Here is a 115497-nt window from a genome sequence, read left to right as displayed (position 1 = left end):
TCACGGGAACATTTAAAAAACCACAAAACAATTAAAACTCATCAACATTAGCCCCATTTCTAATAAAATTTTTGGTAACAAATAGATAAAAAGAAATCATATTAAAAAGCATATTTGTCCGTTATCATCATATAATATATACATACTTAAAGATGTTCCCCATCTGAATCACCCCCCCCCCCCTTCCGCCCACGCACACATATTTCAACAAAGTTTCAAACATCGTAACATCATGCACGTTCTGTTTTAATCTTATATTTTTATTCTTATATCAATCTTATCATATTGTTTTCTAAATTAATCATTTAGTTTTTTCTTTTGTAATTATATTCATTTTCATCCTCGTACATGTTGTTTTCCTTTTACATCAAAAATCGTTTGACTACACTGTTTTCATAAATATTATAACTCTTTATTCAACGAGAAGTTAATAAAATTAAGAAATCAGAATAAAACATTAATATATGTACATGTTTAATTAGACTTAGAAGTTAGAGTTTTAAAAAACTGTAAATTTTGAATATTTGCAAAATAAGAATCATGACACTGATATCCCTCCATACTCTCAACTCAACCCCCCCCCCCCCCCCCCATTCGTAATATTTCCTATATATATAAATTCTTTCTATTAATTATTGAAATTTCTTATTTTCTAGCAATTGTTGACACATCAGACCTCTGTTTAATATACGTATGATCCATAAAGGGATCAAATCAGGTGAAGGTCAGTAAACGCGTTCCGCATCGATGCACCACGTGAAAGTATGTTTACCAACACAGGCGAACAGCCCTGTGCGTACTTATAAGAGGCCAGGGGAAACACAAAGCACAACAGACCAAGAGTAAACATGGCCCAGCTAGCAGTGAGAGGATTGCTAAGAAACATGCAAAGGAAGAGTTTTTTCTCCTGTGTTTCAGGATTTCACAGTAATTTCAACAAAGGATGTTCTAAATCTGTTACAAACGGCCCAACGCTGACACTTGAGGAAACTGTGGACTTTTCTATTCATGGTCCGAGCCTACAAGGCATCCAAGGTGGGCACGATCAGCATTTGGAAATATCTGAACCACCAGTGCAAACAAACATTTCATCCGATGCAGAAGACACGCAGGTTGCAGATACACTGAACTGTCACGCTTCAGTGAATCTGCACTCTACAATGCAGAGTAATGTACCCGAACCGTGTGATGTAAAAATTGATTTTGCTGAGCATTTTAACATGCCAGGTGGAGGGGTCAAGCAATATGACAAGTATATACAGGAGGTGCATATTGCTAGTCACCCACGGGATAATTGACTCAGTTTATGGACGCGAATGTGTGATCATGTCTGGGACGCGTGGTGATTAGAATATTGTGTGAATTTTAATTAGGTCATAGGTTGCTAACATAGTGTTACAAACTGCCATTTGACATCCTACGTACAACTCCCATATATGTTGAACAATGTGTCTTATTTTAAGTACATCGTATTTCACGATTTCCCGTTGCTGCTGCTATAAGGCTTCATTTGTAAAAAAAAAAAAAAAAAAAAAGCCATAACTATACATGTACATTGTATATATATTCCTTGCATTTTGCAGCATTCCTATTATGTCATTTATTGTGGCGCTAGCATATCACATAGTGTATTTGAATAAAAACTACGATCTCGAATTTGTGGTTTCATTTATATTAAGCCTAGAAATACATGTTTGTATATTGTATTCTATAAAATTTAAGTGTTTTGTTATTGAAATTACATTAAAGGGCTTTTTAAAATGAGTTTTGTTATCCTTACTTACACAGGGGATTTTGCCACATATAATTCTCATATTAAACTGATATTATTTTCATATGAAGTACTATTGCAGGCACGTAGCATCGTTTTTGAAAGGGGGGGGGGGGGGGGGGGGACTCATCCAAGATTTTTTGGATGAGGACAAGCAAAAAAAAAAAATGTTTTTTGGGGGGCGAGCAACCCTGCCCCTAAACCCCCCCCCTCCCCGATGCTACGTGCCTGTATTGTATTGTTCAAATCTAATCAGAATCATATCACAAGGATTATCATTACATAATTCCTGTATGAATCCATATAATTTTTAAGAGTTCCAATATCATTCTGATATGAAAAGCATTTCATATCGGCATAACATGTGGCGAAATTACCTATTGAGTTGACAGTCGCTCAAGCAAAAATTTCAGTCAAAATGAACCAAATTGAAATGCTCGGAAAAAAGGTAAAATAAATAAGATATATGCCCTTTATACCTTGCTATTCATCATGTGTAGCATCAAGTAATGGGAGAGCGGAGGGTATGTGAGTCTGCTAACTTTTTCTTTCATTCAAAACACAAGTACTGTAGTAGTGTACTGTGAAATCATTAGATTTCGTGGTGGCTCATTTTTCGTGGAATTCGTGGGTACCTCTCATCCACGAAATAACATCCATCACGAATTGATGAATTAGGGTAATAAAGTCATATTCCCTTTTGTAGATATATATGAATACACGAAATTACGTCCCCACGAACCTATAAAATTTAAGTCATCCACGAAAATTGGCCCCCACGAAATTTAATGATTCCACAGTATCTTTTGTAATAAGATCTATCTGTTACATGTGCATGATTTAGACAAGGTGGTAAATTGAGCATTGTACATGTTGTTACTTATTAACTTCGTTAAGAAAATATATGAATACATCGTACTGTACCTTAGTCCTAATAGAGTTGTAAAAACTAAATAGGAACAAAAAGAATGATTACAGGTAAATATTTTAAGTAACCTCTCTCCTGAGCGTATTTACAGAATATTTTTAATTTCTGCTCCAGGGTTGCATTTATAATTTCATGTACATTATACGTATTAATACATAGGCAATGCCTGCTGCCCAATCCAGTTATCTTTATTTACAGCTGATAAATGGAATCAGCTAAATTTTTTTGGAATCTATAGGTTGCCATTACACGTCAACTCTTTTTCATGCAAATATTAAACGGTAACCTACATGGTATTTTAAGAGTTATTTCCCTTTGACTGTATACAGTTTATACATGTATTATAACTTTTATATAGATATTCAAATACATACATGTACAACAAAATGTTCAGCGATGTAATAATTATGTATGCATATATACATGAATCGCACCCCCCCCCCGAAAAAAAAATATATATAGAAAAGAAAAGCGGATTATAAAAAAAAACATACTATAAAACATTAACACATACAACATGTACACTGTATTGTGATTTGTTCGTAAAGCATGCAAAGTTTATAACTTTGAAAGTTAAAATGTATTTGATATGCGTCTCCAAATTAAATTGCACGAGTATTAAAACTTTTTAAGCAGAAAATTGTTCGGTTTTTTGAATGTAGGATTGAGTACTGTGATGTGGGTCTTGTAATACTGTATGAGCATGACTGCTTCTTCTTTATATTAAAAGTTTTTAACAGAGATGGAAACATGTCTTCATATTTAATTATAAACCACTGTGTAGTTACAGGGACGTATGTTAGTATATATACGACCCTGGTAGTTGTATGTAAAAAATTATTTGACTGGTTCACTTTATCCATGTTAAAGCTACTGAGAAGAGAATTTTAAAGATTATGCAAACACCTATACAGCTTTTGAATTTTATTAAGGTACCTATGTTCAACAAAGTGGGGGGGGGGGGGGGGGACCAAAACAATTTGGCAGTCGACACAAAAACACATAAAACATAGATCTTAAGCCAAATATTCCAATGCGCGGATCATACATGTAGGCGTGATCGAGGTGGATCCGAGTGATAATTTTGTTTTGTTTGCCGGGGGGTGGGGGATGTTAATATCTTCCATTTACATTGTTCATAAGGAGGGGGAAGGGGACTCATCCGAAATAATATCTTGACTGACAAGCAAAAAAAAAAAATTAAATCCATAATTTTTTATGTTTTTTATTCTCAAAAAAAGTTGAGGGGAGGGGGGGGGGCAACTCTATCATAATTCAATTTTCTATAGATATGTTGATTTTAGAGAAATGTTTGCTGCGAGAAAAAGTGGTGGGCAGCACCTGTCCCTTGATACATGTACTACCGTACGTGTCTGCTTTCTTTGCCTCAAGAGTTTTGGTATATGTGATAACTTAAAACAATGCTACTCTTGGAAGTATTACGCACATGTTTCATGGGTATATTAATAAAAATTCACTGAATTAAAATTAATAATTTACTCTAGCCAGTCCAAAGTTATAGAAAAATAGCCCTGCCGGATTGAGACTGAATTTTAGTCTTCCTAGTCACGTGACCTAATATTTTAAGCAGTTTGGCGGATTTCCAGTGTGTGTGCCGATGTGTATCGGGTATTTGTCGAATCCTGTTAGATTTTAAATGTTTGTTTAAAGTACAGATTATGAGTGGGGACCAACATTCTAATTTTTCATTTCATCTCTATCTCAATCCGACAGCGGTGAGATGATGTTTACGATGCCCGTGTTTCCAGCACTAGAGTTGTGTCTGAAGCCTGCTGGTGCTTGCATGCGACCGATTCCTTTGTAAATATACAGGTAAATATTGTTCTTGATTGTGAATGGGCCGTGATTCAACAACGATTGGTATGAAAACAATGAGTGTGATTGTTATTCTGTTTGGTATTTAAGCTGTCAATGTGAGAATTTGGGTTGGAACGATGCGACTGCTTGGTCGTTTGAAAGCTTGTTGTTAGGTACGCTAAAGGCCTCGTGAAAAACGTCAACAGAGAAAATCCGGGAAATGTTGTTTATTTCATATATTTTTCGTCATGTAAGTTTTGTGATAGCGTTTGTATCGTTTTGTTTAAGTTTATAAAATACTCTCAGAAACTTCTCCATACAATTTAGAGATAAATAATAGAAAATGAGTCATATAAATTTGTTTTGTTTACACAAGAGGTTAGGTTAAAGAGACAGGGCTTTAAGAATTTAATATTCTTTGTATGGGAAGTATTTTTATGATGTATATCATGTCATGTATGTCAAAGAGACTTAAATGGATATCTGTATAAAGTTTATTTTGAAATTCGAATTTCATAAACACTTTTTGAAATGTTTATTCCCTTTTTAAAAGTTCACACAGAGTTCCTGAAGTATTTGAATATTGACATAATTACAGAGTGTGCTATAGCTTCTTATGGAAAAGTATATAGCAGTATGTTACCACAAATTTATCTCTGTGCAAATGGTGTTTTGTAATAAACAGGTGGTGCTTAGAGTATGGAGATTCATAACAGACGGCCTTACTCAAGGCTCAGCCTAAAAGATGAGTTTGATTTCGACATCAATGACATCAGCCGAGCTTCTACCCCAACAAGCACAATGAGTTCTAAATCAGAGGGACGTAGACGTGAGAAATCACACCGAAGCCACTCCATCGACGATTACAAGCGCAAAATTGCTCGTCTAAAGAGCGAATTGGAGGCTGAAAAAGCCAGGACTAAACAGCTGTACAGGGACAAATCGTCGGAGATCAAGTCACTGCAAGAGGCATACAAGAAGGAGAAAGAAAAAGAAATCAGTAATTTGGAGAGGAAGCTAAGTCAAGAGAAACAGAAGGAAATTGAGATCCTTCAGGAAAACATCACCAAGAAGAAAGATAAAGAATTACAAGAGGTGCTAAGGTAAGGCTTCTCTTAATATAAGATTTAGTATGAAGTTGTCCCAATATAAAGCGTTACAAGAACATGAGTTTCTCAAATAAATTGTTAGTGGAATGTGTTACTGTAAATTCCTTATATTATGCGAGCACTTAATTCTGCGATCCCGCTGTTTTGTATCAGATTGCGAGAATATAAAATCGCGAACACTGAACTTTTATCCTTATTTCTTATAGTTCTCAACTCTCCAAAATTAATGGCGAGATTTAAAACTCCGCGAAGGGTGCTTCTCGCGAATTTACACGGATATTAATTCCTCGCATTTAATTAATTAGGAATCTACAGTATTTTGTTTCTGAAATAGAAAGGTATTATTACAGTACATCAGATAACATAATCTGTATGCTAGCTGTTTCAAAGGTGAAAATTATAGTTTCACAGTAGTTTACATATGGCACTATAGTGATTCTGATTACATTATTCTTATTCTTATAAGTTTATGTTGTCTTAAAATGATGTAGGTACAAAGAAGAGGAAGTAAAGAAACTCAGGGACAAGTTCGATGAGGAGAAAGCGAAAGCTCTGCAAACAGTGGTGGAGTCGGAGAAAAAACAGTATGAAGAAAATGCAGACAAAATGGCCAAGGAGATGGAAAAACTCAAAGCGGAGAAAGAAAAAATAGAAAAAGACTTCAAAAAGAAATGTGAGGATCAAGCCAAAAAAGAAAAAGAGTTTTCAGAGGTGAAGGAAGGTTACGACGCAGAGCTTCGAAAAATACTCAGTGAATCCAAAAAGTTTGCCTTTGGGAATCTACAGAAACTAAAGAAGGCGGAGAAGGCTTTAAGTGAGGGAATAATTTCAGAGGACGAGGTGTTGTCAATCACAGAATCTCTAAGTCTCAGGGGAACTCCATTTTCAGAGGTATCTAGTCGCACGCCTAGTCGGCCATTGGCACAGCGTACAGAAGAAGATTTGGAGATAGAAAAATACTTGGCATCTGCCACCCCTTCTCCACACCCTGGATCTACACCCCTCAGAAAATCCACTTCTGGATTTACTCCTGTGGGAAAGTCCACCCCTGGATCTACGCCACTGGGGAAATCGACTCCTGGATTTACTCCAGTGGGAAAGTCCACTCCTGGATCTACGCCACTGGGAAAATCCACACCTGGAACGACACCCCTAGGAAAGACCTTTACTCTTGATGGAAAGTCCCCATTTCGTTATATCAGTGTCCAAGAAAATGCTGAGGAGGACCAAAGCAAAGAGGTAGGTATATAAATAGCAACTGTAAAATAAAACCTGACGTTCTTTTTTGTATTCAGTGAATCCAAAGTTTACTTCTGATTTAATTAACTTTGAATCTATGATAAGAACCTATAGAGGGGCATGGGTTCCAGATTCGATTACATTGTTTACTGATTTTATGAAATCATTAATTTATGCGAAACTGGGTGCAGGAAATTTGATTTCTTACTTATTTACAAATGAGTCAGCATCTGATATAATATTTGAACAAAAATTGATTTATTTTTTATTCAAATTTGACAGATTAAAATCCTCCCTCCATTTTCACTTGGGAAGATTCTTGAGTTCATATTCTTTGTTCTTCTTAAATCAATTGACAGGATGAAAATGGAGAGAAAATATGAAATTTCATATTCAGTTAGGTTGATAAATCTGATTTGTGACCTTTTAAGACATATTAAAAGTACGGGGAAAAAATAATGAAATAATTAGCATCAAGTTAAATGGACTAAAATATTTTGGTATATGAATTTTGCATCACGTAGATCTGAACATTTGAATTGTAAATTTTTGTATTGGAAACATCATGACCTGTATATAAGTTTGATATTGATTTTCTGACACTTTCCCTTGATTGATTATCGCCACTGAATTCGCCTGTGATCTTACTTGATTTAAAACAAGTACATCAACATTTACTTTCATGGAGTTTTCTCGTGTTTGTTCTCAGCAAAAGATTTTATCCTAAATCTAGTCTTTGAAGAGGAAAATGGCTTTATTCCGAATAATCCATTTCTCTCAGTGGTATATAAAAAAACCACTTCACGTCCATTTTGTGAAATAAAGTCATTTCTTAGTTGAGCATGTGCACAAGAGGAAGAAAGCATTAATAATAAATACTGGTACCCCATTTGGCAAGTCATTATCTAAATATGTTCGAACTGGATAAAAAACAGATTTTCAAACATTTTGTAATGGTGGCTTTTTTGTCAATCATTGACAATGATGTTCCGTTCAGTTTTATAGTTTAAGGACCTAGCCGTGAAAATCATAACGTTTTTCAACGGGTTTTTTAAATTCCTGATCAGCATTTTTGGCATCCACCCAGAGGAGTCAAAAAGTTTAATAGCTTTATCAAATTAATGTTTGGTTTTACTTTTTAAGACCAATGGTATACCCAATTACTCCAGTGTATAGAAGTCAAACTTGGCTGTTTCTTCATAAGGAATTTTTTTTTCGGCTTACATTTGCCAGGAGAATGGTGATTTATCTTGTAGACTTTGGGTGTCCAGTGATTAAAGCGTTTGATTGAGTTGGAAATCGATGAAAGGATTTTTGCCAATTATTTTATTTAGTAAATATACCAAGCGTGCTGATACCCTGTGGAAAGATATTCTTGGAGAACTAAGCTAGGTCTCCCCCTTCCCAGTTGATTGACATTGTAAGGGAACATGGAAACAATAAGGGCAGACCAGGGAATTTTCTGGTTTGGCGTAGTTTGATTTTAGTATTAAAAAAATCTATTTAACCTACATGTAATGCCTGAGGTTTGTAAACATGGTGAACTAAGTGTAATGGAAATCACACATTTCTGGTGTTCATATCAAGTATGCATGAGATCAAATCATTGATATCAAAGGCCTTGAATTATATGTGATGCAGTCGTATCACGGTGACTCATTCTCCCCTTAAAAATATTCAAATAAAACACATTTCACATGCTTGTAGAACTAAATAATTTATGATAGATCTAAAGATTTCTAAAAAAAAAAAAAATTGAAAACTTTATTTTTATTGAAGTATTTATGGATGAAAGTGAAAATGGGACAGCAACTCTGAAAGAGGGGAAACAATTTCTTTTAATTACCACAGTTATGTAAGAACAGGATAGTTCATGGCATTGATATTCGATAATCAATTTACTCCGTAACAATTCTTATGGAGTCTGCATAGCTTTTCCAAACTTGTTCCACAAATTTTTCATGAGAGACGACCTGAACATGACGGCCATAACTGACACTGATAAATATGCGTAAACGAGCGTATCAAATAGGGCTCCGTTTTATGTACACAACAAGGCAATGGTATAAAAAGATAGAATGCCATAGAGTTAATCAGTCTTGGGTAATTTTGATTGCATCGAGTTAATGTCGATTTCTCTGTCCACCAGTCTATGATTTATTCATCAGTAACTGATGAATTTTAAATCTGCATATGAATGTGCTATCTTGAAACTATTAGAATTTGATATTGTTTTTAAGAAAATTCATACTGGATCGATGCATGAATTTATAAAGTCATCTTTCAGTCAATTTGGGCTGAAGATGATGATTTTCCCGAAAATGTTCATGTCCAATCATGCCAGTTGACCAGTATTGATATTTCAACTGCAATGCTGAGTGGTAATATTCATGGGTATAAATTTATAATAATGTAACTTTGACTAAATTTGATTTGGAACTTACGAGCTAGATAAAGAGATGGAAAAAAAAATTCTTCATTTATGGTAACAATGCTTGTTTCTTTACAAACATATTGTTACAGAGAAAATTCAATAGTTTTACCAAACATGTCAAGTTCTACCAAATTGAAACACAGAAAAAAAATATGCTTTTAGACTATAAATGAAATTTGTAACTATAGAAACTGAATAAGGAATTTGATGTATATGATATTTGCATGCAGCTAGATTGTTTGATTTTAAACTTTCATTATTCCGCTATTTCATTATTCGTTTTTGGAATGAATTTAAGCCAAGTAGTATACATTGTTGCAAACCACGGCCAATATGTAGGATTCTCTCCTAAAGAAAGCTATCCCAGTACGATGATGCAGACTCCAGACTATGTCTTGAGAGTTGAGATGATGAGTTATATGTAGAATAAATGTACGGGGGAATTTTATTTAAGACATTGAGTGACATTAGCATGCTGCTGTATAGGCATTAGGTACACATACTTTATACATGTGTAATTAGATATGACATTAGGGTAGGATGGGTGTTTATGTGGCTGTTGATGTCAAAGTGTCCATGTAGAATAAGACTCGGTCTCCATGCATCAATATTGTTGTGTTGGATAAGCTTGGAATTCTATTAAGTTTCTTTAATTTTGTGACACAGTAATTCAAATTGTTGACTCTATTTGGACATAATCTTCTCTTGCTTAATCAACCCTGCCATTGTGTTTGTACACTGTACTTTTAATGCCTTCCAAAGTTCATCAAAACATTCTTTGAACCAGTTATATTGGAACTTCTAGCTGCTTATACAAAGTTCTTTTATTTATGTTTTTTACGATTATAACTCATCATTTAATCTGTTTATTTGTAAATGAGATTAATTTGCGACTAAATTTTAGGTGTGTCAGGGCATGAGTACTGGACAAAGTGTGTTTAAAATCTTTACTTTTTTATTCATATGCGACATTTCAGACACAACCTTACAAAATTCTGATGAGCACAGACTGTAAACCAACTTTTATTTGCGATGACTGTATTTTGCAATTTACCAGAGATAAACTGATTACCGGTGACTAATTTTTATGATCAAGATGAAGATTATCTTGAAAAAAATGTACCAAAGACATTTAAGTATTGGTCTTCAGCTAGAAATATTTGCGATGATGAAGCTTTACCGAATCTTTGAAAAATTTATTGCCCCCGAAAATAGAAGTAGAAGTGTGTGTTAATTAATGCAAATAAAAAGGTATCGACCGTATCATACATAGAAATTTATAGTATGTTATCAAATTATACTTATTCTCGTCCTCACGTATGGTAAATATGTTTACATGTACAGCTGTAAACATGTACATGTGTAGATTTGAGAAATTCTATTGTCAGTAGATGTATTTATAAACTGTAATCTGAAAATTCAATCAGTTCTCAAGCCACATCGTTTGAGTGTTATACAAGCCAGTACACAAATTCTATGTACATGTATTCATTTTATAAGAGCATTGAATGGCTGAGCCCTTTTTGTCGGAATATTTTTTTTAAATGTCAGAAACTGTTCATGTAATCCCGTCTGAAGAAGTCATCCTAATGGAGAAGAATTATTAGGTTGTGTCTGATCCCGAAAACCATTCTTGTCATTTCAATATGTAGGTTAGGATGGGTTCGTTTCCAACTCTTAAGAATGCTTCTTCATAGCGTGCCATTGTTATGGCGAAAAACTAACTTAGTTGCCCACAATGAAGTGACCGCATTGATATGTAACTTTAATCCTGAAACATTTATGACAATTCTATTGATGTATATGTTCAACATTAGGTTAGCATTTTTTAAAGAGTACATTTTTAACCCTGGAATTTAACTTGAATAAGAGACAGGGTGGGACTTTTAATTATGTTTAAGTAAAGCAGTAAGAGGTTGGGCCTCCATTACAACAAAAACCACTATCTGGCAGTTCAAACACTTTTCAGAAGTATGAAACTAAATTTAGAATGATAGTTATTCAATACTTGTATGACAAGATAATTACATTATTATCTTGTTTTGATCTCAATGCATCTAATTTTCAGACTACATATTACAGTAAAACATGGTTACAGTGAATATACTTATAATGAATTCACATTTACAGGGAAGTCAGCATCACTCCACCTATATATAGTAATGGAAAAAGTATAATAAACTTATAGAACAGATATATACCAAAATATCAATAATAAGGAATCATAATTCTTCCTCTCCAGCTCTTCTATAAAAGCATGTTTTATATTGACAATGTGTCAATTTTACAGGATTTTTTTATTTATCAAAAAGGGAAGTAGGTTATTTTTTCAATCAGTTTTGTAATTGGGGTATATATGTATGCTAAAAAAAAGAAAGTGATACCTGTAGCTTATGATTTTATTTCATATATGGAATGTTGAGTACCTGCAATATCAGTGTCATATTTTCTCAGCTGCAGGTGCAATGTATATGACATTGTCCTACATGTATGTTTATATCACGTCTTATTAACTCTGTCTCAGCAATAAATGACAAAGCTTGGTGGGTGAGATGCTGTGCATAAGATTATCAAATGCAAGTAATTAATATCTGTGACTCTGTGTAAATTGCGAGGGCAATCGCAACGATTATGAAAATTTCGCTTCCATTTTTCAGCCAGTTTTGAACTTTCTGAAATTATTACAAAAAAATTGGTGCTAGTGATTTTATATTCTCGTGACTTAATTTAAAACAGCGAAATTAGGTTTAAAATATGGAATTTACAATGTATAGAGGCTCTCTCAAACTGCTTCCAAATATTTTTAATTTGTTGTTGCAGAATGTGAAGCAGATAGCTAGCTTTAATCAGTTATGATAAATACAAATAACAAGTACTGGTATATTTCAACAGGCAAGAGCCTTTTTGTTGAGTCTTACAGAGTATGAACAGCATTTAAAATTGCTTGCAGAAAAACAACATCGGTTCAACATGCTCATCAATTGTTCACAGAGCCAGAGATAAGAGGAAAGTTCTGAGTAGAAACTATTTATCCGTAAGAACAATGCACGGAATTGAGATTTGGCAAATAGTTGAATACAATGCCTTTACTGTATTGCAATATCTTGGTTCAGAAAAGTATTTAAAGCTTATCAAGTATTTTCATGTGTAAGGTGTGAAAAGAATTTTGTGTGTAGTAAATGGAAGTTTATCCATTACAAATGTCTATTGTTGTGACCTAATCTGGGATTGAAAATATGCAATTTATTAATGATAATATCGGAATTGGATTTGCTAATCTCTTTCTATTCTGTCTAATACAACCTGAATAACCCACTGGTAGTATGAATATATACAAAAACAATCACATGAAATTTAAATAGCTTGCAGTTGAAACTGCATTAGTATATATATGCATTGCATGTTAATGATTTATGGACCAATTGCAGTTACAACGTACATCAAATAAATACATAAGACAAATGCAGTCATATTTTCATCATGTATTGGCATATTGATAGACAATGGGCACTTATATTATTGTGACTGGGTACATGTATTAGGACATGGACATTATTAGATTAGAAGAATTGAATGGGCATGTTATATAACATCTTCTTAGTTGATAACCCTGAGATGCCAATAGCAGAGAGAGAGAGAGAGAGAGAGAGAGAGAGAGAGAGTGTGTTTTTTTTCTAGATGACTTGACTCAAACTAAAATGGAATATGTTTTACAGCCTGGTCTATTTTGCATGTGTATTCTGGGAAACCAGAATGGATGCAGCTGTCAGTTTGCCATACTTGTTCATTCTGCATTTTTTACTATGGTCTAAAAAATTCCAATAGTTTGGGGATTTAGACCTTTTTTTACCGGGGTATATTCTGATTTTTAATTTCAAGCTTGAAATGGATTCAATTAATGTTTGGTAGAAATGCTGAGAACATTGAGAACTAGCAGTGAAAGATAAGAAAATACAGACCAACTTTTTTTCACCATTGCCAAAAAGGGTCAAGGATTTTGTTAAAAGTTTTATTGTATTTCAGTGACCTTCATTTAATATTTTTCTCTTCAACAATAAGCTATTACCAGCATTTGACTTTTTTTCACTGACAATTTCAAAGGCAAAAATGATGAATTATTTGTATTTTTGAATCATTGGTTCCACCAACACAAACTCTTTCTTAGGTCTGGGTAGTTTAATGCCTTTTTTATGTGGTTAAGAAAAAGTATAACAAAAGCCATTTAATCTTTTTAAATGGATAAAAATAAATGGTATATGTATAAACAAAAAACCACAGACAATTAACGCCACAATGAGAGGTCCCATAATTTCTTGCACAATGCAGGAATTCAATACCTCCAGAGAAAACACAATCCATTAATGGCAGACGTAAGTTAATAATTTGTTTAAAGATTTAATTAACTAACTTATGCCTGTTAAAAGAGGCCAGTAGCCAGTATTGATATTATAAAGGTCTGAAATATTTTGTGTGATAGAAATTATGTCTTTTGGAAGTAAATTTAATTGTTAGATAGGGTAAAAAAAAAAGAGGGGGGGGGGGTGTGCTAGACAGGATTATATGTTGAAGAATTGACGGGGGAGGGGTGAGGGGTTGATTGCTTGAAAGGGGCTTGGGACTTGCTTAATAGAAGCACTGAATATCAATGATAAAGAGACTCGTGTCTAGCCGGGTATTTAAGTGGCCTGGGCTTCCACGGTGTTTATTGACTTTCAAATATTTTTATAATCAGATTACATGCTGTGTTAAATTATTGAAGAGTCAGGGAACTTGAGAAGGACTAAGAAGGGAGGAGAGATTACTGGGGCCGGGTTTAATAGATACAATCTATGGCTTCCGTGGTTTGATATAAACAGTGTGGTCTATGTTAAAAGCCTGAATGAGATTTTTGTATACAGCCAGTAAATGGTCCAGTTTTATCCTCTTCCATTGAAGGAAAATATCAACTTTTAAAGTGCTGAGTTTTGAAATTAAAAAAATCAAGCAATTACTATAATTGTACCAAAAAGGCATCAGACTGTATGAATGGAAAAGAAATGAAAAAAATTAGATTATATGTGATTCATTTATGTGTATTGACTTTTGATTTTGAGACTCTCCCTATGTTCTATCTGAATGTATTCAATGAATACACTGTGCATTTGCTGGTAATCGTTTAAAAATAAAATTAATTCACCCCAGCTGAATTTATGAAATTATTTAGCATTCAAGTAGCTAATGTTTCAGATGTGTGTTCATCAGTGTAAGACCTTTTATCCAAGTAGTTTTTGTTACTTAAATGATATTTTTACAAATCCAAAAAATCAAGGATTATATTGATTTGATTTGTTAACATCTGAGATTTGACACAGTACTTTCATATAATTATCATATCTGCATAAGTTGTTTTGTATAAATGCATTCACTTGTAAAATGTATATTTTGTTGAAGATCAATTTTTTTATATATATATTTGTCACAATTCTTTTATTCAGAAGCATAAGAATACAGTTACATTTCAAAAACCCAAAAAGACTTTGCTGCCAGTCAAGGTAAGGGAGACAACTTGTCTGAGATGTTGTGTGACTGCATGGGGATGGCAAGAGTTATTCCTCTTTACCTGCCAAGGAGTGTGAATTGTATTTCCCCTCGCTTTCCATGTTGCTTTTGATAAATCATCACCACACCCTTTTAAACAAACTTCTTATGAAAAATTCTAATTAATTTGCAAATTTCTAATCAACCGACAATTCAACTAATTGTTCACATGTAAAGAAAAAACTAGATATATTTTACTAGCTTGCATTCTTGTATATACACAATAGAAATCTCATGAATTGATATAAAAAGACACAATAAAGGTAAAGTCTGATATCTCCCTACACCATTACAATGAACTATAAACACAGTATTAATGAATTAACATGTTTACCTGTGAAAGAAGGTGTTTTTTGATACATGTACTAATATGCCCTAAAACCTGGCTTAATTAATGGTGCTTTGGGTTTTGATGTTTTCTTGATGGAGTTATCTCTCTTTGCTAAGGTGTTTTGAGGCAAGGAAGGTAATTAATCTCCAGGTACTGAATGCACTGAACTTTAAGTTTGTGAAAGTACTCTGAAGCCACAATATCACTGAATTTGGTGTTGGCAAAATAAGGACTTCTGGCATTTATTACCTTTAATTAAGTTGCAATCACTTATAGCCTACAGAATTAAACTGATGATTTACAGGTTACATATAAAAGTAGAAAGGACCTGGCCAATAAAACTACTGAGACTTCTACTATCTTTGAACTCCAGGTATATGTATATAACTGACAAAGACAGGTGACTAAACCCTAGCTAGCCTCTGGTTGTGTGTTAAGTCATGTTTGTTGACTTTTTGCTGAATGCGTGGACACTTCATCAGGCGCACACTATATATCTACTGTGACTTCAAACATCGCCCCAGGCCTGCTTTATAAAGTCTGGTCAGCTTAGGTTTCCCAAGTTTTTATGGCTTTATAAGCTGGTCAGTAAACTAAAATCATTGATTTTTATCACTGCTGATTGTTCGATTGTTACCAGGCCCCACAAAGTGGACCATTTGGTGATTGCCCAGTATTTGTTTAGGTCATTTATCGTTCCTATAGGCTGAGCAATTTGTCAAGTTTTGTGTGTTTCTAAAATGGCAGGTAAAGTGATAGGACAATCATTATCATAAAGCCAATAGCTTGTATATGTCATCAGTCTTGATTTAAGGACAAACACCCCCCTCCCAATCTAACCCCCCCCCCCCCCAACTCATAACTCATCCCCCCAAATATTTCTGCTACCACAGTAAGGGAGATAACATACACAAGAGTTATCTAACACAGCTTCTCTATCATCTAATGTTGTGAATTGAATGAAAAGTTCGCTGTAAAGTAGATAATGGCATCCAATTCAAAGCCCCTGAGGTGACAGTGTATGTTACACAATTGAATTAGCTTAATCAGGAAGTTTTCATTGTGATCCGTGTGCATGCTACCTTTTTCTCCTCCCTGTATCGAAGACCCGCATTCCATTGCTATGGTCTGTCACTGCATGTCTGGGATATACCTTTTTATTGTACCTGTGGCTAAAAATAAACCAGGTGTTTTTCACGGATCGTTGATTTAAATCTTGGCCGCTTTAAGAGACGTGTGTTCTCCAATGTTAGCATATGTGTACATACTGACAAAAACTTTGATTCGCTGTGAATATGAGGATTAATTCATTATTATTCCTTATTGTGTGTTTTTAATGAGTAGGGGATTATTTGGACCCAAAGTTTTAATACATACCTATACCGTTAGATGAAGTTTTTTGGAATACACAATCCAAATTTAATGCCAAGCCTAGAGGGATCTGCATGCACAGTGGATTTATCAGGGGTTTGAAGTTGGGAGTTGTGTGTCGTTTATCAAACCAAGAGCCTGCTCTAATTAATTAATGCTCTGTGGATGGTAAGCCATCAGGTCTGTTAGGGACCATGGAGTGCATGCTGGAACGTCGTCCGACCCGGGCTTATGTGGAGGAAGAGAGGGAGGAGAGGGTGTACCACCCACCCCCCTCAGTCCTTCAGGTACGTCACCCCTCCCTCCATCCTCACCTGCTCCAATTATTGTCAATTTCCACTTGTCGTTTTGCATGTTTTTTTAGCTGTTAAAAAATATGTTGTAGCAAATTGCTTTTTGGACTCTATGGATTTGCATGACCTATACAATGTCATTTTGAAGTTCATTCAATGTTTATAGAATATATATGTTCTAGTGTTGTAGATTCGTGTCATTGATATTAATGAAATACAATATGCTGCATTTAATTTGATGCCAGGTTTATTCTCCACATTAAGATAAAAGGTCTCCATTAGGTTCTTCCGCATATTGCTTAGTAATTCAGGTATACAGTCATTCAAGAAAACAGTTATTCAGATATTAGAATGACATTCATTTGGTTATTTTGGTTAACAATTTATTTCATAGGTATTCAGTTTCAGGTACCAAAAAAATCATTTCAGGTATACAGATATACACATTTTTCCAGGTATATATACATCACCTAGCCTCTTCACCTGTTGTCTCTATGTAATCTATTGATTTTTCCCCCCTGTGTAATGGAATTTGAAATCCCTTTTTCAAGATGCCAGGTTTATAAGGTTGACAAGATTAAATATTTCTCGGTATATGTAGGGCATCCGATCAAATTGAGATAAGTAGGAAACCTTTCATAGACGTATTAAGTTTTCTCTCAATGACTGTACGGAAATCTTGATCCCTTTTTTTTCTGTGGAGATTTTTTATGAGACAGCCATCACTCAAGATTTGCCCAATTCTTTTCAATTTGTCAGTGTAAAGGGTGATATTGAATTTTCACATTCAAATATTACATCTGTATAATTCATCTTGGCAAAAATGTCTGTATACTTTGACTATTGAAGAAATATTTGCGCAAGTAATTAAATGCTCAACACCTTACAACCAAAATAATCAATAAACACGGAAAATTTATTAACAGTGAAATTTTTTGCAATTGAGCAAATTGGCACCTTTTGTGATTCGGAAAGAGAAATCTAAACTGTTAAATGCTCAATTTGGTGTTTGCCAATTTTAGGTCAGAATTTTCTCTGTTGTATTTTCAACATATTAACATGAGGCTGCCTAGATAATATCAAATCTTTATTAACCTAAATCTGTTCAAAAAACTTAACACATACTGTATATATTCATGTTCACCATGATTTGCTTGGCCAGTTATACAAGGTTTGATAACATTGGGATTGAGAATACTAAATCAATCACAACACACTAGGATCTCGATTTAGTCTATTTGACATTCCTGGCATTATCATACAAATGATAAACTTTGGGCCGTAACGGTACATTCAGGTCCTAGGCTTGGGCCTTTGTTGACTTCCTGAAGATAATTTGTTTGTTGACTTGTATACATAATGCCTGCTCAACAAAGCAAGAAATCTTTTGTCATTCTAGTTAATAAACGAGGGCTTAGAAAAAATACTGCTTCATGAATTTATACAGCCTGAGCTCCATTAAGTTAACTTTAAGTTTCTCATTTGAATTTTTCTGCTTTCAAACAGTAGAGATGTTTCATACATTTGACATGTTTCAAACACTTGACAATCAGTAGAATGAATATTTTAAATTTGCAAATGATCAAATCACAAATGGATTTGTAAATTCAATAATAACATTTGCATAACCCTAGTTTTCAAATAAAAGCTTTGTACTTAAATTTATTAGTGTATAATTTTGATCAGAGATGTTAAAATATCCAAGCTCAGAAGGAGAGTTCCTTTTAAGTGGATTCTGTTTAAATGTTACTTTTAGAATTCATCACTCAAACAATATTGTAAATAAAGGACAATTTTAAACATGGAATATTGGCCACCATTCAAAATAAAATCCATGTGACACTTTTTTATATCCAGTTTGATCAAATCGGATCTAAAAGATCCATAGATATCGACAAAACCTGTCATTAACGAAGATCTTGTACGTGATCAAATCTCAGAACAAGAACCTCACCCAACCCCGATTCTGTTTGACTGTTCATCATTATAAATCTAAGTGTAATGGTGCCATACTGTTATAAATTAGTAGCAGTTTGATGACCATCAGTCTTGACATGTACGTTTACACAAGTATGCATAAATCATGCAACTATAACAGGTTAATTTCATATCTAGCTACGTAAATTACATACTGTATCAATTTACAGTTTAGGTTAAGAGTTTAATAACACTTATTTAGCCAGCGTAATTGTAATTTTGTTGGTGCCTGTTTAATGGTGTTTTGCGGACTCTCTTGCCGGCAAGGATTGATTGACAAGATGATGGAGAGCCGGGGCTAGCTCATCCTACTTTGGTCAGATAGGCTGTATCTGACACATCTATTGGCTGTTCATGTACCGCCTGTTGTTGTACCTATTCGTAGGTTTATATTGTTACGGTAGCCTGTGGCTAGCTAGCCGTTTGTCGACCAATCAATATTTCACAGGTTCAATAAGCATGTCTGATTAGTGATCATGCATTGTTATGTACATAATAAGTAGTTTAAACTTATTAAACAGAGTGCTCAAAACAGTATTCAAAAGTTCAATTTAGGAACTTTTCTACACTGCTTCATTTGCATTTTTATATCCCTGTTTGACATACTTCCCCCATATTTTTTTTTTTGGGGGGGGGGGGGGGGTAATAGTTTCTGCACATATAAATATAAGTTGACTCTCATTTTATATTTGGTTTACCTTGATAAGAAAATTGTATACTTGTATAAACTCCTTGATAAATTAAGTGTAATGTTAGTGCAAGTTTACAGAATAAAACATTTGGAGGAGACATGTTTCTGTCTAGAGGTTACGACCATATTAAAGATCAGATCTGACAGTCTATAAGGTAATTCAGGATTTTATTCTACACATCCACCATAGAACTACTGAGAAACACGTATACATGAGCACTAAGACTTTCTTTCATGTTACAACTTATTGACCTGCAGGTTTTTGACTTGTTTTTCATCCACAGGATCCACATCCACTACACTTAGGGATGGAGCAGTCAGATTTGAATCCCTACTTTTTAGTTAACAAAATTTTGGCCTCTGAACCCTATGATGAAATGTTAGAAGAATATCAATTGGTTATGTGTCATCAGTCGCAAAAATTGATTTTATACAATCAGAAACCTGCATGCCTACAATCTAACACCTGTGCAGTTTGATCATCTCTATTTTCATCCAACAGCAATTTGAATCCCAGTTAATATTTTGACACTGTCCAATCCTACATTGTCTTGATTTTGCCTCGAAACTCCTTTCTAAAGACATATAACTAAGTTTTTCACGGTCATGAAGTTCAAATTCACGTATCAGATTCCACAGCTGTGTTTTCCCTTGACCCTTGACCTGACATGGTCATCTTCCGCAGTGTGTGCCCTTCACAAAAGGACAACTGTTGATTCTCAACGCTTCTTACAACCTGTCAACCTGAAGATAGAAATTTTGAAATGATGGGAAAATCCATAAAATGAAATACAAGTATATTATGATAAATGTTCCTCTCTATTGATTGAATGAAATCACCTAAGCAGATGGTGGGCCTCACTCATTGGTCTTACCTTCAGTGAAATATGGCTTATCTGTGCAGAAACTGTACCGGATGTTAGGGGTTGAGCTCGCATATATTTCTGATATAGATGGTATGTATCTTGATTATGTCGGATACAGGTAAACAAAGGGGGTACTTGTATTCGGGGGATATCACTTCGTATTGGACAGCGTGTGCACCTGCGAATTAATCTTAAATTTTGCTTAAGTTTGTTGTTGTGATTTATTGAAAGGAGACTGCTGCTTTACATTGCGAAGTTCACTAAAACTTGAGGATTAGTAAGAGAAATATGTAAGTTTACTTTTATAATAAGGATTGGGAAAAATGAAGAGAAAGAAAGACGTTTATTCATATTGTGTTTGCTACAGTAAAAAAGAAGTTATTGTACCAGACGTAAATGATATTCATTGTGCGGAATAATCGTTGTATTTGGACATAGATCAATATTCTATCAATATCAATGGTCTATTGACAAAGGCTATACCTGAATGGAAACTACAGATTGTGAAGAAATTTTATAGAACCAGTGTTATGTGTACAATTCATATACACGTACATTATTAGTCAACCTGACCCGATTTTACATTGTTAATGATACGAGACTGGCTCGAATATTTTCCTGTTGATTTCTTTTTTTTTTTGTGATTCTGATTTATTTTCTTTTAAAGTCTATATACCTTTAACTATTGGAAACCGTTCACGGTTAGGTTGTTTGATTCATTTGTCAAGTATATATGTACCCCAAATATCTTAAAACATATAACGGAGGTGTTGTGTTCAAATTCTCACGATTGATTAGTTTAAAGGAGTAAAGTCGCTATTGAGAGGTTTAACTCGTACATGAATGATGGACCTGGTAAGTTAATGCAATAATGGCAGTCTAGAGAGTTCACTTTAATTTTTTTAATTTTTAAACGAGAGAGACCACCGAAATGTTTAACCATGGTGGGTATATCCATGTTCCAGTACATTTATATGATGAGGTTTTTTCATTAATCAGATGGTGGCCAAGTTTATAACTTTGCTCAGATTTATTGAATTGCTGATGTTTTTGTTTGTAGAATCGAAGGTCCTCGGAAGAAAAGGACCGACACCTGCAGAAAAGAATTGCAGAATTACAGGCCCAGACCCAGCGACTGGAGCGAAAGATCGGCCTCCTGAAAACTGAAAATGACTCGCTGGTAAGTTTGACATCATAAGTTTGACATAACTGTGGATCATTTTAATGTAATGGTACATTTTGTCAAGCACAATTTATTGTGGCATCATATTGGAGTTGCATACTAAAGCAATGTAGTAGTTGGGGCTATTTGGACCATAGCTCAGCGGTAGAGCTCCTGACTAGAATTGCAGGGGACCCTGGTTTGATTCCCGGTCCAGCCATATATCCTCTCTACTACCTATAACATCAGCATTGTGGGCTTTTTTTTTAAATTTACAAATTCATAAAGTAAAATATGTAAACAACTTGATTATCAAAGAATTGGTTGTGTAAAGGTTGCTAGAAATTATTCCCTAAGTAAATAATTCATAAGGAAATATATACAGTACCCCTCCTTTAAATTTTCTACGTTTCAAAATTTCATTGGATTTTTATTTGCATATATACACTGTTCTGGTCTTGGATGCACTGTGTACTAGCTAATCCCCTGTATTGCAGTATTAAATGACCAAGTGTTAGCAACCCTTTGCTGAATGTTTAACCCTCCATTGTTGACATTGATATGCAGATATAAACCCTAGGCTCTACTCCTAATCTAAAACACTTAACAGTGTATTAGGTATTAGACCAGAAGTTTGAACCGTTCTACGGTCATTACAAGATTTCGGTCTAGATCTGCCAATATTGCTCGAAAATAGATGGCAGCCATATTTGAGACAAAGTAATTTTAGGCTTAATATGCAGAACATGTAGCCTTTGTTTTAGCTAAACTTTAAATATGTAGATAAATATTTAATTAACTTAGAGAATTCTATTTACAAGTGACTTATCAAAACTTTTTGACCTGCAGTGTATAAACAAAATGAGCAAATCTTATGAGATGCACTGCCTGCAGATTAATTAAATCACCATTCTTAGATCAATTTTCATCTCCTTTAAAGATGCATAAAATATTATATGCAATTATTAATTGAAAGCAAGACATCTGTAACAATTTATGACCCAATTTTAATGTATATAATTGAATACTCCTAGCTATTGTTATGCAAAAGCTAAATTGCAAAGCAACGTGGATCGAAAATGGATTACCGCGGTAGCTGATTCATCTCCTAGAAATTATATTGCAAGTGTGTATAAAATAATAAAAATGACTTGATTCCTTTAGTCATAGTGCAGGCCGGCAGTTATAATTAAGTGTAAGAGAATGGTGCAAATGCTAGTGATACAAAATCATAACATAAAAAGTTGAATTCTGCCCATGCATGGACCTAAATATGTGGCAATTAACGATTTGATTTGTAATGCTTATAAAGCTCTTATGCAATCAGAGATACGTAGAATTGACTAACATATGCTTCAATATTTATATAATGATTTAATGGAAGTCAAATTTGAACTATTTGGTTTTCAAATTTACTTTTGTGTTAGAAACTAAGGGGTACTAATAAATCAATGTGTAGGAGCTTATATTTGATTTAAATTGTGTTATATTTCAGTTAACATTAAGCAAATGGATTTCTTCACAGTTTGACAATTTGGTTTTGTATTTTACAAACTATTTGCTAAGTATGTCAATCAAGGGTAGAGAAAGGGCAGATGATTGGCCAAATTTCAGTTTAATTATTGGGGGTATTGCCGTGAATAAATGATTGTAAATACTGCTAGTACATGTTTATAAATATTTACATGCATGAATATATCATGGACTTAATGGATTTGGTAGATCTCGGGGGGGGGGGGGGGGGGAGGGGGGGGGATATATTAATATGTATAAATTCTAATCACAATAGTTATTAAACTCTAGCTTAAAAAGAAATGTGCAAGTCATAATAAATTAATGCATTCATTAATAGCTCATTTAAAAGACAATAGGGAGAAAACAAGATTGAGATAAAGAGATACGATATGTGATATAGCAAAACTTTGTTTATTTTTAGGTTATACTTCATTTTGTTTTTCTGTTCTTATGATGTGCCCATTAAAACTGGATTTGCCATGTTTTTTTTTATCAAAGGGAAACAACTCAAAATGCCTTTATACACCATGCATGATACAATGTCATCAAAATCCTTTTTTTCACTTTGCCTGAAAATGTTTGGGTTTGATTAATACTTATATTGATTATGGTAACAGTGGTTAATGCCTTCGGTAATTTTCTTTGATGTGTTTCCTCCAATACCATCGTGTCTCATTATCACTGGCGGACCAGGGTCGTAAGTCCCCTATGTTATTGCTAATCAGGAGACAATTAAGGTAAAAAACGTTTTATGGTAAACGTTCAATGAACTCTGATCAGGCTGATGTCTTTTGATGTGGCTTCATCTCTCTCTCTCCTTTATATTTATTCATTCTCTGTCTCTCTCTCTCTCTCTCTTTTCTCTCTCTCTCTCTCTTTTTCTCCTATAAGTTGATCTTGTCATCACACCCCACCTGCCTGTATTACCTACATACCCATATGTACATACACAGTATACCCAGTGAAGCAGGCTTTTTGTGGCATCCTCCCAACACACATGTTACAATAGAACTGACGCATGGAACACAACACCTTCTATTGTTGTCCTTAAAACAGACATATTGACCCTGCATGACCAAAAAACAAAAAACCAAAAAAGTGTCGATGGTAAATGTACAAAAAAAAACTTTGTGACATGAATCACACGACACACACAGAATGTCGCATGGCTGGGGGCCATTATTTTGTTGTTCAAGCCATCAGTACCTGGCTTAAACAAACTACATGTATACATTCCTATCACTGACCAGTCTTTTGTTGTCATCTGACTTTCCAGAGGCATGAAATTTTGAACGAAAAGGTAAAAAAAATATTTTTACATTTTATCGGCATCTTAATTAATACCCATTGTTTACTAACATTGACGATGATAGTCGGAGCTTCTATGAACAGAAACTTGGTGGAGGTTGTCAGAAAGAACATGATTTGTGTTTTGTTTATTTAATTATCCACGTTTTCATGACAGGTTTATCAGCTGTTTATAGAGGAAAAGGGTTAAGGAAATATGTCTACATGATGATAATGTACACACGGTCGATCATAAGCGATACATTTCACTGGACAAGTTTATCATATGACATGGCTCTATGTCATGTGGAAATTATGTCATTCATGAAGTGAAGGAGTGATCTATTGTTCATTAATTTAATTGAATAAAATAATTGTTTTGATTTTGCTGAAGAATGTCTCAATTGCAGTTTGATATCGATGAATAATCATTTGAAATATCATTTAGAAAAATCATCTCTTTAAAATCCTTTTTGTAAGGACTGAAAAATAAAGCGGTTAGTTTACTCATATGGCTCCTTTTCTTTGTTCAAAGGTTTCAATATTGTTACCCACCTTGTGCACTCTGTAGTGTTAGCATGATTCTAATTAAAAAATGGACATTTGAAGCATGCGATCAAAAGGACTTAATATGTCTGTCGGAGGAAATTAAGTATTGGTTTTGCGGATTAAGCCCGCAAAATTTGGTAGTGGTCATAAATATGATTAACAAAAATATTTGCATGTATTAATTGGAAAAGCTGATAGCTATTAGGACCGATAGATATGTGAACCTGTACTGTGTATAGTCAAGGTTTGGGGCTACATGTATAGCCGTATTTACTGGAATAACAATTAAAAGTTATATTTGCGGATGTATGGAACACCTAGGTGTATATTTACGTACATATCAATGCATGCTCTAATACATGTGTATATATAAACCTGATACCGCATTGTCATATGGGTTGTGAAATTTATCCATGATTAAGACACATGTCATTGAGTGCAATTTCCTTTATATATGACTTGTGGATGTTAGTACACATAAGGAAATGTTCATACTTTTTGATATGTGAAAGTTAAATAAAGAATATAAAACCCCAAGATAACAGGTTTTTGCAGATATACATGTATAATTTAATCAATTTATACATGTTCTTATATATAAATGGGCCTCAAAACTAATATTTATGCATGCCATTATGAGAGTTTATCATTTTAACCTATAGTAGCTTTAATTTCAATTTTAAAAACTTTGATTTAATTGTAATGAAGCTAATTGAAAGATTCTTAGTATATTATTGTTATGTATCTGGGTCACTTAATGTTAGGTTAATTGAATGTAAATTCATATTAAAAAAGCACTTGGGACAAACCCATTTTGACCTTAATTTCATTGTACATACATGTAACATTGTGTTACATTTAAATTAGGTAAGAACGGGGCTTGGCCCCTGTGTATTACAATTGTGCAAAAAAAAAATTTAAAAAAGGTATGATTTGCTCTGAAAAACATTTTATAATTTAATAATGCAAATCTTTATCATATTTTGCTGTAATTTTTTTTGTTTAAAGATATGCGGTAAAAATAAAACCATGTTTCTGTTAAATAATAAAAAATGCAGGGTAAAAGCACTTCATGATTATTTTGACAATTAAGTTCTGTAGATGAAAGAAAAATGATTTGGTTGGTCTGTCATGCAAGGTTTTGTATTGATATCGATGCACATTTATTGTTGCGTTTTGTACGTATCGGAGACCCATTTATTACTGTAGCTCTACGTGCTATATTCAATCTACAGTCCCTGCACCAACAATAATCACTTAAAATGTGAAGGTCTATGGAATTACATCAGACACAATCAAAATCCTTAGCATTAATACAATATTGCCATTTTTAGGGTGCCAGGAAATGGTGTGAGTTTATAGTGAGTAGACAAAATGATCGGATCTGCCCGAGAGTTTCGACAAATGTTTTGTCATAAAAAAAAAGTGATGTCATCATCATGATGGATGCTCTTTTTTTCAGAAACGACAGAAGGATGATCAGAAACCTTTGGAAGAGAAAATCAAAACACTGAAGAAACGCAATGCTGAGCTGGCAGCCATTGCTAGACGTCTGGAAGAGAAGGCCAAGCATCTGCAACAGGAAAATATGAAGGTAGCCATATTGCTCCTTGTTTGGGAGAGGAATGCAATGGGAAATGAAACCAACTGGCAAATACTGTTGTCAGTGGAGCAAGCCTATCATTTACAATTTGTTTAGTATCACCTTTAGCAAAACAATTAAATGAAAGCAAATTTGAAGTTATTAGTTTCTAGTTCAATATTTTCCCATTAGACTGCCATTTACCCATTTATATATCTGCTATTGATTTCCACGATTTTTTTTTTAATACCTTTTACTTCTAATGAACTATAGATATGCTGACATATAGCTAAATCTATTTTACTTTTGCCTGTTTTTACCAGAAGGTGAAGGAAGAGATGAGCCCGCCCGAGTCGGATCACATGAAGAAGCTGTTTGCCCGGCAGAGGGCGAAAGATTTAGCGGACCATGCCAAAGCCATGCTGGCCAAGGACCGTGAAATCGAGGAACTACGCAAGAAGTGTCAGGAGCTGGCAGATACTCTCAGCAATGCAGACTTCCTTGGTCCAGAGGTACGCAGGGGGATTTGTAAGATGGGATTTATTGTAACTGAATTGGGGCCCTTGAAGGTATACATGAATAGTATATCACAATATAAGAAAGATCAAAATTGATAGCAGCATAAAAATGAAAGGAAAAACATAATGTTAAAAGAGGATTAAAGCAGAATGATGGGGATGAACTATAAAACAAAATTATGTAAGTAACTTTCATAAAGAAAAGTACAGTAAAGCCAAAATAAAATTTTTGTTTGTTTGGAATTGCGTTAGCGAAATTAAAAGAAAAAAAATTATATAGAGATTTTTATTTTTTATCAATTTTTATTTTTTTAAACTTCAAGTTTGAAAAAAAAAAAAAAAATTCCCTCCCTTCCTCCTGGGTCTAGAAACCTCCAGGTGGCAATTCCAAACAAAGATTTTTTAAAGGATGGCCTAATGTTAAAAAAACAATATTGATGAAAATATCATGTGAAAACTGCACCCTTGTTTACCATTTAAGTACATGTATTAATTTACTGCAATTCAGAGGAAGAATTGTTCAGCTTCTTTATATAGCCAATGTTATGATAGTTTGATGAGGCTGATTGTAATTATAGGCAGGGAAAATAGCAAGTGATAAGAAATATATCAAACGTTGTTATTGACAATTTGATTATTGAACAGCAAATGTCAACTTGTTTGTTTGAGTGATGGTCTCGTGTAATCATTTGTCAATAGCAGGGTGTATTTTCATGCCTATATAATTAACACTTGCTTGTCTAATGATTAGTAGCTTGAGATATGCTTTCTTCACCTGAAGAGTTACATAATCAAATCATATCGATTCGTCTATCGCAGTCTGAAGTCCGTTGCTCAGTCAAATATTTTTTTTTTTTTTTAAACAAAACGCCAATAGTTTTTCAGAGGATGAAATTATTATCTATGTGTGTTAATGTTAACTTGATACTGAAAGGAAAATTTTTTACCTATGTGATAAGTTACAATGGACTGTCATTAGCAGATACCTGGCCTGGAAAGGGTCAAAATGTTGTCAGCGACTAACAAGTGTGAACAAATTAGCTGGACCCATTTGACTGTCGTTTTATGTCATTTGATTGTGATTTCTGTCACCAGAATGTGCAGATGTACGAAGAGAAAGAGGAACTAGTCACCATTATCAAACAGGCGGCCAAAGAGAGGCTACAGATGGAGAAGCAGCTCGCCAAAATACGGCCAAATCCGGTAAGTTGCCGTCTGGGGGGGGGAAATTTATGGTATAAAGATTTCGCTTGGCCAAATTTCTCATTAATGGCAGTGTGAAAAAACGAACAAGAGGGAATAGAATCATAGAGCTGATAGATTTTGTAACTTGTTTGAGCCTAACCTCAGGGGAGTTCAAGCATTAAAGCTATCATTCCCCTGTTGAGGGTTTGCTGTTAAGACTTTGTGTGGTAACTAGATCAAAAGTCCATTGGTTTTGGGGGGAAAAATTATCAGTGTTTAGAATTTTATTTATGATCAAATTACTCTTGTCTAAATTGTTGATTTCTGTGTGTCAATAATCGTTTGCTTTCAAATGACCCGAGAGAATTATCTCTTAATAAAATATTTCAATACCTAGAGTTATGGTGTTCATTATACTGTAATCATGTTACATTTGGGGTTGTATTGATTTAGGGGAAGCCCTTATCTGCCAAAAAGGCTATAAACATTGCACAAGTCAATTTTGATATGTTTACAGCATTTCACCTGATCAAGGAAAACTATCTAGAAATGAGATACTTATTTTCCAAAATTATGATATTGTCAAAACTTAAACTAAATTCATCAAAGTAGATTTTGGTGAATACCATACCCCCCTCCACTTCCATCCATCACAATGTGAAAAAAGGGGAAAAGATGTAAACAAGAATGTAAGAACTATACACTAGAAGAAATGGAGCCATGGTATTTCTGATTTGTACAAGTCCGAGTTTTATAGTCTTAATTAATATGTACCGGTAGATCCTATTTCCTCATTCATTTTCCGTCTGATGGCAAGGATTAGGCAGGATTTAGTTTCTGACTCAGAACCTTGAATTGTATGTAATGAATACAAATGACAGAGAGAGAAAATTGCATGCTGTTTAGCTGAAATCCAAATGATGGACTGGAAAATCAAGGATTCTGTTCGGCTCTTTCCATTTTTCCGGCTCTAATAATTGTGACTGCATCCATTACACAAAGCAAATCTATCATCATTAGTAGTCTTCACAAGATTTTTCTTCAAATAAATACGTAAAGTCTTGATGTGTTTAGATCAAAAGCGACCAACATTTTGGCAAAACCTGACGTAGCCTCATTTGTTTGTAAGGTTACAAAATCAATAACAAGGATTCAGGAAGATTTCACAAAGATTTTTATTTTTTAATGTTCAGTTTTGAAAAAGTCAGCAAAAAATGATCAAACACATTATAGAAGGGGAGAACTGATCATAGATCATCTGTTTGATTTGGAATGGAGTAATTTCAACATGTTAATGATTATGTACGACAGTACATACATGTAGGCAGATTACTTTGGTCATTAACTTGACTAGTTAGGGCTGAACAGTACTCCTATTCCAATAAAGGAAGAGACTCTAGTTTAAGACCGTAGGTTTTATTACAGATTGCAAGGTACATATTTTAGCATGAAACTTTAAGCTCAGTGATCTGTAGAAATTTGGTTTATTCTATTTTTGTACATTTTAAATCAATTGAGGCTCAAATATTATCATAGAAAGTTAACCAATGGCTGCTGAGATAACTTGGACTAATATCATAAACAATTGTAAGTTTGATAATAATTGTAAATTTGGAAAGAAAGTAGATAAATAAAGAGAATTTAAAGAAATGATCTAGAATAGATATATGTTCTTTACCAATGAATAACAGCAGCATGGACCAAAGATTGATTTGAAGTTTAATTAGAAAGAACACGGAGGATGTTAGTACTAAATTAAGTTAGCAATGAGAGGTGGCTGAGTGGGTAGAGAATGAACATACCAGTAAACATATGATACAAACAAAAAGGTCATGTCTTGTTGCAAAATGTATTTCACTGCTAAGGAAATTAACTGAGTTGAAAATGTGCACGACAATTTCGCTTGTGGATATTTATGTAGATGTGTTATATATTTCCAGAGTCGTTTCTCTTCGGTAAGTACAGAACCTCGACCCTCTGAGGCCATCACGGGCCACACTCGCCTTGTGCTGTCTGCGTGGTTGTATGTTGTGCTCACAGTTTGCCTTCATTTGTTTTGTCTGTGCAGGTGAAAGGGATTTAATTGCCTTGCATAACTCTCTCTCTCTCTTCTTATTTTCTACTAGGACCCCATGTTTTGTATCATTATGTTCACTTGATTAAGATTATAAATTCTGAAGATATTTCATGGAACATTAACCAAAGTTCTAAAGTGTAATTTAAAGATTGATCTTGTTACTTTATCTCTCCTCTATCCTTCCACCAATTTTTATTTTTGGTAATACATATTCTGTAGGTTTTGCAAAAATTTAAATTTGATTTACTTGATGATTTTTTTTAAACAAAAAATAAGTCTCGAAACTGCCCCATGTGAATGAAATTCACTTATCATTAATTTCAGTTGAATCACAATTTATACAGCTAGTTTCTTTTCTTAAGATCTTCTTTGATGGTTCGAAGATGGATGTTTTTAACTTTTAGCACAAAAATGAACAGCTAATCTTGTATTTTTTTGCATTTTAGATTATTTCAGTTTATATTTAATTTCAAATCAGTTTCCCTTCTTTTTTCTGACATTTGTCTATCTGTATAATGTAGTGTTTGCTACATACCCCTGCCTTGAAAATTTGTGTTACATACCGTGTTAGTCTTTTTTTATTTAACTTGCGAATACAATGTATTTCTCATTCAGCAGCTCTATATAAAATCTGTGAACCTGTTCACCTATCATTCGAATCAAGGTCAACTCATTTTGCACAGTCTCACTTTCAAGTCTTTAATATTAATGGATAATGGATAATCGGAACACCTATTTGGTATACCTACTTGCTAACTTACTTAGTCCTCTTGGTGCTGGTTTAAGCACTCAAGGCCATCACCACAGACATTCAATGCCAATTTGTTGTGTTCTTCTCTAAACCAATTCCCTTGTCCAGTTGTTTTCCTGTTTTGGTATATATATAGGTACATTTGTACAAAAGTTGAACTCAATAGCACTGCTATGCCAAGTTTGCATGCTTTTGTGCTATATAGTCAAGCTCTCTCACTGCAAACTTGCATATTTTTAAGGGGGGGAGGTTGCAGGGAAACATTTGTACTTCCACGTTATGTTTTTCATAATCCCAACGAATCTTTCCAGAAGCTGTAATCTCATTAGAAAACATACTGCACTCGTATTAGAGTGTGATTGTAGTCTGTCGTTAATTTGTAGGTTCTTTTGATTCCAATTAAGTACCCTAATGTCCACACTAACCCCGTCACAATCAGTGATGTAATACAACAGATGTATTGATTAGCTATGGACTTTAGTACAATGAAGATTTCTATTGTGACAATGTCAGTTCATTATTCTCCACTAGAATTTCATTTCCTGAAGATGAATTAAACCAAAAAAAAAAACCCTATTTTGATGCATTGATACGATGCTTTTATGGAACGTTGCTAAATTATGAATTATGACCAATTTGTCATTTAAACAGAACATTATAGTTATATTTCATTTGCACAAAGCCTTGGGAGATAGCACAGAGAAAATCATCTCATTGCTGGGAGGTATTAATGATTATTGAATTGCCTCCGATATAATGAAGCCCTTAGACTTGCTGGTCATTATTGGTTTAATTTCCAATACTAAGCGAGCATGGATTTATGAAGTCTATGAGACCCGAGATCTCTTTGTGACGAAAGTGTGGAATGTCCATCTCCTATATTGTGTAAACCCTGCAGCCTTACCTAGAAGAAGAGGTGTTCAGCATTACTCGAATCGTGACGAAAAAGGAGAAGATCCTAGCCATATGAGGATTTCATAAATAGGTGGCAAACGCTTGTGATTTGTTCTGCTGAAATTTGAGCACGACGAGTCTTTTTGGTTTTTTTATAAGAGAAAATATTGATCATTGGGTCAGGTTTTTTATTCCATTTTTGTGTTCATGTGTGCATGCATGCTGTTCACTAAACAGATACTGGGAGTTTAACATAAGGCAGTGGTTTGTTATTGAACATTTATCACCGAAAGCCAAAGTCGTCGAGTACAAGTGAAGGAACTCAATACGGCTTATTACTATACCTCACTCAGCGTTAATTTTTTCTGATGGTTCCCAAATGCGGACGTGATTTGGCTCGAGTGTGAAATGTTCCTTTGTTAATGTTGGATTTTATTCAGAACCAGGCTTACAGTGAACAAGGGTAGGTGAATGTATAAATTCCTCAGTCACTAATGATGAGAAATACAACTCTTAATTTCATTGCATATTTTGGTTTGAAATAATATGAGTTCTAAAGAAAAGTGATCGATGTGCAAATAAGTCTGTTTGTATGGGTGCCTTTATCTGTGATTTTTTGTGAGGTTTGATTTTGAGTCTATAGATTTTGTGCAGGAAGTAGTTATAGATTTATGACCAAGGGTAAGATAGAGGGACTAGCTTTTTTGTAGTACATGTAATAATAAAATTCCAAACTTTTACTCTTGACTTTCCGATAATAAAAGAAATCGGAGATATTTGATTCATAAATAATTGATTTTAAAGTTTTAGAAATGAATTTGACAAAATAATTGAATAAATCAAAATGCATTTTTGGCAGTTGTACAATTTATTTATGAAAGTATTTCTATCTAAAGATATAAAAATATTTTTGTCTAGAACTTCAGGAACTGTAATATGCTTTTTGTCTGCAATATATGCCTTTTTGTCCATTTATTCTTTTGCTCTTGAATAAAAATTCCCCATTCTTGACCTGACCTTCAATGAAAAATGTCAAGGTCAGGTCAAGGTAATGACTAAGCAAGTTCAAGGTTGAATAGAGTGAACTAAATGCTTTATACTATCAGGGTTATAATGTAGTTAAAATGACAATCTAAACATGTTGACAATCTGAACATGTTGTAGGTGTCCATATTTCAGTGAAATATCAGCTTATATGATCTTACTCTCACATACTTCTTTAATCTTGCCATTTTGATAAATTGAAAGGCTAAAAAAGTTGAAACTAATGTTTTGGTAAATTGTACTGGTAATGCAGTATTACAGTCTATCTGCTCTAGAGAATCTCAGAGATCTGATTTCCTTCAAAATCAGCCATGATAAATTATTTCGACAAAGGTTCTTGCCACTGAAAACCAATGTGATAATTGAAGTCTTTTACAAGGAAAATTGCCCCATTCCTTCTACAGAAAATTCATGCCAGGAAAGATTTCAATTAAGATCTTGCATGTCTTCATTAGATTGGTGCACAGTATGTAATATGAGCTAGAGAATGAGAAGTGGTGACCATTTCTCCAAGGCTGAGACAATATAAGTGTAGGAGTAATGAGTATAGATGGAGACTGGAGACTGGCAAAGTGTCAGAGTTCAGGAGAGGTGATAACTCTATTGATCACGGTGCCCTCTGGTTCAGCATACCCAGGCACTGTCCCCAAAGTCCAGATTATCTCCCGAAGCTCAGAGATCCTCCGTGTATCGGAGTCCTAATCAATGGTGCTGAAGTCTTCCTTGTGGTCGTGCATTATCACTCAGAGACTTGGCCACAGAAGAGAGTGTCCTTGATTTACAAGTGGAAATCACTATTCAATTTTCCGTCTAGAATTATGGGGTTGATATTTGTCAATACTGCAAGAGAGCGATTTCATTGTTTGTTGTGAAATTGGAAATAGGTAAGCTAGCTGGAACTGAATTTTTAAAGCATAACAAATGATAGATTTAAATTGCAGTCTCTTTGACAAAAGGTTCCATCCCTGTTTGCATTTCCACTTTGATGTCAGGTGTTGGCTTTAGAAAAAACCCATATCAATGACATAATGGTTTGTCATATGAAACATTGAGTCTATCGGAAAGGGATATTTCCCTTTAGAGAAGAGAAACCATAAATTTTTTAGGTTATGCCCATGCAGCTCATACTAAAACCACGATTTTCCATAGAAGACCAATAATTTGCTGAAATTATCGAGATTGTGAGTGGCTTCAAATGTTCTGCAGATTGTTTAGGAATATGAACCGCATTGAAGGAAAAAAGTAATTGCCTGTTAATGAGCAAATTGCATGTCTGCATTGGACATAAGCACTTTTCATGAGGTGTAGAAAAGCACTAGCTTGCCGATTACTAAATAGTGGTGCTGGAGACAGTTGTAAACGCGATAGAGACCCAGATCAATATGTCTGCTTGTTTACCTATTTTTTAATTGATCAGGGCCAGTCACTCTTGTTTCCACTCTTATATCTGGTGACCATAATACACACACTGCTTTTGTCTGTTGCAATTGTGCTAGATTTTGGCTTCTGCAACACTTTGCTAGTGTCAGTTGCTTAAAGGTAAGAACTCGGAACTTGATTCTTAATTGAAGATTTTTTCATAGAAAAAGTGCAAAAGAAGTGAGATATACTAAGAAATTAGATAAAGTAGATCAGTATTTATGTACTAATGAGTTTTGTTTGCAGGGTTAAAACATGGAGAATATCAATACTTCTAGCTGTTTCAATTGTTTACTTCACACCCCATAGAAATGAGTTTTCAGGGAGTGTCTATACATGGCTGTTTGCTTATAGTGTTTCGATATTTAATGTTCAGCAAACAAGATATTAACCTATTGAATAGGAAATCCCCATAATTTAAGCTGGTATTGATTGACATTAGAATATTTCTTAGGGTGCTGCAGAAGAAATCAATAGTTGTTGAGGCCCCCTCTTGAATTTGGCACTTTTCGGGTTTGATGTTTAAAGGCATCAGTGGTCTGACATTCATTGCAACAAATATAACTTACCTCTATAGAAGCAATCCAAATCTCATACATTTTTTAAGACAATTTTCCCCATAGGAAGGTAATAATGAATATTTTGGCTTATAGAGAAAGAGGGTGAACCCCCAAAATTGAAGAAAAAGCCAAATTGAGGGCTATGCTTGTATATTGATGGATCAATGCATGAATACCAAGGACACTTTCAGAATTCATCCTTATAAAAGGGATGCTTGATAGAGACTTGATTATGACAGCTGCTATTTCATGTCAATTTCTTTCTTTGTTGCATGGTGCTTTCCAGTCAATGTCTGCAAAATCAGGAGCTACTATTCACTAATATAGCATTAAAGAGTCTTCATTGTTATAGGAATTGATTTTGCTCTAAGCAGTTACATCTTATACCCTTTCTTTACTCTGTCTTGTAGGCTGTGCAGGCAGATTTGAAGAAGTTGAAGGAATTAGAGACAACCAATGAAACACTTCAGAAGGAACTCAGCAAATTAGAGAAAGCCAGAGAAGACACAGAGAAACTCGTAAGTAAATTTGATTTCAGGGGGTTGACCTTAAGTTCTGTGATATTTAGCAGAGGAGAAGCTGGGTTGGAATGTCTGAGTATATAAAGATGAATGACAACATATAACAATGTAGCAGTTTTACTATTCTAGAGGAATATTTTTAAGAGCTAATAGGCATTAAATGATGCAAATAGCAAGAGCTGCTTGCATCTAATGAACTTATGTAGTCCCAGAACAATTCTGAAAGGTATCAATTTATATATAAATTTTTTATAAGAAAAATATTGATAGTTTTAAACTGTTTTTTTTTGTTCCCTTGTTTTAGATGGATTCATGCAATAAAAAGTATTTAAAAGTCTTTTTTATCAAAGGCATGTTTATTGATAAACATGTTAGGTGTGTTTCGGTGTACTTTCAGTACTTTGATTTTTTATGTACAGGATGGGTTGTTTTTTTATGATACCCAAACAGGACTTTTTATGCTTGCTAATTATCATTGAACAGAATTGGTTTTTATACAATCCTAGCAGTAACTACCCTGACCAAACTATGGTAAAGTTTTTGAATTTTTATCTATGATGTGCAGTGCAGGATTTAAGTGAATGGGTTAGGTAGTACAGGGTCTTATAACCTAGTTCATTGTTAATGACTAAGATTTGTGATAGACAAGGCTCGAATTGGTCAGGGCATCCTCATACATGTATGCAACTTCTCAGACAACGAAGCAATTACTCATTTGACTGACCTAGCTACCATGGGGGTCTCATCCCATGTCAGATACATCCAAAAGAAGGTGTTGAAGTAATTTGTGTGTACCGGTATATGTTGTACTCATGAATTTTAAATGCGAGAGATGCGGTCTCATTAACAGATCTCGTCTATAAACATGAAGAAAGGATATAACTAAACAGAGGAATAAATGGCTCTCTAGATTTGTTCCACATTTCCATTATCAAGATTTAGTTGTCTATGCTGAGAATTACGTTTACCAAGCAAATTATTGTGCTAGTGAGTTTATATTGTAGTCTAAAATTGTGTAGATTTATCGATGGATGCAGCTCAGCCATAGGCCTTGCAGGAGTCATAAAGGGTCTTCGTTTTTTTCCCCACTATTGCCAGAGGTCTAGATCTGTTAAAGAATTTCTCATTGGAATTAGATTTTTTATGTGGTTGCCAATAAGTAATATTTTACAATCAGTTCTATCCGACTAAGTGCTGCAGGGATTATAAGTGGCATGAATCAAGAAGTCCATTTCATGTAGTACTGAGTAACAGGAACGAATTGCCCCTCATGGCTATTCTCTGTTACATGAAATAGAAATAATTTTCAGTTAGATTCTTTTAATTAAGAAGCTTTATCAGGTCTTTTTTGGCTATAAAAATGAGGACCAGTGTTTCTCCCGGGTAGTATATGAAAGTCTTGTCAGTCCAGGAAGGATGATCAAACAAATTAGTTTGTAGTTTATGGTTAATATTGATTCAGAGACTTTGAACTCAGGTTGGAGGTGAAAAAGATGATAGCATCTTTTTTATGAAGTTGTTGATGATTTACAAGAAATATGTGTACTTATTTTATGAACTTGAAAGTTTGGTTAGATAAGTGAAAAGTTGACAATGTATGTAAGGTTTATATCTTTATTTAGCTTGAGCCTTTAAATTGACAAGATCTTGCCTAAATTTTAAGCATAAATGAAATTGCTTGTAATCTCAGACCATCGGAAACTCTGAATGTTTATAAGATTTGTATTAAAACATGACAACAAAAAAATACCAGTAGCCTATATAGGGATAATTAGAAAATTCTGTATGAATTAAGTTTGATACCATTACTAGTTTCAATTTTTTGTGTTTTTTCAGGAAATCGAACTTACACAGAAGAAGATTGAATGTGAAACATTAGCAGAAGAAATCAAAAAGGAAAAGCAGAGGAATAAAGAACTTGTGAGTGCCGGGAAATCATGGAATGTTTGATGATGGTTAAACACCAACAAATTATCAGTTTTCCATATTAAAATATTTTAGTCCCAGTATTGCACCTTTTTACTGATCATAATGTGAAAATAGAATTTTACGAGAGTTATGAACGATGATTTTGCATGTAAATTAAGCACTACTGTATACATGGAAATATTCGCCCCGTTTTATTTTTGCCCCTTTTGCCCTTGTTGTCTGAGTGGGTGAATTTAAGACTGGGCGAATTCCAATTGTCTCAAATTATCTCTCTTTAAACACAACTGTGTCTGGGCGAATTTAAGACATGGCGAAACTGTTTGCAAGCGAAGAAGGGTGAAAATTACACGGAACAAAAATAGATCATTATGTCCCTTTACTTGTAGTTCTTTACTTATTTACTGGTAATTAACAAGTTTGAAGACTGATGCCAGATATAATGGTGTGAGATGTGCTATGAAAATGAATTCAGTTTAGAGACATTAATGAGTTTAAAGACATTAACAATACTAGCTTATTTTCTCCTATTAATGGACTTTTGTTATTATTATTTTATTAAAGGGGGGGGGGGATTGGTAAGGTGTATTTTTAGAATCATGTATGGTAATGTCTTATTTAATATATCTACCCATCAGTGACTGTGGCGGTCATAATCCCGCTTTTTGATTGGTTAGCGTAGACAAGCAGCGCAGGATTTGAAATTTTAGATGGAAATCGGGACTTATTGTCGTAAATGGGTTGGATTTTTTGAGAATCGGGATTTCGGGGTATTTTATTTTTGACGACGTGAAATCAGGAGAATCCCGCAAAAATCGGGATAGTTGGCATGTATGTCAGTCCTTACCACTCTATGACCATAACAAGACACTGGTCCATAAGATTTTAACGGTAAAAATAGTAGTGGGTTGTAAGGGCTAATGACCTTGATCTGAGGTCATTTGACTAGGGTCAAGGTCATATATTGCATTTAATCAAAATAGGCAATTTTGGGGTTCTTGAGTTAATCATTCCAGGATTTAAGATTTTACATGCTGATGCAGGTTATGTTTTCTTTTTCTGCAATAGTGCAAATCCTTTCTTACCCTCGCGAACCACCTACGAATGCATATTATTGAATTAAATAGCACTAGAGTGGGTCAGATATCTAGAACAATATTATTATTTTTTTCTCAGGAGAGTGATTTACAGGAGAGTGCGGCCGAGAACACTCGACTGACGGTCCAAGTTTCTGATCTCCAACACCGCCTGCAGGATCTAGAACAGGTCAGTGGTTTTTTTAGGAGCTAGAAGCAGATCTATGCAATGTAATTTAAAATATTAAAAACTGGATATCAGCTGTGTAATTAGATTGCATGTTGTATTAGGTCATCATAAGTGCCCACACAAACTCTAACAAAAAAGATGAACTTTTCGTCAGAGTGAGAGAGTGGTGAAATATAGGATGGGGATCATGCCTAAGTGAACAAAAAATGTGGTGTGAAGGGGATGAATTAGAAATTGAAAAAAAAGAAGATAAAATGACGCCAAAATATGTGGGTCGTTTTTGAAGTTGAAAGATTGGGAAGGTGAGGAATCGATGCATTAGCCGTTGATTTACATCTAAAAAGCAAAGAAGGATAACTCTAAAATACGTACGTCAGTGCCAGTGGTTAGTCTACTGATGAGGTTTAGGGAGTGCATTGATTGGCTGGCTATTGATTAGGACAGATATGCTTCCTGTCAAATCCTGTGAGAATCCTCCGCAAGCAGCGTAACGAAATGTCAGCGCGATTGAAATGTTTATCGTGCCCACTTCAGAAAGGAAAGTGACAATTTGTATCGCGAAAAATTGTGTTAACATTTTCAAAAAGTTTTCAGTGTTATTTTATGCTTTATACAAGTATTTTACATCTAAATATAGCTAACTTTGACAGCAATTGCCATTCCTTTTTGTGAAATTAGTTACCCATCAACAAAAGATGGTTTGGAAATCTAGAAATAAATGAAAAATATGATGAAGTAAAGATAACAGAAAAAATGTAGGGCTGAAAGAATCGTATATAATAATAATCTTTTTCGGGCCAAAGTTATTGGAATATTGTTGGATTCCTTCGAATTTTAATAAATTTTGCTGAGTTTGCAAGAAAAAATAATTAAACTTTCCATTAACTGATTTTTTGGGGGGGAAGGGGGGGGGGGTAGCAAAATAATATTTGAGTAGTAAAGGCAAGAAATATACTGTTAGTGATGTCATGCAAACCATACAAAGTATCTAATATTAAGGTTTTGATTAGTTTAGTAAAACTTATTTTTTTTTTTATCGTAAAATTTACAGGTATATAAAAGTTTAAAATTATGGTCTAAAGTAGATAAAATGATTAATTTGGTACATTAATTCAGAAAAATTATTTTCCACCAAATACTGTACATGCCAAATACAATACAATTACAGTATATATTTTCCAGTAGTGCTTATTAATACATGTACATAATACGTACTGCATATTTCGGTAGTCTACGATTGATTTAATGTACGTTGGTTGGGGGGGGGGGGGGGTTGCATAATTGGGACTTCTTAATGGTATTACACATTTAATTTACTTAACCAATCAGAATGATGGAGGAGTTTATCCACGGGAGGTGTCTGGCTGGTTGTCAGGTTGATGTGATCTCGGCTTTATTGTGTCTAGATAAGTCAGAGTCCATTAATAGACCAGCATCAAGGGAAATCTCCCAGCATTCCTACTTTCGCATGGCCTTCTGGGAATATGGATTTTCCATTTCAGTTGTGGGTTCAAAATTTTTTATGTTGAGAAAGAAATTTGTTTTAGATTTAAAATTCATTCCATTTCACAGCTATCATTATAAAATGAATGTTTTCAACCTTCTTTTAAGTGCACTCATGAGAATGACAAAAGTGCAAAATTTTCATTTGGAAAAGAATTAATAGACGGTTTAACTACCGGCAGATATTAAATATTCAAAGGATATGCTTTTTAGGACATATTGCAATTTGAAAACATGCATCTAAAATTGTTTTATCATTTACTGTTATTATTTTGTTTCATTTAATTATCTTTTGCATTTAATAATTATATCGATACTGTGTTACTTCCTCTGCAGAGTATAAGATTTCCGCGTAATTAATTTGAAAAATCAGAAATATGATGTATGTTATTATGGCGTCGAGCGAAGCTCGAAAGCCATCTAGGGATCGTACGTCCGGAAGTTACATTTTTAGGAGCCAAACAACTCAAATGAGTGCAAAGTTTTCGTATGTGTTTGAAGAAAAATAGATGACATACTTCAATTTCGAGCAGAACTGTACGTCAACAAAACAAGTTTGCAGATTCGAAATGGTTGCCGTCTTTAAAAATGTTCACATTTTATTGAAAACAATATGTCTCGGTTTCAGCGGATGAATACACTAGCACCGAGACACATGCGATAGCTGGGCTTACATACTGAATTTGGTTATGATATGTACTAGCCTGCAAAATAGATTATTTTGTATCCATATCGAAAATTGACAATGCACAAATGTTTGATCTTGTAGAAACAAAACTTCCTAATCGAGCGATAAGTACATCTACAAACAAAAGTTATTTTAAACCAACTAGTGAACTACTTTCACTTTGTAAACAACGTGAATGGGTGCTTTCTTTTATCTACCCCTGATCTTTTCGGCCCGTGTCATTTGGATCCTTGTGAATTTTAGATGAAATTGATAATGAGAGACAGAGTGGTTATCAGCAGTATACAATATATAAGATTAAACACAATAATAATTTTAATATTTATTTTCATATAAAATAGAGAAAAAAAATCTAAAAATTTTTTAACTCTTTAAGATATTTCTATAAACTTAAATTTTCAATTGAAATTCAAAACTTTTTAAGAATTAGGTGAGCAAATTTGTAATGAGTTGTAATTTTATTAGTTACGTGATAAATAACATTTTCTATTTTTAATTTTTTTTTTATTTTCGATAATTTATGAAAAAAAATACCAGCTTTTGAACTTGGTCATTTTTTTGGGCAAAATATTGCATATAGGGTACCCTCATTGTACGGATAAGTCCTCCTACAGTTTTCAAAGTAGGAAGTTGTTCTTTTGCAGATCAATTATACATATATCAGAGGTATGCATACTGCTAGGATTTTGATTTTCGATAATTTATGAAAAAAAAACCAGCTTTTGAACTTGGTCATTTTTTGGCAAAATATTGCATATAGGGTACCCTCATTGTACGGATAAGTCCTCCTAGAGTTTTCAAAATAGGAAGTTGTTCTTTTGCAGATCAATTATACATATATCAGAGGTATGCATACTGCTAGGATTTTGATTTTCGATAATTTATGAAAAAAATACCAGCTTTTGAACTTGGTCATTTTTTGGCAAAATATTGCATATAGGGTACCCTCATTGTACGGATAAGTCCTCCTACAGTTTTCAAAATAGGAAGTTGTTCTTTTGCAGATCAATTATATGTATATCAGAGGTATGCATACTGCTAGGATTTTGATTTTCGATAATTTATGAAAAAAATACCAGCTTTTGAACTTTGTCATTTTTTGGCAAAATATTGCATATAGGGTACCCTCATTGTACGGATAACTCCTCCTACAGTTCTCAAGATAGGAATTTTTCTTTTGCAGATCAGTTATACATATATCAGAGGTGTGCTTATTGCTAGGAGTTTGGTTACTGATAATTTATGAAAAAAAATTGCTTGGATTTTGGTTACTGATAATTTATGAAAAAAAATCAAAAAATTTAGTCATTTTTGGGCAAAGTATTGCATATAGCGTACCCTCATTGTACGGATAGCTCCTCTTACAGTTTTCAAGATAAGAAGTTGTTCTTTTGCAAATCAATTATACATATATCAGAGGTGTGCATATTGCTAGGATTTTGATTACTGATAATTTGTGAAAAAAATACCAGCTTTTGAAGTTAGTCAATTTTTAGCAAAATATTGCATATAGAGTAACCTCATTGTACAGATAACTTTTCCTACAGTTTTATAGATAAAAAGTTGTTCTTTTGCAGATTAATTGTACATGTATCAGAGGTGTGAATATTTCTAGGATTTTTATTTCTGATTATTTATGAAAAAAATACCAGCTTTTGAACTAAGTCTTTTTAGCAAAATATTGCATATGGGGTACTTTATTTCACTGGATATGGGTTGACATGGATTATGGTTACAGTTCGCATATAAAAAGAAAACCCGGTTAGCTGTCACATTGACAGCTTTTCACTTGTTGAAAAAATTATTTAGGTTTTTACTCTTCAAATTAACTTTAACTCGACGCCATTGTGGCCCTTCAGGCCTTTGATTTGCATTCTTCTTACTTGGTACCTGTGTCTCAATCTTCACAGACTTAACATATATTACAAGAAAATCTTTCATACCATGTCAAATGTTTTAATCTTTTTGAAGATACTAGTTTTGGAAAAAAAAAGCTATTGATCAAGTTATATGAGAAGTGGCTGTGCAATTAAATAAAAATCATATTTGTGAGAATGAATTAAAATCTAATTATAAACTTATAAATTTCAAATTAAAATTTTCCAATTTTCGTTACTGAATCTAAATATATCGATGGGTTACATCAATAGCTATTATTGATTGCTTTGTGGAATTTTCGGTTGGATGCTTTAGTTTGCTGTCACATGTACCAATGAATGATCAGATATTCTACCTGAAATGATATAACTTGATAATCAAAGCAAATCTGCGTCTCTTTGAATACTGCATACTATTTCATCATAAACTCGTAGAATCAATGGTATTGGCTCGGAGATGTGGAAAAAATCATTTGTTATATGAAGCAGTATGTATGTCAACAGCTAATCTTGGTAACGTTGATCTACAGAGAATACTTCATACTTATTCGGATCGACAAAAATTGAATATCTATTTGTAGCGTACATTATATATTCATTACTTTTGGCGAAAATTGTGAGTAGGAGTTGGATGCTCAATTTTTAATAACCTTATGTCTAAACGTCTAAGCCCTTGACTCTATTTCCGCAATTCTAGTTCCAATTGCTGACTGACCGTTAAACTAATGAGGTCCAAGATTTTCTGATCTGTGTGCCAGATGCATTCTTGGTATCTGTCACTGAGATTCACCATAGGTCCAGACATCTTAATTACTAGATTTGCATTTTTTTTCTAAAGCTTACTGGATTATTTTGTGTATATTTCTTAGTGTTAGACATAAAGGCAGGACATTTTGGAAAGTTAACAGATAAACAGAAAGTTAACCATTTTAGAATTATAAAGATGGCTGCACTAGCCTTAGTGACAAATGGTCATTGATCTTGAATTTTTGTGAGTGGCTTTTGGTGAGAATTTCTTGAGAAAACTATTGATATATGTTTGAAGAGAGAGAATTTAAGGGCTAAAGTAGAATATCTGATGCTAATGTTATCATTTGCTTAAAGTTCTGTGCTTCTTTAAGTGCTAGCTTGCTTGTTTTAAATAGAAAGTCAGAAGTGCATGCATGTCTTTTGAAAGTAACCTGGAATGGGCTATGACAGCTAAATGAGAAACTCATGCATACCCAGTGCACAATCTTGTTAAGCCGTTTGTCACTTAGCAAGATGCTGCTGCAGAATGTTTTTAATGAGCAACTGTCAGAGGGAACAAACAGGAAAATGATGTCTTTTAATGTGCAGCAACAAATGAGCAGGCACATTAGCAAATGTCTCCAAGGGTGCTCAATTATAGATGAAACCATGTCAGTCTGGGAAAGTGATGGAAATACAGAAGCATAATTGCAGCTATTAGTCATTAGAATTAGTGGAGAAAGGGAAACCTGTTGCAGAAGTGCCTCATACCTGTAATTGGACTTTTACGAGACAGACCAGGAAATGGCCACCAGGCATGAGAAACCAAAGTATTTGATTGTCTTTCTGTCTGTCATATTCTGCATTTTAATCACTGCTACCCTCATGCAAGCTTGAAGGTTGTGGGGGGTTGGTGAATGTTAATATTATCATTTAGGTTTTGGTATTGAATTTATTTTTTCATATTCCACATATACAAAACTGAACTGAGATTTTTCTGGATTGGTCGTCCGGTCTTTAAAAGTTAGATACACAGATTTATTTTTTTAAAAAGAGACTTCTACTGCAGAAAAGTTTTAATTCTTAAGTTTTAGGACAAAAAATCCAAAGAAATCAACAATTGCATTCAAGAAAACTGTGTTCAAGATAAGTGATGACCAAAGGTGCCCAATTGTGATAGTGACCTGCATGATTCCAATCTGCATTTGGTTCATCAATAGTTCCATTGAAGAATTTTCACTTTTGTCACTTTTATCATTAAACTTCATGGGTAGTCCCATTGTTTAAGTTTTTGGCAATGTACGTCCTAGACATTAGGCCATCTTACACAATTGTTGATGTTTTTGGCTGTCAAAAAAGGGGTCTAGTTAAGTTTAGGAAGTATTTTATTCAAAAACATACATATAAGCTTATAAGTTAATATGGATTGAACAACAGGCAAAGATAGCCTATATTAGGTCTCTCCATTAAGAGATCTATTTTTTGGATATTTCTTTTTTTCTCTTTGATAAAAATTTAGATTGGCTCAAATTTGACATTGGTTATGCAATGCTCACTGCCTTCATACCCATATGAATGACCAAAAAAAGCTTTTTTCATTGACTGCATATTGTGCATTGATTCTGTGGAGTAAAATGAAATTTCTCTTTTTACAAAAATACCTATAAGGTCTCAAATATTTTCCTCTTATATAATGTTCATTCTTCTAAAGTGGTAATTTTATATACCAGTAAAGAATATATCAGGTAATTTTTCATTTCTGTAAGAGAGTTTTTCAGAAATATATTAGCTTTTTATGAGACAAGAACACCATATTCTATTTTTATATTAAACTTTTTTGTTCCTCTGGGGCTTGACTTTGAAAGTTTATTGCTTTTTAGTTTCAAAATACATCAGTGTATTGAAAACACCATTCCATAAGAGAAGAAAATAGAAAAGAAATGAGAAAGCGACATCTTATTAAACTGCATGGACTCAGATTGCAAATGATGTGGGTAGAGCTAAATTAACACTTATCTGACACCATGGATTTTAGGGTTATCCTTGATGTAAAATTAAAAGAAGAAAAAAAAACTTTAATTTTTAATCGAATTCTACAGTCTTCAAAGTCTCAACAAAAAAGATATCTTTGCCAGTAAAAGAGCAAAAAATGGTCAGATTCAGAAGAACATTTTTTTTTTTTGGAGAAAAAGATTTTAAAGATATATATGATCCTGATCCATTTGATGGAGACACTAGCCAAAAAACCGAGCATTTTAAAGACTATTGTGGAAACACCACAGGTGGTGAAGTGTCTTCTGCTAATGATGGCTAAATCCAGCTGCCTCTGAGCTAGGATCCTAGGTGTACTATGGTGTCTGCTAGAGACCGCAGCGGGGGAGAAGATAATGACAATATAGGCCATATAATTGGTTTTTCACTTCATATACACACTGCACTTACTGGTCTTTTGACAGCTACCCTATATCTATTGGCAACTTAACTCATATGTCTTCTTCAGCAGTCCATGAATTTTTTTTATTTTTTTTTGAGGGATAAATGTTATTCTTTTATTTTATTTTCCATGCCTTAAGAAAAAATGGCTGTCGCCATGAGGCCGCAAAGTAATATAGGAAATTAACAAATGATAAGGAGGAAATTTTCTAGAAAGGGAAATTGACGGTGCATTGTTTGGATGAGTATTGATTACACTGGTGCGAACTTTTATCGGAGTATATCTCCGATATTTCGGTTTGACTGCTACCTGGTCCCGATAGCTTTTAGCTGTTCCCCATATTGTGACAAAATGGATTAATCAGCTGATGTGGTTTATTAGCTAACAGAGTTCAGCCCTCATAGACATTTACGTAACTAATGGAAAGAGGGCTTTATGATATTTTAATCATAATATAGAGATATGAAAATTGATCATGCAGGCAATTGCAGCCCGTAGGTATATGCTCCCTCAAATTACGGGGAAGCTCAGTTAACAGATGATGAATTTATTGCAAGTGAAGGAAAGAAAATCAAAGTTAACTGTGGGGAAACTGTGCAGTGTTGAATTCTGTCCACATGTCTTGGGGAGAATTGATCTGCAGTTTTGAAGTGTACGTTATGACAAGCTTGCATCTGTAGGTGTCGATTGTAAGTGAAAGTTGGTCTGTCGGAAACTGATGAAGTAATAATGAGGTAGTGTACGAAAAAAGGAAGGGGCGAAAAGTGAGATGAGTTCCTCAGCATCGGATAGAGCAGACACCACTCGGCATTTGTTCGTTTTACACCTCCATGTTGAAATGTTGAAAATCATCAACGTGGTTTGGTGTAATTTCCAGGATTTTAAATTTAAGGTAAAACAGTCTAATATTTTTTTTTTCTAAGTGACATCTGTTTTGGATAAAACTGTAAAATATATGTTGTTATTATGGTTACTTGTTTATGACCATATTAACTTCAATGCATGAAGCTGATGGTTTTGCTCGTGATCAATAATTTAAAATAATTTTGACTTTTTTAACATTTTGTCTGGCTTTTAATGCATTAGACGATATGCTGAATGCTAGGTTTTTTGTTAAATTTTACAGCTGACTCAACATCAGTATGTATGTAATATAATTAAGGAATTAAATCAAGCACCCTTATTCCCAAATTAATCGCTCACTGCGAGTTATCTTGTCCATCAGCTATTCTTACATGCCAAGGATCCAGACAATATGCTTTTATCAATTCCCTGGAGATAGCCAATAGATTTTCTATATTCATGATATGTACTGCAATGACATTGATAGAAGGTTACAGTGAGAGAGCAAGATAGAAGAGAGAGAGAGAGAGAGAGAGAGAGAGAGAGAGAGAGAGAGAGAGAGAGAGAATGGTCTACCAAATTTTTAAAAATGAATCAAACACAAGAAACCAAAGTTCTTCATTGCCCCCAGGGAACATTATCTTGAACTCAAACATACATGCCAACTATCCCGATTTTTGCGGGATTCTCCCGATTTCACGTCGTCAAAAATACAAATCCCGATATCCCGATCGGGATTGTCAAAATACCCCGAAATCCCGATTCTCAAAAAATCCAACCCGTTTTACGACAATAAGTCCCGATTTCCATCAAAAATTTCAAATCCCGCGCTGCTTGTCTACGATAACCAATCAAAAAGCGGGATTATGACCGCCATTGCTGTTTACCTGTATCGCGTATGTGTATATCGGGATGTGTCAATTGGTGTAATTACCTGTACACTACCTGTGTCTGAGTGTTTACAAACCTAATGAGGAGCATGTTTTGATAGTAATTAATCGGGAAGTATCGGGATGGATAGCAAAATGCCACACTTTTTACACTTCGACAAGAATGGGGTTACACCACCAAAGAAAACGAAACTTTCATCCCGATATCGGGAGGCAGATTCCTGATTTTCGGGATGACTATCGGGATCGTATTTGGATGACAACCATGTATATTGCCGTGCAATAGGTATGTTTAACTTATATATAGTACAACTGAATATATTTATTGACAGGGTACATTCTATTGTGTACACATGACACAAGGAGAGATTGACAGCTACATAAAAGATTATCTACAAGAAGAATAGATATGTTAAACTTTACGAGTAACAATTTTTTTTTTAGTTTGAGGGATTTTAGGATAGACCATGGTGGAATGAATGGTGTTACAAAGAACACGAAAACAGCCATCCATCAAGCAACCTGCTGCTACCAACTTCTTTGTGAAATCAAAATTGGAGCAAGATGAAGGTAACTAAATTTTTTTAATAAGCTAGTATATAATATCTCTAAAGAATTTTAAGCCAGGAAACAATTATGAATACTTCTTTCACTTTTTATAGCAACTTGACCCATAAATGCTTTTTAATATCTAATTTAATTAATTATTCATTTTATTTTGTAGATGTCACAAGAGCAGATGTCCTGTTTGCCAACTGCGTTGCAGAATTTAGTGCTTTTTGAACTGCCACACCATACTATTTATTGTTTGTTGAGATTTTAAAGATTGATTTAATAAAGATTGATTTAATATATATGATTTCATTTGAAAGATAAACACATTAGGATAATGATAAATAGATAAAGAAACAGATGAATATCTAAGAGTTCAATTGTTTATACAAAGCAATCACACGACAAAATGCCGCGAAATTTCCTTCTAGGAAAATGTCGTCGCGCGTAAAATCCCCCATGGAGATTTTCAAAAGTTGGCATGTATGCTCAAAGGGGACTGAAGAAATAAAACTCACATTCAAGGGTTAGGGATATTGAGGTTAAAATAAGATGAGAAAATAGTGATTAGGACTTTGAAATCGGTTCGACATTTTCATGGTATTCAAGATACCGAAATTGGCTTGTGTACTGTATAAGTGTTTTCAGGGAATGAAGGCATAATGCTGTAAATATTGGATATATGATTTTATTTGGTGTTTCAAATTACCAAAAGCACTTACATTTTGTTTTTACTTAAAATATCTTTTTTCGGTTTAGGAAACATTTACTTACAAATGGTTTTGATTGTAAGTTCAAACCCCTTCCCCATTTTCCTTTTGTATAGTTTTGACTTGAAATCATAGAAGGTGAATTTTAAGTTAAACAGGTTCAGATTATTGTGGGATTCAATGATTCAATTTTTAAATGCTTTACAAACTAGTACATAATGCTGACAATGCTTCTCACGGTAATATGAATGTGACCACAACAAATATTACATCCAAAACCAATTTGTAAAATAATTCCAAAATTTCTGCATACCGGTAACTTTTCATTAGTTAGTTGCATTGTCCTTGCTAATTTCAATCTTGGAAGGTTGAATTCAGGTGCATTTTCAGTATTTCATCCATACAATTGTTATGTAACAGGAGGGAAAAAAACCCAAACACCCCAGAAAGGTTATTTAGAGATACATTGACGTCAAGGGATATCTTGAGTACTGCACACAAAACACCAACAGCATTTCCATGTCTCTAAAGAGACTGGAGACTTTGAAGTCGTATGTAATTAGCTTGCCCTCAACCGAAGGCAGGAATACCCACCATCAATGCCATTATAATGAGGGGAAGTTGTCAGTTTTTAGACTGTATTAAAATTTTCAGGTCTAAGAATATATTGGATTGCTGATTTCTTGTAGCCAGGTTACCATGCTTTTTTATGAGGCTCTCTGCAGTGTTACTGTAATTGTATTATATTTAATGCATGTAAGAAGCAGAAAGTGATTTTTCAACAGTTCAGATTTGATCAAATGCATTTTTGGAATATGCATGCATACATACATGACTATATTTTGCTTGATACTTAAATAGTGATATACTGGTACTTGATTTAGCAGAAGCCAAGAACACTAAGAAAGCTAGATTACACAGCCAAGTATATGATGTTTACAGTATTCCATCTCCCACAGATATGGAAATGAATATGGACGGCCGGATCACACCCTTCGTTGGTTACAGATTGGATTAATCCTTCTTGGCCCTTGTGCTTACGATTTGCCTTGCTATCCTGTTTTTTTTTTAAATCATAAACTTTCTCCGATCATTATGATGCCTTATAATCACATTACATTGTAATGTAGATTGAGGCCTTGATACAAATGAGTGTGTTTACTTTAAAGGTTATTGCTAATTGCACCGTCTCTGATCATTACTTAGGATTCAAGTTACCAGACAATTTGCAAAACATTTTTTAGGCTGCTGGTTTGTTTGAATTATGCATTTCCTGGTGCATTTGATCAAATAATCATAATGCACATGCTGAGTGGATGCTGGAATATTAATTGGTTGATTATCAAATTTATTCAAAGAGGAACTGTGTTACTATAATGTTACTTTGGTGATATTTCATGACGATGTTCTTCAAGACTTTCAAGAATCTATGTATAGCCATCATCGTAAGATAGATATTTTCATTGAAATTAGATTATTGAATATCAATAAGATGGCACCAAAAGTAAAAGTTGGGACAGAATTATTGATCAAATTTCTTAATCCTGTGTCAGCCCGGCAGTTGAAAATTATTTGTTATAAAATACTCCAGGGAATACTGTGTATTAGGTGGAAATTGATATTTACAATCATGGCAGGTTTAGCGTACAACTGCTGCCGAAAATGGTTATTGGCAATAAATATGGGGATAATAATGGGAGATTAACTCATCAACGCAGGGGTTATGAACACCCAGAGTGTAGCAATTGATCTCGTTTCACCCCCAATACTACCAGGTTGACAGTAATTATAAGTGAATCATATGAACAGTTTGTATTTATGAACTGTCGCTCTCCATGGAAGGATGCTGCTGCATGCTCCATGCTGTCTCCATCTCTCCACAATTTTTAAGCTCTGTGACTATTCTGCTGTGGCTGCTGTTTTTTGCAGCCAATAATTGCCCTGTTTTTGTTCCTGTCACAGGAAGATTGTTGGTCCCGTGTGACCTGAAAGAAAAATGTGTTGGAAGCTCTAAAGACCTGTAATGTGGTTATAATTATTAAAGGGAGCTATTATTTTTACAATTACGGCTATTGATCGAACACCCTGGTAAATCTTTTTGGAGTCTTCATATTAACAAGGTTGGTGATGTCATCAGCTCTGCACCCAGACTTGTTCAGTGGTGTAAAGGGCCTTTGATGACAGATGACAGTGAATGAATTTCAATGGACCCAACAAAGATTGATGGGTGGTTTTTGTAAATAATTCATGTTCAAATCTCGCTACCTCCCAAAAATATTCTTCTGGGACTGATGATCAAATATGTATATATTGGCTCTCAAAGTGAAATGTGCTTTGACAAAGGACATGATTAATTAATATAACCTGATAAAAAAAACAAAAAAGGAAAATAAGCTTTATGTTGTCTATAAACTTGGACTTTACTTCAGCGAGGAAAGCTTAATTGCCGTTAACTGAATTTGGTCACATTTTTGGGGCCCCCTTCTGGATTATACTTATCATGGAATGTGCACTGAGGAATTGAAGGCAGCAGCTAGCTCTGGTTAAAATTGTTTACTCTGAATTGGATAGCTGGACAGTGCTTGGTCAGTGTGGAATGCCATATAGGAAATATACATATTAATCTGAGTTAGCACTCCTTCTGGTCCTAATGTTGTTCCGGGATGTTTAAGAGATGTTAATGGAGAGATTAACAGTCATGGAGACCTGCAAACTCTAGTTTGCTGGTGCTTGCTTCAGAACATCATGGGGCAGATTTGTTCGTGTTCGGGGAGTAGGCCTCAACGTAGCGAGACTTTCCTTCTGCCGTATCTTAACAACAGTATAAATGTAAGTCTGATTTCTAAAGTTGTGTGAACTAGAATTCCTTGATACAAAGAATATAAGAATTGGTGATCTTGGACTAACTTAACTTGGCTTCAATTGTTGAGTTGGTTTTTGGAAGAAATATTCTTGTTTGAAACTTTTTGTTTGTCATTATTTGTATTTCACTTGAGTATTGAACTGCAAGAAATACTGCAGATTATCTTGATGAATACAGAAGGTATTAGTTCATACATTACTTGTATGTGTACTTTCCATTTCAAAGCATAACTTAGTAGAAACTTACTGTACGTGGTTTCATTTTCATTGGATACCAATATTTGGTTGATTTAATTGTTAATCCATGAAATTGAATTTTCATCAGTGTTAAAAATAATTTTTTGGTGGTACGATTGTTGGCAAATATTTGTATTCTTTGTAATTTGTAAAATTGATGCCCATGAATATTGACAAGACCAGTCAAATGGGTTGGTCCAATTTTCGTAAATGTATATTGAAAAAAAAAATGTACATGTATTTTAATTGATTTGTTGGATATCATCAGAATTTTAATTTCTTCATTTGTCTTTTTCAGGTCAGTGAAGAGTGCAACATCCTGAGGCTGAATTTGTCCGAGGCCCAGCACGAGTGTGATCAAGCCAAACAAGAAAGAACAGCACTGCACGTCAAAGTAGGAAGTCTCGAGGAAACCATCAAAGTGAGTAACAGCTACCAGAGCTATATACCGGTCAAGTCTTGTTTGTCATAGTCCAGGCTCTGTTGAGATCTCGTTGGTATACTATTACTTGTACATGGATTGCCAGAGTCCAAGCTCTGTGGATCTTGATGGTATAATATTACTTGTACATAGATTGCCACAATCCAAGCTCTGTGGATATCAGTTGTATACTTTTCCTGAATACTGAATTCACCAATACATCAAGTTCAATGTGCATTAGTTCGAAAACTATTTAATCAGGTTATTGTTAATTCTAATTCCGCAAAGGGACCTTTTTGGGTCATTCCTGTGAGATAGCGAATGTTTACCGACTATTGACACATCGTTCTAGCATACTTGTTTCAATCTATCTGTAATTGTCATTTGTGTTCATATATTCATGAGTTCCAGATCGCTAGATTGGGATTACGAGGAAAAACCAATATATTCAATACCTACTCTCGGTCAAGTTCATACTGGTGGAGTAGTGAAGGTTTATGCAACATTTAAAATGAGAGAGACAGAGAGAGAGAGAGAGACAGAGAGAGAGAGAGAATATATTATCACGTAAATACATTATTGATTGCTTTTTATATGGGGTTTCTTTATGAGAGAAGATAGAGGAAGAAAAGTGTTATTAGATAAACTGCGTCGATCATCATTTAATTAATTGATGATTAATTTTATGTACTTTCCACATAAATTAATTAAAGATAAGCCAGTTACATGGGATTCCTGTCTCTTGTTCTCCTCTTTTAGTTGCATGTAGACTACATGATATATTAACACAGAATTATACTTCTTCTGGACAAGATTCCCCGAAGAAATTTATTTTCTTCCAACTGGATTTTTACACAAAGATAGAAAAAAAAGATAAAAGAAAGAATGTGCAACTGAAATGACTCTAGAAAAAAGAATGAATGTTTCCTCCTTAGAGAATGAAGGCATTCAACAATGAAAACTTGCACGATCATTTGTACTTTCTGGGTGTAACTATCGTGTGTTAATTTAGGACTCCTTAAAAGTGCTCTATTGATCAAATTCTCCAATACTTTGCTTTGATATTCCAGCCGGAAACATTAGACTTAATCACAGCTTCTCACATTTTTCCATCGGCCATGACTGGATCAATGGTTAATTCTTCTGTAAATAAATTACGAGAGTATTGTTTTGTTTCTTTTCCATAGAGTTTAAAGGATTCTGTAAATAAATTTAGAGAGCCTTATTTTTGTTTCAGTTCCGTAAAATTTAAAGGATTCTGCACTAAATGAATTGTTTTTTTCTTTTTCCACAGAGTTTGAAGGACTCGGCCGATCGCCTTAAAGACTTGGAGAATGAGCATCAGTCCACACTACAGCAACTACAGAACAAACAGAGCCAGCTCCATTCTCTCCAACAGGTGATCATTATATAAGGAATAAGGAATCATTCTTTGAGTTTTATGAGGTGATAATTTCGGCCGGGTGTGATCAAATCCAATAAAGCCCAAAGGGCTTTATGATAGATTCAATCACGTCACGGCCGAAATTATCACCTCATAATATTCAAAGAATGATTCCTTATTACTTTAATTTATATAATTTTAAGCCATTGAACAATAAGATATTTTAATATAGATAAGCAAACCACACTGGTGCCCCAATTCGAAGTTATGGGTTATATAGTACAAAATCGATACATATTGTTATCACAGACAAAGACACTGCATGGAAAATGTAAATATTTGAAAATACCTGGGTAAAAAATATTGTGTAATCTCTGAGTATGGTGTATAGAGCAGATATATATTCGGCTGTGTCTGGACACAATATTGTATATCAGGGTTTTTTTTTGGCATGTTGCAAATTTTGCAAAAATGAAGTAAATCAAAGAAGAATCAAAATCTTTGTTCCTTGGTTTAACCTATAGGGGATGTTTTACAGAAATATACATATTTTGCTTAATTAGAAATTAAGTCTATGAGAATACAACAAAATGTACTTCAGGTACAATAAAAAGGAAATAAGTAACAGGGAAATGATAGGGACATGATAGGAAAGTACCAGTACTTTATGTATGTACCCTTGGGATGACCTCCACAGTGAATAAGATAGTTATAGCCAGACCAGGAAGTGGTGCTCAATTCAAAGGAGAAATTAATATCAAAGTCTGTGCATGTTTCTATTGCTCTGGGAAATCACATTTAAGAATAATAATAAATAGATTCATCCTAGGTGTATGCACTATTGAATTATCATAAAAGTTGTGGCTTTGTATGGACATTTTTAAAAGGAAGCACTTTCAAATAACTGTGCAGTCATAGATGTAAAACTGTTAAAATTACCATATACCAAGATTTTCCATAACTGCTTGGGTGTACTACTGCATACAGGTTGGGTTGATTTTTTTAAAAACCTTTTTCAATGTGATTTTGCAGAGTTTTAATACATGTATTGCCCAAATGAGAAGTAACTTGTAATATTTAATATGCCTCAATTTGAATTCATCAATAGTCAGCCATTAGTAGAAATATTGTTAAAAAGTTTAGTGTATACAGTATGCAGAGCATTTAATTGAGTTTCTATGCTTTTTTTGACATCTATAATGATTGAAAAATTTGTCAGTATATATCAATATATATAGCCAATATTAGAAGGAAATGAAAATGCATTTCGTCTCATATTGCAAAAATAGGATGAAATATTCATGAAACAGCTCTCAGTTGTCTTCTCTTTATGGAAACCGTCAGCAAATTTTCCTTTGAATTATTTATGTCCAAGCATGTTTTACAATTACTCATGGAAGATTTCTGGGTAATTATCGTGACTTTTGTGGTTAACAACTACCATGGTATTAACTATCATAGGAAAATTATCTGGTAATTAACATTTCTTGAGACTAATCAAGTTCTCTTATTTTCATAGTTCGCAGAAATACTAGCTGACCCATTAATAAGTCAAGTGTTAACAAGTTTCAAATAACTCAATATTTTATAGATATCATGAATAATAAATGGCTCAGATTAAGTTGCCATTGTTTACCAATCTGCCGGCTAAATAGACTGAAAGAATAAGGTTTTCTGTGAAGTTCGGGTCCTGTCGATGTGGCTCTATATTAACGTTCAGATGTGTCTGCGAGGCAGCCAAAGATGCAGGGAATATAGATTTTTGGATAAAAGTGAGGATTACATCTGATTTTTCTTTTATTTCAGGCCCAACAGGATGCCAAAGAGGAATATGATAAGGCTCTGCACTCTCTAAAGGTAATCAATACAATTCATTAAACTCCATGAATATTCATTTCAAATCCAGCCAAATCATGTACTGTATCTGTATGTTAAGTCAGAGCAGTTTAACTCCTTGATGAAAGCAAAAGTATAATTAGTTTTTCATAAAAATGGAATTATTTGATACAATTGCAAATTTGTCTTGTTTTCTGTTCCCTGTAATTGTTAAGTTGCAATGCATTTTGTATCATACAAAGGAAACCATTGAAATTGGTTGTTTTGAGTGGGGGTCCATGCATGTAAATGACTGATTTTGTTACTTAAGTTGTTTTGTAATCATCATTAATTAGCAGCTTTAATCAAAAGCCTGTTATTGAACCTCTCTCTCTCTCTCCCCTGCAGAGTCGTGTGAGTGAACTTCAGCAGAACTGTCAACAACAGGAGGATAGGCATCGAGAGTTGACACAGGAACTACAGACTCTGAGATCTGCAGCCTCCAAAAACAACTTCAAACATCCATCCAATCACAGCCCATCTCATCACAGAGCCTTAGCCAATCACAGCCCATCTCATCACAGAGACCTAGCCAACCACAGCCCATCTCATCACAGAGACTTAGCCAATCGCAGCCCATCTCATCCAGCCAATCACAGTTTATCTCATCACAAAGAATCATCCAATCAAAAGAGTTTGCCCACCTCTCATTCTTTTCCTGTTGAAGGTAAATCAAATTGAAGATTTTATTTTTCTTAAAAAATGAATTGTTTCTTAATTCTTATTATCAGTAGAAATGATGATATGCTATTTATGAATTGTATATTCTTATATCGATCAGTGCATTGGTTTTTTTTTTTTCCAGAAAACTTTCACCAATCAAATGCAGGTCAACTGACAGAATCGAGTCGGTTTCCTGGAAGTGAAAATGTTCAAGTCGACTCCACCAAGTCTCTCGACACAGGTATAAATAAATGAACCTGCAACCAATGACATCATACGTTCTAGTAATTGCCTCTCATTGCTGCCAATTATTGTGCCTGGGCTTACTCAAAAATTCCAATTAATTGTCATTATCAGCCATTTATCTGTTGTTGTTGTTACCTAAATACAGGCAAATCTTCTGACATTATCTCCGTAAATGATGGTCATTACTAATCAATTGACCCGAATATAGTAGCTGATATGGGGGATTAAAATAGCTATCTGGCATATTTTTGTCTCGTACTCAATTTCTGTGGCTTAATGCACTCTAAAAATATATGTTTGCAACTTAAAAAAGGGTCGGGTTGCATGGGTGGATTTTCTTTACAGATTATTCAGTAGAACTAGAATTTAAGTCCTAAACGTAATTTTGCTGATATTAATTAAATTCTTATATAATTTTGTAGATCTTTAATCTATGTATTCAATGTTCAGTTTTCTGTTTTGAATTATGGTACATTTCCTTCAGACCCTATCATCTAACTATCTTTGCATATATATTACGATGTTCAACCTTGTCAGAATTGACCACAAATCTGGATGTATGGGTGACAGTGCATGTTCCAATTTCCTCAAATCATCTTGTCCTTTTAATTCATTGAAAATCTTGCTCCTACTCAATTAATTCCTTCTTTTTTTCACCTTTGTATTCACAAAAAAATAATTTTCAGAAACCTTTGAAGCCAAAATATTTCCTTAAGCATAAAATCTTTAATAATTTTATCAGATTTCTAATTGGCACATAGATCTTCCTTGATTTTTAATTCTTGCTACTAAATATTTCAGACAAATTCATTTGTTATACATGTACAAAGTTAACAATTAAAGTCCAGTCATAGTCAAAATTTTACATAAACATATTAAAAGGGACTGATAGATAGTGCAAGACATAGATGATGGTGTTTTCACGTACATGTAAAAAGATTTATAGGCGAACAATACTTATAGGCGAGTATATACGGAACTGAAGGCAAATTAAGCACAAAAAGAGACAATACACTATAGAAAGGTTTACGTCAAATTGAAAGTTTTTATTTCTATCAATAAATTTTAGAATGAAGCAAAATTTTACCTTCTAACCAAAGTTGATAAAAGGTTAAAAATCTGCGACTGGTATTTTGTGAATTCTGTACGTAGGTTTTGCAGACGATGAAGATTTAGACAATTCACAAAATCCGTCCCCTGACCAAGGCAAAGCCCAGGGGGAGTTTGAAGATCCAGAACTCTATGAAATAGCCAAAAAATTAAAAGAATTGGAGGCTTCAGATTCAGACGAGGATATTTTATGTGAAGGTGACTGGTCTTGTTTTGTTTTTTGTTGTAAGGTGTTTATTGCTGGATTTAGTTTTTTGTACAGTGATTTCCTGTTTATAGCTTTATTTACAATTTTTTTATAGAGTTCTCTAAACAAAGCAAATGATATGTTCTGCTTTTCTGCCAGTTGCTTTCTTCTTGCTTTGTTATAAACCTTTGCTTTTCTACCTACATTAAAGTTAGTGCAAAATTGGGTTATTGACTCATTGCTCAAGATATTACAAGTACCGGTAATAGAATTAGATTTTCATATTGACGGTACTTAAATTTTTCTTAAACAGATTCAAGTAAAATGACAAATTTATTGTTATAGAACAGTTTGTTGTGGTACATACCTCTTGCTTAACATTGTACTGATTTAATACATGTACTGATGGTGATTATTGATACCTGTACACACCACTACTGGTACTTTACTTACACTACTAAATGGTTTCATCGACACATACACATATCCACCCTTTTTTATTAACAGAATAATGCACATCAGAGTTTTGATATAAAGTTGTATTTACTTATATTCATAATCCGGAGTAAACCCTAGTGTATAAATCTGGTATGTCAAGAGATGAAAGAGATAGTAAAGTTTTTATACATCCATTAGCGTTATTACAAATTCACCACATTAAAATCACAGCCAACATCGCTTGCCATTAGAGCTGGATGCGTAGTAGTGATAGTATGATGGAGAGAGAGCTGGGCTGGCTTCTGACAAAATGCTGCTGTCTTTTTGTAGATCGTGGAGAGGATTCTGGAATGGAAAGTCAAAAAGAGCAAAAGGTAAGGGCAGATAACTTACTGTTTCTTTGGAGGCTTCTGAAGTTCTATCATTTGTCTGAGCTAGTGAGCTCCAGTGGTAAGAAAAGAACACTTTAGTTAATGTGGTGTATTTACTTATTATTTTTTTTTTATCAAATTCAGGATGGAATATACATGTATTGTGTTAAATAGCAATGTCAGTTAAAGAGATATATAAGTCTGAACTCTATTAAATCAGTGATGCAGGATCAGCATTTATGGCTGTGTATTCTTTGAATTTTGCATACCTATGATATTTTAAATGGTAGTAATGACAACAATTTTTAAGATTGAATTTTTGGGTGGTGAATTTCTTCTGGTAAGAGCTGTGCTGTCAATAAGACTGCATGCTAAGAGAGCGGTTCTTGGGATCATCATAGTTATGGTGAAAAATCAATGAAATTTAATTGGCCAGATCTGAAGGGAGCTGCTGGGTGCTTTGTTTATGTCCAAATTTAGAGAGAAAACACCAGGTTCTGAAAGATGTGAATGACCTTAAAATATAGCAGACAACTTGAGTAGGGGCAATTAGAGAGTATGAAGTTGTACTGGAGTGAAAAATGTCCTGAGGCGAAAATCAGCAGGCGCAATTCAATAGTTATTGATGATTGTTCTGAAGATCTTAGGCTTTCATTTCATACTAGTAAATCAATTATATCTAGGATTTATAAAATGAAATGTCCAGTCTATGAGAACATCCAGTAATCATTGACAAGCTTATATCAATAATTTTAAATATTGAGTATTCAACAAAATTTGGAAGAAGAAATTTCAAGGATGTTTTTTGTTGGGGATTTATTAAAGGGGTTATGTTTTTCCAGATGAAGATTTCTGCCATAGATGAAAGTCGCCACTCCATCCTTGCAAAGAAAGGGCCAATACAAGTGTTCCAGGCTAAATACTCTTACGATCCCTTTCAACATTCTCCCAATGAGAATCCTGATGCCGAGCTTCCCATCAATGCCGGTGACTATGTCCTGGTGTATGGAGAAATGGATGAGGTAAGCAGACAGATAAATGTTTGCGTCAGATGATCTTTATTTTGAACATGGTAGATAAAATCTGTGAAGATATTTACTACAGATTTGCCAAAAAGTATTCACAGTCAATTCATAGATATACATACATGTCAACATAAACTAGATTCATTAATTCCAGTATGCTGACTGAATATTTTCTATTTTGTAATATATGTTCTTTGTGTATTATATGTGTATTTTCATCAGTTTTTGCTATCATTTTGCATAGGATGGTTTCTTTGACGGGGAACTCCTTAATGGCAGGAGGGGTCTTGTGCCTTCAAACTTCATTGAAAAAGTTGCAGGTAAAAATGCTTCTCCCTTGACTATAATTTATTTTTCATTCATGTTGATGCAAATGTTTGAAAGAAAAACTTGATTTAAGAAATATGTAGCTCAGTTTATTAATAACTAGGAAGAAATTTTGAGAATAAAAGAATGTTTATTGAATTATAGATGAAGACCTATCTGAGTTCCATGCGGCCATGTCAGACGCTAATCACCATGACGACGACAGCATCATTGGTAACAGCATCCAGCAAGATCTGGACTATGACAGCAGTGAGGAAATGGGGGGCAAGGGTAAGAGCAGGACTGACATTACTGTAAACACACCCACTATGTCGGAGTTCCTTGTCCACAATATGTCTTTATTAAGAATAATCATGGACATGTTATTTTTTCTATCAAAATTGTACATGTTTTGTATGAATTGTAAAAATCAGTATAAATACATATAAATATTGATACATATGTTCTGTTCAATTCTCTCCATTAAAACTTTTCCAAATTACTTCTTAAACATCATGATAAATGTTAGTGGAGAGAGAAAATTGGAGAGATTATTATTAATTTTTTTTTGGGGGGGGGGGGTATAATTGTTTGTTCATACAAAAGTTGTCATCATTGTTGTTTTATGAATTTTAAACGTTTTTAGACACCAAACAGAAGACACTAGAAATGAAGAGTACTCCCGACAAACTGTCACCTCTCATCAACCAAAACAACAGTCGGTCCAACAGCCGTCCAGCTAGTGATCATAGCAGTGATATAGACGACCTTGACCTTCTGGACAGCAGCAAAGTGTTGACCTCTGTCAAGATACAGAGTCAACCTGTGGACACATGTAGGTCCTGTCTGTGTGTTTAGATTTAATGATATGATGACAAGACAGGTTTTGCTTATGTCTCTAAACTGTTGATTTTGATTATAAAGCTAAACATGCATTAGTTGAAACCTTAAACCAATACATTCATATGTTATGAATACAGGTTCAAGATATAACTATTGAAACTGGGCTGAACTGTATCTACTATGTATTTTAGTGCTGCCATCCTTTTATTACAAATGTTCATTGACAATGAGCTATAAGATTTCTACCATGTTTTTTAGTACTGCCGTGTCCTCGAGAGCTCACTCTGGAGCGTCAGCTGACCAACAGTATTGTCATCAGCTGGAAACCCCCCCTCAACCACGCCCAGCTCGACGTCAAGTCTTACCATGTCTACGCCGACGGAGTGTTCAAATCACTGGTCCGCAAAAACGAGAGGACGAAAGCTCTTCTAGAAAATATGGATTCCAAGGAGGTTAGAAGAAATTCAGAAATTCTTAGTTAAAAACATAGTAAAGTCTGTGTATGTTTATATATTTATGTGAACTGGGAAAAATCAGTTGTTTGTGAGGTTTATTATTTTTATGTATTGAAAACTGCATGTAATCGTAAATGTTAAATAACACATTAGCCCATTCATTTTTCACTGAGGTTATAAATTTGTAGAATTAGAATCAGATGAATTGAGCTCCCAGTATTCTTTTTTTTTTGGTATTATTCTTTCATTTATAGAATGATCATCAATTTTGTCAAATAATTTTCAACTAATCAGATTCAAGTACATTTGTGATGTACATGACAAATTTAACTTCTCCGTTTGTTTGTTAGGTTCACAGAGTCAGTGTAAGGTGTAACTCAAACCTTGGACAGTCGGCAGACAGCCAGTGTACCATGCTGGTCGGAAAAGGTGAGACTAATCACAGGAATCTCTCTGTGGACTGTACAGAAAGTCAATGGCAGTGCACCATTCCACAGCAAGCTTTCTAAGCATTGGTTTTATAATAATTCTTTCGGCAGTATTAACAAAATCACACAAAACCTCTAAGACTTTTAAAGATTGCATTAAAATTTATCTTTAAAAAATAAAGCTTATTTTCTGCAGTATGATATTTCTTTTAAAGAGGGCTTAGGCTTTCTCAATTTTAAACAATTCTTATTTATAATATTGGTAACTTTATGTATATATTTCTCTTTATAGCATAATTTTTATTTTACAGTTAATATACTGATATTAATTCTTCATAGCAATATCTAGCATTCTCTACGTAAAATCTGCTTGAAAATACAACTGTACCTAATACCAAAGCTTTTAGCCGTGAACATTTGTACATATAACCAGCACCGTGACAACCTCACGTGCTCCACCTTCATTCTCACCTGTATCTTACCTTTTTGTCTACCTTCAATCCTTTTTCATTGCCTTGTCTAGATGCCGTTCCTGCTCCTAGCGACCTGAAAGTTAGCGAAATAACCTCTAACTCCGCCCAAATCTCGTGGTTACCGGGTAACAGTAACTATAGCCACACCCTAAGTGTTAACGGACAGGATGTACAAGTAGTGAAGCCAGGGCTTTGTGTTCATACGTTAACAGGTAGCGACCAGGTGTAAAAATGTGTCTAGCGACCAGGTGCAAAAATGTATCGGGTTTTTCAGTAAGGGGATATAACCCTTCTTGCAAAACATTCTCTAGTGACAAATGTTAATCTATGCATATATTGTGTATAGATCAAGAAGAATTTAGTGTATTGGAAATAAAGAAAGTTTCTTAGATTCCTTGATATTTTTAGTGTATGTTCAACGTATTTGCTTTTGTGCAAAAACTATAGGTAATATTATTTTTTCTATAGCTGCTAGATAAAATTAAATATACATATATAGTTGATATATATTTTCTAATATTATTTTTGTATACTGGCATATATTTGTATCTTATAGAAACAAATAGTTATATCTTTTCATTTGATGAATTTATTGGTACATTATGTACCCTAAATCTTTGCAAGTTCCAAAATGAATCTATTTTAATATGTGAACCTGCTATTCTGTGAAAAATTAAGTGAATCCCAAAAGAAATCTTGCCACTAATGTCTTCTCTTTTTTTTTTTTACCAAAAATCTTTTGATTTCCTCGGATTGATCCAAAATTGTTGATTAAAAAATCAAATGAGCTACAAATGAATTGAACTCTCCAAACCAACCAAACCACTCCAAGCATGAATACTTCCCTCCTTCAGCAATTTAATGCATATCTAAAACACATGCTTGAGATTTATTTCAAAATTGGGTTTGAATTGACCTGATGTATCTTTCCTTCAGGGCTGGCTCCTGCCACGGAACACAAAGTGACAGTGACTGCTGACAGCCTGTCAAACAGCAGACAGGAGAAACTGTCAGCATTTGTCATCTTCAAGACACCATCAGGAGGTTAGTGCGAATAACTTAGAATTTTTATAGAAAAAAAATATACAATCAAACTTTGGTATCTCGAACAAGATGCTTAAAAACTACAAGATATCTGAGTACATGTATTTAATTGAGATTTCAAAGGTAAAATATTTAAAAAATAAGTGGTTGGAAAAAGACTTACAAATCACTTCAACATATCCATTGTATTTGAGATATCAGTGTTCGAGATATCGAAGTTCAACTGTAACTGTTTTTTTATAGAGAAAAATATGTTTACATATTGCCATCTGTGAAAATTGTTTAATGGTTCCATCAGCTTCTTGATTTCATTTTAATTTTAATATGACTCAAATATCTGAGGATAAAAGTGTGTTGGTCTTTTTAAAAAAACACTTAACTGTTGTTAAAAACCATTAAACCAGTTTCTTTTTCATCCTTCATTCTACCTATAGTTTCTAAAATAAATCACAACAAACTGACTTTGCTGTAAATGTGAATTCCTTATACTGGTAGGAATGTTTGTTGTAACTGTTTGCTGTATCGTAATTTTCCTTGGTGTTACACAGGTGTTCCAGAGCCGCCACTGAATGTCCAGGTGGAGGCGGGGCCCCAGGAGGGGACGCTACTGCTGACCTGGATACCGGTCACCATCGACTCCTCGGGATTCTCCAACGGTGCAGTGGTAACCGGATACGTGGTTTTTGCTGATGGTAGGAGAGTTAAAGAGGCCCAGGGTCCTACAAGTAAGTAGCTAACAAGGGGAAAACAGATAAAACAGTGAGAGAAGTAGCAAACAGAGATTGAAGGACAGAAAATGTTCAAACTTTCAGATCTGCCTGTTTTCATTTGGTTTACACGCAATACTTGTTGCTGAGTTGAAATCTGGATGATTAACAGTTTTTGCAAAGTATATTGTATGATTATTCACCTAAGAATCATAATTTTATTTTTCAGATGACCACATCATTCTGAGTGCAGATGATTTCCAGGGCTTTATTCCAAAGCAGCTGTTGGTGCGCACAGTAACGGCTGACAAGACCGAGTCCTCAAACTCAGACTCGATCAAGCTCCCGCAGGCTCTTATCCAGGAGATCACTGATGGTGCCGCCAAAAATGTCACAAAGGACTCCCCTGTCAAACAACCTGTCAAGGTATTCATACGCTTTACTTTCGTGATAAAATAGAATAGATATTAGAAAACTTTAATTTTAAATTTTGAAAAAATCCTCAATTTTGATTGATATTTTAGCACAGGATGATTGAGGTTATGGTTTTGCCCCCCATTTTTTCAGAGACTTAACTGAATGCTTATCTTGTATCTGGTTTAATGAAATAACTACATTTACTTTAAACCTACGCAAATCAGAAAAGTAAAAATGTATGTGGTCTCTCCCCTGCTTTAGAACTCTATGCCCCTAAATTCAATCGTTCCCGACATATCAGAGGGAGACGAGGACATAGATGCCGTCATAAACCGCATTGCTGCAGAAGCAGAGCGCAACATGGTAACTATGACAACACGTTTCTGCCAGCCATTTCTATGTGCACAGCTTGCTACACAGGTTTTCCTAGTTCCTCACTGTCAATTATTTTATTCCAACTAAACACCCGATATCATTTTTCCATACTTTTTTTTTGTTTTTGGAAGTTTCCTCACACTCTTAAACTTGTAACACTTACATATATAGGTAAAAATGGTGGTCCTAACAAAGTGTACTCTATTCTTCTTTCTCGAACTTGAATATCAACTGTGTTGAGTAGTTGTTGCATTCAAATACATGTACAAGTATTATTGGCCAATAACCAGAAAGAAGAAATTTTAAAATTGCATCCGTGCAGTTTCTGCAGAAACTAAAATTTATCTAGGATACATATATTTACTCAATTTGGGAAGCAAAGAAGTCTCAATAAACTAAATGTACCGGTATATCACTTTTTCCAATCTGAATTGTTTTTCAATCTAAAAGTACAATAGATCATGGAAAGAGTGAAAATTGGAGCAACTTTACAGTTGATGTCATATTCTTGAAAGGTTCATTCACATTGTTTATAATTTTGCCCTTTTAAATTTAGTTTCCATTCGTATTTTTTTTTCTCAATTGAATTATCTTTATGTATTTGCATGCATCTATGTTTCCATCATATTTTTTAACATCAGCTTTTCTGCACTAATTACTAATTCCAAACATGGTTCTATTTAATATTGCAAGAGCATATGTGTACTTCTATTGAATATAATGATAGTATGCATTAATCAAGAGAGTCAACTCATTTTACCAAAAGTGCTTAAAAAAATTCAGAGAAACATGGATTTAAATGCAGGTACATCATCTGGATAATACGTGGTTATTGTAGCAAATTAAAATTAATGAATTATAGATATGGTATGATATTGATAACAAATATGCATTGTATTCATTTCTGGGTATATTTTAACTTCATTACTGATAATCTGTAATATTCCAACATTTAAAAAATGTCAAATTACTTTTGACCAACATTTTCTCTTCATACATTTATTTACTTTGAGCTTGTGCACTTTTAAGAACTTTTTTATCCTGACACACTTAAAATTTATACATGCATTTTCAACTTTCTTCATATGATCTTCCTCTTTCAATGTTTAACATTTAATTAAAGGCATGATGCTGATATATTAATTCAGATTTCCATAATTTACTGAACCAAATGATAATATTTATTAACAATTAAGTTTACTTTGAAATTATTTTTTTTCATAAGTCTTTAAGAGAATAACAAATTTAACTTGAATAACTTGAATGCTTAGCTTTAAAGGAAATAACATGCATGATAAATAACACTGGTCATCTAATTAACAAATTGCATGGTCTGCTCTATATGGTCTGGACACCAAAGATTGTGCTGGAGCAAAAAATCTGGAACCCTGGATTTCTGGAGTTTGGCCGAACATGGATAATTTAAACATGTTACTCTTTCCCATCACACCCCCTCCCCCCTCCCCCCAAAAATAGAAAAGAAAGAAATCTTTATCATATTGGACTTGGCAAAATGTGAAAATTATTTGAAATCTGAACTTGGATCCTCTCCCATCCCACCCACACACCATCCTTTCCAACCCATAAAACGCTTAAAGAAATTCCAGCACTTTCTTTGCTTACAAGGGCCACATGTTTCGATTTAACAGAGTCCAGTGCTTGACAATATAGAGTACGGGGATGATTTTATCGAGGGTAGCAGCACCTCGGAGCTTTCTGACATCCCAGAGGAGGTGGAGGAGGAGGTTTTGGAGGAGGCCACCGATCAGGGGCCGCCTCCCAGTAAGCTCAGCCCACAGCTGCTAAACGGTCACACCCCACTCAGCAAGGTTAGACACATAGCGTGTGAACCGAGTGTACACTTTTTACTAATGCATTATGGGACAAAAAATCTACTAGTTGATGTCGTCTGGTGGTAGAAATTTTGAAATTAACTAAAAGAAATTAATTGGTGGTGTGTTTTTTTTTTAATAGCCTAATTGCGATGTTTTGAATTTTGAAATGGTGTTTGCGTTGTTTGAAGAGTGTTTAAATTAATATTCCTCTTGGAATGTGAATGGCTAGTTATTTTACTAGGGACTAGAATGTGTGTGTATTGACATATCTTTTTTTAATATTATGGATGTCCATGATAATATCATGGATGTTGTGACACTGATTATGGTACAAGTACAGTCAATCAGACTGGATACCATTTACCTTATCTGCCTGCTGAAGTTTACGATTTCGGATTGCAGTTTACTTAAACATTCTAAACAGAAACACAAATTATTACATACCACACAGATTGAAGACAATGCAAGAAAACAAGAAGCTAAAATGAAACAAACCAAATCTTGACAGCATGAACACTAGCCCCTTCTCACACCAAGCAGTTTAATTATTTGCCTCACTGCCCTACCTCCTGTCTTGCCTGAACATTGTATCTCTGTGTTTTTGTGTTTATATAGCCTTTGCTGACTGCTTGTTGTGTTCAGTAGAAATATATAAGCAGAAACTTTAAAAGTCAAATTTTAACTCCATAACAAGTTCATTTCATTTATTATTCAAGATTCCTGTATGTATTTGTAACAAGCTCACTAAATTTTTTATAATGAAGAAATTTGTTCATCATTTAATTGTAATTTCATAAATTTGAATGATCCTTTCCCAGAGTACAGGCGCCAAGTCCCATACAACATCCACCCCTCACAAATCCAATGAGACTTCACCCAAACCGAGGTCATCGCCAAGGATACCAGCAATTGGTTAGTGCCAAACAAAGAATTTGAAAGGATGCTTCATGCTTTTGTCCTTTTTTATTTGTATTTTGTATGCATTGTATCTGTAAGCTATTCAATTTCTCACTTTACAGAAATTACAAGAGACAGTGGAAGTGAAAGGGGAAATTCTGTGGATATATCGGAGGAGGAGTTAGACGTTTCTAAATCGCCTGTGAAACACAAACGAACAGACCATCATAGTTCAAAAGGACACTCACGAAATATATCGCCGGTCTCCCCAGGGGCGAGTGTGTCTCCAAGTGAGGAAATTGTGGCCAATGGCAGACATTCAAGGCATTCCCGTGAGAATTCCCCACAAAGGGATGGTCATGTGACTAGTGAATTGCAATACAAGAACGAGAAAAACACTTCAAATCATGTGTTACCTCCAGACCCTCGGAGGAGGCTTTATCCAGAGAGCCATGCCTCCAATAAGAATGAGACTTCGCCGCCTCATGATCAGAGACCGGTCAAGCCTCAAAGGAGGAGTCCCAGGCACGGAGGAAGTCCCAGGAATAGTCCACACAGGGTTAGTCCTCAGCCGGACTCTAGTCCTCACAGGGACTTGGCGGACAGTAAGACTTACAGTGACTCAAATGCTAACGATGTGTCCCTGGCATCGACGGTTTCTGACGGTCGACTGGACAATAGCGGAGTGCATCATGTTCCCCAACTAGACTTATCTGATTGTGACGACAGTGGAGATGTGGACTCGATCAGTGGAGAGATCAATCCGCCGATCGAGGATAATCGAATCCGTTTGTTTGTGGCCTTGTTTGATTATGACCCTGAGAGTATGTCACCAAATGTTGAATGTTTGGATGAGGAACTCCCTTTTAAAGAGGGGCAAATTATCAAGGTAATGAAGCTTGATAATTGCCAAAGATTTGAGTTTGATTTATATTCTCAATTTTGTTGTGTTTTTCAGGTTACATGCTATAATACACATTTTGAATGTTGGATAAGCCCCAATCATCATCATTTCATCACTCATCTTCAGCCATGTTTTATCTTTGAGCACTTGCAGTATATAGAGCATTTATGACTAATATTTGCCATTTAATTGTAGTTAGACTTTGGATCTATATAGCTTGTTCACCTTCTGACCTATATACATGTATTTGACAAATTTCTTGAGTTCCCTGGGGAAAGGACTTGTTATGCAAGTTTTCTCACCTTCTTGCATAACCTAATGCATATATTAATTAAGGTGTAACATTATAACGTAACTGAATACTTACATCTACAGAAAAAGTTGGATTTTTTATAAGACATTTATTTCAAGGTTTGAATGTTTTGAGAATTATCTTGTTGACTGCTCAGGAAATATACAAGAATATTAATTGCTTTAAAATAATTAAAAGCCTTCTTTGATTGATAACATTTTTCAAAATGGATACTTGAACAGTCCAGTGCATTAAAAAAAATTATGATGTAACATTCCACCTTTTAAGTGGTTAGCATACATGTAGCTGTGATTCATGAATGTTTAATTACTATTCCACAGATTTACGGAGACAAGGATGCCGACGGGTTTTACCGGGGGGAGTGTAACGGTCGGGTTGGCTTCGTCCCATGTAACATGGTGTCCGAGGTCCAGGTGGAGGACACAGAACTCGCGGAACAGCTCCTGAAGGAGTGCCAGACCGGATTCAATCCCAGCATGCAGCTCTCCAGTGAGTCCAACATAAAACCTTTGTCTTAATCAATGCTGATTTTATCATAATTATAATACAACATATGGCACACTGCATTTTCCTCAGAAGTGAATTCATCATGGAATTATTCATTTTGTGATTTTTGTACCTTAGTTTTTTTCCTTTTCCTATTACCTGAAGAACACCATCTTTTTTTTTTTATCTGTATACAGGCTTGCAGTGATTTTAAAAAGTGACTCATTGATTTTTAAGAAATTTTGCATTGCCCTGATAATTTGTTAATTCTGTTGTTACAAAATTAATGCAGATAACTACATGAAACCAGCTGACCTGGGGTCAAGGGTCAGTCCAGCCAAAGTCTCCACTGTAACTTCCAGTGCACAGATGAGGAAAATGGTGGCACTTTATGACTATGATCCTCAGGAGCTTTCACCAAATGTTGATGCTGAGGTAAGGAGCTTATAGGGTGGCCGCACACGAAATTTGTTAAAACCAAAGAGATCATACCCATGTTTCATAATGTATGATATATTGATGTTTGATGGTTAGGTATATTTTCTGCTGATATAAATACATGTAGTACCAGTGTTATATACTGCAGAATTTTGAATTTTCATGCTTTATAAGTACCGGGTAATGAAAAATTTTCGTTAGCTTTTTTTTTTTTAAGGAGGCATATATTTCATTAGCAAGTGTATTGATGTTAAGACATTTATTAATCTGAAAATTCTTAGGTGGAGCTGGCCTTCAGAAGTGGCGACACGATCACAATTTATGGTGACATGGATGATGACGGATTCTTCATGGGCGAATTCAACGGGCGGCGCGGACTGGTTCCCTCCAACTTCCTGCAGGAGGCCCCGCTGAGCGACGACGAAGTCCTGGAGAGTGCCAGTGTTATCTCCCCTGCCAGGTCAGGCGAGAGTCTCAGTAATTTGTCTCGGAACTCTGACCTCACAGCGGACAAAGTAGGTGGCGTGGCTGTCGACATACGCATGCATGTGTGGAAATTCACCTCTTGTGTTCAGTCAAAAATCTATAACCCAACTCAGTCATGATTTTCTAGTCAATATATATAATGCTTTAATTTTTATTTTTTTTTTAGTAAATGCTACTTCATGTACCTGTGTTTTTTCGTTTCTTTGTACAGCTTTATTTTTACCTTTGCATTTAAAAAAAAAATCTTAATGCATTCAATTAATTTTTTTTAATATATAGTTTGTTTTGAAAATTAATGAATACAGAAATTTGTAATTGTTTTGCAAATTAAAATTACTTGCTTGAAGTGATTGATTTTCTAAATTTAACACATCAAATAATTTTAAATATTTGCAATGTTAATCAAAAATTTGTGACGTGAGTTTATATAAATATTAATCACCATGAGTTTTTCCACATGACTAAAGCAAGATAACTGCAAATTTTGACTGCATTCACCTTCACCTGTAATTTCTGCAAAGAAGAGGATGTAGTGAAGCAGTAACTTTTATAGGCTCTCCACAATCCACTTGCATGCTGTGTAGTACAGTACCAGTCATGGACGAAATCGTCACTCTGCTTTGTCGGAGGAAACTAATGCTCTTGCCGGGAATATACTGTCATATATGGCCACTCATGAAATTTTATTCTTCTTTTTGACAGAGATATCGGAAAAAGTGGTTTGTAAAATGCAGTTCAGCCATTTTACATTATTAATTTTAGTTCATATCACACTCTTTTTAATTACTCTCACAATATTCAGAATTATTTCTTCTTAATTAGTGCACTGATTTGATTAGAGCTGTCACTCTTTCTCTCTCTCTATACCTGTGTATTCCTTTACAGAGCATTGTCTCCTCTAAAGAGGGTTAGTTTGTTGTTTTCTTTTTTTTGCTTCATATAATTTCCTCATTTTGTGGTTTGAAGAAAATATATGATGCTTGAAGTTTGATTTCATATATTTTTGATTTTATTGATAAAAAGAGCAAATCTTTTGATTTTAAATTGTTTTGATATTTTTGGATTTTTTTATTTTTGGGGGGGGGGGGTGCAAGTTTTGGCTCGATATTAGAATGTTAAAAAGTTAACAGATGCAGACATACTGTCGAATCATTAGAATTCATGGTGGCTCAATTTTCGTGGTAATTGTGGGTAGCCCTCCCCCACGAATTTACATCCTCGGCAAAACAAAATTTTGAAAGAATTAGTTTCTAACTGAAACTGAAAACTAAAGCATCCATGAAATTACCCATGAATAAGCAAAAGACCTGCAATCCATGAAAATTGGCCCTACGAATTTAAATGATTCCACAGTAGTTCATAACAATGATAATTTGTAATGAAAATTTTAATTTATTTTATACTCTTCTATCTGCAATGCCAGAATGCTTTGACTCGAGTGATTTGCTAGTTGTGTTTTTTAGTTTTGTTAACACTGATATTATTTGGAGAAAAAACATTTAGTTCAAACTTTATGCAAGATTTTAGATACATGTATAAGACCTTAATAGCTTGTGGATTTCATAGAAAAAAAGGTAAATTGAGAATTCATAAAGCATAAATTTTATATCTACTTTGCATCCATTATTTTATCAAAGGAAGTTAGTGTACTTTAATTAAAGAGGATATAATCTTTTTTAAAAGATGAATTCAAATATTTTTATTTTTTTATTTTTGTGGTAGGCTGTATATTATTAATTTAAATAGAATCTGATCAGGTAACAAGAGTATATCTTAATTAATACTGTATTATATATATATGCTGCATAATTATAATTTTAGCACCAAGGTAAACGATATATACACAATGAACTACCACATGTTAGTAAATTAGATTCTAATAAAAAAAAAAATCATCTAAATCTCGATGATCATAATTCATTCCGGGGGAAAGCCTTAGATTTTAAAAATATCAACTCTAACTGCGTAACTGATATTTTTTCCTTTTTGTGTATAGAAAGCATATCTATATGACAATTTAATGGATTATCTGTGCAAATATTTCTAGACGCAGAAAATGGGACCTGGCTCACAATTGGACCAACAGTTATCACATGATTCAATGAACTCTGTAGCCAATCAGAGCCATCTTTACTCAACACTGCAGCCAACATCCCCCGAGGACGCCAAGCAGAAAAAGAAGAGTTCCAGCATTCTCTCCAAGGGCAAAAACATTTTCAAAAAACTTACGAGATGATGAAAAAATCTTGCCTTTTGATTGGCTGTCAGTGAAGTTCATGTCCAGTCTCACGAGTTCATCTAGTCCATTAGAAAGATGAGTGTGGGATTGTGTATATTGCACAAACATATGTGAATTCATTTATAAGAGTCAAGAGGTTGTTCAGAACAAGTGCCATTTTCTTAACATTTTCTTCAATGTTATGCTTAGTTAATGAAATGTATTCTAGGTTGAAAACATTGGGATGAATTTGTCTCAGGTATAGTGAATATTTTTCTTCTTCTCCCTATCTCAGCCAGTATAGTTTCGTTGCTTGATTAGGAAACAGATATTACAGACTGGTCGTATTAATTGTGATTTCAATTTCCAATCATCAACATCATCATCACAAGTCGTTTGCCACAGGTGACAGAACAATGATGTCGTAGTATGTGATTGGTTTATGAACAAAAAATTTTCTGCATTGGATTGAAAGGGAACTGTGTTTCTTGATAATAGCCAAAGAGAGACATTTTCCAAAGGGAAAGAACTCTGGAGTCTCTTGCCAATGTAGAATGTCCGTGTGAATGTCTTCATTTAATCAAAATATGCTGCCATAATATTTTTGTTACATCCTAAAAGCAGTTGTGTTGTTAAGATGTTCATAGTGATGTTAGCAAGTGCATGTAATATAGATTTTTTTACGTGTGTTTTTTGTTAAATTGCGAATTGTCTGTGATATGAAGCAGTTAGTTAATTATAGAAATAGGGTCTTTTTATCTGGAGAAGAAATCTACATTCCAACAAGTCTTATTTAAATTACTGCATTCCAAAGATTGTAATTAGTTACAGAAAAGTCGGAAAATTTATTTGTTTGTAAGAAAATTATTGAATGGAAAAATCTGTAACTTATGTTCATTAATGTCACACAATTGGAAAGTTGCTATAGGAAAATCTGTTACACAATAATATAGAGGTTGCTTGTGTTTTGGACGTGTACATTTCTCCATGAGAAAGCGCTGCTTTTGGAACCACTATCATGTGATAGGTGCTATACGATGTGTTGTGATAGTCGAGTAATCCAATTTGTGCCTATCCCCCCTCCCCATGATCAACATGATCAATTCAAAACTTGATCATGTTGGGGAATACATTTTTCAGCTTCATGATTTCATATGCTAGTATGTCAGTTAAAGGACTCAGTGTTTTGAATTTATAGAGAGATTTAATTCTGTTATTTTTTATTTTTGACAAATGCTAGCATTGTTCCTTTCAGTGCACAGAGGGTTAATTAAACTGATTTTTTAAATTTCCATTAAATATAATTTAGAGAAAGAAAAGTATCAAGCTTATATTTTAAGTAGAATGTCATGAAAGAATATGTTCATCTCAGCAGAAGTTGGGAAGACTTTTTCAAACAAAACTTATTCCTATGGAATTTGATTGACATATGTTGATCATTTTAGAAAGCCATTTTGCGATATTAGTACCTGTCTTCAGACAGAACTTATTTATTAAGCAGATAGATATTTGTATGATATTGTATAACTTACAAACTTCCATTGTATTTATTGTTAATTTGTTTTTTTGTATGAATTAGGACCATATGTGATGTGATTTCAGAATAAATTATATTTTGTAAAAATACACACATAAAATGAGTGGTTTGTTTTGTTGTCTTTGCATATATAGATCTTCACATAGTTACATCAGGAATAAGTGGTGTGCCATCTGTGTAAAGAATGACACTGAATTAATTTATTCTGCACTTGATTTAACATCCCTATTGCATCATGCATCTTATTTTTAAGAATTGGGATTATTTGCCATGGCATAATTAACTTTTATTGACACAAAAAAGCCTTGACTTACAATACATTTTCCTGTAGTAATATTACAGTCACTGTGATAAATGCGGGCTCATTTAAAAATGATAGAATCCTTATAATTCCCTAATCTTCAAATTTTATTGGCATTAATCGCAAAATTTGTACTATGATGAACCAAATTCATGTTTTAGGGCATATGATCTGCTTTATACCATGTAAATTGCCAGAATCAAGGAGCTTCTAGAAGCATTGCCCAGTGGGCCCCCAGTAGGGATTTGCCCATGACCCAAGGGAGTTTTAATGCCTCATACCCTCTGCCAAATTGCACATCATTCCAAAACCATATGCAGCTATGTTCCTGATTTTTTAACCAATTATTAATTATTTGATTTAATAGGAATCGCCGATTCTGCACATTTATTTCTGCGAAATGTGTGTTATTTCTGGTTTGGCCATATTGATCAGGCTTTAGGATCGGAAAGCTGTCTTAGACTTAAGTCAGTATTTGTATTCAGATTTTAGACTCGGAATATTATTTTTTATATCAACATACCAACAGAACGTAAAATGCAAATTAGGATCTTGTTGCAATATACACACTAAAGGAATCTAGGAATTTTTAAGATCAGTTTATCCTACGACCAAGGCTAATATCATTTGATGTTGCAAACATTAACAACGATCCGTTTATTAAGCGCAGGAAGTACTCATGTAATTCGTGTTTCGAATGACCATCAAGAAGTCTGTTTAAGATTTTTTTTCCAATCAAAGAAAATACTAATGAATTTTTGAAATATATTTATTGAACCAAAGTTTGACAGCAAAAACGTTGATTTTAAAGAAATAACCATTTTATTTCAAACGTATAAAATTGTTAAAGTCTTGGTACCGCAGGACAAAAACACCGACTCCATGTTTATTTCATACAAGTTTTAATGCTGATATTGGACACTTATGACACGTTGCGCTGAAGTGACGTCACCAACATCTGACACGTTGCAATATGGCTGCCAAAGGCTGAAAAACAAAAAACAAAAATGCTGTCTTAATCGTGCATGCATCTTAAGCATTCAAGAAAATGCGTTTTTCTCTCAGTATTAACAATATTAATAGCATGTACTAATCTGGTGGAATTTTAAATGTACTTGTTAGAATAGTGATCATGAGATACGATTAATAGATGGAAATTGATGAGCTTGGATTAAATAATGTTAGCATATTTACATATACTAGTTATTTTAAAAATGTTAATACAAGTTACCAATTTAAAGTTAATATATGTTATATTAAAATTTAAGCGATCTATTTCTCTTTTTAATCAGCCCTTCTCTCCAACCATCGATTATTAAAATATAATGACGTCGAATTGTTTAGACTTTGATGATAAATTCCCCAAAAACCAGTCGATGTCACATAAAACGAAAATGCGAATATCATGGAGACACTCTGCAAAAGTCTGACACAACCGACTACATACAACCTACCGCGCTCTCTAGAACTGTCCAGGGGTAAATGGAAGAGGCACTGGGGGTCCAATGGGGATCAGGTTGACCATAGGGCGACGTTGGAAGAGAGAGAACGGGCCGCGGCGACGTTGAGGAGGGGGGAGAAGGATTATGGGCGGTGGTCTCATGATGGTCATTGGTCGTCTGCTAATGTTTCTGGTCACTCCGCGTGCACCGGGAACAATGGGGGTAGGACCTGCCATGTAGTAGTTTCTGTTTGCTTGATATGGGCCAACGGAGGGTGCAACCGCTCCTTGTCCAGTCATCTGGCCAGCACTGTTAGAAAGGCCCATGCCTTGGTCTAGACCTGAGCTTGGGATTTCTCCAAAAGACCCACTGGGATTTCCAAATCCAGAACCGACATCCATACCTCCCATACCCATGGATCCCATGCCGTCATCGGAAGATCCCATACCCATGGATCCCATGCCGCCATCGAAAGATCCCATACCCATGGATCCCATGCCGCTATCGACGGATCCCATACTTCCAAAGCTGGTGCCACCAAGAGATCCCATGGAGGAGGGATTCTGGTTTAATCCAGATCCTAAACCCCCAGACTGTCTGCCAAAGGCCGTGTTTTGGTTACCGAGACCAAAGTCCATACCACCGGAAGGCTCCATAATCATATTCTGGTCCGAGAGAGCTCCAGAAAGTCTTCCACTGTTGGATCCCAGGGAATTTCGGTTTTGATAGAGTCCAGCTCTCTGGAGATCAGGCGCATTTGGAACTGGCGGGGGAAAGTCGCTAAAGTTTACAGAGGGAAGATCGCCGCCGCCTGTCAGCTGCCCATGGTTCAGGGCGAAGCAGGCAGCGAAAATTACAAAACACAGAGTAATAGGTATCATAATAGGTGTCGGAGCAGTATGTATGGTGTGAAAAAGTTGCTGAACGCTGCGACTTATATAGAGAGTCAGGGCAACTTGCACTAGTTAACTTAGGACGGCTGAATTTCTACTGACGATTTTTCAGGCCTGTCTACCAATAGACTGAGAGCGCCTTCTTGTTCGTAACACCTCATTTGTCCCCCGGGGTAGGCACACTGAAGCTCAAAGTCCAACACCGATGCAAAACATTGTGGTTAATCAGAAAAAAACAGGTTGTATAGACGAATATCCAACATTATACACAGTTATGAGAGAATAAAAGTATATAAATACCCAGTCACCTTTGTTATACTTTTGTAACAACTCCAGTAAATAAGAACTCCTTCTTGTATGTATATAGGTGACATCATATTTTCATTATTTATTTTGCGTCATAATTAATTCTATGCCTTCCTATTTTTTTTTTTGTTATTTTCTTTGGTAATTGAGATCGCAGGAACTGGACAAGGATAGACGTACTGACTGAACTGTTATTTGTATCACAAATATACATTCCTTTTGACATAGACTTGACATTTACCGTGTACTGGTATTTTCTAGCTTAGTTTATTTACTTACCGAAGTTTCGGGCGCTCCTCTGTTTTTCAGTTGGTGTACATGTAAGATGGAGACGACAAAAACTTATGAAAGTCTTGACGAAGCGAACTCAGGTTTTTGTCATTCATGTCTCCACGGATCTTAGTTCTTGTTCTTCTGAAGATTTTCCCATCGTAGTAAACCCTCTCTCTTTCCCCCGGTTGAAGAGGCCCGCGTTTCTCGAACCTGTTCTCAAAGACGACGCCATTATCCAAAGGGCTATCGTCTGCTCTTGATTCTAAGTTCAAACTGTTACTGTTTGAACCTCCAAGTCGATACTTCAATGGCAAATTCTTGGTCAAATCTAGCGGTCCAACAACGCCTTTCATAAGCTGGTTTCCATTTTCACTGTGGGTGAGGAAATCTCTCTGAAATGGAATGCGAATTAAATTTTCTGGATTATCAAAGGTTCCAACGATAAATGGCCAATTAGTGTGACTTTGTCTCTGAACTGTTCTACCAGCAACAAAAGGTATATTTCTGATGGCTTGGCTAAGTCTTGCATTTGGGCCAAATTTAGACGTTCGAAACTTGGAAATATCCGCTCTTGCATTCGACCAAGTCGCTGGAACAAAATGTTGGTAAACGTTGGAAATCGAATTCTTCTCAAAGGTCAGCGGTTGTCGTTGGTAGCCAAAAACATGTGGATAAAGAGACTGGAATGGTTGTTGCAAGGAGTTAAACGGCTCCATTATACGATAATTCAAAAAATTTCTTCTTTCGTTTAAAAAGCCCCGACGGTTATTCAGAAGTCGTGGGGTCATTGTCTTAAGTTGGTCGTTGACAGCCCTAGCAAGAGGTCCCAAATTCTTGAAATTCTTCATCGAAGAGTCTGCATGAATTTGTTTTACACCCGTTTCGAATTTGTTGTTCCAGTTTGGAAACAAGATTCGTCTGCGGACTATGAGTTTCGGTGTCTGACCGATACCCTGTTGTGAATGCACGCTACACGTCCAGAAAATTAACAAAAAGGAAAAAATCGCCTGCTCGTGTGAAGCAACCATGCTTAAGATGTAGTCCAACGCTTTAATTCTATGTTATGGCCGGATTGCAATATTTATTTAGTACATACATATACACATGTATATAACATTTTGGGGTCAAATGATTTATTCGCTTCGCATGGTCATTAGTACCTGGGGGAGTGTCATCCCAGCTAATTAACATATACGGGTGTCATTTAATTGGTGGACGGGGGGATAAGATTATTGTTGTTTAGCATTAAGCTTTCGCCAATGGACAAATATCAGAAGCAGGTGTACACATACAGGTTAACTACCTAGAGTTCATAATGAAGTCAATAACAAATTAATTAGGATTCCAAGTCCGCATTAGTTTTTGATAGAAATTGTCAGGTATACTAGGGATTAAAGGTAATATGTTTTGATATTACCACCAATAAGCGCGGTGATTAATTAAAGATGGTGAATCGATTGCATGCCTTCTTGGCCAAAAAATATGATTAATGCGTTTTATTTCCCTTTTCCCGTTTTACAAAGTGCACATAAGACATTGATATGGCTCGAATACATTATTATTGGTTCTCTTTGAACACAAAATACCCGATGGCAGAAACAAAAAATGATTAAGTTACTAGTCGTTGCACAAGAAGTTTAAGATATTATTGGAAGACTGTCTCGGTGACTCATCAAATAGCGATGTTTACCGCATTTTATCTACATGTACATATACGATCAAATACCGATGGCAACGATTTGCTAATTACACATGCGTCTCAAGACTTCATCTCAGGAAAGTTCGATGAGCAGGTTAGAGAGAGCCTTTAAATTTCCGAGTTTATCATTGTTTTTATCAGTTTATAATATTTTGGTTATTCACGAACGTGAAGTTTGCAAATAAAATATCCTCCTCCTCACACCCAAAAAGCGGTATTTAAAAAAATAATGTAGTTTTCTGCAATCATACCTCATTTGAATCCTGAGGTATTTATAAATATCAAACAATTAAGCCAAACGTGAATCCAAAATATCTTGGGACAGAGTATAATATATAATATAATGAAGTACTGATTTTCTTAAAGATAATGTATAAAAACCCAAAAAGCGGTATTTAAAAAAATAATGTAGTTTTCTGCAATCATGAATGAAATGCCCAGACGTTTGTCTGGGCGTTTCATTATTTCATTGCTTTAGAAAATCTTAAAAAATATTTATTTAAAAAAATACAACATTGTATGTATTGAATAAATTGAAAGATATAGCTTATGAAGTGAAAAAAAATCATGTAATTATATACATTTTGCAATGGGATTAAATTATTTGATTTGTGTAATGACTTTGCATGCAACCCAAAAAAGCATTCAATTACATGGATACCTTTAAAAAACTGAAATACGTTTTTGAACTTATACATTTAACAATTGCCAGTTAAAAAAGATTATTATTTATCGATGAATTTGGAAATAAAATTTATAAATTTTGATATGTATTTGCATAAGACTTGAAAAAATGAAGACATCCTATAAACTGAGCATTGTAAATTAAAATCTTTTGTAGTAGAGACTTGATATTTGATGCTGAAGGAGTCTTAACATTCTTTGATTACATACATCTTTGCCAATGTTTTCCTGTCCACTCCGCCCCCCCCCCTAAACCCGTGATCTTTGCTATGAATAGCCAAGGTTCCGCTCCCCATAAATCCTTGGCTAGCGAAGATGTATATGAATAGGCACAACATATTTCAAATTGATGTCAAAAGTCAATATAATGATGTCATCGAAACTCACACTATGCTGTAGTTATAGTTTTGCTAACGCAAGGTCAAATATGTTTTATCATCATAATTATTTCGTGCAGTCTGTGATTTTTCTGAGGTTGCTGAAGTTGATCGTTAAACTATACAATAGTTAGGACTGGATCGTGTATATTTCAGTCCGTCAGTCAATCTCTCACCAGAGGGCGTATTACGCTGTGCTTCAACACGTGTTAGTGAAGCTTGCGGAACGCGCCCTCTGGTGAGAGATTGCTATTTTGTTTTGATTCGGTATTTACTTTCACTTTCACTTCAAAACATGGAGGCAAAGTTGCTGCATACGATCCCGATATTAAGCTACGAAAAGAACAAGAACAGGCTCTATTGTTTTTAATGAAACAAAAAGGTGATTTGTTGGTAAACTTACCCGTGGGTTTTGGAAAAAGCCTAATATACCATCTTTTACCGCAGGCCCTAGCAACCCACAGAATATCCCCCGTTGTGATAGTAGTGTCCCCTTTAAATATTATTCATAAAGACCAGATGGAAGACTTGAAAAAACATGGCATTTCTGCATGTAGACTAAACATCTGTTCGAAAGTTGAGGAGACTACGGATGATGAAGATATGGGATCATTTGAATTGGACTCGACGGGGGTTGATCTAGATAATGTTATACATGGCCGATATTCCGTATTATTGTGTCACCCAGAGGCCCTTCTTAACACTAAGAAAGGGTACTCTCTGTTAATCGACCCTGCTTTTAAGAAAAACGTAGTTGGCGTTGTCATAGATGAATGCCACATAATAGAAAAATGGTATGCAATTCATTTCACAATAAATACATGTAATGTACAGTACCGATTAGACCCAACCTAACAGAAAATAAACCCAAACTAAACCCTGGGTTTACTTCGGGTTTACTAGAGTGGACCCAGAGTAAACCCAGAGTGGACACAGAGAGTAAACCCAGTCAGAAGTATACCCCTGAAAGCAGACGCTAACTGTGTATTCGGAATATACAGAGGGTAGGAATTGCAGGCAGTAAGATGGTAAGATAAAATACTTGTCTGCTTCACACTTCAGTGCATACAGTTGACCTCAAAAGCAATTTCAAAGTAAACCCCGAGTGGACCCAAATTTTCAAAAAAGTAAACCCCGAGTAAACCAAAAAAGTAAACCCGGGGTTTAGTTGGGGTTTACTCTGGTGTTAGGTTTGGTCTGATCGGTACTGTAGCTGTCATGACAATTTTAATTATCTAAATACACTTTTCATTATTATCTATTTTTTGGATTCTGTTGTTATTTAATGTACAACTCACCATCATCTTATTAATCTAACAATATTAACAGTCTTCTAATTGTATTTAAAATACTATTGTTTGTTTCACAATTAAGGGGAGATGAATTCAGAACTGCATTTAAGAGGTTAGGAACCCTCAAAGTCTTCTTCCCTGATGTTCCTTTTGTTGCCCTTAGTGGTACTCTCACTAGAGAACAAAAGATTACTATTCCAAAACATCTGTGTTTAGTGAAACATGAAATAATAGAAACAACACCAGATAGACCAAATATATTTCTTGAGAAAAAGCAAAAACAGTCTGGTATAGATGTTCTTAGTCAGTACGAGCAGATAATATATCAAGTATGTGATGAGCTGTACAAGAAGCGAGAGTTGTATCCTGTGACATTACTTTTTATTCCAATATTCTATATGAGTGAAGCACTGAGATACCTAAATAGCATATTTGGCATTCAAAATATTTACAGTTCCATATACAGTGCCTTATGTACTGGACAGGATAATGAAGTCATTGATGCAACAATTAATGAATTAAAAAAAGAAAACCCGAGAATTCGTTTGGTGCTAACCACCTCTATATCGGGCATGGGTTTTGACCCCAGTAATGTTACCCAAGTTATCCATGCCTGTCCTCCAAGAGATTTATCTCAGTATTTTCAGGAAGTGGGAAGAGCTGGCCGCCGAGGACAGCGATTACATGCAGTTCTTTACTACAACAATCAGGACATTGCTCGCAATTTACCAGGAATCCATGAAAATATTATTAATTACTGCAAAAATAACTCCATGTGTTTAAGAGATCAGCTTTTATCTACATTTGGTTTTACAAAAGACAAAACCATCACTGGTTGTGAATGCTGTTCATGCTGCATTACACAATGTCAATGTACAAAGTGTTCTGAGAAAGATGCCATATGAACAAATTAAATATGAACTTTAATTCCTTAATTTTTTTTTTAGCTTTTTGATACTTGTCTATACATATATTGAAAAATATATATACATGCAAACAATTATAATATACATCCATCCATCCAGACAAACATCAAGTATTATACATGTACATGTAATACCAGACATATTCAATTATGATATTTCAGCTAAATTCATTACACACAAAAAAAAACCATCCATTCAAGCTTCCAGTATACTATAGCATTACATACATATCCAAAATTAATGTTGGCTAGAAATTTAGTAAAGGTGCCAAAACTTCTAAATATCTTCCTATATGAAAAACCAAGCTTATGAAATGACTGTATGATGTATAATTCAACCTTTGAAAAAAGGGAAAACTTCAATAATATAAAGCAAATGATAAAGATGAGGAAGAAAAATGATTATCTGCAATGAACTGAAATGTTCATATGATCCATGGTATAAAACAGAAAACAAATATTTGTGAACTCTTTGATCACTTTGACAGAGATGACAATGCATTATATGTATCTGTGTATCACAGGTGATTTAATCAAGGGAGTGTAAGGTATACACAATACATACAAACATCAATATACAAACATTAATTTAACATTATATGCATATACCATAATAACTGTATTATACCACTGACTATTTTTACAGAAACACAAGCTATAAAATACCAACTGAAAAGAAAAATCACTAAAAATTAAAATTGGTCAAAATATTAATTAAAACTGCATGCTTTATCAATAAATGAAATAGTTCGTAATAAAAATTCAGATAGAATATTCCCCCCAAAAGTGTTTTATGAAAATCCCCTATTAAATCGAAATGGAAAAAAATGATCATAAACTTAATAAAGTTAGTCTTCTTCCCAATCATCTTGCTCCTCTTCATCCTCCTCTTCCTCCACTGGAACTACCTGTCCACGAGTAAGCTTCCTTATAAGGTGATTTATCCAGTCTTTCATGTTTGGCACATTTTCAGTTGTAACAGGAATTGGATGGAGAGATGAAAATCCTTGACACTTTCGTCCAGGTATGTATTGAAATGGGCGAATTTTTCGAAGTTCCCTGCTAACGATAATTTGATCATTCACGGAAACCGTCTTGGAATGACGACCACTTTTGGGCTTAATTTGCAAGCAGTTGTCCATTTGGGAACAAATCTCTGCAATAGCATCTGCTGATGCTGTGGCTCTTGAAATGGATTTCTCAGTCTTGTTAGCGCCAAGACTTCTTATAAGGCTCTTTTGGTTGCACACGGAATGTTCCTGCACTAAATCACTCTCAACACATTTACCCTTCCCACCAATGGTGTTAACAAATGATCCCTCTAGCACTCGCAAACTTTGCAGAGGAGATAATAAGTGTTCTGTTTGGAGGACATAATTGACATTTTCCACCAAGTATTTACTTAGTTTAGAATGAGAATAAAAAAATGGGATGGCATACTTGCAGTTAAGTACTGCTCTGTGGATATCTCCCTCTTTAGCAGTGTCATGCATTTCAATAACATGCAGGTACCAGTGACATAGAAGCATGCAGTAATTGTATACTTCATCCTCTTCTTTGTAGCATGTTTTCTCTTCGGATGTCTGAATGATGAACTGTTGCCCATTCACAAGTATGGTGCTTCTTTTCTCCACTCTTTCTTGATATTCATTTCTTCTGGGTATCAAATGTGGTGTCTCCAACAATCCATAACCAAAGTATTTCATAAATTTTTGGATGATATCCAAAAGAAAAGATTTCTGTTGATCTTTTGGTTGATGACTCAAATCGTCAAAGTCTCGATGCTGAGGCTTACTGTCCATGTCCTCCATGTTGAAGAATTCCATGAACTGCTCTGTGATCATTCCCTCACCAACTGTCATCAAAAGGTCAAAATGAGGCTGAAACCTTCCTTTAACTTTGCCATTCACATTGGAGCGTTGCAGCAGAGTCTTGAAGTATGCCAGAGTTGGAGGAGTATTGCTTGTCTTGTATAGTGCTTTAAAGCATTTCTAAAGTACAGATAACAAAAATAAAACTGTATAGTGAGATTATCTAGTAAGATTTTTAATCAATGCCAAATAATTTATATTTTTGAATATTTAAATCATATTTTGCAAACAAGAAAAATTAAGGTACATGTATCTTCACTACAGTCTGCAAATCTCTCACCAAATGGCGTATTACATGTATCTAAGGATATCATTCTTACTTGCAACATACTGTAGTTACTGGTACACTTAACATGGTATACATATTGAAATTTATCTGCAATTCAATTTAGTTTACCTCAAGAAAGTCTTGCTTATTGTGCCACATTTCACAAACAATAGGATGTAGGTCATCCAGTCTCCTCTCAGGAGTAACAGAGAGACATCTGATGTTCTTTGCTTCCTGTAGTCTGACTCTGGTCAGCTGGTCGCCACCAACTGGTACACCAAACTTCCTCAAGACATCTGTGTTACCTGTTGATAATTAAAAGATGCATAAAAACATCTGCTATTTATATGTAAATGTAAACACTATATATCTGCAGTTGTTAGTCTTAACACTTACCAAAAGCTTCTGTGAACATTTTGATCAGCTGGTCTTCATATGTGTCCATTATACAAAGGCAGTCCTCGTGTTTGGCTTCATTCCTAAACTGGATAGGAAGTGGGTACACCAAAGACTTGGCTTCCATCTTCTTAGAATACTCATGGGGCAAATGCTCAGGAATAAGTTTCTTGTAGCTCTGGAAAGCAGGCAGCTTACACAGGATTCTTGCCAGTAAAACGCTATATGCATATGCAAGTCTCTCTTGTTTCAGACTTCCTGATGTCAACAGCACATCATCAGCTGTGAGCTTGTTTGCTTCAACATTTGGCTTTGTGTTCGACATGTCTGTGGTTGCAATTCGGCTGAATATTACATTTGATGTAAACAGATGAAGGTCTTGGTTTCTTTTTTCTGATGTAAGTTTTGAGGTTTTCACATATATATCAAGGTTATCACCTACCAAAAAAAAAAATGTCCCATATTCAAAATTCTGCCACATGCTGTCATTATTGTAATTAAAGAAACACAGCAGCCATGAAAGGGGATGATCATCCACACATACACAAAAACAACATACCAACCATGCCCTTATAATAAAGATACTCTCAAAATGTATTTCAAATCCATTATCAACAAAGGTTGTTTTTTTTTTATTCATTAACAATGATCAACAAGCTTTCTATAATCCTTTTTAAATAGCCTAGAGCAGATATCTTCATTGACCTCTTTAATCGTTTTTAAAATGAGGAAGCAATCAGCTACAATTCTGAGTTAAAAGAAAAATATTTGATCATGGTCAATCATAGATGTTGCAAAATAATTTTTAACCTCCTAATCTTGAATGTTTTAAAAATTACAAATCTCAATTTTTAACTTAATGCATGTTATAAATAAGGTATTTTAAAAGTTATCAATAAATATTAATTACCTGTTATCTTGACTAGTGGATTTGATTTTAGACTCTCTGTAATCAGCTTCAAAGAACAGTCATGCACACTTTCTTGGAACCTTATTCTATTTGAAGTTGATAATGTCAGTCCAAGATGGTTCAACCTTGTCTGTGCCTAAAATTCAAAGAATGCATATCTTCAATGGTCTAAAGTGAAAGTGATTGTGATATATATTTAAAAAAAATTTTTAATTTTAAAATTATGTTTGGAAATTACTACCGGTATATATTTTTAAATTTGAATTATCACCCTACATTTTCTTTATAAATTACCAATAAATTGGAAAAGTCAATATAAATATAATTATAAGTAACCTTGAAATAATTAATTTGAAACAAAAAATATATTTCACATTTCTTACCATACAGTCCACAAGAATTCTGAACAGTAAAACAAATCAACTCGAGCTTTCCCAAGAAACAGTTCTAAAAGAACAACAGGCAACAAAACTGAACAAATCTGAAAATCAAACGGAGATAAAACAAATAGACAGGAATGAAAGTTATTCATTTCACTTCATCTCTTTTTCAGAAACAACTGTTAGTGTGTGACCGGTATATATTGTTTAATAAATAGATGCAGTAATTTATTACATGCATATCATACCTAACTACAGTACACTTTAATATTATATGTTGAATGAAACTTTGATACGAAAAAAAAGTAAACAAGAAAAATGTCACATGTATATTATATGTATATTATATGTGTAAATATAGGATCTAATGTGTGGTATGATACTATATCATAATGATTTGTATTCATTAAGTTGTGTGTTTTTTTACCCCTGGGCCTTCGCAAAGGGATAAAAAAAAAACCCACAAAACTCATTGAATACAAATCGTATACCACTACAAATCATGAAAGATTCTTTTTATCACATATTTTTGTAAATTTCTTATTTTCTTACATTTCATGTTGGAAAGAGGAAAAAGTTCCTTACAAAACAAACAAAAAATTATTTTAAGTGTATTTAAATTTTTTCCAAAAACAAGTTTACAAAAATGTGTATAATATGTAATAATTATAAGTAATTCTGCTCTTGACATATTTTTAAACAAACTAATGACACACATATTGTTGTGTTCAATGTGTTGTGTTATATTATGGCGTCACGCCACGTAAGGACACTTGGAATATGAAAAAAATATGTAATGGATGATATCCAAGGCTACAAACATGTGATAAATTTATATATCTATATATATATAAAAAATTATAAAGCATAAATGATCAAAATTTCAAATAATGCAAATTCTGTACATCTCTCAATATTTTTCAGTGTATTAATTAAATTAAATTAAAATAAGCCACTGTAGATTTCTAATTATTTCATTCTGTAAATGCAAAATATTGACGTATAATTTGATAGGAATTTAAGGGCTAATTTTAATTACCGTAAACTAAATATGTTTCACTGTAAGGTTGAAAAAATTAATAGATTTCATAAATGTAATGTCTTATGAGCATAAATTTGAATAAATTACCAGGATAAAGGCAATCAAAAAGCTTATTTGTAGACAAAATATAAATTGAGAGATAAGCAAGCCAATAACAATAAATTTAAATGAATGTTAGTATTTAACAATTGGAAAATAATTAATAATGAACTTGAAATGCCCATGCAGAGCCAACTTAAGTTACATTTTAATAAATGGTAGATACCCTATCATCTAGTCCTCCTTTGATGGCAATGGCAGTAGTAAGCCTCTGAAATGCTGAGAGGTTATGAAACCTGTGTTTCATCAATATGGCGTAGGAAGCTGCAAGGATGGGAATCAAAGATGGGGCCACTTTTCCATTTGCAGGAATGGCAGCACAACAGAGTACCTCCAGTAACAATGGAACTCTACAATAATAATGATAATTGCGTTACTTACAGCCTTAGTAAATATAATAGAGATCTTTACAATAAATCTGTAATGTAGATATTTATTTACTATAAATACTGGTGTGATTTTTTTATCAACTGAATAATCCTTAACTGAACCAAAGAAAGAAGACAGAATTTTCTTCAAATAAATAAATGGTTTTTATAGATGTATAAATCTCTTGATTAGACTAATAAATTTCTGTCTTAATTTTACCTTTTCCTCATTTCCAAAATGATGTCTTGCAGAAAATGTTCCGTGTTGTCTAACAAATCTGTAATTCCTCTGTATTTCTGCAACACTGATGAAAATACTGCAGTTCTTGATGTCAAACTCTGACACTGGCTTCTCAAGTCTAGCATTGCCTCCTCATTTTTCTCTTTCATTTCCTTGAAAACGTCAGAGATGACATCAAGAACTGCATTATTCTCCGTCTCCGTCTCAGTCTGGGATAGAGGCTTGGACACATAATCATGTTCACTGACTGGGGAAACGCTGGGATTCACAGCACTGACACAATCAACAGTAACAGAATCAAGTTTCAACATTTTCCTCGATTTAGGCAATACAGGAAGTTGAATGTTTGACGCAGAACGAGGTGTCAAAGGAGAGAGAGCACCTCGTTTACACACGGATACGTTTAAAAAAGACTGTGTTGAATGTTTACATTTCTCAATGAAATCATTAACACTGATAACACGAGAATAACAATTCCTACAAACCATTGCATCTCTGCGCATTAGTTCATGCTGATATGTCTGTCCAATTATGTTGTTCAACTTTTCCTGAAAGTTTTCTTTTATCGCTTTTCTTCCAGAAAGTTTAAAACAAGTCGCATTTTTTGTAAAACACAAAAAACAGTCAATAGCCACACTCTTAGTTGGCGTCGAGGCCGCCATTTTGTTCCAAGCAAAACAATGTGATATTCACGTGATAAGCCGGACTATTTTTTAGACGATAACAGAGGTGTTAGTGAAGCTTGCGGAACGCGCCCTCTGGTGAGAGATTGTCCGTCAGTTTCTATACATTTTCGCTGGCCAAGGGTTTCTGATCCGCGTGCCGCTCCTCACGAGGTGAGGAGCGGTGCGGATCAGAAACCCTTGGCTAGCGAAGATGGTTTCGTTACAGGTGTGAATTGCAATAAATTTTCGTAAGAAATAGAGGGAATCATATTTAGTGGAAATAAATATAAACTTTCGTAATTCCGCTACCATATGTGTGTTCCATTTCTTATCACATATATACAAGTCAATTTATTTTAATATATTTTAAAAACATTTATGACCTTTATGAACAACTTTGCAAGCAGTTGTATCTAATCTGAAGCAGTAATTATTAACAGTTTAAACAATGCATATTCCAATTTCAAAAGTTCAAATAATTCACTCTTTTCACCGACTATGGGAATAATATATATTGGCACTGTCGTGCGCATATCTAAAAGATGTATGGATATTGGGTATAAAAATCCAACTTCTTAATTAAATTCGCATAAAAAAAATTACCACTCAACCCCGGGCAAAGAAAATTACCTCTTTGACCCCTCCCCAAGGGAATTCAGTTTTTGGGGTCTGTGCACTCTGCATTTGGTTGACATGCACTTCATTCATTTTACACAAATTCCCTATCTACAACTGTACGTCATTGATAATTCGAACAAAGGAATTATTTTTCAATTTTGTAAGATGAATATTCTGATATAACTGTCCTCCCCATGTAAAAAATTAATAAAATGTGAAAGCTACATATTCGGAAATAGTTATTCCTACCAATAATCTCGAATTTTCTTTAGTCATACAATATTTTTACCTTCAAATGAAAGAGAGTTCCAAAGATGAACGAAAACAGGTAAACTCCTTCATTTAAAGACATTATCTGATATTTATTATCTCATTCATAATATTTGTCTTCATTCTATTGATAAAATTATTTTAAAGTATACATATTTCCACAATTAACCATATTTAGTCATTAATTTAACACCCAACACAGCAACTCACCCATATTTTATATGTGTCAGATGATAATCATTGATCTGTAAATGACATAAGACACCACGTCAGTTTTTCTTCGCTCTAGATGATATCATTGATTCCTAAATTAAAATTTAAAAAAAGTCATCCCAATATTGGTTACATATATAGGCTTTAATTTATTTTACAAGTGTATTTTGCGTGCTATGATTTTTAAAGACTGTACCACTATAGTCTGTCCCAAGATATTTATGCTGCACATTTGGACGATTTTTAATAAAAATACACTTACCTGTGAAAGAAGTGCAATTGAAATAGTTGAAAGGGATGTTTTCCAAGATAATATCAATGACACATTATCATCTTTCACTCGGAAAAATTCACAGGAACGAAAACAGATTCCTTACGGAGATTTATAATGGGGAATGTTTACATCTTTTCTCCATTCGGAATACACTCGGAATACATCGCGCAGTATTTCAACGTTATCATCCGGGCTTGCTGCAATGCAAAATCTCCGTAGACATCACATTTTTTAGCATTGTATTGAAACCTGATAAGCCAACAGGGGCGTTTTGACTGAGAAATCTTGGAAATTTTTCATACTTTCATACTTTTGAATGAGCATCATTTGAATCCTGAGGTATTTATAAATGTCAAACAATTAAGCCAAACGTGAATCCAAAATATCTTGGGACAGAGTATAATATATAATATAATGAAGTACTGATTTTCATAAAGATAATGTATAAAAATATCAATTTAAAATCAATATGGCAAGGTTATTAGAAACTAAAACATTTATCTTGCTATACATGCTATATTTACAAACGAAAATAAAAAAAAGAATTTATAAGCTTATTGAGAGCGCAGCACAAAGTACCAGCAAGCAATGTGAGCACTAATGACAACGCCTAGGTGAACAGAAAATTTGAACTATTGCTTCCTTTGACAGAATGAATTTTCTGTTGTGTGAATTGTACCCAAAAATTCAATGTAAATTGCATATGCCAACACTGTCATGTTCTTGTGAGAATAGGTAAAACCATAATTTTAAGAATATCATGCAAAATAAAGATAAATGAAACATTCTGCTTATTATAACAAAGGGTTTGCAACTATTTGTTTTAATCTCTTTACTTGGCAAATTGTTTGGAGCATTGTGACTTTGACGGAAATTGTTGTTGAGCAATGTCTGCTTTACTTACGTGATGTCACAGTGTCTAGACTGAGCATGCGACCTTTAGCTTAATGAATAGATTAAAATATGTAAGCAGATCCAGCTGACATGTTTCTAATGAATTTGATTGTGACACTGATTAGGTTATTGGCTTCAGCATCTAGAAGAACACTTCATAAAACATGCATGTTTATATGTGTATACTGAAGCATAAAATATTTTATTTTTATTCAGTTTTTGTTATCACGTTGATTTGGTGAAGCATGCTATAATATTCATGATAAAACATATACAATATATGTACCTGTTTGTATTTAATTCAAATATTTATGCTGTGCTCGCCAAAATGGTCGCATCGTAAAACATATTACATGTTATATTAGTTAAAAAATTTAAAAAGAATACAAGTTTGTATGAAATTATCATTATTGGACTCATGATCAAAGTGTCCCACCCTTTTGTCCTCTCATCAATGCCCTGTTTTTAACTTTCCCCAACAGATAATGAGCTCGCACATCACCACCTAAATACCAACCTGTATCCAGCTTTTAAAAGTTGTCTTTTTTTTATCATCATTTCAACTTGACTATTCCTTATAATACAAGATTTCCCCCACATCAAAAACGGAAAAGGAACAACATGCTTTTTTTCTTCATTTGCTAATGATCAAGGAAGCCCCCAAATATGAATAATTGACTATAATTTTATTTTCTAGTATCATTCACAACAAATGTACATATATATGTGAAATTATTCATCAACAGAAAATGGAAAACACTTTAATATTGAAATCACACTCACAAAATCTTCCTCTTTGAGAAGTGGTAGCATATTAAGATCCTGCCATCACCATTTAACTCATCCTTAACTTAAATCCACCCTAAAAGAAAAGTTCATAAATTTGAGGTCAATACTAGATTTGAGGCTGGCTATTTAAGGAAAGTTGGTGATGGTGGGGCCAGAATATCTAACATTTATTAGGGAAACATATAGCTTACCAACTTACAAGTAAAATTAGACCCTTTAGTGCTCAGTAATGTATATACACATGTTTTCATATCCGAAATTGAAATAATTTTGAAAAGCCATGTACCACCAAAAAAATTAATTCTGTTCATATAAGATTTATAAGCATGATCTATACATGCACATTATTATGTATTTGGTCTAAAAAAAACCCTCATTTTCATTTTGTAGAAATGCCCAGTTTCCAGGGCAGCCACCAGGTAAATAAATTTAGTGAAATTTATTTGTTTTCCACTAATTTTGTTAGAAGTACCATGATTTCATTGAAAATTTAAAGTTATGATTCTGAAAAGTGATCAGTAGTTTAATCAGATTTATAAAAATAGGTTTACTTATGAAAGTTCATATTTCCAATTATGAAATCGAATATATAAAAAATCCAATAAAGGAAATATATGATTTTCCATAATTAAGGATAAATGGAAACTAAGGCATGTTTTCAAATAATGAAATGAAGATGTGTTTTTATGAATGATTACAGTCAGACACAGAGCATGCTTACATATGGTTTGCAATTGAATCTAAAATATCAATTTCATATAATTAAGACTTTCCATTTCTTATGTTAAATTATGTAAAATTAAGGGAACTTTGGAATGATGAACAATCATCCAGGGTTCGGGCCACCTGGCATGGCAGGTTTTCCCATGATGCAACAGCCAGGAATGATGGGACCGCAGAACCCCATGATGCAGCAGCAAATGATGATGGCAAACAGAGGACCAATGATGCAAGGAAATATGTTTCCTATGCAGGTCTGTAACTGCACTAATGAATTCAACTCTCTTAAAAATAATGTACCTACAGTACTTGTACATAATTTTTAAAGCTGCTTGGTCCGATTTTTTTGTTATTACAGTATCAATTTTTTCTCTATACAAACCATTTATCTTAGATAGTTATGGATTTTCTCCTTATATATATATTTACACCAGCAGAATCAGTCTCCTTTCAAAGTTAGAAATATTCAAAGTAAATAAAAATGATTTCTTTTTGGGCAAACGAAAAAACAAACTAAAATGCATCACGTGAATGTTAGGAAAAGGAAACCGTTTGGTTTCGTCCCCCAAATAATTGGGGTTATTCAACCCGCATGCTATGCATCGATTGTAAAGAAAGCTAACTTCAGAAATATAAGCGAACAAAACGTACACATGTTTATTTGTAATTTGTCTGATCATTTCGACCTTTATTTAAAGTGATGTCAAAGACGTAATACAACCATAGCCGTCTCGTCGTCAGGGATGAACTTTAACATGAGGCGAAATAAGGCGGTACCCTTTTATGTCGTTAGTTTTGTTAGCAAATTTTGTACATATTTTTCTTCATTGAAATTTGGCTAAATTGACTGGGAAAACTACTGCAATATCTATTTTTATACGTATACTTAGCATAACCATCGTTTAAAAGTGTGCATAAAATTTGATATAAAATCGGACCAAGCAGCTTTAAGAGAGTTGTATTCATTGACTCAATGTTGATGGACTGAACGTCAGGTTCATTTTTTTTTTCAAACGGATATCAAAAATAACTATGTGTAAGTGTTAAAACATCATCATGATATTTATAGCACATTTATGTTATATTATGTTCATGTAAGTGATAATTAAGGGGGGAAAAATTTCAGAACTCAGTCTATCTAGAGGTAATTATTCAAGTCCTGTTGTTTTCCTAGAAACATTGCCCTGGCATATTGCCAGTGAAATAACTCTCTTATATACATTCACTGTATCTGTCATATGATAACTTGAATTTGTCATTTGCCTTTATCAGTCACTCCAAATGTCATATCTTTTAGGTAAATTTTATCATGCCATTTGGACTGAATGCAATTTTTACATGCCTGAAAGTTAAAAGCAATGTACCAAATAAAGTCTTTGAAAGGAACAACTTGCCTGTATATTTACTCTGTTGTTGTTGTTGTTATAGATGGGAATGAGGCCAGGGGTCACCCCACCATCATATAACCAGGCTTTGACAGACAGTTACAGACAGAGGTTTGTTATTATTACAACACACAACTATTATATGTAGCCTTGTACTTATAACATGTAATGTTGTACACAGTTTACTTATTTCCGCTTTAAATTGATGATCTGTTTTCTTTGAGTTTATTTACAACTATGAAGTCATACCAAATATTTACCATATAACTTTATATTTGTTAGTGGGTTGCCTTTTTTGCAAAATATTGCAATTTCATCTTAAATGCAATAAACCAAAAAATGGTCATTCAATTAAAGAAATCGAATGGCAATTAATGAATGTGCCGGTATCTTTTTTGGAACCAAAGCACAATGGAATAAAAAATAGAAAAAACCAATTAACATATGGTATGCTGTATCAGATTTCAGTAGAAAGTAATGGAGTCTGTTAAACTATATTACATTTAGCTGTTAGGTCTTAAGAAGGATATGAATAATTTTCTATACTTACCATCAACAGGGCACCAGCACAACCCAGAGCTCAACCAAGGGGACACAACCCACCCAGACCCAGAGCCCCCCTCTCTCCGGAAAGTCAAAGACGAGCCCTGGAACAGGAGAAAAAATCCAGGCAGTTCCAGGAACAACAGCAGAGGCTGAAGAACTTCTCCAAAGGAGCAAGTCGAGTGGACGCTGATTCCCTCATAGAGTCCATGTTTGGAAAAGCAGAGAAACCAGCACCCAGAAGTTCAGTTCCTTCAGCTGGAGCCAATGCTGGTTGGTAGAAAGCTGAACATATTAACTTTGGTCTTGCTCTCTTAGCAAACATGTTTCAAAACATTTCTCCACATCAGGGGTTATCTTGCAACATCAAGAAAAACTTTAGATAAAATAGAGGAGCCAAAATTTTGTTTACATGTGACATCAAATTGTGATAGAGTTTCGTACTTGAAAAAAAGTGTTTTGATTATCATCATAGTTTCTTAATTGAAACCCTAGAATACACATTTATATTCTGGACTCAGATATACATGAACATGTCCTGAACCCTTCCCAAAATCGCATACACCAGTCCCTTCACAGTATTATTAGCATAGTTACAAAAATCTGAAATTAAGTAAATTTTTAAAAGATCAGCATTTTTAATGTTTGAGTAGACTTTTAAAAAAAAGGTTTGATAATTTCTTCAGTTCAAAATACGGGTCAAACGGATGATGGTTTTGGTGATTTTCTCGGTGGACCATCGTCTGCTGCTGGACAGGAAGATTGCCATGGTAACCAGGATTTAAACAAGCCTGAGGCCACACCTCCAACAATATCGAACAGTGATGGCAGTGAGCAAAAGACAGTGGAAACAGTAGAAAACATTCCTCCAAAAGAAGAGAAGAAAGGTACCAGTATTTTTGGTTGCTTTCTTTGAAACCTGGTGCATGGAATTTGTGACATACATTTATCTCTGAAACGATCATGATATTGCATCTATCGGTAGATATGATGCAAAAGATCTGCAGCAATTTTGGTTCATCTTAGACAATTCTTAGTTTTTGTTATTTTTATTTTTTTTTTTTAATTTGAAATTATCATATTGAACTGTATATTAAACTGGATTGTCTGCAGGTGTTTTTGTTGCAAAATACAATAGTTTCTTTGCAACTGCAAAAAAATCAGTTGCACGAAAATGTTTGGAGTTACATTCATAGTCATCAAATTCAAAACTTGAAAAAAAAAATGCAAAAAAACTGTATGTGCATAAAAAACCCCCAGTTATATGGTACATTTACTTGTGTAGATCTGATGTCCATGATGTTTGAGTGCTCTGATCTCTCGGCTCCTAACAAAGCAAGAACATTCCACAAGCCTTCCCTCAAGGAGCTGCCCCCCACCCACCACCACCACCACCAGACATTCCAGCAGAGTCGCCACGCCCACCAGTGGAAGCCCGAGGAGGACCTGACCAACCTGTTCATGGTGAAAGGTCAGTCTTAGAATATCTAAATTAGTTTTCTTTGTCTTGTACAAAATAAGACAGAACCTATTCAATTCCAAAATTATACACCATTCAATATTGGAATATTAGATGATCATTAGATGAATATGCAGTTATTTACATAACTAACATATTTAAAAACTAGTTATACCTGCAAGTTTTATTATAGCAAGTTTTATGAAAGAGACATTGTCCAACTGATTCTCTATCATTAAATCACAGTGTGTTGATCTTCTGACACTAATGTATCAATATCTAAATATGAAGCTTAATGATGGAAAACTTTGTGAAATATTGATGTTGGGGCTAATTAAGTTCATGAAATCAGAAATTTTTGAATCTCTTTTTCAGAGCCTGTTCCAGTCTCAGCCCCTCCCACCTCTACACAAGCCCCTCCCCAAACGGTGCAGGCCCCGCCCACACCTGTCACACCGGTCAAGTTTGAAGCTCCTGCTTGGTGTCATGATGACGAGAAAGTTCCATATGTATACAGACAAGTCCTTGAAGCTGCTACAGTGTATGTAGATACTATTGAACCTTGTGGCGATACTGTAAACTGACTTTTATTCAGGACAACTTTATTTCGCGATTTACTACAGTTTAACAGATTTACAGCTATCAGTTTTTGCAATCAAAACAAGATTATCTAGACAGAAACGTACCAGAGTCATTCAGTTACTGGTTAGTGGCAAGAAATATTCGTGATCAAGAGGCTCTCACGAACCTTTCTCAGGCAATTTTCTCGCACGTGAATAAAAGTTGATTTATAGTTCATAAATCACACTTGCATGGATGGTTTATCTGGGGAGACAAAATACTATTTATAGTTTGAATGAAAAATTTTAGTTTATTTGGATATACATGTATTACCGATTGATCTGTTTATATATGTTAGAGTCATTTAGAATACATTCATTAAATTGTGTCTTTATGCACAATGGAAAGTCATCAATCAAAATAAGCAGAGCAGTATTTTTGAAACTGATGTTTGGGAACCAGACAAAATACTGCAAATGACTTCTTTATATTTACAGGAGTCCTCATATAGTAACCAAGATATGAAGTTTTGTATATTTTGAACACTGAGCGAAAATCTCAAAACAGTTCTATCGTAATTGTCTTTTACAGTTGTAAGACATACAATGATACATGTACATGTATTGATATTTAGTTTATTATATATATATAGCTGATTTCAGTTTGATAGATTTCATATTGATAGTTAAAGCATTTTAGTGCATTGTCACCGACAATCTATATTCTTGATCATTGTATATTTATTCCAGTGATGGAAAGATTTCCACGGACCGGTTGTATCCAATCCTGGTTATGAGTGGCTTACCTAAGGAGACCCTGGGTCAGATCTGGTCGCTGGCCAACCAGGCTACACCAGGTCAGCTGATTAAACCGGAACTGTACCTCATTCTGGCCCTCATTGCGTTTGCTCAGGTTTGATCTTATTACAACTTGTATGATTGTTGATCAGTAAATCAGCACTACCGGTTCAAGATGAGATTACATTTGAGGTTTATTTTGGATTTCTTTATTGGAAAACTTGAAATGCATGCATGTACATGTATCACATATTAGTCTGTTTGATCACATAAGAATCTAGTATGAAGAATTTCAGGGCTAAACCTCATTGACTAGTAAATAATTGTAAATAATAGTTTGGTGATGGTACACTTTACGTGTTTATTTTTTTCTTTAACAGAACAACATAACATCATTAACGCCAGAAATGCTGAGGAAATGCCCTCAACCTCCAGTACCTTTCCTGGGTCAGCAGGCTCCTCCACCCCCTACTCAGCCAGTCAGTACCCCAGGGATCACCCAGCTACCCCCAAACAACTCAATCGCAGAGAATTCTGGGATACCTGGCCCATTGCCAACAGTTCCAGTTCAGGGATCTCAGCTACCTCTTGCAGCAGGGAATTCTGGGATTAATGGCAGTGTGCCAACATTGCCCGTTAGCCAAGCCATTGGGAATCCACCCATGCCAGGAATTCCACCTGTATCTGTTCAGGGATTTCCTGGGATAGGGGCTCTGGGTGTGAGTGGGGGTGAGGCTAGTCAATCTGTGGATGATGATTTTGCAGATTTCCAAGAAGCTTCTACCCCTGCTGCAGGTAAATTCACTGGTTTGAATATTTATTTGAAATAAAAGTTTCATTCTTTTCAAGCTAAATTAACTTGCCTCTGCCATCAGCATTGCCATAAACTGTTGCCAATTGTTAACAATTCATTGCTCATTGGGTTGATTTTGCAATACAGTCATGTGAATTAAATAAATGTTCATTTTTTTTAATTTTCAGTTATATCGGTTTCAACAGCCTCACCAAAGAAATCTAACAAACTTAAGAAAGAGCCCGAGTGAGTGTATAATTATGTCTTTAGTCTCTGGGGGTTGCTTGAACTACCTACAATATTTTGTAATAAATTGTACATGAACAGACATTTGACATTAAGCATTCATATTTTGAGTTTACTATTGTAATACATGTACTTGTGTAATTAAATATTAAGTTTTGAAAAATTTTGCCTAAGTTAATATCTATCATCAACTTGTTTTGAAAATAAGTTCAGTTATTCAAAGCCTAAGTTTGCATACAAGCAGAAAATCTATGTTCTTTTGAAATATGACTTTATGTAGAGCAAACGTCGTTTATCTTTTGAAAATAATGTTTGTTAATACTAGATTGAAGTAGAGAGCTCAATATTTCTGATGTTTGGTTTATTACAATTAGATACCTGTATAGTGTCCCTAAACCAGAGGACTTGCCCAATGAGATGTCTCCAGAGATGGATCATTCCAACGTGTCCAACTTCTTTGGCAGTGACGACTCCTCAGGTAATTAATTCACTGGTTAATCATCACTACTCACCACAAGGTCTCTCTCCTTTTGACTTCCTGTTTTAACGTTATTGATTCAAATATGTACCCATATTTCAGAAAATTTTTACTACGCCTAAACTGTTCAATTACGGGCATTTTTTTTGGGGGAGGGGGGGGTGTAGGTTGAGGGGTGGTTGTTTCAGTCAGAATATACACATATTTCTGAAATATATCTCCATTTCAGTCGGAAAGTCTAAAGTTTTATGAACTATATTATTACATGTTTGATTGAAATGTATCTTGGAATGATGACATCACACTGTGTGGCTAGTTCAGTAGACATACAATGTAGGAAGACTTCTTTCACTGTTTTATTGCTAGTGTTGCTACAAAGCACAATGTTGCTGCTAGTCTAGATGAGTGGTGTTGCTGCTAGTTTAGATAAACTCTGTGTTGCTGTGAAGTAAGATTCTACAAGTACTTGCATATCATAATTACAAGCTGGGTAAATTGTCATACATGTATAAACAAGGCTAGCTCATTGGTGTTGAACAATTTGGAAGGAGCTTAGTTCTACACCCACATCAGCAGAAGCTTTTAAATCGGAGAGTTTCAGTTTTTAATTCGACAGTGTTCCATTGGTGTGTCGTGTATGATCAATAATCTGTTTATTGAAGGATATGCTCTTAGTTTATAATTTGTTAATAGTAATTAAAAAGCTTTACATAATTTTGTTCATGTTTGTCTTTATGAGGAGGCATATATACATGTAAAGATGTCTGCAAATAATTCATTCTTGTTAAAGAAATTTCATGGTTTATGTATACCACAAAACCCAGATAGGCTAAGACTTCAACACACACAGCCCTAATTGTTCCAATGTCTCATTATAAGATAGGAACATGTATTGTGATATTGGAATAGCTAGTCCTTGTTTACAGCTATCTACTATATGAACCCACTAGTGTCCAATGATTATGTCAGAGGAAATGCAATTCAAACCAGGGAAGTAGCTTTCATGTGTAGGAGAAACCATTTATGAACAATGACTGTACATGTAGCATTATCAATAAAAAAAAAAAAACTTGCTGTGTCTTACATTTGTAGAAATGAAAATTACACATGTATTTTGATATTGTGTTGATTATGTTACATGTATTAACAATCCATACAGAAAACTTTTGGTATCATCTTTAAAGTTAAACTTGCATAACAATGAAAGATATGCCCAAAAACGAATCTTATATTGGTAGTTGAGATATAATAATATATAGATAAAAATGGAAGGTAATTGAAGCACTGATTAAATAGACAATGCAAGTAATATTGAATTCTTGTAGTAGAGGATGTCTTGTTGAGTAGCAGTGCACTTGAGAGGTTCAGTGACGGTAGGTTCATGTTCAAGGAATGGCTGCTCATGGTTCATGTTCAAGGAATGATGTACTGCTCATTGAATTGTTCTCACAGTCTGTGACTTTGCTTTGAATGAAGTTTGAACTTTGTAAAGAAACACATGCATCATGAAATTTTTGTGTGTGTGTGTGTGTGTGTGTACAAACATTAAGATTCGTTGTCTATGAAAGCATGGTTATTCAGTTTGTTACTTAATTGATAAAAATTGCATCATTTTTTGTTATAATTTATGCAAAATAGTAAAAAATGTAAGATTTAGAAAAATTTGATTGATTTATTTTTTCAATTTATTGTAATTTTTGTTTTTTAAATGAAGAAATTGTGACATGTTACCGTGGAATATTGTGTAGTGTTGTGTAAATTTTGTGTTAATTGGTATATTATGAAAATTTGTGAAGTCTAGCTAGCAGAGGAAAAAAATAGCAATAAAAATTCTGGATGTGTACATGTATTATATAAAATAATCAAGATTGAGTAAACTTGAAAGTTGGGTTTCCCTTATGCATTTCATATTTAAACAAATAGATTTAATTGGGAGTCAGTAAACAATAACTTTATTACTTGATGAGATCATTAAAAAAAATGATGTTATAAATACTATAATACTAGGTTTATCATTAGTTTGTTTTTGAAAGGAATAAAAACAATTATTATGACCAAAAGTTGAAAAAAATCTATCATTAACCCAAACCCTCAAAAGGGTGAGAATGATTAAAGAATGAATTCTGTCTATTTCATATATCATTTATCTGTGTGTGTTATACACTGTACATTGTAACAAAACTACTCCAACAATCTCACAGTTTCTTGCAGACCTGATGGTATAGGAATGGTATTTTCATTCACAAACCTTTGAATTTCTGTCTTTTATTTTTTATAAAGTTTCAGCTTCTCCACAACGAAAACATGTAACTGGCAAAAAAGGTACTTTTACAGCGTAGCACTAAAAACTCTCTCCTCTGCATGCACTTTTGACTCACCCTGTACTCTGCTGCTTGATTGGTTCTATGCTCTATATGCTGCATTTTGAGTGTGATGAAAGTATAATACAGACTTTTTTCTCTTGCCCTAAACTATACTGCTGACTAGTCCAGCGTTTTGAAGTGATGATTTGTATGACGTGATTGCATGTGGAAAATGTAATAATACTTTCCGGTAATTAATTCTCTGATATAATATGTTATTTTGTTTATGACAACATAAGGTAAATATTTATGTACACAGTATTTATATATATATTACAGGTGGTTGCGTATTATTAAGCTCTCGCATGAATCCAGTTACTAGCTGTTACAATAGGTAGAAGGCAGCCCTTGTAACCAATGAAATACTGGGGTTTCTGATTGTAAATTTATATACTTACTGGTATTTACTGGCTATGAGTACAATAGCAAGTTTATTTTTTTCCCCTAGACAGCTGCTTTTTCCCAAAGGTGCAGCAAAATGTATATCACATGACTTGTACAAATTATTCAGATTATGAAAGCTTCCGGTTCAAGCTGTAGGTAAAGTAAGTTCATGCCACGTAAAAAAAACAACAACCATTAACTATGGGGATGAACATTTGGATTTCTGAATGTTTTTAGACAATATTAAATGAGTGCAGAAAGGTATGACTTCTCTCCTTTCATGTGTACTTAGACATTGATAAAATACAGTGACCTAGATGTTCAAGGAAAAAATGTACCTGATTTGTACTAATGAGTAATGTATTTCAATGTACCAATGAACAGTCACTTTGACTTTTGAAAGTATCTATCTTCCATTATTCTATTATTGTTTAAATCTTTATCAAAGGGGTACTTTATTGAAGGATTAATTATATGCAAATAAATCTCCTTTGGTCTGTATTGCACATCATCCACTTGATATACATGCTGATCGATTTACATTCAGTACCAAATTTGGAGTGGGGTAGGGGTGTTTAATCATTTTTATCATGAAAAATTAAAGTTATGTTGGTACACTCCCATGAAAAAATGACATGAATCTATTGCGGCATACATTTTAATTAAAATGCAAGCAGATGGCTGATGGCTCCATTTTGGTATGCAGTACATGACTAGATTAAAGAAAATTTTTCAGTCTTCATTCAATCATTTATAACACTAGGATGTAGTCCACTTTTGCTAATTATTAATAGATTTGACCATAACATTTTGACTTCAACAAATTAACTATCAATTATGAATTATTTTTAAGAAATACATTTATATTTGGATGAATTCAAAGTCAAAGTGCATTTAACGTTTTCAACATCACTTAGAATTCTTATCATCAATAAAATGTTGGTTGGTTGTGACTTCATAACAAAATACATGTAAACTGATAGTATTATTTAACACATGTTTTTTTTTAATTGAATAATCTCAAATAGAAAATGTGCTCATGAATTGCTGTGCTTAAGGACTAATTTTTATTTCAATTTACAGGAAACAAATTATATTCAAAAAATTTTCTCAGAAGCAATTAAGTGCCATTTGCTGATTAATTTTACACAAGTTACATCACATCTAAAACATGTTCTGTACAATTTTAAAGATGCTATTCATGCAAAGTTTTATGAGTTTTCCTCTTTCAATTTATCTTCCTTCTCTCTTTTTAGAAATAGCATTTTTTTTCGCCTTTTCCTACTTTTTAAGAGTTGTTTTAATAAAATGCCAATATATATATACCTATGAAATGTATGTTGATATATCAATGTGATATTCTGTGGTTTGTCAATTAAATTCTTATTTTTTTTCCCTGTTAGGTGTTTCAACTCCAAACAGCATGGATGAAGATTTTGACGACTTCAAATCCGCGGGTAGCAAGCCGAGCGACAGCAGTCAGTTCACATCATCTGAGCAGTCGGAAAATGAGGACTTTAAGGTACTGGAGTCCTACCTGGATGACTTCAACCAGAAGAAATCGGAGCAGGAAAAGCAACAGGAGAGTCCCCTTCATCGGCCTCTTCCCAAATTCACCAGCCCTCAGTCATCACAACTACCCAGCAATGCGACACTCTCTGCCATTCCAGCAGCCAGAAACTTATGGTCTAAACCTCCAGTTGTCAAAAAAGAGTCTGCTAAAGCACAGCCAGGCTTACCGAAAGCTCACTTTGGATTGTCTCCTCCAGAATCCTCTGATTCGGATTTTGCAGACTTTCAAGGAGCACCCAGCACTACTTTGCCATCCGATTCCTCACAGCAGCAAGGAATGGACAGCCTCAAGGCCTCACAAAGTGAAACTTGTTTAATTGGGGATGAGGACAAATATGCCGCTCTGAGGGCATTTGAAATCAGTGAGGACACTCCAAAGTCAGTGGCGCCATCTATATTTGAAAGTAAGCCAACTATTGAGAGTGAGGAGGATTCGTGGGCAGATTTTCAGGCAGTTACAACCGATGCTAAGGTTGATGAAATTAAGCAGATTAATAATCAAACTGATGTTCTGGAAACAGACTTTGTATCGAACACACAAAATGATTGGTCATCATTTTCAAGTTCAACCAATATCACATCTAAAGATGATTCTGATTGGTCAGCTTTTGGCAATGGCGCTGAGGTGACACCTATTCCAAAAGATGAGCCATCAATCTTATCGCAAGGAGAAATTCTAAAAGAAACACCTGAAGGTGATTGGTCAAACTTTTCTGAAGCAGTGGTGACAAAAGATGAAAGCAAAGATGAATGGGCATTTCATTCCGCAAGTGTGAATCAGAACCCACAGCTTGTAGAGGTGAAAAAGCAAAATCTACAGACAAAGGATATTCTGGGTTTGTTCAAAGTTAAGGATAACCCTGTCAGTGTTGTGTCCAGGGATGATTTTGTGGAAACTGAAAGGGAGAAAACTCCCCTCTCTCAGACCACTCCTCCAAAACCCAAGACTAAGAAATTGTCTTCAGATTCAGACATGGATGACGATCACTTCAGGGCTCCTCCACCCATGGATTTCGTGGATGAAGAGGATGATGCATTTGGGGATTTCAGCCGTGGCTATGATTTAGACGAGGTTGTGAATGTACCAGCAGCGCCGGCTGAGAAGAAAAAGAATCTGTACAACTTTTATGGAATGGATGCTCCATCTAATAAATCCAAGCTCCAAGACTCAACTTATAATAAAACAGAGTTATCCGAGCAGGATTCATCAAGTGTATCTGGAAACATATCAGGATTTCCAAGCAATCCGACTATTTCTGAAGATTCCATATCCACATCAAGTCTTGATATGAAAGGACGGATTCCAGCAGTCAAGGATATGGACACACAATCCATATCTAGCAATGAGTTTGGAACTTTTGAGACTCACCAGAAATCTTACATCAATCCTGAATCCAAATCCTTGGATAGTCTGGATCTGAAGACTGTAGAAGTGGAGTCTGTGGATAATGTGGAAATGACACAAAATGACACCAAAGAAGAGAATGTCACAAATCCAAAAGAAGATGACTTCTCTCATTTTTCAGGTAGAGAATTTAACACACACAGTGAGATGAAATGAATAGAGATTTTATTTAACAGGAATATAATATGAATTTTGAAAATGAAATTTCAAAGTACATTCCCGCTTATATGAATTAATCTGTTTAACATAGAACCGGTGCTGCCCCCTGTCAGTAAAGCCCCCGAGCCACTTCCTGTTCTTGGAGATAGATACAGCTGCTTAATGGAGGACATTCCAGTCAGTATTCATGCCAGTTCTTAATGATAAGTTCACCATATATGCTCCGAAAAACCAGTCTAAGCAAACACTGGTTGTAGTGTTTAACTGTTCATTATTAAGTAGAATAAGAGATCCAAAATTCATCTACTATAAAAAATTCTGATAGTCTTACCGGGTATGTCAAAACAATTCTACTTTGACACAAAACTCTCACCTTAACCATGTTGAAAAAAGACAATTTTCCTCTTGAAATCATTCATTAATTTGTGAATCAGTCAATTTTTCCAAGCATTCAGCTGTGTAAATGTATAACCAAATAGTTCAGATAATATTCAGTGCGTTGTTGTTTAATTTCCACCAGGGCAGTGACAAGCATGTTCATGAGTGGCAGAAGTGCCTAGAGGGCTGTTACAAGGTCATTAAGGAGGCCAACACCGTCTTCAACTCCATCAGCAGCTCAGCGGTCTGTAACGAGGTCATCAACTCAGAGCAGGGCTCCGACTTTGTCAAAGGTTAGAGACCAAAGTTCAGATGTCGTCACTAAGCAGATACCATAAACCAAATTTTATTTTCCAAAGCTGTATTTTGCAATTGACTGGTTATAATCTGGTTTGCGGCATATGATTTTTGTGACAGATCTAATGTAGATAATCATTGTTTGTGGTGAGAAATATTTGCAACTAGAACATTCTCGCAAATCTCGTAAATTTTTCTCACATGCAAGTAAGAGTTGGTTTATAGTACTAGTATATCAAGTATTTCATGACCTAGTTAGCTAGAATGTTTCTTTGAGTGGTTGGAATATAAAATTTAGAGATGATAGAATTTGAACTTAATAAAAATCATATTAGACGCATTTGACCTTTAATTCAATCCATATTTTATGCTCTTTTACAGGTGTTGTTGAAATCTACAGAGTTGTGTGTAGGATAAATTTGTCCATTGGGTCAACAGGCAAGTAACATTAAAACTGACATAAGCAAAAGTGCTTTATTTTCAAAAAAATTGAATTTTTAGATTATAAATACAATTGAATTAAGATAAATCCAAATTAAAATTTGTCCATTGGGTCAACAGGCAAGTAACATTAAAACTAATATAAACAAAAGTGCTTTATTTTTAAATAATTGAATTTTTTGATTATAAATACAATTGAATTAAGATAAATCCAAATTAAGAAGTTCTTGATATCTGTCTTTCAGGGCTGACCAATGACACAATGAAACAACACCTGAAAGATATTGACCTGGTCTGGAACAACTTAGCAGCATTCCTTGTAGGAGGCAACATGATGGTAGGTGCTCTTGTATTTTTATTTGATCATAGCTCTTTATTCAGAAAAAATATGTACCTGTAGGTTTAAAATTTTCCATTGTTTCTTTACTTTAAGCTAGCAGTTTTGTTTTGTTTGCATAAATTGTTGGTAACAATTTAAAAAAGGACTTACCACATGATCATGAAGCATTTCTACCATCATTCATGTTTCACTTTATTTTTCATATCATTTACAAATGCAAATGTGCTTTACATGAATCAAAAAAGTGCTTCATGAATAGAATTCCATGTTTATTTCATGTAATAAGAAATTGTGAAAAGACATTAATTTAAATAGAACTCTTTAAACAATTTTTATATGTAATTGACATATGATTTACATAACATCACATGCCCTTTTGCACTTCGTATATCAGGGTATGCATGTGTATAAATTGCTAGAGCAATGTTTGTTTCTAAAAAGACAAACCCATATATAAATGTGTTGGTAAATACTTTGCAGCCCGAAGACAAAGATCTCGATTTCAAAAATGGCATTCTAAAATCAGACGACCAAGTGGCCCAGTTCCGAGCGTGCGGTGTTTGCTTATTGGACGTGGACGCCACCAGTCAGGACTTTGTCAGCGAGGAGCAGTGTGCCAAACTGACATATGGTGGGCGGCAGTACCACGCGGTGTGCGCCAACTTGTGGGTCAATTGTGTGGACAGTATGCTCCCGGCACTTAGGTTACCGGAATTGTTATGAGGTTTGGAAAAAAAGAATAATGATAAAGTATACTGTTTGTTTTTATTGTGGGTGTTGTCAACAGATATGATTTTTTTTTTTGAATCGGCAAATAAGTAATATTCTTTTTTTCTAACAAAAGGCTTTCTTTAATCTGTAATGTATATTCAATTCAATTCAGAATTATTGTCATTGTTTTCCTTTACAGTCAGCATCAGACTTCAGTTTTTTTCTTTGCCAAATACATAGTACAACAAGTTATACCAGACATATGTAACTTCACACATGTATGTACAGATATATATTTTTCTCGCAACTATACATTCCATATTCTGATTACCAGGTTATAAAAACTCTCTGGGCATATCTACACTTTTAGCCTCATACATATATTGTGCATTTAATTTTGTGAACTTTATTCTGATCACTAGTCAGTGTTTGCTTAGCAACAGATGAAGAGCAATTTCTGGGATATTTTTAAGCTTATCACAAAGGATATTAAAATTGATATAGTACTTGTTGGTAGAAGTCTGAAATGCAGTTACTGCATGTGGTATAGAAAGTACTCAATGGTTTGTTTTATACATGTTGTGGATTTTAAAAATATTTTTTTCTTTCCGTTAATCTAAGACGAGAGTGAATGTATACATGGATGACGAGAAAATGAAACTGTCTTTCTCTGTTGTTATAGTAGTGCTTTGTTAAGTGTTAGATTATATCATCTAAGGAAAAAAATGATTTTTCCTCTTTTTGCTCATCCATTTGAAAATTTTTTTTTTAGAAACACTGATTGTTTAGTGTTAAACACTTGAGAAAAAAATTGGGGAATAATATGTTGCATACAATTACGTAATTATGGAACTGTTTTCTTTCACATAGAAAGGCTTACATAGTAAATCTAAAGTAATACAAAATATGAAACCTCTAATAAAGAAGAGTGTTGATTGTGTTTACTATGAAATGTACTTGACTTACTTATTCTCTGGTTCACTGTTTATTTGTAAATGAATGAAACCCATGTAAAAATGTATTGAGTAAGTGCTGACTGAAGATTTAGAATGTACAGATATATACCAGTATAGTGTCTGTCCTTGAATATTAAGGGCTTTGAAAGTTGAATGTTCCAAGTATTAACTGCTAAAGGGAGAGGGGGTTTGGAGTCTTGACCCCTCTTTGGATTTTCAAAGAATCAGAAATTAACCCACCACCCTCGTAATTATTGATCCAAATGATGGACAGGGAGTAGAGGTAATGGGTATATATATTGAGGGAATGAAGGGGACCAGCTTACCTTTTCCTTTTTCTGTCCCTTTAAGCTTGCATACAAAAGTTAGACAGGGGGGTTCTAGGGGAGGGACATTCTTTTCTATATTAAATAATTTTGGAGTCGCATACATTTTTCTGTTTTGGGGAATTTTTTTTTGGGGGGGGGGGGGGGGGTGTCGGGGGATGTAGGTATTGAAATGAAAAATGTACTGGTATTTGAAACTTTAATTTGAATGTAGGGGGGGGGGGGGGGGGGGGCAAGTGAGAGACTTACATTTTATAATCAACATATGTTGATTTTTCCTTAGAACCATATTGTAAATGAAAGTAAAGCATAGAAAATTTTCAAAAGAATTATTTTGGGGTTTTAGTTGGTTTAAGGTTGTCCAAAATATAAGAAATAGAGGATATCTGAAATAGCTAATTGAATGTTTGTCTTGCTTATGTATCTCAATGCTTTAAAAAGATAATTTATTCCAAAAATCTTACAGTAATCTCAAAGTTTGCTGAAATTTTTCTCCATGCCTTTCTTTGAATATTTGTTACAGATAGTCATGTCAAATCATTATTTTTTTTAACATGAGCTGTATAAATGTATTATTATGCTATATTTATTTGTGTAGTGTTGTTGCATTACATACTAAGAGACTGGTGATGAATATTAATGAGAGAGATGAATATTTGTTTTTATCTTATACTTGTTATGGCACTAGTGCAATATGTTCCAGATGTAAATTCAGAACAGTGGCTGTTCAATAAACATGTGCATATCCTTATAATAACTTGTTGAGATCTTGATTATTTAAACTTATGGATTTGTCGATTGTTTCATTAAACTGAGTTCAATTTCTGTCAAATGAAAAAACTGGACACCTGCCAAAATTTGAATAGACAAGTTACATTTTTGTGCAGAATTCAAGAGGACTCGATCATCCTGGCCATTTTTATACTATATTGATCTCCTTTAAAAGAAGAGCCCTGTATAAAAAAAAAAGAAAGAGGCATAATATATCATTGATTTTAAAATATATAAACATCGATAAAATCAACTCTCGTCAGTTCTTCGGTACTTTGATTTCCCTTACTAAACAATAGTTTATAGGTAAAGAAATTATATCTGAAGTTATCTTTTTTTTTATTTTTTATTTTTTATGTGTGTAGATAGGATGGTTAATTGTTTGACAATCGAGCATCCTTAATTATAGCAGTCAGATGGCTTGCTTGAAAGGTTTTTTTTGTACAGCGCAGCCTTTATTTACATGCATGTCCCATGACCAGCAATATTGCCAGCACACAATTGGTTTAAAAAATATACCCAGATTGTTGGTCAAAATATCTGATGACCCTATAAATCTCGGAATATTTGAATGCAGAGCGGTGTCCTAGTTTAAGTACAAGTACGTAAACAACATTCACTTTAATGTTATGCTTTATTTATTTGTTGTTTATTTATCATCATATTAAGGGTCATAGATTCAAGAACTTGACACACTTACAGATAGCCAAAGTCCACAGATAAGTACCGATAAAATCTTCGTGAGCAAGTAAGAAGCGGGTCTGATTTAACAATTTACTAACACGCACATGCAAAAATTTTAATATTGTATTTCTAAAATGTTTTTTAAATCAGTCGCAATAAACACGCATAAACTTTAAAGTACGTACGCGACCTTTAGTGAAGCAACGCTATCGTTTTTTAAAACACTTTTAAAATATATAGATAGATTTATTATCCGTCGTGGTTAATTTGAAAAAATACGACAAACTCTTTTTTATGTCCTATTGGAAAATGAATTAGAATTGAGAGATTATTTTTCATAGCTGCAGAACTGTAGCTTTACGGGAAATTCGGTTTGACGGAGACCTGTATCGCTACGGAAATTTCGGGTCGGCGGACCGTCAGCTCGTGTAAATTAAATTTTAGACTGTGTTCCTACATGTAACAAATCTGTATAGGGGTGTTCTCTCTCTTCTGTGTTTCGTATTTTAGATCGCGTATTTGACGTTTCGCATATTACGGCGTAGTTTCTCCTCCCGGAATACGCTAACGTACGTTCGACTCTGGCAGTGAGCATATTTTCATTTCGTTCGTCTATTTTTGCATGCGTTTAGAACTAGTGTTTCTCTCAATCGACAATTTTGTTCAACGTTCGGGGAGACCCGGTAATGTATGTTCAGTTTTGAGCGACAGAGAGTTTGAGCAGGTTTCAAAACTCGGAACAGACTACACAGGACTAACACTAGCTTTGCGTTTGCACTTTCACCTCTATTCATTTTCTAATTATTAATCATTAATGTCTGTTGAATCGGATGCTAACTGCCTTTCATGAAAGGGATAAATGAGACTTGATCTATTACATCTCTGTTTCTCAGTAACATGATCGGTAGTCAACCTGTAGACTTTCAAAAACTGTTTTTTTCAGTTTCTAGACATTCGGTTATAATCTTGAATTTATTCGTTACTCAGGCGATGAGTCCGTTGTATGTTAAAAACTTGTCCAGTAATTTGCAGCATGATTAAGGAAAAATTATGCCTTTTTTTAACCATGGTTTGTCTTAAGGATTCGTTCATTTAGGCATTAGAACTTCGAGCTTTGTACATGTGTCACAATTCTGTCTGTAATATTTTAATTTGTCTTTACGTGTATTGTTATAGTAACCTCGTAATTGTTTTGTTTTGTTATAAAATCTGCTTGTGGAGGAAAGAAAGCAATAAGTCGAATATTTGATACTAATTGTATTCATTTTAATCCGAGAACATTTAATATTAAGATTTTTCATGTAAATGAACATTCAGTATCTTAATGAAAATCGCAATATAGCGACACGGGTTACACGTAGTAGGAGAATTTAACAAATTAACATGAGCTATTGAATTATCAATGAAAGTTAACGATCAGGGAAAAATTCGTCAGGACTTTGAATTCCATACCTCACAGATGTCTGTATTCATATAGAAAGTAAAAACAAACTAGCGAAAATAAGTTTCATTTTGCTATTTTTATTTATTTTTTCATAATTATATACACCCATTTTTAAAAACTCCATTATCGATTCAAAACAAAATTTAACTATAAATGTCCACCATAATTGAATTAACAGAAAAAGTAAATTTTGACACTAAACACTAGTTGCTGGGTGTAACAGTCTCTGTGTGGGCTTTACGAGTCGAGGCGGCGATCGTATTCATACTCTCCCAGCCCACTGCCCACTCTCTTCAACTGAGTGATGTGGTCCGATATCTCCTTGATGGCGTTCACTTGCTCCTCCAAGTAATGGGTCTCAAGGAAATCGCACATCTTTTAAAAAAAAGTCCCAAAAAATTGTTAAAAATATTGGGTATCTAAAATTGAAATCTTAATAGGATCGTTTATTTGAAAGCACGTTTAAAAGCACGGGAACGACATGTTTTACCTGTGCATCCTGGTGACTGTCAGCGACCTTGTGAAGGTCAAGCAGAGACTGGTTCACAGTCTTCTCCAGCTGTAGCGCCACCTGCATGGCGTCCAAGCCGGTGCCCCACTCGTCACGGTCGGGTTTCTGTAACAAAAAAAATTATAAAATGAAAATCCTTACTGTAAGCCTTAAAAAATCATTAAAAGCAGCAAATGCGCAGTTTCTATATGTGTATTGTAATCTGAGCTTTTGTAAACATTATATATAGGACACGCGTACCTTGATGTCTTGGAGCACGACACGCCCTCCTCTCTTGTTCTGGTACTTCATCAGTTTTTCAGCATGTTCCCGTTCTTCATCTGATGAATTCTTGAAGAACTTGCTGAATCCTGGAAGGGCCACATCATCTCTATCGAAGTAGTAGGCCTGTAATAGACACGAGCAGACGGCATGAATTGGTGCATGCGTATAAACATTTAACGTTATCCATTGAACATATTATTGAAAGACGTTCAAGGCCGAACAGGAAATGAGTGCCGTTTTTTAATCGTCATTTTAATAATAGCGATGGTGTTCTAAATTTCTGCAAAAATCGCGACCTAGATTCTATAGAGAGCATTATCAAAGCCATATTGTGTTACATACCATGGACTGGTAGGTATAGCAGGCATACAGTTCCATGTTGATTTGGCGGTTGATGCCAGCTTCGCTCTCCTGGTGGTAATTTTGGCGACATTGGGATTCGGCCATGGTGAAAGTTCCGATGGTGAAATAATCTCTCAAGTAGGGATGGATTTAGGAGTAAGATTTTTGTCCGTACGTTCACTGACGCAGCAAGACAAGTAATGGCGATACTCCGTCGATCGTCTGCTTTTATACCTATTCACAACGGGGTCATAGTTCATTGATTAGATTTGTCAAAATGAACGATAATTTTGAAGTGTACAATCGTTGAGTACACATTTTGTTGTCAGATGATGATTTAGTCAATAAACATGAGATGATTTTGTTCGCAATTATAGGTGACCTATAAAATATATAATATTGAAGTTCGATTCAAGTAGTGAAGAGGGGGTAACCAAGTTTGTCTGCACTAAGTCTTGTTGGGGTGAAAATTGAGTCATTAAATTAGAACATAGATACGGAAAAATGGAGGTATCTAATTAAAGAGAAAGAAGTCTTTTAAAAGTACAGAAAAGGAACATGCACTGAAATGAAATTTCCGTTAACACCCTGACACCCATTAAACAGGTTATTTAGTATAAAAATGTCGTCGCAACCTTGCCAAAAATGGCTACTTCTTTGGATTTTGTGTCATGATGTGTCACGTCAAAAGGGAGACATCGGATTTTATTTATTTATGTGTGTGTGTGTGTGTGTGTGTGAGAGAGAGAGAGAGAGAGAGAGAGAGAGAGAGAGAGAGAGAGAGATTTTACCAGTCATTACCATACAATATGAATAGTTACATCAAAAGAGCCAGGTTTCTTTTGCTTCAGTGCTTTGATTTTTTAATGTTTTTATTTGAAGTATAAAAACTACATGTGAAATGTTGAAAATACAAGGTTTATTGTTTGGAAAAGAAAACAGGTTAAACTAAACAGTTTCAGAAAAATAAATATCTCGGACGAGTGAAGCTTTTGAATTTCAAATATACCAAAATGAAAAAAGGATGATGAGACCTACGATGGGGTATACACGAGGAATAGCATGTAGAATACCCATTAAACCATCTTATTTATAATTGATCTTTTATCTTACTTAGAGACGACAGACATCCTTAGACATTCGTGTTGTAATATTTTAAGAAATAAATTAACTGTTCATTGAGGAAGTCACGAACAGACAATATGAATGAAGCTTTCCACGTAGGCAAGGAACATGTGCAAGTGGTGTTTGATGTATTGTCTTGTTTTGGTTATGTAAATGTACATGTATATTTATATGGTATTGCATACACAAACCAAATACATGTACCAGTACTTGGACCTCGAGTGACCATTAAAAATACACTCATGTTCATACTTTACTAGAAAACCATATTTGCCAATAAGGATGTTATTCATTTCTAAACGTCACGATATTATACGACAGTTAGATGAACAAAGAACTACATGTACATGTATATATGTACCAAACAGCAAATGCCAAGTGTATATAATTGTGATAAATGATATTATCAGTCTCGTTATCGTTAAATTCTCTTCTACGTCTAACTGAACTTTTAACGACCAAGGAAAATCAATGCAAAAGCAAGAGGCACAGGGGCCACATCGCTCACCTGAGCAACAATAGCCACGAAAAGATTAAGTACGTCTGTGAGAATCAAATACAAAATATCTAGACATCTCAGTAGAGTAAACATCTTAAATTTTAAATTTTACTTAACATATTTTTAAGTTAAACCCTGGGCTACTTAAAAAAATATTCTTTCTCTATTCATTCCAATGTAAAAATTCAACTCAACTGTGGTCCCACCCTTAGGACCATAATTTTACATTTAAGGTACTTAACTACACCGAGACTTATACTTTTTAAAACACTACGTCATCAGATGGCGATTTAAATGTATTGTTAAACTGTTTGTGTCAATCGATTCAGATGTATATCGTAGTAGCTCAGTGGTTAAAGTATCAGGCTTGTGAACTGCAGGTCATGAGTTCGAACCCGCCCGGGAATTTTGTTCATGTTTACGGAATAAAATTTTTGAAAATATCATTTTTCATCTAAAATTGCACATTTTTTCGCCTAGTATATGACACATATACTTCTTATCCATAATGCTATCTATCATAATCAAGTAATGTCCTGCTGATTTGAGAAACTATTTCAAGGTATAGTGTGGCACCTTAAATAAACTTAAATCTACAATACCAAATAATGTCTTCACACAAGTCTCAACTTTCTGGGCAATTGGGTTTTGAGCAGAGGGGTTTTAAAAGACTTTTGACTATACATGTATATTTTTATGTTAAAATTTTGCCCCCCTCCCCACCCATTTCATTCCCCTACCCGAGGATCATGATTTAAAAAAATTCTACACATCAGCATACGTTACAGCTTTCCTGGCCTATTGATTTTTTAAAGAAGATTTTAAAACATTTTTCTCTATTCCTATGTAAAAATTTGCCCCCTATAATTTAAAAATTCGAACCTCCAATGTTGCCCCACCCTATCCCCGAGGATGATGATTTGAAAAAACTTGAATCCACACTAACTGAGGATGCTTTCACACAAGTTTCAGCTTTTCTTGCCAAATGGTTTTGGTGGAGATTGCTTTATATATCAACAAATTTTCAATAATTGAAAAGTTTTTCTCCTTTTAAGAAGTTGTGGCCCTTTATTTGAACAAGATCCAATAATGGTTTGTGCCAACTTTGGTTGACATTGGCCCAGTGGTTTTGGAAAAGAAAATTAATATATGAAAAGTTTACGACAACAACGACGACGCCAACGACTGACAACGGACAAATTTTAATTAGAAAAACCCAATTGTGACTTTGACTCAGGTGAGCTAAACAAGATCCTCACAAGTGGAATTTTTCCTGTCAGTATGTTTGATTGAAAGACGTTACATTTTATGTATAAAAATTTACACCTTACCATGTATCATACGGTAAGGGGTATGTTTTTTAATGAAAGAAAAATATATATACGTTGAGCTCATGTGGAAAGACTCGACATTTAGATTATTTTTAACTGATGGAAGATGGTTAGAGCACAGGGACATCTTTTCTGTGCTCTCTGTGACATATATATATAAATAATACACATTATTTTTTATAAGATGCCCCTGTGGTTAGAGTAAGTCAAAGTTTGCCCATGATCTGGAGGCCTGTCATAAACCTGGCGTAAGATCATTTGACCTAAAATGTCACATCATCTATCCTAAAAACGTCCTCTGAGATATTAGTCTTTTTTGGAAAAATAGTTAAGATATTAGTCTTTTTTGGAAAAAAAAGTTAAGTGTTGATTTCCTTGCTAACGAAGCAATAACGTCAGTCGTGCATACCTCGCTTTCATTTAAAAAAAAATAATTCGAAAGTCCACCACTATTCGGACCACTCTCGGCCATTTTCTTAAAATAGTTTTCTAGAAAGCGACGGAAAGGGCGAGGTGATCCAATTTTCAGCTACTTCCGTCTATATACTGTCAGCCCCCAATTCAAAACTGACCGGGGGAGGGGACCTGTGTAGAATAAAAAATCGTTAAAAACGTGAGTACCTCGAACGAAAAATGTGCTGATGTGGTGATAGAAAAAAGTTAAGATTCATTTTTTGGGAGTTGATTTTTAATCAACTCTCCTATGCAGTCACTCGGACAAACCAAAAGTGAAACAGTGTTTGGACCTCAGCACAAATCATTGCTCCTGACAAGACTTAGTTCTTGAAAATAATTGATGAATTCGATGTAATGTATGCTAAAGCATTGTTTTTCAAGGAAACTTATTTACAAAT

The 115497-nt window shown here is 34.3% G+C and overlaps 6 protein-coding genes and 2 long non-coding RNA genes across 33 annotated transcripts; 4 read left to right on the top strand and 4 right to left on the bottom strand.

Moving 5' to 3' along the window:
- The first annotated feature begins 4290 nt into the window (after positions 1-4290).
- Positions 4291-73972, top strand: LOC128190243 (RIMS-binding protein 2-like). Of its 21 annotated transcripts, none has more exons than XM_052862202.1 (39): positions 4291-4328; positions 4434-4532; positions 5203-5620; positions 6118-6865; positions 14774-14830; positions 21466-21585; positions 24359-24382; positions 26381-26512; positions 26824-27012; positions 28114-28221; positions 30144-30158; positions 35359-35466; positions 37306-37389; positions 38572-38661; positions 52285-52407; positions 53702-53806; positions 55598-55648; positions 56015-56333; positions 56472-56570; positions 57728-57883; positions 58641-58684; positions 59524-59703; positions 59951-60026; positions 60178-60303; positions 60659-60847; positions 61114-61307; positions 61661-61739; positions 62262-62423; positions 63148-63255; positions 63804-63980; positions 64192-64388; positions 64641-64742; positions 66404-66583; positions 67408-67501; positions 67609-68375; positions 69024-69192; positions 69482-69624; positions 69909-70142; positions 72161-73972. In XM_052862202.1, exons 3-39 carry the CDS (start codon positions 5217-5219, stop codon positions 72347-72349), a joined length of 6342 nt encoding a protein of 2113 aa, XP_052718162.1. In that variant the 5' UTR covers positions 4291-4328; positions 4434-4532; positions 5203-5216; the 3' UTR covers positions 72350-73972. The 21 variants fall into 21 exon arrangements, with proteins under 21 accessions (XP_052718162.1, XP_052718173.1, XP_052718172.1 ...); XM_052862213.1 differs by adding an exon at positions 70816-70832 and having other exon boundaries at positions 4298-4532; positions 69909-70087; positions 72161-72355; XM_052862212.1 differs by adding an exon at positions 70816-70832 and having other exon boundaries at positions 4298-4532; positions 72161-72299.
- On the bottom strand, positions 19480-20508 carry LOC128190247 (uncharacterized). 2 transcript variants are annotated; one of them, XR_008244342.1, is made up of 2 exons: positions 20415-20508; positions 19480-20283 (listed from the first exon to the last, which is right to left on the bottom strand). It is a non-coding gene; the product is annotated as an uncharacterized LOC128190247 (long non-coding RNA). The 2 variants fall into 2 exon arrangements; XR_008244341.1 differs by having other exon boundaries at positions 20380-20444.
- On the top strand, positions 47388-48663 carry LOC128190248 (uncharacterized). Its single transcript, XR_008244343.1, has 3 exons — positions 47388-47911; positions 48076-48195; positions 48350-48663. It is a non-coding gene; the product is annotated as an uncharacterized LOC128190248 (long non-coding RNA).
- Positions 73973-74920: 948 nt separating the features above from the next.
- Positions 74921-78221, bottom strand: LOC128188717 (keratin, type II cytoskeletal I-like). Of its 2 annotated transcripts, none has more exons than XM_052859938.1 (2): positions 77090-78221; positions 74921-75156 (listed from the first exon to the last, which is right to left on the bottom strand). In XM_052859938.1, exon 1 carries the CDS (start codon positions 78109-78111, stop codon positions 77116-77118), a length of 996 nt encoding a protein of 331 aa, XP_052715898.1. In that variant the 5' UTR covers positions 78112-78221; the 3' UTR covers positions 74921-75156; positions 77090-77115. The 2 variants fall into 2 exon arrangements, with proteins under 2 accessions (XP_052715898.1, XP_052715900.1); XM_052859940.1 differs by lacking the exon at positions 77090-78221 and adding an exon at positions 75624-76667.
- A 1969-nt stretch (positions 78222-80190) lies between these two features.
- Positions 80191-82040, top strand: LOC128189836 (uncharacterized). The gene is made up of 2 exons (XM_052861606.1): positions 80191-80637; positions 81218-82040. The coding sequence occupies exons 1-2, from the start codon at positions 80213-80215 to the stop codon at positions 82038-82040; spliced, it is 1248 nt and encodes a 415-aa protein (XP_052717566.1). The 5' UTR covers positions 80191-80212.
- LOC128189835 (uncharacterized) lies at positions 81472-87330 on the bottom strand. 2 transcript variants are annotated; one of them, XM_052861604.1, is made up of 6 exons: positions 87193-87330; positions 85889-85986; positions 85506-85641; positions 84596-85033; positions 84329-84504; positions 81472-84051 (listed from the first exon to the last, which is right to left on the bottom strand). In XM_052861604.1, the coding sequence occupies exons 2-6, from the start codon at positions 85889-85891 to the stop codon at positions 82909-82911; spliced, it is 1896 nt and encodes a 631-aa protein (XP_052717564.1). In that variant the 5' UTR covers positions 85892-85986; positions 87193-87330; the 3' UTR covers positions 81472-82908. The 2 variants fall into 2 exon arrangements, with proteins under 2 accessions (XP_052717564.1, XP_052717565.1); XM_052861605.1 differs by having other exon boundaries at positions 85889-85952; positions 87193-87267.
- A 1871-nt stretch (positions 87331-89201) lies between these two features.
- LOC128188278 (synergin gamma-like) lies at positions 89202-107787 on the top strand. Of its 3 annotated transcripts, none has more exons than XM_052859239.1 (19): positions 89202-89246; positions 91749-91777; positions 92163-92332; positions 93507-93574; positions 94023-94279; positions 94693-94893; positions 95292-95477; positions 95841-96006; positions 96776-96938; positions 97204-97618; positions 97805-97862; positions 98237-98340; positions 100621-100662; positions 102491-104185; positions 104315-104400; positions 104744-104894; positions 105280-105336; positions 105585-105676; positions 106160-107787. In XM_052859239.1, the coding sequence occupies exons 1-19, from the start codon at positions 89233-89235 to the stop codon at positions 106400-106402; spliced, it is 4197 nt and encodes a 1398-aa protein (XP_052715199.1). In that variant the 5' UTR covers positions 89202-89232; the 3' UTR covers positions 106403-107787. The 3 variants fall into 3 exon arrangements, with proteins under 3 accessions (XP_052715199.1, XP_052715198.1, XP_052715200.1); XM_052859238.1 differs by lacking the exon at positions 100621-100662 and adding an exon at positions 99666-99713; XM_052859240.1 differs by lacking the exon at positions 100621-100662.
- Positions 107788-110628: 2841 nt separating this feature from the next.
- On the bottom strand, positions 110629-111895 carry LOC128188279 (soma ferritin-like). The gene is made up of 4 exons (XM_052859241.1): positions 111689-111895; positions 111323-111469; positions 111062-111187; positions 110629-110946 (listed from the first exon to the last, which is right to left on the bottom strand). Exons 1-4 carry the CDS (start codon positions 111791-111793, stop codon positions 110809-110811), a joined length of 516 nt encoding a protein of 171 aa, XP_052715201.1. The 5' UTR covers positions 111794-111895; the 3' UTR covers positions 110629-110808.
- Between the last annotated feature and the right edge of the window lie 3602 nt (positions 111896-115497).

Source organism: Crassostrea angulata, chromosome 6 (genome assembly GCF_025612915.1).
Source record: "Crassostrea angulata isolate pt1a10 chromosome 6, ASM2561291v2, whole genome shotgun sequence".
NCBI classification, from domain to species: Eukaryota; Metazoa; Mollusca; class Bivalvia; order Ostreida; family Ostreidae; genus Magallana; species Magallana angulata.
The sequence above is the reverse complement of the archived record's forward strand: the minus strand, read 5'-3'. Positions and strand labels throughout refer to the sequence as shown.

Bases quoted from the DNA above. Each gene is read 5' to 3' on its own strand.
- LOC128190243 (XM_052862202.1), top strand. From the start codon at position 5,217: ATGGAGATTCATAACAGACGGCCTTACTCAAGGCTCAGCCTAAAAGAT. The intron at 5,621-6,117 runs GTAAGGCTTCTC...AAAATGATGTAG, and splicing joins GAATTACAAGAGGTGCTAAG to GTACAAAGAAGAGGAAGTAA. The intron at 57,884-58,640 runs GTGACTGGTCTT...GTCTTTTTGTAG, and splicing joins CGAGGATATTTTATGTGAAG to ATCGTGGAGAGGATTCTGGA.
- LOC128188717 (XM_052859938.1), bottom strand. From the start codon at position 78,111: ATGGTTGCTTCACACGAGCAGGCGATTTTTTCCTTTTTGTTAATTTTC.
- LOC128189836 (XM_052861606.1), top strand. From the start codon at position 80,213: ATGAAACAAAAAGGTGATTTGTTGGTAAACTTACCCGTGGGTTTTGGA. The intron at 80,638-81,217 runs GTATGCAATTCA...TTCACAATTAAG, and splicing joins TGCCACATAATAGAAAAATG to GGGAGATGAATTCAGAACTG.
- LOC128189835 (XM_052861604.1), bottom strand. The intron at 85,034-85,505 runs GTAATTAATATT...TTTTTTTGGTAG, and splicing joins TCCACTAGTCAAGATAACAG to GTGATAACCTTGATATATAT. The intron at 84,052-84,328 runs GTAAACTAAATT...TCTGTACTTTAG, and splicing joins ATAAGCAAGACTTTCTTGAG to AAATGCTTTAAAGCACTATA.
- LOC128188278 (XM_052859238.1), top strand. The intron at 104,895-105,279 runs GTTAGAGACCAA...GCTCTTTTACAG, and splicing joins GGGCTCCGACTTTGTCAAAG to GTGTTGTTGAAATCTACAGA. The intron at 105,677-106,159 runs GTAGGTGCTCTT...AATACTTTGCAG, and splicing joins TTGTAGGAGGCAACATGATG to CCCGAAGACAAAGATCTCGA.
- LOC128188279 (XM_052859241.1), bottom strand. From the start codon at position 111,793: ATGGCCGAATCCCAATGTCGCCAAAATTACCACCAGGAGAGCGAAGCT. The intron at 111,470-111,688 runs GTATGTAACACA...TGTCTATTACAG, and splicing joins GCTATACCTACCAGTCCATG to GCCTACTACTTCGATAGAGA. The intron at 111,188-111,322 runs GTACGCGTGTCC...TTTTTGTTACAG, and splicing joins TCGTGCTCCAAGACATCAAG to AAACCCGACCGTGACGAGTG.